At 33.3% G+C, this 104,319-nt stretch overlaps 4 protein-coding genes across 9 annotated transcripts in view; all 4 read right to left on the reverse strand.

Moving 5' to 3' along the window:
* Nucleotides 1-7,890: 7,890 nt before the first annotated feature.
* On the reverse strand, nucleotides 7,891-15,258 carry LOC143256596 (protein spaetzle 5-like). The gene is made up of 4 exons (XM_076513997.1): nucleotides 15,100-15,258; nucleotides 14,632-14,783; nucleotides 10,562-10,774; nucleotides 7,891-8,348 (listed from the first exon to the last, which is right to left on the reverse strand). Exons 1-4 carry the CDS (start codon nucleotides 15,124-15,126, stop codon nucleotides 8,138-8,140), a joined length of 603 nt encoding a protein of 200 aa, XP_076370112.1. The 5' UTR covers nucleotides 15,127-15,258; the 3' UTR covers nucleotides 7,891-8,137.
* A 12,499-nt stretch (nucleotides 15,259-27,757) lies between these two features.
* LOC143256597 (uncharacterized) lies at nucleotides 27,758-40,578 on the reverse strand. The gene is made up of 4 exons (XM_076513998.1): nucleotides 40,280-40,578; nucleotides 30,792-30,966; nucleotides 29,643-29,740; nucleotides 27,758-28,473 (listed from the first exon to the last, which is right to left on the reverse strand). The coding sequence occupies exons 1-3, from the start codon at nucleotides 40,397-40,399 to the stop codon at nucleotides 29,643-29,645; spliced, it is 393 nt and encodes a 130-aa protein (XP_076370113.1). The 5' UTR covers nucleotides 40,400-40,578; the 3' UTR covers nucleotides 27,758-28,473.
* A 7,998-nt stretch (nucleotides 40,579-48,576) lies between these two features.
* On the reverse strand, nucleotides 48,577-89,138 carry LOC143256598 (E3 ubiquitin-protein ligase RNF13-like). 6 transcript variants are annotated; one of them, XM_076514004.1, is made up of 10 exons: nucleotides 88,968-89,138; nucleotides 75,522-75,702; nucleotides 74,758-74,841; nucleotides 73,756-73,884; nucleotides 66,005-66,164; nucleotides 64,714-64,795; nucleotides 62,260-62,365; nucleotides 55,740-55,833; nucleotides 51,823-51,903; nucleotides 48,577-50,555 (listed from the first exon to the last, which is right to left on the reverse strand). In XM_076514004.1, exons 2-10 carry the CDS (start codon nucleotides 75,630-75,632, stop codon nucleotides 50,053-50,055), a joined length of 1,350 nt encoding a protein of 449 aa, XP_076370119.1. In that variant the 5' UTR covers nucleotides 75,633-75,702; nucleotides 88,968-89,138; the 3' UTR covers nucleotides 48,577-50,052. The 6 variants fall into 6 exon arrangements, with proteins under 6 accessions (XP_076370119.1, XP_076370117.1, XP_076370120.1 ...); XM_076514002.1 differs by having other exon boundaries at nucleotides 89,061-89,137; XM_076514005.1 differs by lacking the exon at nucleotides 62,260-62,365 and adding an exon at nucleotides 59,740-59,845 and having other exon boundaries at nucleotides 88,968-89,137.
* Nucleotides 89,139-101,236: 12,098 nt separating this feature from the next.
* Nucleotides 101,237-104,319, reverse strand: part of LOC143258115 (uncharacterized) — an 8,293-nt gene continuing 5,210 nt past the window's right edge. Inside the window, exons 5-6 of the mRNA XM_076517131.1 lie at nucleotides 102,168-102,213; nucleotides 101,237-101,676 (exon numbers count right to left, since the gene is read on the reverse strand). Of these exons, the coding sequence (XP_076373246.1) occupies nucleotides 102,172-102,213 (42 nt within the window). The 3' untranslated portion in view covers nucleotides 101,237-101,676; nucleotides 102,168-102,171. The remainder of the gene's footprint in view (nucleotides 101,677-102,167; nucleotides 102,214-104,319) is intronic.

Here is a 104,319-nt window from a genome sequence, read left to right on the forward strand (position 1 = left end):
AATTCTGCATTCCATATAGTCAACTCTAAGATTGTTTTATATATGATAGGTTTATTATATCTTACATATTATACAATGTATTATAATTATAGGCTTATATTAGGACAGCAAATTAACACAAATTAGTTTGTTTGAATTTAAACACAAAGCTACACAACGGACTATCTTTTCTCTGCCCACCACGGGTATCGAAACCCATTTGCTAAAAGCGTGAGTCCGCAGACATACCGCTATGCCACTAGAGGTGTAAGTTTATATTTTACATACGACGCACTAATATTATCATTCACGCACATAGTAACTTAAATATGCAACTGATATTATAGGTTCCAAATAAAAACTGTCTTAATTCTGTAGTCACTTCCAAAGATTTTGCAACATGCCACCTGTTTATCCTGTACACAAACTATCATAATTAATAATAATCAACTCCAAACTGTTAATGTATTTGTAATCAAACTGAAAGGATTAGTTTTTATAGAAAGGGGCCCGGCATGGACAAACGTGTTAAGGCGTGTGACTCGTAATCTGAGGGTCGCGGGTTCGCATCTCCATCGCGCCAAACATGCTCGCCCTTTCAGTCGTGGGGCGTTCTAATGTTACGGTCAATCCCACTATTTGTTGGTAAAAGAGTAGCCCAAGAATTGGCGGTGGGTGATGATGACTAGCTGCCTTCCCTCTAGTTTTACACTGCTAAATTACGGACGGCTAGCACAGATAGCCCTCGTGTAGCTTTGCGCGAATTTCATAAACAAACTTATAGAAAGTTTGAAATCTGCTATTGTAACTAAGTGCAAATAACACATTTTTTTCTAATAATCACGGAGTTTGTTTAATCCTTTTAAATACAAGACCAGGTTATGAAAATGTTGTTTATTGCTAGCATTTCTCCTGTAGAGAGGGTCTAAATAACGAAAACTTTAAAACTGAGTTTCAACAAAACTGTTTACTGTTCTCACATTAGGGATTTTTACCAACCATGGGGTATCTCCCAGTGTTGAAATTGTTGTCAAAAATATGGACACGAAGTACAAGAGTGGAATTCTATACAAAACTTTCCCTCTGATGCAATCATTTAAGGTCAAGTCATTTGGTATACAGTACACGTAGAATGTTGACGTGTAATATTTTTTTTTTACAAAAATCTTAAACTTACACAAATAATGACAGCATTATAACTTATTGGACAAGTAAAACAAAAAAACATTCACGTGCATAATTGAGTGATATACAAACTAACAAATCTCACGAGCCTTATTCTCTTTATACATACGACTAGTGCCCTCTATACCGTTATTTGAAACTTGCTAGTTACAGTATATCACAAGACTTACAGAGTACGAAGAGCTGTAATATAAAACATAACTTTGAAGTAACTCTCTAAATCCGTGCTATTCAACGAATATTAAGTACATCCAGAACTTAACAGAAATTAATTTTGACTTAAGTTATCAAGTTATAATTAACTATAACTTAAGGATATGAATATCTTGCTGCACACGACAAAAGATAAACAGCTTTATCTTCAACTTTACGGGAATAAATAGCTTTTTCATTAGTGAAACTCAGTTTCTTTTCTCTTTATATAGTTTATATAGATGTAGTTTCATAATTTTAGTTACCCTGCTTGATACACAGTGCAGGTGTAAGTTTATATCTTATACAGGACCGGCTCATTATATCCCGTCTATTACACAGTGCAGGTGTAAGTTTATATCTTATACAGGACAGGCTCATTATATCCCGTCTATTACACAGTGCCGCATTAAGTTTTATATAGGACCGGCTCATTATATCCCGTCTATTACACAGTGCCGCATTAAATGTGTTTTATACAGGACAAATTCGTTATATCCCGTATACTATGTAGTGTGGTTGTAAGTTTGTAGTTTATATACAAAATCTTCTTTTACATTTTCCATACTATGTAAAGCACATGGTAATACATAGTTTATACTAGACGTGACCTGCAAAATATTTACGGTAGTTTTCATGCCTTTTCTTTTTTTTTTTTTTTTTTACACCATTTAAACAACGCCATCTTGCAGATATTTTGAGTACCATTAGATCGTGGTTTATTTTTTTCAAAAAACGTTTTATGCGGTCACACAATCTCACGTAAACGTAACTTTATTTGATAAAACCACACGTAAAGTATCAGGTCATCCTGTAAGTAATGTCCGATTTTAGGTTCAGAGAAAAAGAAATGATTTCAAATGCTTTTAATGCTATCCAATCAATAATGTATGTTCCGTTAATTGTAATTACTTCCTGCTAACGATTCACAAGCTTCTGAATGCCACTTGATCAAAGTAAGCCTCTTTTCTTTCAGTGTAACATTCAAGCACTCTAACTGTTGACAGTATAAGTCTGATGTGATCGTTACATTGAGTGGCAGCAACTTAATGTGGATCACACTAACAATATTCCACCAAATGCTTAACAAGACTTTCTTAGGATGGAGATTCATTTCGGGCTGTGCTTTAGCCAGTTTACCTGAACCATTGTCTGCAGCACTTAACATTTTTATAAAGTATCTATTTTTCATCTCCAGTCACTAACCTGTCTAAAAAAGGTGAGTTACGTTCACGAGATTGCAGAGAAGTGCAAATGTCCATTCTGGCTCTAAGGTTGGCTTCTGTCAAATCATGGGGGACCAATTTCCAAGTTTTGACACCTTTCCAAGCTGTTGTACATGATGGTGAACTATTGAATGGGTTGAAGTAAGCTTCTGTGCTAGTTCAACTGCTACAGCACAATCTTCATCAAGTGCAACCAACAGCAAGTCATCATTAAACTCAACAAGACAACTGAACGTGACTCATCACTTAAGCTGTGGTCACCTCATCTGAACTTCTAAACTCACCTTTTACATTTTCTTTTACTGAGAGACTCCACACCATAAACATCTTGAATGTTTTGTGTAGTTTCTGCTGCACTGTTGCCTTTATTAAAATCATAAAACATTATATGCTTAATGTGCTCCTCAGACGTATCCATCTTCATAAAGGGTTTATTTGATTAATGATCTGAAAAAAGTGGAGTTACATTGGTTTCTTTCATTTGTCTGAACATTTTTATACGCATTCTACTACATATTTTAGCCATTAAAGCCTTCTAAAAAGATAGAAATAATGATGTACTTTTGTATTAAATTTTCGGACATAACTTATGGGATGGCCTGACAATAGTAATGATGTTTATAAGAGTGTATAGATTATAAAAACTTACTAGTGTTTAGTGCATGACATGGTTTAACCAGTTGAAAAAAGAAACAAAAACCTAAAATTAAGGTAGCTTAAAGCTGTTTGTAGCAGACAACGAAACGAATCGCAGCTAAGTTATTGCAAAGTAAAGACAAACTAAAGCTGATATGAAAGAAAACGTATCTGAAAATGGGGAAACGTCTGAATGCGTGTTTAAAAAGTAATAAACGTATGGTTTTGAACGAACTGCGCATGCGTTTTTTTACCTAAATAAGTCGAAAAAGCCCGCGGGAATTTTATTTGGTGTAATGTTTATTTTTGAGATAACTACAAGCGGGTTAAGTGGTGTTTGTGGGATATACCTTGTAATAAAAAAAAAACAAATTAAAACTGAAACCGCAACCAGTCGTCACGTGATGGCAACAACAATTTGTCTTTGTATGGCATACTCGTTGCATTAAAAAAAAAAAAAAACTGACTAACCAAAATATACGTAAACTGATTCTGAATGGAAAACCAATATTCAACAATCCGGACTCTTCAGGCCTTTCTAACAACATAAGACCCGTAAAGTTTTAGAAATTTGCGAGAAAGTTCTCGACATACAAATGCAAAGTTAATGTTTATATAGGTATGAAATATTCCATAATATCCTTCATACTATTAAATGTAGCTGTAAGTCTATATTTTATATGAGAAATGCTCATCATATTCTGTGTACCATACAATACAACTGTAGTTTTATAATTAATATATGATATTTCATCATCTCCTGAATACCATAGGGTACAATTACAGCGTTGTATTTTATATATCATATTTCGTCATATCTTGTATACCACACAGTGAAATTGTAAGTTTATATTTAATATATTGCAAGTTTATTATATTCAGCATCTCATGGAGTTTAGCCTTAGGTTTATATATTGGATGATTATCACGTTCATTATATTTGCTTATAGATGCAAAAATACTGTTTTAATGTCACTCCATGCCTGTAAGTTTCATTTTGTGTAACTATAAGATTGTATTTATACGTTAAAAACGTATTACACTAAATATCTTATAGTGCAGCTGTAAGTTTTGTAGTTCAATATGGAAGGTTCATTTTATCCTGCATAGCATAAACAAAGGGTTTAGTGCTCTGTATTGAAATAATTTTGGAACGTCACTAGTTCTTACAGTCCATTATCACCATGTCCAGTCCTGTCCTGTCTGACGATCGCAATTCTTTACAATAGCTCTGCAACGTAATACGTTTTACTTTTATTTTCAAAGTGCTTTTTAGTACCGTTTTAATGTCCAAAGCACATGACTTTTCCCTGATAGTTTCACATAATTCATGCAGTGCACGAGTACGACGGGGTTGCCAGCCCCAATTACAACAATCCAATCACACAGAAATCTGTAAAGACATACTGGTTAAGTTGCCAGATGCAGAATCTATGGTATAACATCAATACCATAATCGCTTTCAAACTGTTTGAGGTATTAACGAAAGAATGATTAAAACATTGGCTTGATGATCCATATAACAAACCTGCCATATACACCAATCCTATGGGCCTATTTTTCATTTGGGAATCATTTTTGATTATTTTGTGTACTGTTATTTGAGACAAGCGCAAGACTTTTACCACTGGCCTTTGCATTCGTGGATTCTCACATGTTACATGTTTGCTTTTCACGGTCAGTGTAGGATTTATTGGGGTATCTTTTTGATGTCACTATGCCCCAGTTTGACCTATATTCCTTTGTCTTCCAAGGATATCTCCATCCACATAATCTTAAATCCCTGATTTGAACATATCTTTAAGGACTGAGTGTATGAATACATTTATTCTGGAAGTTCTTTTTTTACATACCCTTATCACAAGCTACACTAAGTTTTTGGTACCATTAAAACATCAACGAACATCAAATAATACGAAAATTTAGTTCTGATACAGTATGTGCTGCCGCGACTTTATATCAACTACGATGTTCACGTGACTTGTTGATTTGCATACTAAAAACGTTTTAATATAACGTGCTCAACCATCAAGTAGTTCAACTGTAAATTGTTATATTATATGTGACAGGTTTATTATATCCTCTTATATTATTTTAGTGCAACTATAATTGTTTTATAGTACTTATGATAGGTTCATTATATCCTGTTATATCATTATAGTGTAAATGTAAATTTTTATATTATACATGTAGGCTCATTACATCCTGTATATTTTTGTAGTTTATTGTAGTGCAAGTGTATATGTTTATATTATATACGATAGGTTCATCATATCCTATATATTATTGTAGTTCAACTGTAAACATTTATATTACATACAATAGGTTCATTATATCCTGTATATTATTGTAGTACAACTGTAAACATTCATGTTATATACGATAGGTTCATTATATCCTGTATATTACATACAATAGGTTCATTATATCCTGTATATTATTGTAGTACAGCTGTAAACATTCATGTTATATACGATAGGTTCATTATATCCTGTATATTATTGTAGTACAGCTGTAAACATTCATGTTATATACGATAGGTTCATTATATCTTGTATATTACATACAATAGGTTCATTATATCCTGTATCTTATATACGATAGATTCATCATGTCTTGTATATTATGTACGATAGGTTCATTATATCCTGTATATTATGTACGATAGGTTCATTATATCCTGTATATTACGTACGATAGGTACATTATATCCTGTATATTATTGTGGTACAGCTGTAAACATTTATATTATATACGATAGGTTCATTATATCCTGTATATTACGTACGATAGGTATATTATATCCTGTATATTATTGCAGTACAGCTGTAAATATTTATATTATATACGATAGGTTCATTATATCCTGTATATTACATACAATAGGTTCATTATATCCTGTATCTTATATACGATAGATTCATCATGTTTTGTATATTATGTACGATAGGTTCATTATATCCTGTATATTACGTACGATAGGTATATTATATCCTGTATATTATTGCAGTACAGCTGTAAATATTTATATTATATGCGATAGGTTCATCATATCCTGTATATTACATATAATAGGTTCATTATATCTTGTATATTGTTGTAGTTCAACTGTAAATATTTATATTATATACGATAGATTCATCATATTCTGTATATTATATACAATAGCTTTATTATATCCTCCATATTATTGTGGTGACCAGAAAGTAAAGTTACAGTTTTATATAGTTCAGGTATTCTTCACTGGTATAGTAGTATGCCTGATTAATTATAACGTTAAAAATCGAGTTTCGATATTCTAATCTAGGTGGTTCCAACGAAGATAACTCACTGAACAGATTTGTGTTCAACTACAAACAGACATTTCAGTTGTGAGTTCCATGTCATTTATAAGACAAATTAATAAAAAACATTTTTATTTGACAATAACAACTTAATGTCTTTCTATAAAACATGTGCTTTGCAACTGGAAATCAAATTCGAGTGACCAAAGAACGATTCCGTTTCGCATTTATATACGACAAATAAGAGACGAAAGAGATGTCGTATAGTAAGGAAACGTAGAAATATAAAGTAATTTAACAATAATTTTAATATTATAAATTAAATCCATTTTGCCAGAAATGATTTCGACAATAATAAAGTCATACCTCGTTCCATATTTCCAACCGGAGATCAGCTATAAAATGTATTAAAATATTTATCTTGTGAAATTTTCACCTAAGAAAAAAAAAATTAGTTTGTTTATTTTGAATTTCGCGCAAAGCTACTCGAGGACTATCTGCTCTAGCCGTCCCTAATTTAGCAAAGTAAGACTCGAGAGAAGGCAGCTAGTCATTACAACCCACCGCCAACTCTTTTACCAACGAATAATGGGATTGACCGTCACATTATAACGACCCCACGGCTAAAAGGGCGAGCATGTTTGCTGCGACCGGGATTCGATCCCACGACCCTCGGATTACGAGTCGAACGCCTTAACGAGCTTGGCCATGTCGGGCCACCCCCTCACCCACCCACACCTACCCATTAGTAAAAGTTTAAATGTGAAGTTGAGAGAATTTATGGAAAGGATTTACTTTCGCATTTTAAGAATACGAAAAACTGTAAATAAAACATATGAAGCTGAAATGTAGGTTTGTTGTACTCATCTTGAATCTGGTATGTAACAATTTTCGCATTTCGCATTTTAAGAATACGAAAAACTGTAAATAAAACATATGAAGCTGAAATGTAGGTTTGTTGTACTCATCTTGAATCTGGTATGTAACAGTTCTTCAATTTATCGAGTCTGTCAACAACAACATAGTTGATGCTGAATTTTGAACCCTGATGTTGTTTTCTAGTGTTGATGTCGTGATTTTTACAATCATTTTGTTTTTTCTTGCAGCTAATTAAATTTCGAATATTTAAGTACAATGTTTCAAGTATATAAAGTTTAATAACGCGTTCGTGTTCAAATTATGTAAGTCCATTTTTCTTTTCAAATTTAGGCTTAGTTATTTCCATTTGTGAAGACTTCACTAGATACGAAAGAAGATATTCCATTGTAAAACAATATGTTTAAAGACCAAATAATTTACATTTTAGTTAATTTTAACAAATGAGAGGGTTCTTATTTTCCTTTTTTATCGATAACGAATTATTTTAACATCATAAAACATTATTTTAATTTTTATTCTATTATTTTATTATGCATTTAAAGCAAGCAATATCATAATACAAATATAGATATACGTATAACACCTCTAAAAAGAAAAACAGAAAAAAATATAACATTGATAAATATGATTTCTGTTATGGATATATAATGTTTCACGTAACAAAACCATCATCAGTATCAGACGGAAATAAAAGATATCAGGGAAATTATCTCTGCTAAATTAGTACCAGAGTGAAATTTCATTGCTTGGCATCAGTCACTGGCTGGCTTGTTTGGGTAAGTCTTGTTCGCTGTGTTGGATTTCCGAGATGTGGCACTCACAGCCATTTGGAAAAATGAAGGAATCGGTTGAAGGTTGTCCGTTTCTAATGGCAACCATTTTCTGCTTTATGGTTTTATTCACACACTCGATGGTGTATTCTAGAGGCAAACTCTGTTGTGATTTACAATATAATAGATTTCCTTCCCTAAGAGAAGATAAATTGTATTAATTATAACTAACGAAACTGTACACTTTCCTTATCGTTTTACTATAGTGGGAAAAAACTCTAGAGCTTTATCAGGGAAACATATGACACACTATATAGCATTTGTATTAGCCTTAAAAAGTTTGATATAAATTAAATAAACGTTCAGAGAAGTAGGTACGAAATGAATTGAATAATTTCATAATTATTATTTTTCAAAAATTCATAAATGTTTGAAACAAGCGGACATATAAATACTGCACGTGATACTTCTTGCAATCTGATAACTGAATAATCTACAAAATATTTCAAGCAATTATTCACAGAAAAATTTCTTGTTTATACGACGGATAATAGAGATACAAGTAACTGTTTGTTTGTTTTGGACATTCACGCAAAACTATAAGATGGCTAACTGAGCTCGCCGTTTCTAATTTCGAACTGATAGAATAGAGGGAAAGTGACTAGTCAACAGGACCCACCACATTTTTAATTGAATAGTGAGATTTAATTGTTACTTTGACAACCCATCTGCCTCACCCCAGTGGTACAGTGATATGTCTACAGACTTATACCACTAGAAACCTGTTTTCTATACCCGTGGTGGGCAAAGCACAGATAGCTCTTTGCGTAGTTTTGTGTTTTATGCCAATTAACAACAATGCATCCACGAATCCAAAGACAACTGTACTCGAGCCGTAAATCTAAAGGTAAAATACTTATATGAAAACCCACGTGTTTGTAAGAGTAGATGAAATAAACACAGGACTGGGAGAGTTATTTTACCTATTAACATAGCTGTGAAAGAACTAGAAAGCCCAAATCAGTCAGACGTTAAGTCTATGGTAAGATATAAATTAAGAAGGGTTGGTGTTTACAAAATCACTTTATATGTGAAAGTACTTCTTTAACACCGTAGTGCTAAATATGTAGGAATGGGCCGGGAAAGAAATAGCTAACACATAGTATATTGTCCATAATAGCTTAAATTCTCTGTTATAATAATCTAAAAAGACCTTTTAAGCACCTAGTTTAGGTTTTCGAGGTTTTTAAAAGCTATTAAGATCTTCAGTTTAACCAAACAAAGAATCGCTAAAGTAGAGAACTGAGGAAGAGAGAAACAGACAAATGTTCTGTTGATTGTTCTGATTCTGACGTCAGAATGGCTAGCATGCTGATGTTTCAAATTGTTGTAATGACGTACACACCAAAATGATAATGGTGATTACTACTATTTATTAGTTCTGATGACCTATTGAGGAAATATTTACGATACTATTTTGATGAACAATCTAGTAATTACTATATATATATATACAACAACACTTTACATAATCTCGAAACTTAGTTATACTACAAGAGTATTGATTCACGTTTCGTTTTACCTCAAACCTTGTGCTTTGTGGTGATGTTCATTATTTTTTTTATTCAATAGCTGAGGGTTGGTACTTATATAGGATTTCCTTTTTTTGCCATATAACGTTTCAATGGCGAGTTCGAACTCCCGGTGCACCAAACATGCTTGTCCTTTCAGCCGTAGGGGCGTTATAATGTGACGGTCAATCTCACTATTCGTTGGTAAAAAAGTAGCCCAAGAGTTGTCGGTGGGTGGTGATGACTAGCTGCCTTCTCTCTAGTCTTACACTGCTAAATTATGGTCGGCTAGCGCAGATAGCCCTCGTGTGGCTTCACGCGAATTTCAAAAACAAAAAACAAACAAATGTTTCAAACTTTATATAAAAGACAGGTACTGACAGCCCGCTTTCCTGATATAGTTACACCTTTTAGTACCGTTTTCTCTGCTGCGACATTGTGTGTGTTTCTTATAGCAAAGCCACATCGGGATCTCTGGTGAGTCCACCCAGGGGATTCGAACCCCTGATTTTAGCGTTGTAAATCCGTAGACTTACCGCTGTACCAGCGGGGGACGCTGCGATATTACCAGTTGTAGTACCTTTTTTTTTATGCTTAAATATTAGTTTTAAAATGGCTGAAAACGGGAAAAACATTTTTTGTTTCGTTATTTAGCGCAACGCTACATAAAGCGCGACCTGTACTTTACCCACAAGTTTCGATCTATGATAATAAACCTAAAGCTTAATAATATTGACCTACCTGTTCGGGGGGGGGGGTTAAGGTGGAACGTTTAGGTAAAGATTTTTTTGTCACATTAACAACAAATGTTTAAAAGTTAATAAAACTTTTCTTCTTACTTGCATTTCTTAACTTCTACCGGTTGACGATAGTTGATGGTGTTTACCAGGTACAGCCAATTGTGTTTCTCATCTTTGGCTGCTCTAGGGTAGACAATAAACTTTTCTTCACCACAAACTAGAGCATCCCTTTCATGTGGTGGGTTTGCTGCTTGCCCAGATTTGTGAAAGAATTCACGAAACTCCGTCCCAACAGCTCGTGCAATGAGGTCCCTGTTGATGATACGTATAGAAAATTTAAAAAAAAATCAATTATGTTTATTTCTGTCAAACACAAAATAAGTCTATAAATAAAGGTTCCAGAAAGTTGTGCCTTTTTTTGAAATATAGTTTTATATGTTATTTTAACAGAAAATGATTGTGTTTGTTTCATAAGAATTAAACACAAAGCTACACAATGAGCTGTCTGTGCTCTGCTCACCATGGATATTGAAACCTGGTTTCCAGCGGTATGAGTCCGCAGACATGCCACTGTGCCACTGGGGGCTCTTAAAACAAAGCAAAACAAAGAAACACGTGACATTTATCTCAATTTGGGACCTGAACCTTTTCTAGGTTATAAGAAAGAAATATTAAACCTAAAACTAGCAATAACATTTTGCGCAACAATAACGCTACACCAGTGAAGCTGAAGAGTGACTGGATGGTAAGAAAAAGAACGAATCGTACAGACCACAATATACGTAATAATAATAACACGTTCACGTGTAGAATTTGATGTGAGTCGCAACTCCTATAGCTAATGGAATATCACGATCATGACTCATAAAGCTGTCGTTTCATGTAGCTTTTTTACTGTCCTTAATTTCAAACTGATCCTCTAAACCAGTGGTTCCCAACCTTTTTTATGCCCGCACCCCTAAAAAATTTTAATATGTTCTCGCACCCCTCACAGTAATTATTTATTTAAGAATAAAGTTGAAGATGGCCAAAACAACTTTTTATAATTAGTTTTTAATGATATATAAACAAAAACGGAACATTTGGAAAAGAAAAAAATATTACAACAAACTAAAAGTTGCATAAACCCTACATGGCCTACAAAAAATAAATTTTCATCCATGCATGAAATGAAATTTCTTTGAAGTTGAAATGTTCAAATGTTCACAAGCCAATTTAAATGTAATGACTCTTTTGTTCCTGTTTATTTCTTACGAGTTTTTCAAAGCGTGGCACTTTGTTGTTGATAGCAATCCGCAAGTCTGCCTGTGCACCCAAACGATTTCTAGATTTTGTCTTGATTGACAAAAAGAACACTAAATCCAAACTCACATAAGTATGTTGTCGTGAATGGGATGAGCACAGTTAGTGCTTTATCACAAAGTCTTGGAAACATGTCCATTACCAAACATCAATATTGTTCCAAAGTTTTGCTTTCAAATTGCATTTCAAGAACTCGATTTGTGCGCAGTTCAATAAGATCTTCCTTCAGTTCTTCATCATCCGACATATTATCCAAATTGAAGGAGTATGGATTCATAATCCATTTTTCAGAAGTTTCCAGTTCTCCACCAAACTGACTTTGATGGTATTTCCAAAAGGTCCACAGTTTCTTCACACACACATGGACTCATCCTCATCTACCATTTCTTTATGTGATGGAAAATTTGGAAGATTCCCTCTTTTAACTCGTCGACACCAAAGATGTAACTTTTCGCAACATTTCCATATGTTTATATTTTTCCCTTGTAGAGATACACTCAGGTCATTCATTCGAGTAAAAATATTACTTAAATAGGCTAGCATTTAGTTGAATACTTGTGATCCTATTTCTCCGGGCAGATCAGAGTCACGTTCCTCAGAAAAAGTTTTGACTTCTTCTCGCAGTTCAAAGAAGCGCGTTAAAGCTCTCCCACGTTACAGCCAGCGGACTTCTGTGTGGAAAAGCAAAACTGAATGCTCACTTCCAAAATCTTCACAAAGCGACTTGAAGAGGCGATGATTCAGAGCGCGACCCATAATCCAGTTGATGGTCTTCATAGAAGTGTCAAGGACCTTTTCCAACTTTGGAGGCAATGTTTTTCATGCCAAAGCATGTCGATGAAGAATACAGTGAGTACCTTGCAAGTACGAAATCTCTTTTTTTCATCAGTGCAAAAACTCCTGATTTATTTCCTAGCATAGCAGGGGCGCCGTCGGTAGACACAGAACCAGTAATTTGGAAATCTAGATCATGTTTCGCAAAGAAGTCCTTCACACACTGTAAAACATCATTCACTTTTGTGGTTGTTTTCAAATCTTCACAGAACAGGAAATCTTCCATTATGGCACCATCATGGACCTCATATCTCACTTGTGCGACGAGTTGACTGCAATTTGCAACATCAGTTGTTTCGTCCAATTGGAGAGAGACTTTCAAGGGAATAGCCCTGATATCTGCGATAACTTGGTCCAAAATGTCCGAACTCAAATCACCAATTCAGTTTTGAATAACGTTATTTGATAACAGCACTAATTTAAGCTTGTTTGAGGCTTCTTTTCCCAGAACAATTGTTGCCATTTCTAATGTACACGGTTTTATCACCTCTTCTTCAATTGTACGGGGTTTCTTTGATTTGGTTACTTTATATGCCACGTGGTATAAAACCATCAGCAGTGGTATGCCAACAGATATAAATCCTAATTTTGGAAGGGTTGCTCGAGAATCAAAGCGGGCCCTTGAAGTGTTCCTGCAGCTTAGATGGCTTCAAATTTGCGTTTGAAAGGACAGCGTCACAAAGCATGCACTGGGGTTTTCGCAGATCCTCAGTTGTTCCGATGCAAGTGAAACCAAACTTCACACAATCATCATTCCATTTCCTTTTCTTTTACATAATGAAGTTTTTTTGCACGAACACAGAATCAACAATGCACTGACTACCATAGCATCACGCATGGGTTTATATACTCTGCAAAACTTTCTAGAACATTCTCGAATATACGTCATCGATTAATTCTGTATACTTCTTGAAGTTTCTCGAGTCACAATCACGTGAATACATAACATAGATAAATAATAAGCACTTTAAGACGGCGTTCACAAACGTAACCTAATTAGTTGTGCCGAGTATTTAAATCACGTTGTCGTTTCGTGTGTTGTTTGTTTACAGTTGTACATTAAGATTTCGGTCTGCGCCGGTGACGGTAGAAACGATAGTTTATCGTAACAAGGTAAAAAGCTACGTCTGTATCAAGAAAAATAAGAAATAAAAATCGAACGTAATTTTTGAATATATAGGACGGTACCCTTAGTATAAACAAAAAAACTGAAATGTTATCTTGTACCCTGGTTGGGAACTACTGCTCTAAACTTTAGAGTATAAAGAGAAGGCAACTAGTTATCCGATTCTTGGATTACTCTTATCTGATTGAACAGTGAGGCTTAACCGTCACCCACAGTGTGCACCAACGATCTAAAGGTCTGAAACACTTTTTTCTAACTCTCTTCTTCTTTTATTTGTTCTTACTGCTAAGGTACGCGGACCAGGAGTTCTCAAATTCACAGTTCCTGTATACTAAATAGAAAGCCACACCTGACCCAGCAGCTTTCTTTTTAATGCCCCTAAAAAAATCTAGTTACTGCAAGTAAAAGCGATAATAAAGATAAATAAATAAATAACATTAAGTTATGAATTGTCCTCGTAGTTTTGATTTGAAAACGATCTATATAGAATGTTTAATAATTACACTTTTCTTGATTAATTTAGTGTACACCGTATTTGGCATCTGTGTGAAAGAACCAACGATATAAATATTTGTGGACCCGGCATGGCCAAGTAGGTTTAGGCGTAATCCGAGGGTCGCGGGTTCGAATCCTGGTAGCACTAAACATACTCGCCCTTTCAGCCGTGGGGGTGTTATAATGTTACGGTCAATCCCACTATTCGTAGGTAAAAGAGTAGCCCAAGAGTTGGCGGTGGGTGGTAATGACTAGCTGCCTTCCCTCTAGTCTTACACTGCTAAATTAGTGACGGCTAGCACAGATAGTCCTAGAGTAGCTTTGTGCGAAAGTTACAAACACACACACACACACACACACACAAAACCACACATAAATACATGTTAGTGAGCTGAAGAAGATATGTACTCACTCGGGGTAATCCTTGACATTTTCACAAAACGTGGCATCCTCAGAGCAGTTGACCGGTACTGGAGGAGATAGACTGTGAGGCAGAGAGCTCTGGTTTTTTACAGGCCCACATTTAACGCCACTTATTATTGTGGCGGCAACAACGAAAAACATCTGTATCGGACGAAAGTAATATATGTTGTAATAAAAAGCCAGAATCACAATTTATTTGTGTAAACATAATATGACTAGAGAGAGAAAACCACTTGGTCTATTAACATTATATTTAGCAATTGACTTTTAGTAAACTTAGTAATGTATTTGAAATTATCGCACATTTCATGTGAAATCAGTAGACCTTTCGGTACACAGTAATCACACTCGAAAAGCCAAAATATTCGCCATGACTCTTGGTGACGATACACTCACTTGTAATAAATAAAAAGTGTATTCGTATTGTTTATTGGCTTATATGAAAATTTCAACTTACCAGAAAACGAAACTCATAAAGATCCATTTGCAGCTTAGTTTTGCACCTTTGTAGCGCGAGTGGAGAGAGACACTAATGCCTACTATTTATCATAGGTGATACGAATTGTTTTAAGAGTGACTCTACTTTTATTATTTTGAGAAACTGTACAAAGTGCCAAAAAACTTGTTAATCAACAAAGAACGACATGTTTAATTGAAACATATTGTTGCAACTGTATTACTAAACGAAATGAAAGACGTTTAAACCCATTTCTTTAATTATTTTTCGCAGTTCTTTTCCCCTAACTTGGCTATTATCCAAGAAGACTAGGGCTATAACCTCGGCCATCTCAGCGAAATTTACCTCAAGAGAAATTTTGTGAACTTGTAAATTTCGAAACTAATCTACTGGTTAGATTTATTTTTGAAAGTTGTTTTCAGTTTACAAAGTTTTCGGGTTTCATTTGTTTGTTTTTTGCAACGAGAAGTGTTTTTTTGCATACTTTGGTTCAACACTAGATGGCGCATAAGAAGAACCTAATTATCAATTTATAATTAATTGGTTTATGTACGTGTTATGATAAAAATAATTTAAGAATATTTTAAGTAAGCGTATTATAGATAAAATGTCCAGAAGATGTATATAAAATACAAACAGATACGCATAATTCGAGAAATATACATTTCTGTGTCAAGTTTGTTTTTTTCTTTTTTATCAGATGTCTGCGCGTGCACCACGGTCGATGATAAAACTGTTCCAGGGTTTAAGTAAAAACTTCTAAACTGGACTATAAAGAGAGTTATTTTGCTTTCTTAAACATAGTTAACATCAATCTCAACTATATAACTTTTCACTTATATTTCATTTTTTTCAGTTGATGAATCTTGCTGTTGAATAAAAGTATGTTATAATACACAGTTACCTAACTACTAGGAATATATACGGTTAAGCGTAATATTCAGTTCTATGCAACTGACTAAAATAAGAACGACGTCGATTTGCTAGCTTCAGATTTTACAGCTAATTACTAACCCACAAGCATTAAGTGTAATGGTTTAACACTTCATATAAACTTACAGCTGCCACTGATGTAATCTGGTTGTTGGATTTTGGGATTATCAGAGGCAGCGGAATGGCTAGGTGGTTAAGGCGCTCGACTCGAAATCTGAGGGTCGTGGGTTCGAATCCCCCTCACACCGAATATGTTCGCCTTTTCAGCAGTGATGGCATTATAATGTGTTGGTCAATTCCTCTATTCGTTAGGAAAAGAGTAGTCCAAGAGTTGGCGGTGGATGGTGACGACTAGCTGCCTTCCCTCTGGTCTTACTCTGCTAAATTAGGGATTGCTAGCGCAGATAGCCCTCGTGTAGCTTTGGGCGAAATTCAGAAACAAACAATACGACTGTGGCATTACACCTGCTACAAGAATGGTGCACCATACCTGGCTTTAACTACTGGCTTTCGTGTTCATGGATTCTCACCATTTACAATATGATGCACTAGTTGTTATGGTTGAGCTACGATTGGTTATTTTTGAATTTCGCGCATAGCTACACGGGGGCTATCTGCTCTAGTCGTCCCTAATTTAGCAGTGTAAGACTAGAGGGAAAGCAGCTAGTCATCACCACCCACCGCCAACTCTTAGGTGAGTCTTTTATCAACGAATAGAGAGATTGATCGTCGTCTTATAACGCCCCAACAGCGGAAAGGGCGAGAATGTTTGATGTGATGTGGATTCGAACTCGGGACTCTCAGATTGCGAGTTGAATTTTTTAACCACCTAGCCATGTCGGGCTTGTTGAACTATGACATACTGCAGGTTTTTCCAGTGCCATTAAGTACAAGGGATGTTCCCTGTCTTGGAAAATCCAAACTTTCAATCTGAACAAATCTTTATGGCCTGAATGTATAAATATTTTAATCGGTTGTTTGACATATATTGTTTGGACTTAAGCACAAAGATACCCAATGGGCTATCTGTGCTCTGCCCACCACAGGTATCAAATCCCTGTTTTTAGATGGGCGAGTCCGCAGACGTATCGCTGTGCCTTTGGAGGGGGACGATTTTGGTCGGAAAGGGCTCTTACTATCGGTGGGGTCCATATATTACATCATATTTTTATGTCTTTGGTCTGACATAATTTGGTAGTTTCGATACAGTAACCAAGAAACTAACGAATTAAAAAAATTGGTGCTTACATCTAGTTTAATAAAACATTTTCAAAAATAAACGGAAATTCCTAATGGTAATTTTTTGGGTTAAGCCTAATCAACAGAATGTGATTTTTTTATGCCAACCTTACCGATAGGGTTGTGCTAACGAGGTGGTTTAATTTTTCTTGTTAGCGGAAACCTGTTATGTAGAGTCAGTAAAGAAAGATCTGTGAAAAGAAAATTATCAGTATTTTCGGCGGATTACGCTTCGTCATCATTAAGCATTATAAACCACTATAATATAAAATTTATTACATCATACGTGAAATTCTTTAATAAGATTATATTGTTTAACGTTATTGTGTTATATTAGTTCAGAGATTTTCCTAAAGGTGTTTTTTTCAACTGCACAATTATATTTTAACTTCATCTTTCTCAATACATTACATTACGCCTTATTGTACCTCATTTATACAGGTCCAGTAACAAATGATAAGGCCCGGTCTGGCCGAGTGTGTTAAGGCGTTCGACTTGTAATCCGAGGGTCGCGGGTTCCAATCCCGGTCGCACAAACATGCTCGCCCTTTCAGCAGCAGTGGTGTTATAAATGTGACGGTCAATCCTACTATACGTTGGTAAAAGAGTAGCCCAAGAGTTGGCGGTGGGTGGGATGACTATGTTCTAGTCATACACTGCTAAATTAGGGACGGCTAGTGCAGATAGCCCCCGTGTAGAGTAGCTTTGCACGAAATTCAAAAAACAAACAAATGATAAAAAGTAGAATGCTTTGTAGATACATTTATTTATTAACTCTGAAATGGAATTTTATAATTTTGAGTATGTTTTTGTTTAATATTCATGCACTTGAAATTAATTTTGTAGGTGAATTTTCAACTTCACAATTAATTATATAATTGAACAATTTGTGACAACTGCAAACTTAGGAAAACACCTATGTTAGTTAAGTAGTACACATGTAAGAATGGGAAAGTTTTAACGTTGTCTTAAGCGTTATCTTAAATAAACTTTTCATTTGATATTATTTAAATCAATGTTATTGTATCACATAAATACGTGCGACATAAGTTTAAAAATCGTGAAATAGCAAGAAAAATGTTAGGCGTAGTGTTCAATATCTTTGGTAGATGGCGGCACCTAAGACACTTGTTTCAATAGTACTGGTTCAAGCTGTACAGTTTATTTTTTTCTTCACCATATCGTTTGTGGGGTAGTTGTTGAAGGAGGTATTAGCCTGTGAATTCCTTTATTTTTATAATACGTGCCAAGTGATTATGTTGGAGATAGAAAATATTTTGGAAGAAAAACATCCGATATTGACAAATAGTTTTCTTTAACATTCACTATCTTTGAGGATCATATTAAAAACAACAAAAAGAAAATTGTACGCATCCAATATATTTTTGTTTTGTTTTTAAATACAGTGTCTTTGTTATTTTATGTTAAGAAACATTAACAAAGCAGTTGACTGAATATAATCACACAAATGTTTAGTATTTTTTATCGATATCGAGAGGTTGAAAAATTAATACTGTTACTCGATATCTTGTAGTTAATCAATTTTTTCTTGCCACATAGGCCCGGCATGGCCAAGCGCGTTAAGGTGTGCGACTCGTAATCTGAGGGTCACGGGTTCGCATCCCCGTCGCGCCAAACATGCTCATCCCTTTCAGCCGTAGGGGCGTTATAATTAACAGTCAACAATCCCACTATATATATTCGTTGGTAAAAGAGTAGTCCAAGAGTTGGCGGTGGGTGGTCATGACTAGCTGCCTTCCCTCTAGTCTTACACTGCTAAATTAGGGACGGCTAGCACAGATAGCCCTCGAGTAGCTTTGTGCGAAATTCAAAAAACAAACAAAACTTACCACATAAAAATACGACCATTTCACGACCTATATGTAAAATAAGAAAAGAAAAATCTGAACTACACCTATCGAAGACACTGCTACTTACTTTCAGTAGAAGAAAATAAAGACGTCTTAAATATACATTTAACATTAATAGAACGTAATAGAGAATTTTCAGAATGACATTTAAATTCATTGTAGAGAAGAACATGAGGTTAACATCGCACATAAGGTCTAAAAGATGACAGAATCTACATTTGTTTCATAGGGAAAGATATACGATAAAAATGATCAGTTTTATAGAGAAAATGTTGTTGTTTTGAATTAAGCACAAGGCTGCACAATGGGCTATCTGTACTCTGCCCACCACAGGTATCGAAATCCGGTTAAGCACAATGGGTTATCTGTACTCTGCCCACCACAGGTATCAAAACCCGGTTAAGCACAATGGGTTATCTGTACTCTGCCCACCGCAGGTATCGAAACCCGGTTTTTAGCGTTGTAAGTCCACAGACATACAGCTGATCCACTGGGGGGCTTATAGGGAAAAATACACAGCAAGAAATTTACCTGTTTTATGGAGAAAGGTATACGGTGAAGTGTTTATCAGGTTAACAGAAAATGTAGAAAAAAAAGAACAAATGGATATTAAATTTGTAACAAAGAAGAGGAGTAATCCTAAAAACATAGTTATCGTCAGGCAATGTGAAGGTGATGTGCAATCAGAGATGACGAAATGTGGGGAGAAGTGTGAACATGTGACGCTTTCAAAAATAAAAAACAGTGATATTAAACGTATAATAAAGTCGGTGAAACATCACATATATTCTAAAAGTGTAGGAGGTATTGCAGCTGTCAACATTGTTCGTGGCTCGAGTTAAGTTGACACTTTTTTTTACAACCCAATAAAAATGCGAAGCCTCCCCGAAGAGAAAGCGAAGTACGTCTGCAGCTTCCCATATTTATAATGACGAAGACAATATATGTGTACTACACAGTCAGGAAGTTATATTAATTTACTCGAGATAGTTAAATAAAAGATAATTTATATTTATCAAGCTTTTTTATTCCGTGAATTTTAGCAGAGGGATCGTCTCAATATATTGCCACGCGTTATTTTCGAGACTCGTTGTAAATCGGTAATAATTTTCTCGTTTTTTTAGTTCCTTTTAAAAATAAATAGTAAAAGAAAAAAAGAAAAGTTAGGTAAAGAGTCCCTGTGACGTCCCATGTTCTAACATAGTTTCATTCTGCCAACGGAGATTCGTCCCTTGATGTGATGTTTACGTTGGGAGTTTGAACCAATACCATGCTGTTTTTGGAAAGTGTGAAAAGGCACGCAGATCCAGGAAAGCTGGGATGCTATAAATGGGTACAAGTAACGACGCCACTAATTTAACTGTAACGTTACTCTCCAACCCGCAGGAGTAATCAATGGCCCCGAGGAGGATGCTGGGAATGTTGTCAATCTTAGAAAACACTGTTCTCACTTCTCAAAGATAAATGCTCTTACATGCAGGTAGGACAAGCATGACACTGTTAGAAAGTATTTTAATTAGAAGGATATGCTGAAAATAACACTAATATGTAAGTTATTTGAGTCGTGATTAATGTAGGTGTTGTGTGTCCCAGAACTGGAAATAAGGAATTACGTTATTAATGACACACATTTATATCATTGACATTTATTATGAGGTTCGACTAAAAATACATCAGCAATTATACTAAAAATAAATTACCTACAGCTCCACGGCAAGTTTGAAGGCTATGACTTTAAAAACCAGGTTTCGATACTTGTGGTTGGCACAGCACAGATACACCATTGTGTTTAACAACAAACGACCACAGCAAATATAGGTCAAATATGTTAAAGTTTTGAAAATAGCTGTTGCTGTATTAGTGCAAAGCTACACAACACGCTGTATGTCTGCACTGTGAACTTCACGGGAAATCGAACCCCAGATTTTAGCTTCTTAAGTTCGTAAATATTGAAATTAAGCATATCTCAAACAATAAAAAAATCTGTGTATGTATCGGGTGTTAGTCTAAATTTATGAAACAAATGCTAGTATATGCAGCTTTTCTTTAACATACTACTAGACCAAAAGAAGTCACTCGTTATCTCTATAGTTTCATAGGTAGATCAAACCAGTTTTTATCCGATAACAGTCTCATTAGTGAAAATAAATTATTGATAAACATGTAAATCATGTTTAACTCTTGTAATATAAGTCTGAATAGATGGTAAAAATTAGCAACGGTAAGAGCTATAGAGAGAAGCAGCATATTAAGACAAATTAGTTTGTTTGGATTTAAGTACAAAAATACACAATGGGCTATCTGTGCTCTGCCTACCATGGGTATCGAAGCCCAGTTTCTAGTGGGGTAAGTCGGAAGACATGCTGCTGTGTCATTGGGTGGCTACTTCAGCTTAAAACGCTATTTTTTCAATAAGAAAACAACAGTTCTAGGTGTAGATACTGAAACAACTTTATTTTAAAGTTTCTGAAGATACTATTTTAGATTTTTTTTTTTCCCAGTATAATGTATGGATCAAGTTCATACGAATCAGGTACATTCACAGTGAAACAAAAGTGACATCTGCATTTTTTTAAATATTAATTTATAAAAGTATCACGTTATTTTTGATGTAAATACGTAAAGGTTTTCCCCTTTGATCAGCAACAACAGTGTCTTACTGATTAGTTTTTAATAACATTATATACACGATAAAATCTTAAACCATCTAACCAAAAGTACCAGGAAAGCACATCTCCAATTTTTTTAATGGGCCTGTTTTCATTTAATGCAATGTTGACCTGCTGTATGGAAGTTTGAATGTAATAGCTACTACAGATGATCAAATGAAGTCAAGATATCTAAAGGGAAGGAACTCATGGATATTCAAAGATGAATGGCATAAATGGCATTAGGATAGATGCAAACATTTCTGCCATCCTACCTACTTACTCTATAATTTTTCAAAAGATTATTTGGTGAAAAAAAAATTGACTATGGTAAGAGTGTTGATACATTTCTCGAATATGCTCAGCACTCGTATCCTCTGTAAATAATGTGCTGACGAAAGTGTGGCCATGGTAAGTGTTGATACGTTTCTCGAATCTACTCAGCACTCGTATCCTCTGTAAATAATGTGCTGACGAAAGTGTGACCATGGTAAGTGTTGATACGTTTCTCGAATCTACTCAGCACTCGTATCCTCTGTAAATAATGTGCTGACGAAAGTGTGACCATGGTAAGTGTTGATACGTTTCTCGAATCTACTCAGCACTCGTATCCTCTGTAAATAATGTGCTGACAAGTGTGACCATGGTAAATGTTGATACGTTTATCGAATCTACTCAGCACTCGTATCCTCTGTAAATAATGTGCTGACAAGTGTGACCATGGTAAATGTTGATACGTTTATCGAATCTACTCAGCACTCGTATCCTCTGTAAATAATGTGCTGACAAGTGTGACCATGGTAAATGTTGATACGTTTCTCGAATCTACTCAGCACTCGTATCCTCTGTAAATAATGTGCTGACAAGTGTGACCATGGTAAATGTTGATACGTTTATCGAATCTACTCATCACTCGTATCCTCTGTAAATAATGTGCTGACGAAAGTGTGACCATGGTAAGTGTTGATACGTTTCTCGAATCTACTCAGCACTCGTATCCTCTGTAAATAATGTGCTGACGAAAGTGTGACCATGGTAAGTGTTGATACATTTCAGACAACTTACTCACTTGCATGTTCTCTTGAGAAAGCATTAACAACAATGCTCAGCTTTCATCACGTTAACTCATGCAAACTTCGAAAAATGAGAAACAAACTTGCACATCGGCATGCTATCTGTTACATCAGCACTAGAAGTTCCAGGATCTAAGAGTTTATGGAAAGGTTGTTTTTCATCTGTCACTCAGGGAGGTATGGTGTCTTGAGTTTTGAAGAATGTTGAGAGACCATTTAATGGAGCAACGAGTCTGCTATTTGTCATGTTTTTCATACAAACAGGTCTTGGTTTTGATACAGATGGACTGTCCTAACCGAGATTCATCAGTGGTGAAATAGCATTATAATGTAGGTGTGTTTTACTGTTTTTTAGTCGGTCAATTGTTATTAATTGAAGATAGAATTGAGATTAAATACAGCTAACATTTGCTCAGGCCAGCACATTACCTTAAGTAAAGCATCATGAAATATTTTGGAACACCGCCAATGTAACAAATGACAAATTCTTACCACATTCAGAGTTGCTTTGTAACGTGAGTGGTAGTCTAAATCATCAGATGTGTATCAGTAAGAAGTGTTAAAAACAGTAACTCACAAGTGCTGAAACAATGGCTTTCACGTGGAAGTTAAAAGCAATTTTATTTTAAAAAATTAACATACCATACGACTTACATTTGTTTTTCATTCAAATAATGTTTTAATATAAACATCATAAGTGTTGCACTGGAAATTTAATTGCTGAATTAACATAAGCAGTAGCTCAAACCAAAAGCATCATGGCGGTACATGGCTATTTGTTAATGGGCTTGTCTTCATTGAGAAAAACAAAAAACATTAAAAATTAAATAAGACAAACAAGCAACAAAACATAGCTACTTATGACTCCTCAATAAGCTTGAAGGCTTATGATTATAAACACAGAATTTCAATACTCGTGGTAAGCACAATACAGTTAGCTCATTGCATTGATTTGCACTTAAAAAATACAACAAAGAAACAAAGGCATTGCTGGAATAATGACTTGTATAACCTGGACTGTTCATCATGTCCTTTGAAAGTTTATTTTGAACAGAAGTCACGAAGCTATTTATCAATACAATAGTTTTAAAATTCGAAAACGTATGTAGTTATGTGGTTGGGCTGTAAAACTGAGTCAAAACAATGCATCTCAGAATGGCTGGTATGGGTATTAAAACCTTAATTGATAAGCAGAGAAGAAACAACGTTTTGACCTTCCTAGGTCATTTTCTCATCATCAAGAATGAGTCACAAAAACTAAAATCTAAGAAACATCATTTAAAAAAAAATCACAACTAATTATAAAAGAACCTAGATAATTGTTTCAGTTTCACAAGGGCTATCTACACATAGCTATCCCTAATTATGAATTAAAAGACTGATGAGAAGACAGTCAGTCAATTGCACCTATCACCAGTTCTTTGACTTTTTTTGTATGATTGAACAGTGGGATTTGACAGTCACTCTTATAATTAATATACCCACAACTCCAAAGCATGATTTTGCTACAGATTCACAGTCAAGACTTGCTACCAAATGACCCACATCTGCCCCTAGTCGTAGATAAACTTGTGTTTAATATGCAAATAAACATACAGATATTTTAAAATGTGTAAGTAAATACAACTGAGGAGGCAGCTAGCTCTCGATTATGAGTAAAACTACCTTAACATTTAGTATCATACAGTTAGGAAAATACCGATTTCACCACAGTTGTGTTTGCCACCGAATCCATGGCAGTGTTGCAGAATCCAGAGTGGCTGGCTACATGATGGGTGGAGAGAGGTTGCACCTTTATTCCATGATAAATCGTCCACCTTTGTGTATGTTCCAGGTCATACTGATGTCGAGTATAATGTAAAGGCTGATCAACTTGCAGTAACAGCAGAACCAACAGACCAGAGGTCACTCTTTCCTCAAGATATAACACTCTTTTGTCAGCAATCAGCACACCAGAGAGCCTCTCATGCATTCAGAAGTAGATAGAATTCTCAGCCTCAGGACCCCTTTTGGCATCTCTCATGACAGCCACAATAAAGGCCCAGACAGATGTCACAGGAATCAGCCAATCACTAGCAACATTAGCAAAAGTACACTTGACCTCCTGTTGACTGGAAGGGTCAAGGCAGAAAGGATTTGTGACCTGCTGAACACACCCTCCAGGATGCCCAGTGGCCAACCCAAGTAGGAAAATAGTGTTGAAAATACATGCAGTTTGCTTAATAGAAAGTTTATACATTTAAAGAGCACCATTTTTTATTTACAAATATGTAAATGGAACTTTATATTTGTTACTTATAGCAATTAAGTAAGCTTATATTTATTTTATAAGTAGGAAAAATAATTCTATATTTAATGATGTCAAATTCCCTAATATTTCAACTTAGAATTGGACGCAAATCCCAAGATGTGATATAAACTTCTGCATCCTTCATCAGGTTCTCTGAAAAAAGCATGTGAATGTGAGATTGAACCTATTACAAACAAAATATCACAACTGGAAGCAACAAAAGTTGCAAAGAGAAAACAAAGCTGGCTAATCACAACTAAGTAATAGAAAACATTTTTCTTTATTATATTAATAAAAACAGTGGATGTATTATTTTTCTCCTAGTTGTCCTCAAAAAACGTTTACAAAATTCCTTCTATTACGGAGAAACAACAAACTTTTAAAGAGTTGGTAACAGACATTGAAGTACATTTCCAGGCTTAATGTATGTATTATATTACTTTTATAAGCTGAGAATAAATTTAGGACTTCTCCAGACTTAACTTGTATAATTTATTATCACTTTTCATAAGCTGGGAATAAATCTAGAACTTCTCCAGGCTTAACTTGTATAATTTATTATCACTTTTCATAAGCTGTTTATAAATCTAGAACTTCTCCAGGCTTGACTTGTATAATTTATTATCACTTTTCATAAGCTGGGAATAAATCTAGAACTTCTCCAGGCTTAACTTGTATAATTTATTATAACTTTTCATAAGCTGCTGGTGATATGGTATATCAGTACAGACTGCTGCTGGTGATAAGGTATATCAGTACAGATTGCTGCTGGTGATATGGTATATCGGTACAGATTGCTGCTGGTGATACAGTATACGAGTACAGATTGCTGCTGGTGATAGTGTTTTAGCGAAGGGTCTGAGGGACACCCCCTGAAAAATTTGTTTTTTGTAGTTTTGTTAATATTGTTGATTCAAACTATATTTCCTCCACAAATATTGATGAGCCACTGCAGTACTGTATTTAATACAACATTTGTGAAATTTGCTGGTGCATGTGCAACATTGGTATAAATTGAAAGTAAAGTATTTAGTGAGGCCTGGCCCCAGTATTTCACTTTACTTCTCATATGTATGTCACAGTAAAATATAATTGGAACTTACTGAAATCATCCTATTATCACCCACAAATCCAGCAAATTCACAGGGCTAAATCAGGATAGCAATTACTTTTAATCAGTCAAATCACAGCCACACCAAGAAGTTGTAATTAAAATCATTTACATAGATGTTTATAGAAAGATTTGAAATGACTTAGTATGTATACCACACTTGGAACAAGTGAGTGAACTAAAAAAAATGAAGGACCACGTTTTAACGTAATCTTGTGGTTAAAGAGTTGATGCACAATAGAAATAATGTGGTATATGATGGTAAAATATTCTACAAGGTCAAATTTCAATATTATTAGAAACTGATAGCTCTTAAACCAGTCAACACTGAACAGGTTATGTTTTTGACAATACCTGTCCTAGTATCTTAACCTGTTCTGGAGCAGTGAACGTCTTTCACTACCCTTGGCAACAAGTAATAAAGCTTCCTATTGTTCAGTCATAATTCAAGTCCTAAATGTTCATGTTGTGGATTATTTTACAGTTAAATTTAGTACTTGTGGGTAATTAAAACAAATACAACTTGAATAGGGTCTGAAAACTGAATTGCATTACTAAGAACCACAAACATGGCATTTTTCACTGTGGGGGAACAAAAAAAAAAAAAAAGGGAAAATCTCATCTCTGTATGTAACTTATTACTTTTAAGAACTGATAGCATAAAATTAGTACTTCTCCAGGATTTACAAATTGAAGTTCACCCTTTCTTAGACATTAAAACAGAAATATTTAGAATAAAGATTACTAAGGCCACCAAAATGTAGGGTTCACAAAAATACAACTTAGAAGGCAAAAAGGTTTTTTCTTAATATCAGGTTTTAAAATTTGGGAATGTGTTCTTAGGCTACAAACGTAAGTCAAAAAACAGAACAATGAAAATTCTGGAGAAATGTTTTAAGTTCTTCAAAAAGCAACTGTCATTTACAACTTTACTACTGTAACATTTCAATTAAAATTAAAAGTTCCTGTGAACATATGTTTAGAGTTTCTACATCTCTGACTTCATTAGATTAACAAATAAATCATTATATGACAATCTGACCTTTGCAAAAATGCTTAATATTTTATGATAATATAAGCTTGATTATAACTGTAACATATTTTTGATACTACAAATGAAATGATGCAACAAAACTTTGTAGGTAAGAAAGCAAATTATACAAGTGTGTGATCTTGGAAGACATCTTTAATCTTAGAATTTTCATTGTGAAAAGAAAGTGTTCTCGAAATAAAAATACTTTGCCGTGAGACATTTTTATGTATTCTTTAGTGTTTTAGTACAATATCCTGAAATGCTCAACATGATAAATGGATTCGATTCTTCTGAACACACGGTTTCTGGCAATATGCCTGTGACTTTTAGGAAGGTAAATGTTATTTGTCAACCTCCCCTGGACTGTCATACTGTTCACGATTATTTTTAGCAACAGTTAAGATATTTTGAACTGAGTGTAGAATATCCTGGGAAAGAAAAAGTTACAAAAATGTGGATCTTTCACTGGAATGAAGATTTATTGAATTATGATACCCAGAAAGCTTAATACCAAACACTGTACAAGGTATTCTAGTACAGATGATAATAGCCATTGGCACAAGGAATATATTATGCATTCTAGAGAACATACATACTGAAGCTGCTCATGTTATGAACTATTTTTTTTTTTTTTTTTTTTACACACACGCTATAATTATGAAGCACTTAATGGCAAAGGTAATTCAGATCATTTTAATATAATAAAAAATAATTCACCAGTAATGATTAAAAAAGCAGAGATACAAACAATTTAAAATTGACATTAAGAAATATTACAGATTAAAAGATTCACATAAATATTTTCATGGCAGTGGACTGTCAAACTATTGAAGAACCCTACTTATTAGAAAACTGGTTACTTAAGCTGAGAGATATGTTTATCAAAGCTCAATTCCAGAAGCACGACGTAATAAGACATACAAAATATCTGAGGACGACAAGGACATCCTAGAGCATGAATAAACACTTATTTCCTTCCATTTCCTCTAAAAAATCTCTGGTATCATGACTAGCACACATCCCATGTCCAGAACTCAATCCAGTGTAAGTACTGAAGAGGTCAGAAAAAGAACGGCTGCTGTTATGAAACACAGTTGTCACTGAATAAACAGACAGTTTTTGTGCTGGAAACCTTGGTGGGAAATGGAAGACTGTGTTTTAGGAACATGTAAACACCTAAAAAGGATAGAAAATAACATTAGGAAACAAGCATCATAAGAAAGACACATTAAACACTTAAAATTAATGTTATTTTAAATAACATTCAAATGGAATCATATGGAATATAACAGTTTGCTCACAACAGATACATATTATTGTGAGGAAACTTTTACAGGAAATAAAATCATCAAGTGAAATATTATTGAAGAACAAGTAAACTAAAGATGAGGTTAATTCATGACATGAGGTTCATATAGCTCATTCAGCTGTGATACAGAGGGTGTCTTTTGTTCTTACACCTCACTGATTATTGAATTCAATGCAACTGTGATTCTAGCAACTGATGTTAAGCCTGAAGTAATGTAACAATACCACATTGCCTGTTAAGACAGAAAAGCTAAAAAATGATATTGATATTATGATAATAAGTTGAGCAAAGTGAAGTGTGTGGACAATATTCCTACAACAAATTGTATCTGAGATTTAGAGATACATGGTGTTTTAGTTCCTGTGCAAATAGATCTTTGGCCTTCACTATGAAAACTAAATGTGTCATCTGTTTTTAAATATTGACAAGCAGTTTACAATAGATTAAATGTCAACACATTCTTAAACCTCTCATATGTTCAACTACAACTCTTAACTCAAAATCTGGAATAATGTATGAAACAAGTTTCAAAGAATTAATAATCACTTAACTTTAAGTTGAAATAAATAATAAATTATAATTCTGTTTAACTGTTTTAACTGAATTGGACTTCAAAGGCAATAAAAATATTGTTACTTACTGGATTTCTTAGAAATAGTTGGAATATGAAAATATTTCTTTCAGTTGCTACTCATATTCAATGTGTATGTTTAAAGAATGAGGGATACAAGACAAACAGAATTTTCTATTTTAACATTTTTTTTTTCACCCAACATTCATTTACCTACTATTAAACAGTAATGATACGAAGAATGTTATGCGTGGGGAAGGTCAGTGTTTTTTGGTTGAATTACAGAAAACATGCTCCTTATGTTTACCGTAATACTTTTAACGGCACTAATGCTATCACGTGCAAGATCCTCTACAGAATATGTACATGGTGTTACAAAAACCAAAATCAGTAAGTAGTGATAAGGAAGATTTTTGTGTAATCATCAGTTAGTTAAACTAACATAAATGTATCACAAGAGCTTACTCAGTAGCCAGATGCTCTCAAGTATTCTCCTAGCTTTTCAACGACAATATTGAGATTACCAGCCGGAACTCCATCAATTGTACCTGCTGCAATTAAACCTGAAACAAAACAAAACAATTAAACTTTTTCAATGTTATTCCTATTTCAAAGTAACAAAACTGTTTCTCTTATGCTTCTAACTAATAATGAAACAAACACATATACAACAAAAACAAAACTCATGGAACTTTAAACAACAAAAAATAATCTCACTATTTACATATTTCTTGAGCACAAAAATACTGTTGGCTGACGAGATTGGTGACCATGAGAGCATGATCACTATAGTTCCTATCGTATGATTACATATACAATAAGCCTCTGATAAATAACACAGTTCATGCACTATTTATAGGTCTGAAAAATATTTTTACGTCACACTTTCTATGACAATGACACTCTTGCAAGTTTGGGTTTATTATTATTATTTTTTAATTATCAACAGACCATCACTAAAATGTTATTCTATAAGTAGTATACTAACTTTTAAAATATTAATTAGTTGAAACAATGGTCTTGAATTTTTATACAAGAATACGCTAACAGATGAATCATTTATGCTTGGTCAGTTTTTACTGACACTTGTTTTCTCATTATTCAACTGCCAACATTTTTTTTTTTTTTGCTGGTGTTAACTAAACTAACATAGCGAGAGCATCAGTATTTAATAGGTTTTTCTTCCTGCTACAATTTAGGAATTTCACTTGGCGATCTACAAGTTTACAGGATGTATTAATACCACTTATTACTTTACATAGTGACATCTTCAGTGTAAAAATAGTTTGCAGAAAATTATTATTGAATGTGTTTCTTGAAGAAAAACAACAATTAGCAGACTGAAAGGAATCCTTTCACAGTTAGAAGTCATTTTACCAAATGTTGAATACCACAAATAATCTCGACTACACTTTAGTACCTAACTGTTTACTTTTGCTCTGTGTCTTAAATACTTGGAACTACTATCAGAAGGCACTGCTACAAAGTAGTTGTAATTAAATATGACCACAAGGGTACTTGAATCAATGAAAGGATCTGATCAGATATTTTGGAAAATATATTACTTCCACTATGTGAAAACAACAAACCCAGTAATAAAACTGTATAACTTACACTTTTCTGTGGCTACCACACAAAGTGCTGAACTTCCCTTTCTTCCCCGAAGCAGGGTGTTTTCTGCTTTCAAACAAATGTATTTTTCTCCACCAATATGGATACCGTTCTCTTCAAACACTGAGGGGTTGGTCCTCATACTGTCCACTATGAACTTGAGCTCACTAGGAGTTATCTGTAATAAAAGTTGTTTCACACTAGTAACTGTTAATATTAATAACAGTTGTTTCACACTAGTAACTGTTAATATTAATAACAGTTGTTTCACACTAGTAACTGTTAATATTAACAACAGTTGTTTCACACTAGTAACTGTTAATATTAATAACAGTTGATTCACACTAGTAACTGTTAATTCTAACAACAGTTGTTTCACACTAGTAACTGTTAATATTAATAACAGTTGTTTCACACTAGTAACTGTTAATATTAATAACAGTTGTTTCACACTAGTAACTGTCAATTCTAATCTTGATTTTTTTTATTACAAAAATGAATTACTTTTTTTCATTGCTTACAACCATAATATATTGAATAACACAAACTGTGTAACAAGGTTTGTATATGATAACACACTCAACACTGATAGATAACACAAACTGTTTGTCTAACAAGGTTTATACCTGATAACACACTCAACACTGATAGGTAACATAAACTGTTTGTGTAACAAGGTTTGTATCTGATAACACACTCAACACTGATAGTCTCTTGTACTAGAAGTTTAATTGAAAATGCCCTTGTATTGATGTGTTTTTGATATTGAATTACCAAATCTTGTTAAAGGAGTCCATTTATCCTTCCTGTTATGTTTTGGACCTAATTGAACTAACACTAGTTTAACTTTTGTTGTGACAAAACTGCTAGGTACATATTTGACTTTATTATAATGAGAGTTTACATTTACGTGTAATATTTAAAGTAAAAAGGAAAAGCTAACTAAAGATTTTTAACAACTCAAGAATGTTTTGAATTTGTCCAAAACTGTGCCATATGAATATGATTTAAAAAACATAACAGATGTGCCTAAACTAATAATATAATAGCAATGATAAAAGACAGATGAAAAAAAGTAAGGCAATTTCCAAATATGGAAAAGAAGGAAGTGATAGAATTATCAGTACACTAACTGAAATACAGAATAGTCCAGTACACTAACAGAAACACAGAATAGTCCAGTACACTAACTGAAATACAGAATAGTCTAATAAACTACTAAAATACAGAATAGTCCAGTAAACTACTAAAATACAGAATAGTCCAGTAAACTACTAAAATACAATAGTCCAGTAAACTACTAAAATACAGAATAGTCCAGTAAAACTATTAAATTATAAAATAGTCCAGTACACTAATAAGTTATAAAATAGTCCAGTAAAGCTACTAAATTATAAATAGTCCAGTACACTACTGAAATATAGAGTAGTCCAGTAAAACTACTAAATTATAAAATGGTTTAGTAACCTACTAAAACGTAAAATGGGCCAGTAAGTTATGACAGGTTAAAATAGGTCAGTATACTACTAAAGTAACAAAGAGTAAAATGGGCTATTCTCCAACGCTTACAAATAACAGGGCCATCAGCATTTCTCAGTATCTTTCATTTTTTAAAGTTATAGTACATAAAAAATTACTTTACTTTTTTAACCCCAATATTGTAACAACACATCTCAGAAAAAAATGTTATTTACTTGTTTATGCAAGATATTATTGAATGAGTTAAGGGAAGTAATAACTCAGGGGATAAAACATGTCCTCAATCCAAATATGGCAATAATCATTTAGAGACACTGAATAATTATATAAATTTAACTTCTTTGTGAGTTTACCTACAGAATAAAATAGTAACAACCACATCTGTTACAGCTTGACTCACTCACACACAGGTGTGGTAATTAGGACAAGACTGGCTGGGGCTGATGCTACCAAAAGTTACTTAAGCTCCTAAATCTCACAAAAAAGGAATACTGTTAAAACTGGTTCACGTTCTAAATACTACAGTATGTGTGCCTGCCGAAAGTAAAGTGTATTCTTCTAAATTATTTTTCTAGCTCACCTCTCCCTTGCCAAAATGAAATTGGCACCACCCCTGGTCTCATAAGAAACACTATTGTTAAAAAAAAAAAAAGACAAACAAAACTGCACATGTTGGTTTACATGACCATACACCGGTTGTGCACTTGAAATTTCCTGATCATTTGGATGAAAATTTGCTTATGGGCTCTTTAAACAAGCCACTCCTTAACTAACCAATTTGAACCAATGTAGTTCTATTACAAATATACAGTAATAGAGAATAACAGCAAATATTAAAGCAATTTTAAATAAAAGACTAAAGCTTTTAACAGCAAGCAAATTTTTTCAACCCTGATGGTTATTTAAAAATAATCCATGCCTGATGTATTTGGTTAAAAAGTAACTGAAAAAAATCAAGAGACAAGATTGCTCATCAAATAATGAATGTTCCTTTCAGAAACATTTGAATGAAAACAATAAATAAAACCGTTCTATGTATTTAGAACATAAAGGAATATTCAGCAAGGAGTAAACCAAAACAAACTTGTCATTAAAAAAGAAAGTTATCTCATCCTCTTGAAGCCAGTGAATAGATGCAAATCCAGACTTCTATAGTACATCTTAAAGAACGTAAATGGCATTACTACAAGTTAGCTTTAGTTTCCAATGTACTATAAATATAAACAAATGACTTATCATAAATAACTGCCATAACGTACAGTCAAATCCCTTCATTCGACTGAGTAGACTAAGAGCCAAATGTGGATGCTATTGGCTAATTACATTCCTTCTGTTGTATCAGTTCAAAATTAGGGACAGACTTTGTGCAACTTAGTATGAGTATTGAAAATAAATAAAGACTATTGAAAACTATTGTACTACACTATCAGCTTAAGTGAGTGTAGACAGTAATATCTACTATTATCAACAACAGCAGATATAATGTAAAAACAAAGCTACATTTATCTCTGAGCAATATTTCAAGCAAACAAATCTTATCAGACGTGTATGATAATAATATTTTTTGTCTAGTTCACAAAACTTAAGTCCATTATTATGTATATGTACATTAAGTAATCACAATTAATTTTGATAAAACCTGTCACAAATGTATATTAGTGTTTTTTAGTACATATCTGATGTAAGGTGAAGTCAAATACAACATGATGTATACATTGATAAAACACAGTCCTTCTTAGGCAAACAAGTAAAATAAGTTATTACCATAAAATTGGTGGTTTTGATTATTTCGTTCTTAACCAGCCAATAGGGAATTCCTATGACAAGTTGTAACAGCATTTAATTTGCACTTTTCTCTAAAACTGTTGGTAATAAGACCTATTGTTCAGTATTAATGTTATCCAGACTGACCAGATTCCAAGACTTAGCAGAAAAACTATTTATATCAGTCACTATAAAACAAAAAAACTGACAAAGCATGAATATTTATTAGGTAATAGATACTGTAATAAAATAATAAACAATACTAGAAGTTATCACATAAATTTCATAACCTTGAATTTATTTATTTTTATAAAATAATAGTATGGTGGATTTGGATATTTTCAATGAATACATTTCTATTTTTAGTCTGAGAAGGAAAATAAATAATATTCAGTTATTTTTAAAAAGGATGTCTCAGAAAATCCAACCAATTAATTAAATCTGTTATCTGATAAAATAACACAGAGAGCAGCTTACAAGTTACCCATAATCAGATATTTTCTAAGAATTGTTGAGCAAGATAAAAGAAGTTTAAAAATGTATTAATTAAAAACAGAAAATCATATGTACATATAGTGTTGATTTTAAGCTTATGAACACAAATTTCAATCACTTATGCTTCAAAAGAAACTCATATGAAAAAGGTGACAATTTTTCACACTTGAGAAAATCAAGTGCACTTATTAAGGCAATGACAGTGGCAAGATTAAAAACATTTTATTAACAGAAGTTGAACATTCTGGAATACATTTATTCTGCCATCAGCAACAACTGAAAGCAAAGTGTACTGAGACATAAGTGCAAATTAAATACAATATAAACAATATCTGAAAACATGAAGACTAGGAAACAATGTAAACGATCATTTTGATCTAAATAACCTACAGACACCCTTCCAACAGAAATGCTTTAGTCAAATATTTGTTACAGAAAATGTACATTTCTTTGAAACACATTTCACAAAGTTTAGTCTTCTAACAGAAGTAACTTTATGGTCTATAACAGGAATTTCTTATTCCCCATTCATGTTTTTTTATACAATGATTAAATATCTGCTCTATTAAAACTGGATCAAAAATAGAAATATTACACATTTCTAGTGACAGAAAGCATTACTGTAAATTAGCTCTTATATTTTATCAAGTAAATCATACTTACAAAAATTACTTAAATACAGGAATATTTTGATTTGGTATAGCAAAAACTTATTGTTATGGCAATTCTCAATGGTTTATACATATCACTTTACCTATTTAGGCTATTTGTTGACTCTCACAGAATAAAATTGTTTATAAATTTTTTCTGGACTTTACAAATAGGGGATCAAAGGGTTTTGGGAGACCTTGTGTTTTAAACTTTCTCACCTACTTGAAAGGGCCTGGCATGGCCAAGTGGTACTTGACTTGTAATTTGAGAGTCATGGATTTAATTCCCCATTGCACCAAACATGCTTGCCCTTTCAGCTGTTGGGGCATTATAATGTGATGGTCAATAACATTATTCATTTGTAAAAAACAGCCTAAGAGTTTGCAGTAGATGGTGATGACTAGCTGCCTTCCCTCTAGTCTTACTCTGCAAAATTATGGACGGCTAATGCAGATAGCCACCGTGTTATTTTGCATGATATTAAAATACAAACCAAATCTACTTGAAAACTGGAATTATTTATTACATTTAAGAGATATTCAAAAATAATACCATTTTAAATCTAGGAACTTTTCAAACTGAAACCTCCAAATAGGAGTTAAAAGGGTTCTTTTTGCTCTCTGATCTGTTCTCTTGTATGAAAACTGATGGGGTGATCAAGTTCAAATTTTAGAATACCCCCAAAAAGGAAATCAATGAAGTTTAGGATCTTTCAAACTTGGCTGCATAGATGAAAACTGGAAGCAACACTTGAAAATATTGTTCAAAACGAGGCATAAGAATGTGTTTGTACTGTTGTTGTTTCCCTTGTATCTCTATAGGTAATTTTACCTAACATATATTTGTAATAAACATTAACTGAGTATAATGTAATACTAATTATATGTTTAATCTGTTTGGTACTTGAAAAGTAATCATAAATTATTATCTCTGCTCTGAACATATTACACAAATTTTAACAGTAGTAATAGCTTTAGACAAGTAAGAAACACTTTTTGAAATAGTTGTTAACATGATACACTAGTTTTATGGGACTGACAGTATCTATTTATTTTTAGCATTTTAATATACTTGATTCAAGACAAAATGGTGATATTGATTTCTCAACCTTAGCATGCTCCAATTGTATTTCTAAAAGCAGAAAAGGAAGTAATTTAACAGCTGTTTGAAAATGATTTTCCTTCTCTGCAGTTTGACACCAATATCCTGCCGAGTCTGTAGTTTCAAAGCATTGTACCAAAACCAAGACTTTACATATATGTACATTATACTTACAATATAATCTGTGTACAGTGGTTTGAATGTGTTTTTTACTTACGTAGCAATTCTATGTTTATATAGAAAACACGAATATGTAGCACTGGTACTATTAACTTATTCTTGTAAATTATTTGGTCAGAAAAGCTGTTTAAAATATTAAAAAATAAATATGATGTCCATTCTATCATTTGGCTTAACAATTGTTTATTTAATCTCTTAATTATTTACTGAATAGTTTATGTGCTATTTACTGATTACTTACAATATTTTGACATTTACAAATATATGTTTGTAGTTTATAAGTCTTGAAAATAATTTGTGGTTTACAAACATACACACACCTCTTTTCATATGGCAGAATGATACTTTGAAAGACAATGCTTCTATATATTTGGTTAGACAATACTTCATGCAACCTTGTTATGAGTAATGGAACTGGCACACGTTAATAGATTTACTTCACCGGTATCAAGGGTACATGCTTAACTCTAGACAATCCTGTTTCTTAATAAATATTTTAAAACCTTAAAAAAAAACCTGCTACCTAAGAAATACTTTCTTCACAACTAGAACAATCTCTCACTCAAGCTCCAACCTTGGATTAATTGTTATTTGAAACATACAGTGTTCTCATTGGCTTTACAATGAATGCACAGACAAACACTTATTGAACAGTATTTATAACAAGACTTATAAAGAGTCTAGGTATCCATACAATATATTATTACTCAGTCAATGCATATGAAGATATGATGAAGCATTATTGTATATTTCTGAGTTATCACAAATCCCATACATCAAAAGGACTAATGCCATAACACTTAGTGAAAGAACTTTTAACTTGAAATATGCCACTACCTAGAAAACTGAATTTAACAGTATTCACAATAACAGTACTTAGCATTTACTATGAAATATTGTAACATAAAAATAACAGACAAGTTGCTCGAGAGTTAAATAATCAAATCACACAATTTTACTATGACATAAATAGGTTGTCTAATGTTAATTATCATGTTCAGGTATTCCTCAGTATAACACTGGCCAACTGGATTTTGTAAGGGTTTATATAAAAGCAGCATTTTTAGCAATGTACATTTTTAACGTACGTATTCACTAGGCTCCAATATTGCTTAAAGTAATCACTTAACAGGCATTTATACTGATCAATGAGTCAAACAATGGAAAAAGTATTATGAATATTAACTTGTAAATTATTTTGAATCGTTAAAAAGATTTTTTTTTTTAAATTTCGCACAAAGCTACACGGGAGGTATGACTGTTAAGTCCACCACGAGTATCAAAACACGGTTTCTAGCATATAAATAGGCAGACATGCCACTGTGCCACATAGGGGCACATGTAATTTTAAGTTACTTTTATTTACTATGCAAATTACCATTTTTGCGTACTTAGAAAATTAATATTCAATCTAAATTATTCAATACATTTAAATAATAACTTTATTCAACAACAAACACTTTGAGAAGGAGGTTTACTAGACAGAATACATTAGCATTGCAAGTTTAAACAGCTCGAATAATTAAAATAATGAAAGTTAAAAGAACTATAAGAATGACGACAAACAGAATACAATAATATAAACTGTCCCTTTCGATGAAACGGCTACTCCATTATTCCATCAGTTATGACGTGCTGCCATCTAGAAGGAATACATGTAGCTATTGTTTACTCAACCCCCGTTAATAAATACACTGACGGACGGATGCGAATAATCAAAACTCCACTTAATTTTTTTTTATCTTCTGAATAACTTCGATCTGAAATAAACATTTGATTTTTTTTACAAAGAAGATATTCCAGGCATTTTCAATCAATAAGGAATTATAGACAGCTGATATACGCTGCAAAAAGAAATTATTTACGTTCAAAGATGTAAAGAAAATTTTAGAATATGCTTGATTTACGACAAGTTGATTATACTCCGTCTTACCCAACACTAATAACGTACGAAAACATACGTCATTATTTCACACTGATTGGTACCCACGTTCTAATGTACAATGTGTAGCATGTATAAGTTCTTCCCGGTCCCTGCCAGGAGCAGTTAAATAATGATTTAAATTATTTAAATGTTGCATTTATTTTAAATTCATTTTGTGGATTTGTTTCTCTGTCTGCGAAGTTTTCGAACTTGCAGCATTAAACTCGACACGCGGACTTGAAGTAGCCAGGAGGTGTCTGTCTATATGGCTTCGCCTCCCCCTAACACCAAGGGAGCAGGGGAGCTAAAACGCGCCCGGAATGTCATCCAGGCATAACGAAGTCTAGCACTAGCTTTTCTGGGTCACTGAACCCGAATCTAACATGGTAATTATGTTTTTTTCTGGCCCTCCCCTAGAGATCTCGAGCACAATATTTAACACTGTGTTCATATTTCACAATATGGCGGGAGCAAATCTGACACACGTGTTTAGATACCACAAGCAACGTTTATTTGGGGGAAAAGGCTCCCTTTGGGGAAGCTATGGAAACAACTGGGGTCTCTGTGAATTAAGAGAAGGTCTTTGAAACCTGAAATAGAGCGCAGGATTTTATGTTAGATTAAGTTATAGCTTTTAGATCAATCTTACAAATAAAATAGCTCTAAAACAAAATGTATGCCTAATCTTTGTTTAATATAAATGACACTCACAATATAAAGAATTTACTTTAATTATTTTTCATGATACTCATCTCAATTGGTAAAAACCACATAAAAAAAATTAAAATGGCAGTCTTATTCACCCTTCCCTTCTATTAAAGGTGCAAGCAAGCTAAGTCACTAGGCATGACTTATAATCCTGAAACCTATATTTGCTTCTCAGTGTAATACAATACTTGCTGGTGACTCAACGATAAATGTGAGGGTTTATACACTAAAGCTTGAGTTTCGATACCCTCGGTGGAGAGAGCTTAGATAACCCAACTTCGAAGTTTGTGCTGAAAAATAAATGAACAAAACCGAAAACTGAAAGACAAGTACGTGGATAGAATAATCCCTAATTATTGCTTATCAGATACCGATCCAAATGTACACAGTAATTACAGCACAAAACCTTTTTAAGCGTATTTTCTTAGTTACTTTATATTTTGGATTATAGTTTTCGTTAATTACTGTTACTGTTTAAAAATAAATAATTATCATTCCAAACTATTTTGAGAACGTGTACAATCGAATATAAACACAAATTAACATGTAATAAGTCATCGAATTATAGCTTTTTCTTACAAAACTATGATAGTTCAGAATACATCTTTCCAATAATAGTTGTTTGGTTACATACAACTTTAAAACAAGTCTGCGAATCCTCCCTACAATAACACCAAATGTTTACAAAGTTAGACCTGGCAAAAACCATCAATTACGGTTTGGAAAGTGATGCTGATTATTCCTTTCTTTGTTCGTTTGGTAGATACTTTCTCTGCTTTAGTTGTAACCAATGCAATGAAATTTTGATTTCTCTTTAGTTTTACAGAAACTTTAGCACTGATACACAACAGAAAACTGTTTTGAATAATCATAACCACATTTTCAAAAGTTTAATACAGCTACAAAACTAAGATATGGTATTATTAATATCAGTTTAGTGGCACTAGCACAAAAACCATTTCCTTTACTGATTGTATTACTAGCTGTAGATTACCCTAACTACCACTAGTACAGAGTACCAAGGTAAGGTCGACCTGTATGGCTTAGAAAAAGGTTATATTTCGTAGAGAAGTTAATGTAAACCAGTTTATGGTATAAAAACAAAAATAATTAAATTAATCTATTTATGACTGCATTATTATTGAAGTTTGCTCTTCAACTAAGCATACACGATGGAACAACAACTTACCTGTGCATTTGGGTCATTCTCTCGTTTAGCCCATATTCCTCCATCAAGTCCTGCAATAACTGCTATCCTACACTGGATCTGACAACAAATATGATCATCAACGTATACTTGCCAAGACATAATAAATAAGTTTCGGTTAAAAAAAGAAAAAGAAAATTAAGTTCTTAAAGTTAAAATTTTCTCCTACACTTGTAACAGTGTCCGTTGTTTAAACAAAAGTAGTGCAACTCTTAAACGTCCGTGCCGGCTTCGTAACTTGTCTGTTGTATTCTTCCGCTACCCAACATTTACCAATTGGGTTAAGAGGCCGTGAGATGTGAACCATGTGGCACCGGTTGTGAACGGAAGCACACTAAACCATAGGCTTATATGTTAAAAATGATCACAGACATACCAATATTCGTGTAATTATGTTGGTAATTTGTTTTTTAGTATTTTGTGCGATGAATTTCAAAATTAAAATAGTGAGTAAGGTCTATTTGAAATGATAATTTATTAAAAGCAAAAGTTGAGTTAGTAAAACTTAAATTATAGAGTTATCTTTACATTACTTTTTCTCATACAAATACTGTCAATGGGATTAGTTTCTTCCGCGTATAATTCTACTTGTATCCTATTTCTTACGAGCCAAACGTCTATCTGAGTCATATTTACGTCACTGATTGATGTTTCTTCAGCTATAATGCTGCCATCTTTTATATATTGGACCAATTAACTTGACTAAAACTGCTGATTTCAAAAATACCAACAAATTTTGTTTTAATCTGTTGAAATATGATTTTTAAAAAGTACAATATTTAATGTTAAATATTTATGTTTAATTTTTTTCTTGCATACTCTTTTGAACTAAAGATTGAAAGAGTAGACCCAATAAAAGTTTTGAAATAATTTTGTAATACAATACTGGTTTAACATTTTTGTTTGTAAATTATATTATTTGAGCTATTTTATGTACGTTCATTTCTTGATTGTTCAGTGACATTAAAGGAAATTGGATAACGTTATTATTAGTTACAGTTATTCTTATTTTTTATGGAAATATAAGTTATTGTAAAATTAATTAACATTAGTATCTTAACTCATAATTTCATATCAATTTACACAATATGAACAAATGTTTTTATTTTTAATTTTCATACTATAATAATAGATTGTATTTAAACTTTCTAAAATAATTTTTGTTCTCTAATAAAAAAGAAGCAATATTTTTTTAATAAAATGACATATTTCTTGTGAAGTAATCAGAATATACGAAATTATCAAAATTTTGAGAATTGAAACAAATTTAATATTTTAAAGAATTTATTTCACAGAGTATTTATGATAACTGAAGTAATTTTTATCACTGTTGTTCGTTTTTAAGCCCACAGTTATGCAATTAACTATCTGTGCTTCGTTCACCACTGGTAACGAAACCCAATTTTTAGCTTTATAAGCTTCCAGTTTACTGCTAGCCACATTAAGGCTGTTTAACATTGAAATTCTAAATTCGTGTATTATCAGTATGATGACAGCTATTGTTTTATTTGCATATCTAATTAATCAAAAGTTTTAGTTCACGTTGTTGTGATAATCAAGTACACTGGTGTTTCACAGAGAGATTTATAAATATCAGCAAGAGAACAAATCGAATAAAGAAAAGAAAAACATTCACACACACTGTTGAACAACAGCCAAACAGACCTTTATGGCCCGGCATGAGCAGGTGGTTAAGGCACTCGACTCGTATTCTGAGGATTGCGAATTCGAATCCCTCTCGCACCAAACATGTTCGTCCTTTCAGCCGTGGAGTCGTTATAATGTAACAGTCAATCCCCCTATTCAGTGATAAAAGAGCAGCCCAAGAGTTGGTGGTGATGACTAACTGTCTTCCCTCTAGTTTTACACTGCTAAATTAGGGATGGGTAGCGCAGATTGTCCTCGTGTAACTTTGGATTTCATTCGCAGTAAAAATAATACGTTGTTACTTCACCTACTGGCAGTCCTTTAACCTCCCTTTTTATTCACAATAAAATTAATATCTTTAATTATTTCACCCGTTGACAGGACTCATTCTGCCGAGATTTTAAATGAGTGCTGGGATGTAAGAAGAACTTTCTTGGAAATGCCCTCATGGGGCAAAGTTAACATTGATTTATGCTGAAATTCAAACAAAGCACTACAACGCAATTACGTGAACACAACGCTGCAGCGTCATTGATTATTTCAAATAACATTTATAAGAAAGAAAAAAAAAATCTATAAATCATTTCAATGCGTAGAAATATCTATGCCCCCTTTGGTCAGGCATTAGTCCAAAGTTTCAAGCCGTTCAAATTACTTGTACATATTACGACTTTCTACATTTGTTTCACAAAAATGTCGTACCAGCTACAGAAAACCTGCATGAAAATTTAGAAAAAACAAACAAACCTAACGTACATACAAAACTACACGAAGACTAATTTTGAAATGATAATCTAGTGTGAAGGCAGCTAGTATACATTACCAATTGCTAACTCTGGGAACAGGAGACTTGGAATCTGAAATTACTCAGCGATCAGGGAACAAGAGACTTGGAAGCTTTGTTTCACAGTACAGCACGCAAACTACTTGGTTACGCTTGGCCAAATATATCTAAATAAATATGACTAAAGATGTGTTCTATTCTAGTTACGAAAGGATGCAATTCATGACTAATTCAGTCATTACAGCCCTAATTATCTCAGGGGAGTCACCGTCCGAAGTTTAAAATTAAACGTTACTGGCCGAATTATGATATCAATTACAGGCCAGAAAATATAGTTTTAACTCTAAAACACACACATGACGTAACAACACTGATACGAAAGATAGCAAGAGGATGCCACCAAAATACCAGCAATAAATAACATTAAAACGTAGAATAAAACTGAAAAATAAATTAAAAATCACAGTATAATCAAAACGATCTTAAAAGAAAATGAATATATATAGTTAATTAAAATTAAAATTTAAATACAAAAAAGGTAACCAATTTCATTAAACAAAATTAAAACATTTGAAAACAAAATTTTGAACCAAACAAAAGAAAATAGAATACAAATTAAAAAAACACAGAATAAATTAATTGCAAAAAAGTAAACGGTTTCACAATATAAATATAAGCATAAAAACACAGTTAACAGAAAAGTTTAGGATATATTTTTAAATCAAAACTACTAGAAAGCGACAGGTACATCACTTTCTATCATTTGATGTGAACAAGTGATCGCATTTGGATTTCACCTTTTAAAAAGTGACAAAATATACAAAATACTTATTTTCTAACAGTAGTGAAAAAAAGCGGTTTCACTAAGTTCATCACCTGTTGGAAGGGATCACAAAGACTTGTTCTCATGCATCTCTTGTTTAGTGTAAATAGCTTACTGCAGCTTAGAAAGTACACATGACAACCTGTGACATTATACTATTTGATCGTCCTGTTAAGGAATGTTTGCATCTTGCTTTCGACTTTGGTTTTTTTTTGTCTCTGCTGTACGCCATGATGTCATCAGATTACAACGCAGCATGTGTTGGTAGTGTCATCCATATTTACATATTAGTGTGGATGTTAAAGTTTAGCGAGAGTGATATCCAGAGATAGACCAGTATTAACAGAAATCCATTTTTATTTTCATCTTTCATGTTTCATAATGTCTCTTCTGGCAATTTGTGTGGCCATAACCTTTCTTACACGAATACCTATTTTGTGAGCATTTTGCCTATAAGAATGGGTAACTGGACTATACTGGAAGACTCCAGATCTAAAACTACTACCAAATAGTTTTTATCTGCTTCAGAACCTTACAAAGTATCAACTGTGTTGATTCAGGTTTCTCTTCCACTGTGATATACATCTAATGATGATGAAAGTATTGGTTCAGTTTGATAACCAAGCTTTTTCTGAGATCTTGCAATGATGTGATGTAGAATGGTGATTTGATAGTATTTAGGACAGGAATGATCTTTCATAATCCTGTTCATAACTATCAAATCACCATTCTACAACAGACCATGCTCAGGTTGCTGTATTCATTAATCCATTGTTACATATTAGTAAGAAATACACACATTCAGTATATTAGATAACTATTTAGCAGCTTTTCTGGTTTCCATGGAAAATATTTTCAACGTCAACCACGCTTTATAAGCGTGCTCAAGCCATCAAGTGTCACCTTAAAGGATCATAATTACTCCAACTCATACGATATCACAAAAATAGAAGTAAACAAAACAGAGACAAACAGAAATGATTTATTCTGTTCTAAACATCCGTCCAGGTCCCACCTCCTGTTATACTCTACAAAACGCAGTCCAATGTAGTATTCACAAGAGTGATGATAGAAAAAATTACTTTCGTAGTCACGAAACAGTAAGTCCCTCTAAACTGCTATTTGTCCTTATAATAGCCCGTTTAGACATTGAAAACAGCCTGCTACATCAGATAAAGACAAACAGAAAAGCTCAGACAAAAACCTATTAAAATTATTTACGTTTTGCCTGATTTATTCAGTCTGTATTAGCGTGTATCTTCCTTACCACCCATCAGGAAAGCTAATATGTACAAATGAGACTATTCAGGTACACTCTTGCATAGCGACATAGTACATAAACCTGCCAGCTTTCGAGCAAATTCAAGAATTCACATTCGTTATAAAACATAACCCGAGTGTTTGGAAAGCAAAATCCTTTCAGCGTGTTAAGATTCTCAGTTGTCATCAACAGCCGTCATCCATCACGAAATTAAAATGGAAATTTGGAGTTGAGGAGTCCAGTGCCTAACTCTTTAGATGATTATTCTGAGAAAACATTGAAAAACAAACGATCCAATACAACGTTTTACTGAGTATTTACTGTGTTAAGAGTAGAAACAGTACTGACCATAGTCAGAGTTATGTGACCAGGAATGACTAAGTAATCTGCCAAAAGGTTCACAATACCCATCATTTCTAGTTCCCTAATTGTAGATATGTAGACACAGTTTCAATTTTGTTCAATAATGAAGTGTTCCTTACTGTAGCCCTCCCACAAACTTTTACTTATCCAACAATGACGTTTCAGCTTTCCATTTATACAATTAGATGTTTGGTGCTCCTAGGTGGGTTTCTTTGCTGGAGCTGCATGTCCTCTCCTTTAATTCATCTACCACCTGGGATACATCTAAAAACCTCAGTTGTCTATCTAGTGAATTTTGTTCATCATTCTCCGCAGAAACTTCTCTTCAACTCTCTAGATAATTGCTTATCACGCAACATTTGACCAAGTGTCTAGCTACTAAATATTAATCATTAATTCCCTTTCACTTGTTTCTTTTACAACAAACTTTCCAAACTAAAAATAACGTGGTTATCATACGACATACTTCACACACAATTAATCACTTGAATAGGAAGTGTCACTTTCTGCTACTGAAATTTTAGTTACTCTTTTATTTCCTGTATTCTAAAGCACAAACATGACTGTGTTTTTTAGTACTGTTATAAATTAATAGGAGGATAAATTAGTACTTCTCGAAAGATGTATGTGCTAAGCCCATTTGACTAGTGAAATATTATTTAAAAAAAAAAAGAGAAGGTACACATAGATTTGTTTGTTTTGTTTCGAATTTCGCGCAAAGCTACACGAGGGCTATCTGCGCTAGCCGTCCCTAATTTAGCAGTGTAAGACTAGAGGGAAGGCAGCTAGTCATCACTACCCACAGCCAACTCTTTTACTAAAGAATAGTGGGAATGACCGTCACATTATAACGCCCCCACGGCTGAAAGGGCGAGCATGATTGGCACGACGGTGATTCGAACCCTCGACCCTCGGATTACGAATCGAACGCCTTAATTCACCTGGCCATGCCGGGCCTTCTCATATGTATCATTATTAAATAAAACACTATATATGCACGTGATGTGTGTGTGTTTTTTTCGTATAGCAAAGCCACAAAGGGCTATCTGCTCAGCCCACCGAGGGGAATCGAACCCCTGATTTTAGCGTTGTAAATCCGGAGACATACCGCTGTACTAGCGGGAGTCATGGATGTGATAAGGATATATATTTTAAATAAAAAAAATTCTCCGTATAATGCTGTTCTTAGATTTAAACTACAGAATCGTAGAAACAGAATCATTATAAATGAAATACATTTCCGTAGACAATATTATTTGTGGATAATCACCATATTTGACTAAAAGTTTTTATTAATCGAACTGCTCTCAGTGGACATAGTGGTATGTCTGCAGACTGAAAATGCTAGAAACCAGGGATTATAAGACAAAACAAGTTGATCGAACTTTTGACAAACAAAGCGACGTTGAAAATAGTGAATTTTAAGAATTATGTTATGAATAAATGTTAAAAATCATCTACCTTCGTTTGTTACTATTTAACCTAATTTTTTTCATTCCTTAATGATATCAACTTTTAAAGCCCCTCCCCCGGGGTATTAGCAAAGTATCTATTCGTTGTAGCACAAGCCACGTTTGACTATTTGACACGCGGGAAAGAAACTCCGAATTTTAGCATCGTAAGTTCGTAGACTTACCGCTGTCCCGACATAGGGTATTAGCATAGTGTTGGTCTACCATCAGCAACAGCTTTAGGCCTTATTCCAAATTTTAGTGCATCTATTGAGATAGTTTGAAATGTCTAATAGTTGTAAAATTGTGATTTTTTTTTAAATGTTTGTATCAAGAAGTGTAAAACCCAACTGTCGTCTTGTGTTTCTTCTGTATATTTCTGGTATGTATGTGTTTAAATCGCATTTGTTTATCCATAAAACTTGGAATTATATCATTTCGCGCGATTTGTTAGCACAAAAATGAATAGTTACGGCAGCAAGTATTAATGACAACTACCGTAGATTATACTATTATTGGGATACTTGTACTTTGCTTACGAAGTATGTGTGTTTTCTAATAGCAAAGCCACATCGGGCTTTCTGCTAGTCTACTGAATGGAATAGAACCTATGATTTTAGCTTTGTAAACCCGTAGAGTTGCCGCTGTCCTAGCAGGGTACAGCTTAAAGTTATTGGTGATAGTAGACCGACGCTTTGCCAATAGTTGAGAGAGAACCGAAAAAAAAAAAATTCTTACAATTCGACCATAACAAGCTTAAAAATATGAAATAACAGTAGATAAACCAATCTGATGAACTTTACAAGTACATGACAAAACACCGATTTTATGAATAAGTGCATTGTTGGTTCCCAAATTGTTGTCAGCAAATAAAACTAGTAATAAAAAAATCGCCAAGTACAAGTATCCTATGAAATGTATTTTGTTTGGTGCCTACATATTGGCGTGCTATATTTCTTAAAGTGTTTTTATACCCATGTGTATGCTTTCCTATTATGGTCTTTTACTTTAAATAGCTGATAAATATCCTTGCACCTCATTTGATAGTTTTATTTTTCTTATATGAATGTATTTCTCTTATACAATTGGTTTAGTTTATTTTGAATTTTGCATAAAGCTACACAAGGGCTATCTGCACTAGATGTCCCTAATTTAGCAGTGAAAGACTCGGAGGAAAGTCATCACCATCCACTGTAAATTTTTGCTACTCTTCTACCAATGAATAGTGAGATTGACTGTTACATTACAATGCCCCCATGGCTGAAAAAGCAAGCACGTTTGGTGCCACAGGGATTTGAACCTGTGACTCTCCGATTGCGAGTCAAGCGCCCTAGCCACTCGGCCATGCTGAGCCTTATATGCAACAGGAAAGAGATTGTAAAACGTCAGGAAATCACCCATAATGAGCCATTTCACCAAAATTATAAGTGGATTCTGCAATCATTCCTATCTTCACGAATGCTTTCATGCTCTGACTATTTCTTTAAATTATATGTTTATATAGGGATATACGTGGTTGAAAATATACAGATAAAAATTACCCAAAAAATGAAATCTTTGAATAAAAAACAACAAGCTTGACTTTCTTGTTTAACAGCAATTTTATGCTGGAACACAGACAGAAATTAACTCATTTGATAGTTTGTTAATATTTTTAGCACACACTTTCACACAGAGTAAACAGAGAAAAAATAATTGTGTTTACATATCAGACACTTCTCATTTTTCTTTGCTTACGATATGATACACACTCCAAGAACAGTAACAAACATCAACCAAAATATCTCATACCAAGTATTATCAAACAATATTACTGTCACCGATACTTCCAAGTTCGATCATTTTATTAATAAATAACCAATAGTTTAGAACATTACATTCAACATTTCTCAGACAAAATCCTGCTAGACCTTGGTGTACAAAAGGATATTGGAGACAAATCACACACAGTTAATCACAACACTGTTTTATTTAATACATGTATCAAACTATACATCACAAGTCATTCATAATTTGTATACTTCATCAACTGTATCAAGATTTTGTAGTAAGTTAAAAGATTCTAGTGTTACATACAAAATTACAATAGTACATCTTTAAACTATTAATTATCTGTACATTCCAATAAACACAATGTGATCTGTAGTACCAACTTTTGCTTTTTAATGTAATAATATATAATTTTAAATAAATGACAATTATAACATAGGTGATGGTGTTGTAGTCTTTTGCTGGTACCATGAACAGATTTTAAAGCATGAGTAACAAAACCTTTAATGTCAGTTTAGGTACCATGTAAAGAACTGCAGAATTAGCACTTAAAACGTTCGCCAATCGTCAAAAGTTTGTTCCTGGAAAATTCACGTACACCAACCAAGACCAAATATCCAACTTACTTAAATATATTATGATAATCGCAAATATTACATTAAATATTTTTATAGACTAAAAATGATAAATTCTTCTTACAAGCTAGTGATCAAGTAACGTAAATTATAAAAAGAAACCAAAAATAACGACATATAGATCATAACATTTCATCAAGAAAAATGTTAACACAAAATGTTTAATATTAGGGAAGTGTGTGGTCAAAGTTTAACACATCCTGGCTATTTAAAAAAGTTCTTGTTTGAAATTCATATCAATATATTCTTTAGCGAAAATTAAAAGTGATGAATACTTTTCTGCATAAAAGTGAATGAATAACAAGTATTCATAAATATTTATTCATCAGAAACCAGAGAACTAGCATAGCAATCAAAAATAAATCTCTGTACATGTGAACATGAACTCTGAAAATGAAACAGTGCTACTCATAGTTATTTTGTATCATGGACCTAAAAATCTTAAATGTTTAACAGATGTACAATATTATCATTTCCATTTAGTTATTAACAAAATATTAACAAGTAATATTACAAGTTTATTATAAAATATATAACATCTTAAGTCAATTATCTTTAAGCAATTTAGTAAGTTAATCTAATCCAATAATCAAATTTTGTTCACACATTTATACAAATAAGCTGGTGACAAGGATGACAACAACAGTGCCTCACTGATTCGTTAAATTTGAAAACTTTATAATTTTACTGTGAAAGAAGCATATATAAATAACCCTGTCCATCATTTCATCTTTCTGTGCTTGATCTACAAACTTACAGCAGGAGAAAAACTGAACTTCACACACACCAACATGAAAACCTTTTGAAGTAAATAAAACAGCATAATTTCATAAAATGAAATATCAGGAGTCCTTTAGAGAGATAAGTAAACTTGATACAAAATACTGAAACTTTTTTGTTTCTGTTAAAAAAACAACAACAGTTGTTTGACTAACAAATCAGTTTATTCCTTTTAAGAAAGACTACAAGTGGACTATGGTTAACTCTCACAAAATCACTCACTTAAAATTTGCTTTTTAACTCATACCACCAAATCCAATTGCTTTTTGGGTTTAGCTCCTTGAAGTTGATGGCTCCGATTCTCAATAGTATCTTGTTCTGGTCCGTCTCCATTAACTGAGTGATGAGCCGCAGGATACAAAGACGTGGAACCAAGGTCTGTTCCGACTTCTGGTACAACCATTTCTGTGGAATGATGCAACTCTACTTGTGTGGTCTGAGGTTCTGGAGACACAGCAGTGGTCTGAGTGGCTTCTTCATCATGGGCAATCCCAGATACACCAGCTTGATTGGCTTGGATTTGAAGAGGAGTCGGCACAGGCACAAAGAATGTTCCTCCAATACTAGATGGATTGCTCTGCCTGTTAACAGGGTGCAACAGAGGAGTGGTTTCTTCTGAGGAATCATTGTCTGAATCACTATCAGTGTCACACTGATGGCCTTCCAAAACGACCTTACGCTTGCACACTGGACAGGTATGACGATTCTTTGTTAGCCAGGGATCAACACATTTTGTGTGGTAGGCTATAAAAAAAAAAAGGTACACTTTAACAGGACATTTTAACAATTACAGTTAAAATGAAATCACCTAATTTATGTTAATGTTAATAAATATATCTCAACCAAAAAAGCACAAAGCAGATTACTAGTAAATAAATGGATCTATTTATAAAAAAAGTCAATAATATGCTATATAAAGCCAATGAACTAATTTTCTGCACTGTTTATTTTTACAGTTACTAATTTCTGAATCTTTTCAACAAATTACTTTAACAAATGGATATTCCTTCAATTATTTCTGCTTGATTTGACATCAAGACCAAGTGTCAAAAAAACAACCAAATAATTATATTATACACTCATTACTTCATCAGCGATCTTTAGAACATGTGGAAACATATTATAAAAATACACACATAACAGTGAGAAACATAAAAACATGTAAACTTGGTATAAACCACCACAAAACTCTAAACTGCTAAGCAAAATTATATCACGTGAAATCTAGAGGAAAATTTCACCTTTTTTGTGGCCAATCTGAATTGAAAATAAAAAAATATACATGCGAGTCCAGCTAGACTACTATGATTTTGTTAAATGTTGGTAAACTTAACACACTGATACCTGAAATCACATCAATACAAAGTAGTATGAAGTTTCATACTCATAGTTAAGGTCTTACAAGTGAAGGAAAACAGGAACTGTCTATAATATTGGATACCTCAGCCAAATGGGGCACTGTCTCTGTCAGCCAAAAGTTCTAGATTAAAATCCTAGTCCTGGAGTTTCTTTTCTTTTACTGATGTTTAACTTATAGCAACCTTTATGAAATATACACTCCTCCCATGTTCCTTAGTTAAAAAAGTTTGAGGGCTTATATTGCTAAAATTTGGAGTTTGATTTCCATAGTTGGCTTCATTATGGACAGCCTATAGTTTATCTTTGTAGTTTGTATGGCAACAAGTTCAAAACTAGCTCAAGAGAAACAGAGAGAGCATTTTCCACTGGGATGAAGTTAAAGTGAGAAACTCGTAGCTTTAGAATTTCACAACTGATTTATCAAATTCAATCTTCTGACATTAGCAGATTTTTAAAACTATATGATAGCTAGGCAAAGCCTGTGTCTACCACCCAGTGTTTGTTTTAAAATATGACGTACACTGATTAAAAGTGGTTCTTGTTTAATTTGAGGTATTTTAAAATGTGGAAGGTAATTAGGTGGACCAGGCTTGCTGCTATATTTTCAAACAACAAATACCCAACAGGATGAAGTTTTTAACATTTGACTTACCATGTGAACATGGTAATATTCTTAGCTTCTCTCCTTCCTTGTAATCCTCTAGACAAATAGCACAAACATCGTAAGGGTCACCTAAATACCAAAATATAACAAAAAGCAATTACCAAAAACATTAAGGTATCAATCAACCTAACACTATCTTGTGTTTACTTTTTCTTACTTTAAACAATAAATTACACAAGATATTCATTGCATATAATGCAGTAGTTGCATGTCACTGCAAACAGTAACAATTCAACAGTGGTTGCACGTTACTGCTAAACTAACAAAACAACCCACTGCTAGCAATATCAATATAATGTTGAAATAGAGATGATGAATTTTAACAGGCAAGTTAAGCAGGTCAAGGAAAAAATTAAAGTTTATAGGTGGTTAAAGAAATAATAGTGAAGGTACATTGGATGAAACACAATTAACAAGCTGAGGTGCATGTTCTCTGTCTGTGTTATGAACTCAAAAAATATAGGGGGTGGATGCTGTGATAAATAACAAAAATCTTAACTTTCACAGAATTTATCTATAATGTATTATTACCTTACTAAATATTTTATATAAGCTTTAATAGCTCAATATGTACATACTTAAGACATGGTATTCATTACACAATGGTCAGGGTGACTGCGTAGGAAGAGGTAGCAACCAAAACAGTGGTGGTAAGGGTGCTACTTTCAACACTCACTTCTCTGTCCTTTTACAGTGTTTCATGTAAGTATTTAATGCTCTTGACCCCAATATCCTTTGATGTGTATGATACATTCAAAATTTTATTAAACTACATTTTGTTTATGTGATACTAATTAGTAGAGCATAAAATTAGTTAATAATTCATATATTAATAACATGTATGTTTTAAGTTCCTAATTCTATAAGGCAATATTTGAAAAAAAACCATGAATTTCCCCAAAATGACACAACATTTTCTTTAGGCATCTTGTCTTCTGTGTTATTTTCACCACCTCCTGAAAGAGTAAAACACTGAACACAAATTAATTACTATAAAATTGTCATTGTTCAAACAAACCTTAATTTTTATAGTTTTCAATTTTGTGTGCTTACAGAGGTATCACATAGAAACGGATCACTCCTGCCACATCCTTTCTTATATACTTAATTATGTATCATGTATATACAATCTATGGAACGTACAGGTTTACACCTGTCATATGACAAAAGTATAGCATTGTGTTCTGAACAGATAACAGTCAGATGCACTCACAGTACATGTACCATTTCAGTGAGAAACTCAACAACGAACTTGGAGTAGAAACTTCAGATTAGTGTATGCATTACTGAATACTGTTTGTTTTCTGAATTTTACACAAAGCTACATGAGGGCTATAAGGTACAAGTTTGTTCTATAACATTGGGTATGTTATGTTATAGCAAATGTATTTGTGTACGTGTGTAAGGGCATGTCATCATCTATTAACGTAGTTAATGTTAATTAATATTTTCCATAACAGCAATAATAGAGGAGAAAAGAACTGTGAATCCACCATTAACACGACAATTGTTCGAAACCATCCCACAAAGTTTAGTCATGATTGTCCCAGCAATATAGAAATAGTTAGATAATAGATCTTTGTGCTTTATATATATAAAAATCACATGGTTATGCTAATGACATATTAAGTCTACAGAGAACGATACATTAGTGTAATATACTTCCATTCAATTCAATGAAAAATGGAAAATAATTTTATTACAGAATAAACCAGGATATGTTACATATGTTTCAGATTATTTTATTATCAGGTCTGTAATATAATGGTACTTATACAGAAGTTATGTTTATTCACTTCAAACATCATGGTAAGTATTACAACAATCTACATCAAACATACACACAAAAAAAGAAGTGACTTTGATTTCTATGTGGCCTGTATCAAGAATTATAAGAGTAAAGAAACTAAAGTAACTTCTGCACTACATGTCAGAGAGTGGAATGAAATAATTTCTGTTATAGTTTGTATAATATTTGAGTTTTTGTTTATTATCTAGCACAAAGTCACACAATGGACTATTTGTGCTGTGCACACCATGGGTACTGAAACATAGTTTCAAGCATCATAAGTCTGTGCACTTTCTGCTGAGCTAGGGGCTGTAGAATGTACTAGAGAGTTATTATATATTTCACAATGGTGATCTGTATTGAATTTATTATTGAAACATTGGCAACATTTGCTGTCTAAATAATCTAAAATAAGCTACACTTACACCAAATACAAGGATTATTCCACAAATACATCATGCATACTTAATCAGTACTAGTTGGTATTTAATAAAAGAATACCTCATACTCCTTAAAGCAGTCATAATTTCACTGGACATCTGTACAGCCTTCTTAAGAAAAATATCCAACGGACAGTAAGTTAATAAAACTAATAGTTAAAATAATCGTCCGAAACTGGCACTGCCTTTTTATAATGAGTAAACTGGAAGGCACTGAAACTGTCTGTAGTAAAAACACAAGTGTAGAGGTTTATGTTTAAACTGGAAGGCACTGAAACTGTCTGTAGTAAAATCACAAGTGTAGAGGTTTATGTTTAAACTGGAAGGCACTGAAACTGTCTGTAGTAAAAACACAAGTGTAGAGGTTTATGTTTAAACTGGAAGGCACTGAAACTGTCTGTAGTAAAAACACAAGTGTAGAGGTTTATGTTTAAACTGGAAGGCACTGAAACTGTCTGTAGTAAAAACACAAGTGTAGAGGTTTATGTTTAAACTGGAAGGCACTGAAACTGTCTGTAGTAAAAACACAAGTGTAGAGGTTTATGTTTAAACTGGAAGGCACTGAAACTGTCTGTAGTAAAAACACAAGTGTAGAGGTTTATGTTTTGTTTCATCATCAATACTCTGTCTGAGCAATCTATCAAAGAACATTAACAATTGTCTAATGAGCAAACACTATGACTGTAGTCCTTTTATAACATAGAAAATAAGTAAATCTGTAACCAGGGAGTATTAAAATTTTTAGTTGGAGATTCTTATATGTGCACTCATGGTCAGAGCTTTTTCCTGGCACTAGTAAAAGTCATCAATATCTTTTTCAAGACATGTAGTATATTGAACATAACTACAGTGTGGAGAGCTGTTAAGCCGCGGTATTTGAGGGGTCAACCTACTTAACCGCAGCTTAAGTGGTCTGCGGCTTAACTCTTTGTGACCGAAAAGCCGAAGTCGCCAACAGCTCTGCCGAGGAGCCTCATCCGGGCCATTGCATGATCATTATATCGGATTATTGAACTAAAAGTAATACTTTAATTGTCGATCACTTTTTTCACGAATTTACCGTGGATTAACTTGAATGTATGGAGAAGTGTGATTCGGTAACAATGGCGGCCTCCATAAAGCTGATATAGAGAGCGGATAAGGTAGATTAACGGTTGATTTCTATTGTAATATATTTTATTTATTTCCCAAATTAAAGCAAATCCTTTTTAAATATCCCCTTGAAGTTATAAAGCCAGGATTAAATTCGTAAGCCGCGTTTTTACACGTTCTTAAATTAGCAGTGAGCCGCGATAATCCTCGCTCACAAGACTTGCTACAGCGGCTTAAGTGATTTCACGGTTTACCGGTCTGCGGCTTAATGGAGCTCCACTGTATAACTAGGCTTGTCTATTGACATGGCATTTTTGGAAGCACTGGCAGAACCACCTCTTATAATTCATTTACAGTAATATCTGTTTTGTTTCAAACCATACATACCAGTTCGGTTGCTGCCATAAAAATAGAGAAAAGATAGCCATTTGTAGAAAAAACTGCAGTGTTTCCTACAAGTGTTTATATTTTATAAATGAATTAAAATAACTTTCTATCTCACCTTTTATTTTATAAGTTAATTAAAATGACTTTCTATCTCACCTTTTATTTTATAAGTTAATTAAAATGACTTTCTATCTCACCTTTTTTGAATTTGCTAACTGGCAGTTGTTTCAGATGCTTGGATGACAATCTATTTCTTTGATTTTTTCTGCGATCTCTTACACACTTGATCACCTGAAAATATAGGCTGTCTTAAAAAACTAATTTATCTTAAAATTAAAAGTAGATGTTCTTAACTTACTGAATGCAAATTAAACCAATTTCTAAGTTCAACAATAATAATATTGCTAGGTCAGAGTTAACATCTTTGGATTCATAATTCTGTATTTAATAACCTAGAGGTAAAATGTGCATGTTTAAAAAGTGATTGTTGAAATGCATTATCTGGAAACAGACTTTATTAGTTCACATTATTGGTATTCTACTTTTATATACAAGTACCAGAGCTCCAGATAAGGATACAGACTGGGTATTCGTGAATATTTTCCATCAAAAACGAATAAAAAAACCACATGTAGGCATATAAAAATTGACCAGAACAGATTCACAGTTTTCGTGTGGCATAGATTTATGCAAGTTAATTGAGCATGTGGAACTGGTTTCTTGTTATCCAAGTAAATATGATTCATTTTTGGAGAAACCAGTCAATCTGATTCAATCCAAGTTGACAAAAGCTTATTGATTTTTGTCGACTTTATCGAGCACCCACGATACACTGACGACAAAAATGTCGTTTCTTTGACAGTTTAGCGGGTGACCAGGATGACTTAAAAAGAATTATGTGACAACTGCAAGCTTGCTGTAAAAATATTTCACTGGAGATGGTGTAACTGAAAACAGCGGAAAGATTGTTTGCAAAAACATACAGGATCTCATCACTGAACTTGGTGATCAAACTGAAAAGAAACATTCTGGAACTACCTGAAAAGACAATTCAGTCTAGGGACAAGAAACAATGGTTAATGGAAGGGAAGATAAAAGACTAAAGCACAACATTTGTACATAGAGAAAAGTGAGAACCATATGAGCAAATGAGGAGTCATCTAATGTTCAGAAGAACAGTATTGAGAGCCTTTGGCTGTCTTCAGAACAGCAGCAGGCTGAGAAATGTTTACTGAATAAATCTGGGAACAAGAGTAAAAACGTATGACAGTTACATTGACAGAGAAGAAAATTCAATCTCTCTGTCAGATAATGACAGTAAATTGGAATAGCTGTTGACAGATGTAACACAAATACATGCCCAACCCAAAACACAGTGGTCTCAGGCATCAATCCTAAAAAGACTGCTTGACAGTACAGTCAGAGATACTGACTAAAGTGTGTAACAAGGAGCATGTCTCCTCTCAGCCGAGATATCAAAATTTAGCCTTTTAAAATTATTCCTATATCACGAATCCCACTGATATTAAAGTTAACATTTTCCTTTGGATGGGTGAGGGGCCTGGGAGAGTGGGTTTAATGGTAGTTTGAAACAGTATCAGATTGCCACAGTGCTGCACAAAAGAGAGCATGAGATGATTTCAGTTTTTGTTATATTTGTAAGAACAATAAATGTACAACTTGAAGGCAAAAATCCAATTTTTAGTTTTATTTAACAACTGACATTTGACCACTCCCATACTGACACACCCCCTACACTTAAAATGCCACTTGTTTGTACATGAACCTCTGCTGTCTCTGTTCCTGTTCATGACAGTTCAGTTGCACTTCAAAACCCTTCTGCATCTAAACACCCAAACAATTTATTTTTTCACTTTCCACTGAAGTCATAAGCCATGTAAATTGTCTGATTTGACAATTCTTTCACAGTGGAAGAACACATCACATTGAAATGATATCAATGCTCTGGGTGTGCTTTTTTTTTTCTTCTCAATTACTGTTTATCTTAAGATGTTTTTATTATCACTGTTCACATTTACAAGAATACAAGCTTTATATCTCATTACTGGTAAGTAATTCCACATAGTAACCAACTGTTATAAAATGTTAAGTTTAAAAATTGCAATATGAACTATTCTTTGTTATCAATAATATCACATGGTTACCAATATCATTTGAAGTTCTTACTAAGAAACAAGCTGGTTAAGCACCTGGTATCAACCCGGAAATAAACCTTGCTGCAGCATGGCCCCTGCAATCAATTTCACCAAATGTAGCTAGCCCCATTAAATATAAACTGATATTAAAGAGCATGTTGTTATTTTTATTTATTTATTGTGTTTTGCAACTTAGGTTGTATTTTGTTTTTGTTTTGTATGGTTATGCTAGAATATACATGCAATAATGTCATTGAACTGCATTTTATACTGGAGTATTGTACAATTAATGACTATAAAATATATTTATTTAAAAAAATATTTATTATTGTAATCTCATGAGACTTATTTCAGCCAACCTTTGTTTCTTTTGAATTTTGTGCAAAGCTACATCAGGGCTATATGCCCTAGCTGTCCCTAATTTAATAGCGTAAGACTAGAGAGAAGATAACTGGTTATCACCACCCATTGCAAACACTTGGGCTACTCCTACCTATGAATAATGGGATTGACCATCACATTACAATGCCTCCATGACTTAAAGAGCAAACTAGTTTGGTGTGACAGGGATTCAAACCTGCAACCCCCATATTATTAGTCAAACAACATAATCACTTTGCCATGCTGGGCATTAGTCAATGTTAAAGGGTTTCTTATATTTTTTCATATCTTATTACATGTAGGTTTTAATTTTTATTGCACATTATTCTTAAAAAATCTATTTTACAAGTAAATCAGTGTTTCAGTGTTATTTCTCTCTTATCTATTTTTTTTACGATTTACGTTAAAAGTTATCAGGTATTGTCACCTTTAAATACCCTCCTGATATATCTGATGTTGCAAGTTATTTTTACAGGGTGCTTCATATATTTTCTTTATATTTAACTATATTTGTTAAAGAATGTTTTGATAAGTTTTTTCTTATTATATTTTCCACATAGTATATTTTTATACTGTTGTTAATAAAAATGAAATAGAAACCCTATAACCAGAGTGATTTTGAAAGGTGGACCTTTCTTCTTCAGAGGCAAACAAAAAGAAAGGTCCACCTTTCAAAATCACTCTGGTCATAGGGTTTCTATTTCATTTCTATCAAGGCTTCTTGAACCTACATATTTTCTAACATTATGAATATTTATAATGCACTTGGAATTTGCAACATAATGGAATTTGTCTTAACAGATACGATAACTTGTACTGCACTTTGCCAATTGAGAGGGTACAAAGATTTATTTTTGATACATAAAAAAAGGGTTTATTTTTTTCATCTTCATCAACGTTTAAAAATGATTTTGAAATCTATATGTGTGTGTATAATAATTATCATATTCTCTATAGATCAATATGTATGTGTAATTTACATTAAAAGGTGTTTTGGATTGTATTTCAGTATTTAATAGCTAATATGAAAAACACTATATTATAACATATTGTATTTTCTTTGCACTGTACTACATTAAAGTATTGAGCATCAAATAGTTAAACAATGTTTAACTTGTGCATTTTCTTCAATAGTTGTTTTTACTGGTGGTTTCATTTATGGTACTCTGTTGTTGATTAAGGGTTTATATTGATATGCCTTATATTGTTACCATCTGTAAGTTTTTTTACACAATAGGTACTTTTGTCTGTCATTGTTAGAAGTCTATTTCTGTGCAGTGTTGTACAGGTGAAAAATAAGTTTTATTTCTGTGTTAAAGGGTTACAGTTAGGTTTACACTTTCAGTGTTAAAGTGTTTATTTTATTACATTATAATAATATTCTACTGTATATTTGTTTATTTTAAATATATTAATATGTTGATTTTTATTGTGATGTTTCAAAAGTAGAACAGTGTTTTATCTTCTTCATTCAGGTCTTCTTTGACTAGGAGATAGCTTAAGTGCTAGAATATCAATTTGAATATTTCAGAATCATCTTATATGAGAAAATTACACTCATACTAAAATTAAGTTAACTGTTACAAACACGAGTCTGCAAGACATGGATGTTCTACAAAATCTAAGCTGTTTCATTAAATAATGATGAAAGGTGACATACTAAAAATGCAACACTCATCATTAGAGCAAAGAACAAGACAGAGATGAGAAGTAATATATACTTCGTCCAATCAAAGTAGGCATTTCTGGTCAGCAACAACCTACATCTTGAAAAAAGAAAGAAGTATCAGCAACTGACATGAAACTAACCAGCCAGATTACCAGTGTTCAGTGGCCTCAATGATTCTGATGAAATGCTTTGATGAAAGAATACAATAATATGTCATCAAAAACTCATATAAGAAATCCTTATTCTAACAAGTTTACCTAATGACAGCTGACGCTTAGATGTTAAAACAAGAAACATTCTGCATATTTCATTTCACTCAGAGAATAGGGCAGAAACAAATAAAACTGCACACAAAATTAAACTGAGAAATTACATAATTATTACGATATTCAAACCTATAAATAATTTTAAGGAGAAGAAGTTCTTAACTTACTTATGTTTGTCCAAAAATAGATTATGCATGTTCAATAGATGCACAATTCATAGTTATAACGTGATGAAATATTATTACGTTTAATCAATGTTTAAAAATATTAAAGGCCAAACTGGGTTATTTGGTAATAATGTAAAATTTTCTTCCTTCACTCAGTTCAAGAAACAGTCCTAAATAAATTGAAATGTACATTTTATTTACAATTTGCATTCTAGGTTTAGTATTTATTTTTCAAACATCCCTATATTAAGGTTTAACATCTTCTTTAACTAAAAGTGTATTTCAGGTTGTGTACCTGCTTCTCTTATCAACAAGGAGCTACAGACTCAGGTCACTGTTGTAAAGATTTTTTGCATGCCACAAGCCTTGAATGAAGTTCCTACCCTGGTGCAAACTGATGTGTATTGCACCAGTCTATAGTGTAATCATCATCAGACTTTAGCCTTCAACCAATAAGACAATGACACATTCTCTGTATGCAATAATTTCCATAAATCTTTGAGTTACACAAAGCCTAGTTCTTAATGATGCAAAGAAAAAAGAGAGAATGAAAGATGGGAGGTTGTGCAGAGAAGCAAGTCATTATCTGAAATGGTAAAGGGTTTGATGAAGATGAGGAAATTTTGGAAACCAAACTAATAATGGAACATTGCTGACAAGAATTTTGACTTGAGTTTCCAAGGTTCAAAGAACATCTTTGAAGGTGAGTATCTCAAAGAAATACCTACCAACCATGCAAGTCTGAGAAACAAAAAAATAATAGAACTGGGAAACTAAGATGGCAATGAGATAAGGGTGAATGTTTTAAGTGAAGTTGTTATGGTTACAATGGAGAAACTTTATGAGAAGTGTAAATTAACAGCAAAGAAGCTGTGTGGAAAATAATAAAAGCCATAAAGAAGAACAGATCCTCACGCTGGAAGAAGAAATTTAATGGATTGAATCTCTAGAAAAGTAAAATAATCTTGACCACAGGCCATAGCAAAAGTGTCACAAAGATGAGGAGGATGAAGCTACTGGGAGTCAATGGGAAATTAAAACAAAAGATGTTAGTATGAACACAACAGTCAGAGGAAGAAGAAACACAACTGGAGAGAGAGAGACAATATCACATACTAGAAAAACCAAAGTAGCAAAGGAAAAAAGTGAAGTTATTTGTTGCTTACCAGGAAGGAAAAAAACCAGAAGCAAAGGCAGATAGAAAGAACAGATGGCCCAATCATTGAAAGATGAGGCAGGCTCAGCAGAAGCAACAAAAGTTGAGGATCCTGGATCTAAGATGGTAAGGTTAGAAAAGAACCACCAAGTTGGAAATCAATGTCACTGATGACCATCAGAGTACTTCTAGTTATCACTAAAACACAGGAGTGGACTTTTGAATTGGAACATCAGGGCCTCAGAAGGTAGCAGAAACAAGTATCTGGAAATTTGTCATCAAAACACTTAAAATTTTTTTTTTTTCTGGTTGTAGAATAGTAGTAACTGAGTTGGTAGCAAAAATACTCTACACAAAAAACAGGTTGGACAATAAGATTTGAATAAAAGTTTAAGAGTTAAAATGTGTAAAATTCCTACGAATAAAAAATCCCACAAAGAAACAAGTTTAAACACATTTGAGTGTGTGTGTGTGTGTGTGTGTGTGTGTTTTCTTACAGCAAAGCCACATTGGGCTATCTGCTAAGTCCACCAAGAAGAACTGAATCCCTGATCTTAACACTGTAAATCTGTAAGAATACACACGAGGTCAAACAGTGCCAAGATTAGAATGAGCATGTGTTCAAATGATAGTGCTCATGGGAATCACTGCACATGTATGATGTGTCACACTCTTATTGGTAGAGGACTATAGTCTAATGAGGATTATATTAGAGCTTGGCAAAATAGCTATTAGCATGTATAATGTGGGGGCTTTGTGGCATGCACAAAGGCTTTCACAGCAGTAACATGAAGTAACAGCTCTTTGTTGTGTAGAGAGATTTTATTGAAATATGAATATGCATTTGAAATATATATCGAGTGGAGCAACAACAAAAGAACAAACAGTCCTAAAACAGATGCTTGTAAAGTGATATACTTACCATAAACAGTAACATTATGATGAAGCACACACCAATGATAGATGCAATGGGAAGCAGATACTTATTGAGGTTGAAGGTCTGGTCAGGGTACAGTATAAGGGTGTAGCTGATGGTGACAAATTCAAAAGCAAACAGAAAATGTATCAGACCACATAAACACATAAACAAGACATACAACAACAAAATTTGAAAATGATATACTTATGAAAACATATAAATTTCTATAATTTTTAATCTTTTATTTTCTGTAGAGAGGGGAAGGTGGTGGAAGAGAAAGTTAAACTGGTTTCACCAAGCTTTGTAACTTCTCAGATTTAATGTTCTTACAAACATATTCCATCCAGATAATGTCATTTTATTATTACAATAAACTACTGGGCTAAACAACTACTTTATTGTGATAAAGCAACTTAGTAACTTGTTTAGTCTGTTGAATAAAATGCATTGAGAGTCTTATAAACAGTCTAAACAGATTAAAATGAAGATGTTGCCTTACTGTGCATCTTCAAAAGTAGATTTTCCTTATAGAAATTCATTAAATACAAATTGTTTAGTTACCTAGAAGCAAGTAAAATACTGTAGGTCTTGTGTATATAGGCTTGACTAACAAAGTTACATAGTTACTTCATAAAAATAAACTTTTGAATGTACAATTTCACATCTAATACTAAGTAATAACAAAATACTGATATTTTCTTTGGGCTGTTGTTTTCCTATGGCAAACAGTTTTATAGTAAGTATAATACAGTCAGGAAATAACTGATGAATATATAAACATAAAGAAATGTCCAAATATGAAATCAGAAACATTAATACACATGTTTCTGCACAAACTGAGATTTAGTTTTTAAATTTCATTGAACAATCATGAAACACAACAGGGTCTTTCCAATGAAGCACATGTTCTAATATTTATAATCCTACTGTTGTCCTAGCTCCTCAACATTTGACTCCAACTTTCTGACATTAAACAGCTTGTCTATCAAAGTCCATAATTCCAACTGATTGTTTTGTTAAAAGGAATGTAACTTAATTATTGTTTCACATTTGTAGACAAATAATGAAATTTTCAAATTGCAACCTTTTGTGTGCTACTTGAAAAAAAAATCATTATATTTAATTTCTTTTTAATTATTTTAACCTCAGCTTCTTTCTGGCATTTTTTCTCAACTTGGGAAAGTGAAGGCAAGTTGTACCTATGAATTTCAATAGTAATTTAGATTAAGTTCTCTTATTTATCAATTATTTATACATCTAATCAATTTGTTTATACACATTTACTGGAGTTTTTTTTTAAACCTATTTGAAATTATTGGCACATTATAGGACTTTATTTGCTAGATGATTATGTTACTTGTTCAGAGAAAAACTCTCATATATCTTAAAACTGTTTTTAGGAAGTAAATTGATGTTGGTAAGAGCTAACATTGAGTTCCATGCACCAATGTTGATAATACCTGTTAATAAATAAACCAGGTTCTATTATCCACACGAGCTTCATTATTCTTATGTTTGTTCTGAAGGTAACCAACAAAAACACAGGATTTTGTATCTTATTATCCTAAGCTGACACTCAGCAACAAAATAGTTATTTTACAAAGTGTTTTAAGACTTATGTTGAAAAACGAGAAAGTAGCTAAGTAATAAGTAACCATTTTACAATAATCATATTTTTACCTCACTTAATACTGTGAGACAAACCTTGCAACCACAATGAAGCAGGTTACTTTCACAAAAACTGAGATACAAACGAGAAAATACTTTACAATAAAGATTTTTTGTTTAATCAAGTTTCAATATGTGTTGAGAATACAGAATAACAGATCTTTCATTTGAAATACTCTGATACAGTTATTAATTAATTAATTACATTTTGAAATTATTTCAGCTTATGCCAAATAATAATAAACCTTGTTAATCTGTACTACTTGTCACCAGTATGTTACTGAAAATATCTATGTTACATAGAGACCACTGAACATCTGGCAAAATCTGGATAAATTCATCACTACAAGTATGTTCTAACTAACTATCCAAAACTATGAATTTGAATAAATTATTCTTACTGTATATCAATATATTAAAGGATTCTGAGAACCACTTAAGTATGACTTTCCATACTACAATAATAAAAAATTATTCATTAAAAAGATTTTAAAAAAGTTATAAAAATCAATTTGCGGTAAACAACACAAATATAGAACATGATAAATAAATGTAAATAATTCATACATACTGTTTAATATACAGAACATTTGAGGAAATCGTTTTTTTATTGTATAGTTAAGATAATTGACTGGAAACGATTTATACGTGAATTTTCCTCACAACGCAACAACAAATGTTCTCTAAAAAACTTTCCAATAAAATCAAACATGAAGTCAATATCAAGTGAACCAAAATGAAAAAACAAAACCAAAACAGGAAGAATTAATGTAAGAACATCAGACTTACCCTTTATTATACAAGTAAAGATTCTTGATGTCGATACCGTCCCGTTCACCAATGAGAACGGCTGGAATAGTAATTTCAGAACCTACAACATATAAAATGATTTACTTCATTGGTGAAAATGGTGCACTAAGTTATACATACACAGTGATGCCTCTCAAGTTGATTTTCTCTAACAGATCTGAACTTGTTAAAAGAAATCTTAAAAAACATTTTTTCAGGTTTGAACTTGTACAGGTATATAACTCTCTATATATATAGGTTTGATTACATACAAAGATGCCATTCCAAGCCCTGAACAGTTCTTTTTGGGAGTAAAGTTTTCTTACTGACCAAAATATACATCTGCCTTCCTTTGTAATTAAAAGACCTGAAGATTATTTGATGCAGGTTTATATTTTGTACAAATTATCTATTATTGTAACTTTTGCCGTTATTATTAATTATACAAAACAAGGAGTACCAGTTTTAAAAGATGTTTAGAAATTTGTAAAGTTACACAACAGGCTACCTGATATGTGCCCACTGCAGGTATTAAACTACAAACTTTAGTATTATAAACTTTTGTTTCGCTAAAATGGAAATATGTGAAGCAGCAACCTTCTTTTCTTAACTATGGCAAACATTAACTCTTCAGAAACAATGTATAGTTGACAGAAGAAAAAAATCTCAAAGTAGTTTTTGTTAATTACAATTTTTATGTTATAGTGCATGTACACACACTGCATAATGTACCTGTTAAAACACAAACAGCAAATACAATGACTGCCTACCAGGATGATGATATAAAGGGCAATTTGTCAAATAAAACAATGTTTTATAAATCAAACAGAGCAACACTATCATTAACTGTTTAATGATATTACATTCCAACACTTCCTTATTAGTTTTCCTATCCATGTAGCTGATCCTTCTGTTACCTTGTACAAGTGCACAGGGTCCACAGTTCCATCCTGCAGAGTATGACTGACGATACCCAATAGCAAGAAACTACAAACAAACTTGATTTATTTAATATTAATATACAAGTAACCAGAAGTGAATTTCTGCCTGTGCTCACTAGTACTGAATATGTCCACTTTTGTTTTTTGAGAGTATCACCCCTGTTTGTAACTATCCTTACTTCTATATACCTCTTCACAAAACTGATACTCCACGAACATACAATTAAATACATTTTCATGAAGTGAATTCACAAGAGAACTGTTACTTAACAGCCAATCAGGCACTCAATATTCATTTACCAAGTATAATTTAATATGCACCAGTAAGCTTAAAAATAATTCAAGAGAACCTAAAGTTGAATAAGAGAGCTGAAGGGCAGACACTGGAGAAATATCTTGATTAGAAACATCCACTGCAGTCAGTCTCTCTGATGTGACATGTTGCAGATTGTTGATTCCTTTATTGTATATCACTGCAGCATCATATCCTGCCTGCTGTGCTATCAGAATCTGAGAAAAATGCAAAAGGTTTTGTTTCAAATGCAATGCTTTTGGTTTTATTGAAGCTAGGAGTTTAAACACATTAAATATATTTGACTTTAACACAGAATTATTTCATTCTTCAAAAATATTGTATATAAATGGAAACTTGCATTCCAGAGATGATATTTAATTTCATAGAGTTAAAAATGGCTGAAAGACAATTTTAAAGATAAAAACCACCATGCAACATTTCAGCAAATCAATACTATGTACTGTGTTTTAGCTGCAGTTATCTTAGCTATTTTGAACACGTGTATATTCAATTGTTACTAATAAAGCCATGTTTTCATTAAACACTCCAGTAAGTTATTACAATAGTAACATATGTTTGTCATGGATGTGCTAGTTCATTTATAAAGCCACTAAATGTATATTAGTTCATCTATCTTTCATTGACAAATGAAGGAATCAAGAACTAGCTTCTTCATCAACAACTATACTATTTAAAAATTTGTTCTAATAATGACTGGAAAGAGAGAACAGAAATGTCTCAGAATAGTCTGTGTACCTAATAATTGCATGCTGATAAAGTTATCTGGTAGTCAGAGTTAATACATTCGCTGCTAGGCCTGTTATAGTCTTAATATTCAGTATCAATATAAAACAAGAATGACATTTTAGCTACGGACAATTAGCATACACAACACTAGTGAAATACAGCATGAAGTTGTAACAGTACACTGTGAAAATAATGTAAACTGATATTAAGCATGTGGCTTATGTGAATACACACTGCTTCAGATGCATAATTATGTTCAAAGTCACGAATGTTCACATTAAACCTACATACCTTGATTTTAAAGACTACAACTTGAATACTTCCTGGCACTTGTAATAATTTTTAATTAGTAAACAGTGCGAGTATAGTGTGCATAATACAAATGCCACTCTATGAAAATGGTGCAGTGCTGTGATTAAGCACAAAACTACACCATTATTTCATGTACAATATAAAGCCATGTGAAAACGTTAGGGCACCCTTTGAAAGCCTGTGTATTCTTGTAACATTTTTGGATATATAGATATTTAATCTCAATTTCAACAATACTGAGAGATTATAGGAATATAACTAAACAATTAAAACTGAAGAAAAGACTTTTCAAGATCTTCTGTAAATGTAATTCTACAAAAATGCATGTTCTAACTGAGGAAAAGTTAGGACACCCTACCCTCTAACAGCTAGTGTTACCCCCTTTGGCTGAAATAACTGCAGTGAGACGGTTCTTGTAGCCATCTACCAGTCTCTGACATTGCTCTGAAGAAAGTTTGCCCCACTCCTCAATGCAGAATTCTGTCAGCTGTGAGATGTTTGAGGGGTTTCTTGCATGTACAGCCCATTTCAAGTCACCCCACAGCATCTCAATGGGATTAAGATCTGGGTTTTGACTCGGGCCATTCCAGGACTCTCCATTTCTTAGTTTTCAGCCAGTCCTTGGTGGATTTACTGGTATGTTTTGGGTCATCCTCGTGTTGCAGGGTCCAGTTCTGCTTCAGCTTTAATTTTCTTACAGATGGTCTCACATGATCCTCAAGCACCCTTTGATATACAGTAGAATTCATGGTGGATTCTATGATTGTGAGCTGTCCAGGTCCTGCTGCAGCAAAGCAGCTCCAAACCATGACATTTCCACCTCCATGCTTCACAGTTGGTATGAGGTTCTTTTCCTGGAATGCTGTATTTGGTTTATGCCAAACATGTCCTCTGTTCCATTGCCCAAATAATTCAATTTTGGACTCATCTTTCCAAAAAACATTATTCCAGAAGCCCTGGTCTTTGTCTACATTCTCTCTGGCAAACTTCAGTCTGGCCTTGATGTTTCTCTTAGAGAACAAAGGTTTCCTCCTTGCACACCTCCCATGCAAGTTAAACTTGTGCAGTCTCTTTCTGATTGTAGAGGCATGCACTTTCACATCAACAGTAGCCAGAGCCTGCTGTAGGTCCTGTGATGACACGTTAGGGTGTTTGGAGACCTCTTTTAGCATCTTGCAGTCTGCTATCGGGGTGAACTTGCTTGGACAACCAGACCTGGGCATGTTGGCAGTTGTTTTAAAAGCACTACACTTGTTGACTATTTTCCTGACAGTGGAATGGCCAATTTTAAAATCTTTTGGGATCTTTTTAAATCCCTTACCAGACTCATAAGCTGCTGCAATTTTCTTTCTGAAGGCCCCAGACAGCTCTTTTGCTCTCACCATGGTGCTCACTCTCACTTCAACAGTCAGGAGCACACCAAACTAAATGTCTGAGGTTTAAATAGAACAAGCCTCATTCAAAATGCTGAGTAACGATCTTCTAATCACGTGCACCTGGTGTGATACACCTGTGTGTGAATTGAGCCATTTTAAGTGGGAATAAATGTGGGAGTGTCCTAACTTTTTCTTCAGTTAGAATATGCATTTTTATAGAATTACATTTGCAGAAGATCTTGAAAAGTCTTTTCTTCAGTTTTAATTCTTTAGTTATATTCCTATAATCTCTCAGTATTGTTAAAATTGAGATTAAATATCTGTACATCCAAAAATATTATAAAAATACACAGGCTTTTATAGGGTGTCCTAACTTTTTCACATGACTGTATATAGATTAGATCACTAAGTAATAATAATAAAGTTTAAATTTATGAACTACATCAGCAATGCTTATGTTCAGCTATATGGAGTAACAGTATAATGCTTGATGAAACTTTGTAAAATGGACAGCAACTGCCTGTTGTGGAGACACGAGAGTAGAGGATGATGTTTGAAAAGCCTTTCATCTTCAAGTCAGTGTGTGTGTAGGTGTTGATGGTCTTTTATAGTGTCCTGATGGATTGTGTGTTGTGATTGGTACAATGCTTGTGTTAAGATATAGATGTATTATTCACAGGTGCGCTGATTTACCCTGAAGTAACTAGGTGAGCCTGCAAAATAACATGAGGTCAGTCAGAAAATTTACTACAAAGCAAGTTTGAATTCATTGACTCTCATCGAGTTCAAATGATAGAAAAAAATTAAACACTTTGTACTACAAAGAGAAACAATCTTAATTTAACATTTAAATTCAAACAGAAACAAGGGCATTGTTATGTTGCCATTATTGGAGAGCTATAATGAACTTAACAATCGAGATCTAATTATTCTCCAAATTGTTTGCAACACTAATAAACATAACATAAAACAGATGAAATGCTTCTTTTCTCAGGATACAGATACTATTGGCCACTCTCATAATGAAAGAGGAAGGTTGTATCTTATGAGGTATTACCAGATCATGAAAAATATCACTATTTATTTCAATATAATATGCTCCATTTAATAGAAATCCTTTCCACAAGAAAGTGCATGTGCCATCCTGGTTGAATGATCCAGTTTGAGAGGTAGGTAGAGAAAAATTAGTAGCATATTTGGCTGGCATACTGTATTAAAGCTATGTATTCTGCATCTACAGAAATTTTCCAAATACCTTTTTTGTAATAAAGGAATGGAAGATAAGGAACGTTTATAGAGACCACATTTATCTTCTCTCTTCAGGTCATCCTTAATTTTAAAACCAATTAAAACAACCATGCATTAGTCAAGAAATCAGTGTAACTTAAGTCTCATCTTTGTATAACACACTGTAATACATACAAGTGAAACACAAAAAACAGGAAGTTATAAGCCAAAAGAAAGAAATGCAACAACAATGCCTACATACAAAATCAGAAATGCTACATTAAACTCTTTACAAAACCAAAACTATTATAAAAGCAAGTGAAACAAAGTATATTAAAAGAATAAAGTAAGCAATACAAGTCATGAAACAACAAACCATCTAGATGACAGAAAAAAAAAACCCTTCACAAAATACATGCAAATGTATAAAATACACTATAATATTTAAAACAACAAACAAAACATTTACCACTTTTTGAACAAAGAGAACAAATAAACATGAAACCTCATCATGGATTGTAGAGAGTGATTAAGCACATTTACCTGTATATGTAAATATACAGTTCATAATGTAACAGCATTGTTACATTAACAATTATTTACAAAAAAAAAAGAGTCTTTGAAGACCACGGAAGCCTAGTATAGAGACTGTGCATCTCATTCTCTAACTGTGAAAAAGCATCCTGATACTTTACAAGACGACCTTTCTGGTTGTATAGTCCCCGTGTCTTTGTATACCTGGGCAGCAGAGTTTTGTGGCCAGCTTGTAATATTCTCTTATTTTAGAGAAAGGTTTGTGGTAGTCTCTGACAGTTCCCTCATGTAACATCCTTCATCCATCAATATATTTTCATTTATATCCTGCCAAGGTGAAGTTTAGGTTGGTTCTAGGGTCTTTTATACTTAAGGGTAGTTCTCCAAGTATTTGGGGTCACTATAAAAGGATGTTCTCACTAAATACTGCTCTGTTCACAGAAGTAAAGAATCAATCAATAAGGATAAAAATTTACACAATTGGCTAGTTGTAAAAAAAGACAGCCGAAACAATGAAGAGTTTCATTTTAAATAGAGAAAAGCCTGATGGTAATGGAAAATAAATTGACTTGTGATTGGAGTATGGGTTAAGTTGTAACAGCTTAGGTAAAAAACATTCTCTGGCCTAAAGCTTCCTTTTAGATTCAGTGTATGCAAACTTGCTGTCATCAAGTGACATTTCCATGGAGTTGTTTGTGTATACAAACACTTATACCACTTGTATATATCCCTTTCATCTGTGAAAATCTTGGCCTACTAGGCTTCAACAGTTCATACACTTTATGTACATTCAGCTGTGCTCTGCAGTAGAATCAAACAGTTAAAACATCTACCCTGGAACCAGATATGTTCTTTTACTTCTATCTGACCATTATATACATAGATCCCAGGTTAAGTAAGTAAGAAATAGGGGAGAAAGAGTGGTGCTATTGGTTCCTCCTCACAAGTAGTAAAATCAACCATATATTGTACATGTGACATTCTTTAATTTCTGACCATGGAAATTCATTACTACCAATATCTTTCATCCCATTACACGTCTTTTGGATACTAATTTAGTACAGGTTAAAAGGTGAATACAAAGTAGCACCACACAGACTTTGCATTTGCATAAATTTAGCTACACCTTGTACAGAAACATGCTAACATAATATTCAGTAAAACTTTGCTCATTAAAAGACTCAAATCTACAAGATTGGAAATATTCTATCATAACCAAATAAACTAGTTGGTGCAACAAGTTTACATTTAGAATGAGATGAGTTACTGTTTGTAGATTTCACTTTTTGCAGGTAATTTTATGTCTACAAATACTTTGATTTAATAGAACTAAAATATTATTAAATATGGAAAGTACCTAACTTCCCTCAACCTGGGATTATTTAGGTCAATATGTTACAGATGACTATGTCAGTGCACATATCATTCAAATCTCTTTAATCACCAGAAACACTAAAGAAATCAACAAATATTTGGAATGCATCATTATCAAAATGCACTGACTTTTCTATATATTAGAAGTTGTTAGATAAGGAACCATTTCTTTTCTATGCAAGTTTTTGTTAGCTTGCCTCATTAAAAAGATGTGCATGTGGTTAAGTAATAACATCCAGGGGCACACCTTCAGAGACCACTCAGTAAGGATGCAAAATTTTAGGTTTCTAGGTTCTTTCTTCTTGGAATTATGGTGGTAATCCACACACCTACACACACCCTTTTTATTATTATTATTAGATTACTGCTAATGAACAAGGTTGAACTCTGTTTTCTTTCAAATGAAATTGAACCTGGTGTTTATTATTCTTCCATGCATGAAAATCCATTACCTGTCCAGTATTTCAGTGTTAAACTCAAACTCTTTTATACCCACATTAATGAAAATATCAGATATTGTATCCTCATATAATACTATACAGGCCAGTATTTGCAGTTTAACATCTGAATCAAACCTTTTATTTTCATTCATTTATAGTTTGATAGTTATATTATCAGTGTAACATCCTTATACTTGAACAACACAATAAATATATGTTTATTTTATGTGCATGTTGCTACATACACGTGTCTCAGAATTACATGTTATCACACATAGTGGAAGCTTTAGACAGACTGCCTTTGGTTCTCATTCCATTACATGAGCTACCCTGATTAGTTATGTCTTGTCTCTTACATTACTGGGAGTACAAGATAAGGACATGTCTAGCCTAACCCAAGCTGCTTCCATACCACTAAAATGTGCCAAAATCATACTGAGTCTCTACAGTGGAATGCTTGTTCCTTAATTGTTTTATCATAATGTCTCTTCTGGTGTACACTAGTCTTTACTAATGGTTGATGTGTAAATTCATGCACCTCAACCAATACAGACCTTAATCACTCCACAAATTTCTTGCAAATGCTGCAGCTTTTGAGTTAGACCATACATCATATTCATGAGGAGAAGTATTTTATAATCAAATATAAATGTCTTTGGTGAACAACTAGTTGGTCTCTGTTAAGTTTTGTGACAGACCATCATGATGTATGGTGAATGTTTATCCCAAATGGTTCCGCCATTATCAATAAACTTTAGAAACGTCCGTTTGACAGTTTGTATAACATTTCCTACTAAACCATCAGACTGGGGATGATAAGGCAAAGGCATGTTTTCACCACACTCAACATTTTTTACTATTTAGAAAAATGACTGGTGAACAAAATTAGCTCCGTGATTCAAGTGAATTTTTTTAGGTGTGAATAATAGCTATCCAGTTTTCTGTCAACATATCAGTGATAAGAGTTAGTGAAGTAATTAGTAATGACCAGCACATATTAATTACCTTGTCCTCCAGAAGAGAACAAGTGATATGTAAGACTATTCTCTGCAAAGGAGAACCAACAGCTCTCTGTCACAGTTTAACCTTTTCAAGCTGACTTTTCCTCTTAGCAAACCATATCATAAAATGTTTTCATCACCTCTTAATGTCTCAACTCAAATACAGCCAATAAAACCACTGTCATATGTTATAACAAGTGCATATAACACTTTGATAGTCCTTGTGCACAGTCTAAAGAATTTTCTGCCTGGAAATATTTCAGACCACTAGATGTAACACAAGTTGAGAACTATATCTTGATGGTTTATAACAACAGTACAGAACACCTTTATGCATTTGTAGATGCTTGTCTTGCACAAGTACCACAGGTTACATGTATTCTCACCTTGTTACATGGCATGTCTATGGTAACTCTAGGTCATGCTGTTGCTCTTGAAATGTTAATCATAGTATCTAACCACTAGTGCAATCTCATACCACAAGGCTTAATATAGTTATGCCTGAAGTGATTTTATCAACCATATGATATGAAGAATTCAATTAAATGGAATAAATACAAAATATTCATGTTCAGCTCCCCAGAATAACAATACAATGTTCATTTTCAGCTCACATGGAACAAGTGCACGAGGTTTATGTTAAGAATAACTGGTCAAATATTCTCAGCAGACTAAGAACTATGGAGTCAAGGAAAAATGCTGTCTATGCATAGATTTATGAAGTATTTGTATGTGCATTTTATACACACATTGTTTATATTCACATTTGTTTTTATTAAACACCAAACTTCTTACCTGCTGTCGCATAGAACAAAGAGTAGATCTTTCAATTAAAACAAACCATTTCAAAGAAGAATTTGAAGGATATGGTGGGTTACCAATAGAGTCACAAGCTTGTATATGGTTGGCAGCTACAATCATACCCTGTAAAAGAAACGATTATGTCCATTGTAAAAAAAAAACTCTCTCAATATATCTGCTATAAAATAATAAGCATTTGTTAAAAAGCCATTAATAGAATCATAAGCTTCTGGTTATATAAATGCTAGAATCATATACATGAAAAAGTAGTACATATTAAACTATCAATGATACCTTTCATATAGATATTGCTCACACACTCACAAAACTAGTAATGCATCTACACTATGTTAAAAATCTTTTATAGGAAGAAAACATAAAAAAACTTAGCTATTGTCAGTCAGTGTTACAGTTTCACACTTTGTGTATTTCAGCTGAAAGATAACATTTTATATTTTGGTAGTTTTCTTTCTTAAGCAAATTATTTCCAAACTATCATACATAAATACTTCATTTGGCATCGATCTTATTTGAATGCATACCTTGATAATTATTTATAACATACATGTTTGAAGTTACCAAAGTTTGTAGCTAGGCTTGGCACATTGGTTTTATTAATTTTGAAGTCATATGAAAAGTACATCCTTTTTTAAGTAGAGATATTAATTTTCACAATTTTTAAATTTCAAAAATGTTCAACAGCTTGGCACGTAAACACATTGTTAGTAATAAAACTTTGATGCTGAAAAATTTATTTATTTATAGATATAATTTATTTTGCTCAATATTATAATAACAGGGTTTGCTTCCTTTTCTATGCAAATTTAAATATAACTTAAATATGCAAAAACAAATTCTACTTACAGTGTAAGACAAATGCATATTTTATATATTTATAGAGCAACAACAAATGTGTACTTAAACTTATCCATCACAAAAATAACTTTTATCCCCTGAGATCTCCAGTACCAATGACTTGTTTGATGTATTAACTACCTCTATTCCTCTGGTTGGTACATTAGCTGCTATGCTCAATTCATAGTCAATAAATACTTCAACAGTATCATTTTGGGGAGAAATCTATAAAAAAAAATAAAAAAAAATAAAAATGCCCATACAAAAAGAGTTATTAGTCAAAAATTAAACAATGTTCTTAGACATTCTTAAGTAACAAAAATACAATTTATAAAAGTATCAAAACCTGAAAGATGAATACTTGCACCAAACTCTGGATTCTAAAGATTTTTTTTATACTAGTACTAGCAATGAGAGGATAAAATTATAAAAATAATATTTTATTTTACAATTTTTTTATACAGGTTAATGAATTTCACTTGAAATATTATTATATAAATTTAACACAGTTATCTATTATGGAAATTTTATTCATTTAACTTAAATATCATAGTTTATCTAAAAATAACTTGCAGCTTACAATTATTTTGAATTAAACAACCTTTTCCTTAGTCCTCTAAGAAAATATACATGTAATTGAAAATATTCATACACTTTGGTAAAAAAACCATGAAAAATATAATTTATTATATCTTTGCAATTTACATTTTTATTTGCAATACATTACATCATAATTTCTTTATAAAAAAAAGTAATACACAAGCACAATGGAAACAATTCAATGATAAAAATAAAGCAAAATGATCCAATATTTTTCAAGAAAAATAGTATCAGAGGACTCTAATCCCAGTTATCACATATGATAAAGTCACACTATCTTGGTCAAAACTGATATATTCACTTACCACAACAACTTCTGCAGCTACTAATGTGGCATGAAACAAGGAAATAAGACTCACAACACTGTAAATGTAAAGCACTGTTAGATGAAAAGGCATTCTGCGATGTGGGTACATTCTGTCATAGTAGCTGATAAGTGGCACGTGTATGGCCAGATACTTTATCTTTTACTGTACATTAATTCTCCTAGGAATGTTAAAATAATTTGAAATTAATAAAAATGTACTTGTTAATAAAGAATTATTAAGCAATAGTGATTTGAAATAAGTGTGTCCATGAATATTTACACTACTAAAAATACGCAGCCCTTAAGAGGGTAACAATAACAGGTTCAATTTGATACAAGTATCTTTTACACTTGAATATTAGTTTACCCTATGTAAAAAATATACTAGAAAAATATTAAATGAAATGATTTCCTTCATCAAACAAAGTAGAGAGTAAGATGGAAATTCTAAGCTATAAACATATTAGTGGGCATAAGCATTTTGGAAGGAAAGATTTGGATGAAAATCACTTTTCAGTCTTAAGATCGCACGTTCAGTAAAAATGTCTAACATTTACAAAGTAACATAAGTTATCATTTATAATCCTAACATAATGTCACTAATCAGACGTATTAGAACTTCATCTCCAAGTACATACATGTAATACAATGTTTAGCTTTCTTAGAAAATCCCCTGGTAACCTCTACCTGTACTGAGTGAAGCAGGAAACAAACCAATGGTAACAAATATTGTTGAGTTCTATTACTCAGGTGTATCTAAATGATATGATAAAAATTAATTAATTAATTTAAATGCTGGGCAGTGTCCAGTAATTCAACTTGAGTATGGAAATTTTGAAATGACTTTTTCACACGACAGGAGAACTGATGTTGTTGAAAAACAGCTGTTAGAGGTATAAGGTATATTTCTTTACAAGTTTCATATTTAGGAGTAAGTGGATGACTACAGCTGTAAAAGACAGGCAAGGCCTCACTAGAATTGTGGACATTTCTACACTCCTTATTACTGAACATGTATCAACACTCTGAAAAAAATGCGTCTGTATGAAGGGTGGAAAAATAGATTGGAAATGGAAATTTAAATATTAGCATTTAAAAGGTTTAAACTTCTGAAGCATACATCCAGATTTATTCTTTAACCAAAGGTTTATAATGTCAATATTATAAACTTGTGAAAGAGATACCAAATTCTGGTTTAAAAAAATCAGTTACATAAAAATATGAAATAACTCCAGCACTTTAAAAATGTGAGCATTGCTTCATAAGAGGTAAACTATGATGAATGTTATCAGTTTAAAGTTTTTAAACAATATTTAGCTTTAAATCAAATTTAGGTGTAATTTGTACTCGGTGGAGAAAATTAAATGGGGGTTCTGCTCACCCTCACATTTTAATAGTAACTGTTCTGAGCCATAGGATTTGTTTCTACAGAGCATGCAGCTTTTTGAACCAAATCTACTGCCTCTGATTTAATGTTATTGTTGTTTAGATGAAAAGTAGAGAGCTAACTTTTATACAACATGATAAAATAAACAATTTACTCTGCAACTGCCCATAGTCAATGCTAGTCAACTACTTTCATGTGTACAGCTAAGTGATGAATTGAAATGAAGTCAACAGTAACATAATAGCAGTATTTGAATTAGTGTAAATAAATAAATAAACCGTTGGTGGCAGAAGCATTAAGACAGTTGTTTTAAGTATGGTCAGTGGTTCAGAATTGGTGACAGTGGCAGATAAGCATGATAGCTTTGATATAACAAATGCAAGGAAAGAAGTTTGGTGTCAATGGAAATTAAACAAGTCTCTTGAATTATATCCACCCCTTCCACCATATCACCAAAGCTGAACAAACTTGAAGAAAAAAACAACTCTCTTGTTGCTTCTGCCACCAACTGTTTATTTTTTTATTTTATTGAACTTCTGAATAGAAGCAAGGCAACTAACTGGCACTATCTATCACCATTTGTTTTTGCTTGTATGTACAATATTTTGAGGAGTACTATACTAATAAATAAATTGAATGTAACAAGGGACACAGTGTAGTAACACAATCAAACACTCTGGGGGAAAAGCCTCTGTCTGCCAGCACAGCAACTGGAAATTAACAGTGATAAGGACCCTAAGCTCCATGAAAAGCAAACTGGGGATTCAAAAACCTTCCAATATTTAAAATACCTAAAAATAGTGGACGTCTTACATATAATCACCCTAGAAGCAGCAGACCCTTCTCAAATACACCAGTTAAAAAGCAGGATACGATAGATAGTTTGGGATGAAGAGGACTCAAACTCCTCTTAATACACCACTGATGATAAATAATTATGGCTGGTCTATGGAAAGATTTAGTTAAATAAGGAGAAACCTTACAATTTAAATGCTCACATCAGAGAAAGGACCACATAACTTCCAAACATGAAGATTGAGTTTCTAAACATCTGAGAGAAAAATGTCCAGTCAAGGTTATCTGAACTGAGACTGTCAATGTGGAAGAGGCAGAAGTGGGGGACATTCCTGCAGATACTGAAAAAGCATAAATCATGCTTGCAACCAAAAGAACTTCACAGGGAGTAGAAAGGACCATAGTCACAACCTGGAGCAATAGGTGAATTGGGAGAAAGAATTACAGATGTCCAGTCCTAATTGAATGCATCTACTGCCAATGCTTGAAAACAAGTTATCAAACATCAAAACAACTGCAGTTGAGAATTCCAACAAGTTGTAAAGACATCAATCATTGAAGACTCAAACTAAACCAAACCAATTAAGAAATCTTATGATAAAGCATCCAGTCTATTGAAAGAATCCTGTTGGATCAAGATAAGTGATTTGTAATTAAATTTATCACTCCTGAATACAAAATGTTTAAAGACTGATATGATGGAAATGAACTCAGTACAGAAGATCTAGAATATCCAAACAACAATCTTGAGAACATGTGCTTTCTTGATGAGAAACCTAAATATCACGTGGAATTGTCAGAATGTATCACGACAATGAGGGACTGACCTATGTACTGCAAGAAATTTAAGAATGCTAATAGAGAGGAGTAGACTTGTCTTCTGTCCAAATATAATTCAAATTGCACAGTTTATTATAATACTAAACAGTATGGACACTTCCTGAATAAATATGATAGACTGTGGTTCTTACCAGGTACCTTTGGTGATTAACTCTCTCTCTTGACTAGACCAATTCAAATAACATTCTACAACATTCTGTGTCAATGTAACATTTCTTAACATGCACGTAAAATTGTACTTATTTAGGGAAACAAGTTTTATTCATGTGACAAATCATTCTGATTACAACACAGGCAGGGCCATAACCTCTAGATATCACTTATACAACCATCAAAGTCCTTATACAATGTGAGGTATTGTGCAATATACTTCTTGGGTCAAATAGGTATTATTCATTTTTAGGACAAGCTGCACATACAGAGAACAATAAATAAATTTACAATAAATACTATGATATTACAAGAAGACAAAAATACAAGATATAATTCCATTACCACACTGATTCTGGGATTTTTTTTTTAAGTAACTGTGCATGGAGAAGATTACATATGGATAGTTTTATGGAAAACAAACTATTAATGTGAGGGTCTGAATTGTTTTCAGGAATTTGGGTATGTTTTTGTGCAAAAGTTAGACTGAACCATCCAATGGAATTATACCATACATTTTTTACAGAGGAAATCCAATGATTTCATGTTCACATTACCACAACCTAATGTGTCCTATGATTAACAGTTCCATGTTTATTAGTCTAACAGCCCAATAATCCTATAAGAGAATCACTGTTACAGCATTTGATATCATACTTTACTCAGGCAGCCTTTAAAATAAAAGTCATTAAATACCAGCACTGTAAAAATAAAACTTTATTGCAACTGGTGTAATATAGTTAGAATATTACTTTTTGATGTAATAATGCCATGTTATTTGAATATACTTCCAAAATGTATTTGCATTCACTTCCTCCTGGTTTTTAAGTTTTGTTAGGTAAAGTTATAACTATAAAAAGTTTTATTTTACAAGTTGATGTTGTCATAACTTTTATGTTTTCTGACTTCATATTTAAGATTACTGAAGAATATAAAACAATACTAGGTTTTTACTTTGACTAATTACTCTTTTTTTTTTAATCTTGTGCAAAGCTACTTGAGAGCTATCTGTGTTAGCCATCCCTAATGTAGCAGTGTAAAACTAGAGGGAAGGTAGCTAGTCATCACCACCCACTGCCAACTCTTGGGCTACTCTTTTACAAAAAAATAGTGGGATTTACCATCACATTATAATGTCCCCACAGCTGAAAGGGTGACCATGTTTGGTACAATGGAGATTCAAACCCATGACCCTCAAATTACAAATCAAACACCTTAACCCACCTGGCCATGTCAGGCAATTACTTATTTGCTTAATAAATAAAATGAATTATTATTATTAAGTTTCTTTTGTGGATTGCAATATACTTGAGTAACTGTATAGTCATATTTTCATATTTGTTCAGCATTTGATATTTTGCTATTTTACTTAATATAATTCTGTACAGCTCCAAACAGTTTTGCCTATAAAGAAGAAAAAATTTTCTTTCCACATTTTACTGCCTATTCCAAATAATAACTCTTTTTGCAAAGTTTTTATCAGTTCTTGAGAATATATTATCCATTGCTTGGTTTTCAAGCATTTCTTTTTGTTTTTGTATTGGACTTGACTAACACTTTAGATGGAGTCATAAATTGGTTTGACCATTTAGTAACGAAATACAGCTTATAAAACAGTTATAAAGTTCCAGTGTGATTGGATAGAGTACAAATTATACCATTAGAGTAAATATAAAGGTTTAATTTTTTTATTTTAGTTTTTATAGATATTTGTTTATGAATTATGAAAGCAAATGTTAAAGTATACCAGCTAAAAGACATTTTCTTCAAAAACATGAAGCAATTTCAGATAATTTAAGTTTATTGAGTTTAGAGATAGGATTAATATGTCACAAAGAAACTTTTACTACAAGTTTAAACACAGTAACAAATGTATAATATTTGAATGAGATTTGTCATCATCAGGTATGAATGAATAGTTTAACTACACACAGCAATATGTGTGCAATAAGATGCAGTCATATGAGGATAGATTACTTAAGGCTTAATAATGGTATATCTGATTGATAGTTAGTTCTTTTGTTTATGATTGTTTGTTTTTTTTACTTTTTAATAGATATAATACAATTTTATTGAGTTGCACTATTTGTAATTATGTATTTTATTACATTCTTCAATAAAGTAGTCATCAAACACACGTGGACTGCAGAGTATTCTTAAGACACCAGCCTATTGAATATTATTTTTTGTATTTTTCCTTGTTAAACAACAAGCAAACTTGCTAGCTGGTTACCTACTTATTTCTACTTGCAATTTTGATAATATTTTAAGTGAAAACATTATTAATTTTTCTGGCAACAATTATATAAAGAAAATATGATTTACTACTGATTTATTTGATTTACAAAGAATTGCTGTGGGATTAGAAATAGCTAAAAATATATGCAATGACAATTGTGGGATGGTATTTAGTTGAGATCACCTATTCATTCCCCAAGTAAACATATCCAGCTTATCTTAAAGTTGGCAAAATAACTTTCAGCCAAAAATATGTTTTGCAAACAGTGATAACAGTATATGATAATACAATGTTTGAAGATGTTATGAAGGTAAAGACACCCCTTTTTGCTTTTACAAATACCACTAACTGCCCAGCTCTTATAGATAGTGTAGATGCATCATATTTTCTCAAATTCAAATGGTGAGAATGTGAGATAGTGAATATAGATTCAAGTTCTGGCAGCATAGCAGTCATCTTCATCTAAGAGTTTTATTTTACTAATAGGGTGATCATCATTTGAAATGATGTGATGGATGCAGTAAATTTAAAAGAGCTTAAGAGAAGTGTTTTTGATTCTTCTTAAGTTTAGTTTAATGCATGGGGTAACCAACAGACTCTTAATGCACGGAGTAACCAACAGGCTCCTTTTTGCCTTCAAATGCTATTTTATGGTCAAAAGGTTGTGAAATTGAAACAAGCAATGAATCCCCTGAGAATGATCTAAAACGGTTCAATATCAAGTGCATAGAAGTAAATGTTCATCATATTAATGTTGGTGACAACAATAAGAATGACACTAAGCAAAACATGACTATTTTTGATATGCTAATGATGTGAGGAACAATTACAAGTACCTTTCACCATGAAAACACAATTTTCTCCTTTTTACACTAATAATTAGTCTTTGTTTTATTAATATTAATTTCAGTTATAAACTATTTACCTGAATCAAAATACAAAATCAACCTGATAATAAGTATTACTAATTAAATACACTTTTTTCATGTTATTACATTTAATAATTAAAATGAAGTTTCATCAGTTGGATATCCTCACTGTTAACAGTATTTTCAGCCATAACCCCAATAAAAACTAACAACAAGTCAACTGACTTAGATTCTATGAATTTTTATACATATCCTCACTGTTAACAGTATTTTCAGCCATAACATCAATAACAGCTCACATAATTCAACTGGCTTAGGTTTAGCTAACTTCTAAACACATATATATTAACTCTTTCAATATTGGCTCAGTCCCTGAAGCCAATCTCTTAATCATTTTGTGCTTATTATAGTTTTTATACTATAACTTTTAAAATAATATTTTATGAAATTTGGTAGATAGTAGTAAACGTTACAATGCTTTCATATGGAAAATATTTTTTTAAAATTAAGTCTTACGGTTTGTTAGGCACTTTTACTCATGGCCCTTTTCAATTTCACATGTTGAACAGGCAACATGCAAATAACTTTCATTTTAAAATTTAAAACTTTTTTATCCATCAGAAAATTTCAAAATTTCACAAGTACAATCTGTATAATGTTAACATGGTTATCAAACATTTCTTTACAGAAAAACAAACTATACTTTAACTGTTGTTTTCACTAACAGATCTCTGTACAGGTTCAGTCAATTTACTGATCTTGTAAACAACACAAATTAGGAAATAAATATGAATTATTCTTTTTGTGTTCTAGAAATGACAACAAATTATAACATAAAAAATAAATGTTTAGACTAAACAGTTAATATCTCAAAACATTAGATATATTTTTTATTACACTGACCTTCTAGTCACACCTGGCTAACAACACAGGAGTTACAATGATGCAGTGCACTGTATCCAATAATATTAAATGGATCTTTAGTCTTAACAAAGTGACTTGTCTTGGATGTGTTTTAGTGGACTAGCACTTTGTAAATAGTTACAATTCAATTACTACACGTTATAAGGGTATATAGATACTTAGTATTTACACCCAAGTTCCTAACCTTATTTTTCTTAAAACACAAAACAGTAAATAAAGTAAATGAAAAAATGAGCTTTGTACTTGAATGCTGTTTGTCACAGCTAAGCCTTAAGATATTTTGCATGTAAAGGATGTGGGAAATTAGCATTTTATATATACATTTCAATAATCCCAAAATCTTAAAGTACTACATTGACCCCATATCAATCCAGTATAATTTATCTAGTTAAGTAACCAAGTTGTATTTGGGTCTAAAAAATATGAAATTTCAAACAGGTTAAAGATAAAAAAGAAAAAGAGAGTGGATACTGTTATATTTGAAAATGGCTGAGAAAGCCACTAGGGTGACATTCTAAGCTTTTGATTGGTTATTCACATGCCATATATTGAAGTAACTGTATACAAGGGACCATTTCCAAAAATGGAAAGAGGTGAATGGGGCCACTGTGTTTGATTCAGTACATAAGCCATATCTCAGCAAAATGAAAAGATACAGGTTCTTATTTGGTATTCTAGCTTGTCAATATTGGCAGTTGGAATTCCTAATTTGTACAAAACTACAAACTTTGTATTTTGGCATCACAAACATGTAATTTGAACCAGTGCTGCATTCAACATATCTTGTGACACACAAAAATCAATGTTGAGATGTGATTTCTCAATATCTACTTTTAAATTATGAATTTGAATTATAATCTATAGTTTGATACCAAACTTAATAACAAATGCATGAAACAGTAGTTTAATAAAATTTTGAATGCAATAAACATGACGAGATCTTTGACCCATGTGGAAAAAGTTAAGCTAACATTAAAAAGAATCTCTATAATAAAAGGATACTAAAAAAACTCAAAAGAATTAAAATAAATACATTAAATGTTCCAACCAAACTTTAATTAAAAGTAACAAAGAAATAACTGAGCATACTTTAGCTACAGAATAAACACCAGCTGTTAGCAACATGCACTATTGTAGATTTAATGTCTGTTAAATAGTAAAACATCAAGACAAACTTAAGCAAAATTTTAGCCAATTCTCCCTAAAATCATTTTACAGCAAAAGCATGTTAAACAATTCTGACAGTGTAACTTTAGAAAATTGTGACATCTAAAATAACTTGCAATGATATATGCTAAAATTTAGATGTGGAGTCCACTAGCAGGACATTACCAAGAATATGGTCAAAAACTAATGTTTACAAAGGAAAAAAAAAAGAAGAGCAAATTAAATAAATACATGTAAATACATGAGTCATCCAATAAGTAGCTATAATACTGGTTCTGTCACAAAAATAGAACTATTGTAAATGTAATACAAAGAAAACAATATGTTGAACCTGTTACGTAAAGTCTCTAATATAACCACCCGTACTTTAACCTTTGTCACATGATAAAATTCATAAAGCAGGAATTGGAAAGTAATAAATACACATAAATCTTCTGTAAAGGCAGAAAAGTAAACACAAGAAGCCACGAGAATGTTCAACAATAATAGTAAGGCTTAAAAATTTTACAGTAATCATACACACAGTAAAGAAACTTATGAGCAAAAACTAATATAACTTAAACAACGACACAATGTCACATTACATATGCAACTGTTACACAACTGGTATTAACTATACGTAATAAGAGCTTAAATTAACAAGACATTAAAATCAATGGTGGTCATTACACTATAGTGGTTTCCTAGTAACCTCAGGAATAGAAATAATTAAAATTACATTCACAAGGGAAAACTATCAGGAATTTTACAGTCCCTCATGTAAAGTTACATTTTTTTTTTAAATTTAATGCATGCAATATGTTCACTTTCATTGGTTATAGCTAAAAGTATACAGATGGGCCATGCATTCCTGATTAGGAAAGCCAACTAAAAAGATGAAATCCCTTGAGTGAAGTTAAATTACTTGGGAATGTAATATTTTCATTCCTGACCTTAAACAATTTGAAAACAAATTAAAGTGTAGCCATGAAAGTTTTTAAAAATGCATAATAATCAGTTAATCTTCTAAGTCTGTAAACAGTAGCAGGAATATTGTTGAATTCTCCATATAACTGTACAAATTTTGTGTTTAAAATACAATAAAAACCTTGTTTGTAGAAAATGACAATGAGTTTAACTTTATTTGCTCTGTTCGAGAAATCTTATAAGGCTGCACATGGGCCCACCATGGCCAGGTGGGTTAAGGTGTTTGACTCGTAATCTGAGGGTCGCAGGTTTGAATCCCTGTTGCACCACACATGCTCGCCCTTTCAGCCATAGGGGCATTATAAGATGATGGTCAATCCCACTATTCGTTGGTAAAAGAGTACCCCAAGAGTTGGCAGTGGGTGGTGATGACCAGCTGCCTTCCCTCGTCTTATACTGCTAAATTAGGGACAGTTAGCACAGATCGCCCTCATGTAGCTTTGCACAAAATTCAAAAACAAACAAACAAGGCTGCACATATTCTATTCCATCCAATAAGTTATGAGTAGTAAACATATCTAGAAATGCAATGTTTATGACTTCAAAGTTTAAAGTATCCATTTCATTCGAAACTTTTAAACTTAAATATAAATATTATAGAGATTGCTGATGTTGGCATGAAAATTTTCATTTAAATAGATGTTCTTCATCAGTCATCAGCTACATGTATTATGCATTTGCTTCGCATTAGTTCTTCATGAATTACTTGAATGTTTTATTAACGATTGTGATATTTAAACTCAGACGTGTTGTGTTTATAGGGAATTTTTTTTCTCTCTGTAGCTTGCGCTGGTGAACATAAATTTATTTGGCTGTATCCAAAAAACTAAACAAAACAGAAATATTAACAAGTGTGAGCTAATGTGCAAAGCTTTAATATAGTCTTTCTTGCTTTATACTGAGATTTGAAATTCATAAAACTTCCAATTGTAATAAATAGAAATCTCTAAGTTAGGAGCTAGACATTCCTCTCATTGGAATACTTGATACTTATTGAAAGACATGTTGGTCAAATTTCATGAAAAAGTTATCCAATTAAAATACAAGACCTGGAAATTTTGTGTAGTGTAAAAGAGTGACAATTTTCATGAGATACTGTCACAGAAAGTTTTGTGTTTGCCAATAGAGAATCTTAACTTAATGGAATAATAAAAAAGATTTTGCTGATTAAAGTATTTAGTTTTATCAGTAAGAAGACTTGTGTAAAGAGTACTAAAATCAAATATTTCTATTCTAATACATTATGAAGGAAAGCAAAGAAAAACATTGTGTGAATCACACTACATCAGTCATATAAACAAGTTTTTCACTCAACACTAGGGGCTCAGCCTAATTAAAATACAAAAACAAAGCAGCAGTTTAGGCACTACATCTTTAGTTTTCCTTTATAAAGACTATTATGGTGTGAACTAGCATATGTAATTGAACTTATAGCTTCAAAACCTTTAACTCTCTGTTCACATTCAGTGGAACTACTGATGTAATGAAATAATTAATACTGATTTTCTCTAAGGTAACATTACTGTATTTCTTCTTTCAAATGCTATTGAATGCATTTCAGATGACCTATTACAATCGACAGATTTTATTTTTTTTCCACAGCAATATACCTACATTTGTAAAGTATTTTTTGTAATTTGAGGATCCAAAATAGTTCAGGTATCACTGATTTTAAGATTTAACAAAATGTACACTCAAGTTGTAATGTTTTTATACAGGAAATTTCCTATGTGGGTTTTTAAATACCTTCTTACTCAAAGATTTTTGTTGTTCTAAATCAAACCTTTACTTTTTGCAAAATGTTGTAAAATAAATCTTTTACAAATGAAAACAAAATTGTTAACTGCTTTATTAGTGGAAGTGACAAATTATTAATGTTAGTAGCACATTCCTTTAAGTATGCTATGCACTTACAGATTACAATAACCTTTTTTTCATAGAAAATTACTTTTACATTCCTTTAAGTATGCTATGCACTTACAGATTACAATAACCTTTTTTTTTCTATTTTTGTCTATAGAGAATTACTTTTACAATCCTTTTTTATTCTGTTTCTAGGAAACTTTACCCACTGATGTACTAATTGCTTGTTTGGTGTAATTCTAAGTAATTTTAGGTCATTCCTGGAATTTTGTCCTGATAGTCACATAGCAGCAACTGCAAAGAGTACAAGTTATGAAAAATAAGAGGACAAAATGCTGCTATGAAGTGAGAAAAAGACAAGGATGAAATTCTTTTTTTATTTAAATATAACATTTATGATGAACAGAGTTGAAAACAGCAGCAACTACCTTGTGATACTTGTAGAGAAAGTCCTGAGAACTACTATACAAGAGTAAGTTCAGGTAGAAAGAAAAATGGTTTAAAAAATTTCAAATACTATTGATCAAAAAATATTGTTCAAGATTTAATGTAATAATTGTTTAGTTTTATGGTTAAACAAAATGACTTGAAATCAGAGTTGTCTGAACTAAAAATCAACTTAGCCATCAGTAAAGAAAATTAATTTTGTTTCAGATACAAAGTACCTACTCAATTAGTAAGATTTTAATATTTAACCTCAAATGTAAGTTTCACAAATACAGAATTAGAAGAGGCTTTCATCGTGATATTAGCTGACAAATTAACTGTCAAGCTCATTAATCAGTCACATTCAACATGGTGAGACTACTTGGATATTTGATACCTGCAGAGGTTAAATAAACAGAAACAGTTATAAAACAAAAAACACGACTAATTAGATGAATGTTTTCATAATAGAAATTTGTTTAAATGATTACTTTACAAGATAATAATTTATGTAATTTATTATATTGATCAAATGAGATAAATGATCAGCTTTACAAGATGTTTTCCTAAAAATAAATTTTAATTCTTAGAATGATTTAAGTTCATTTCAACTTTCCTTATCTAAAAATCTGTTTTCATGAGAAAAACCAAATTTAAGTTTGCTACAGATTTTTTATTTCTACTAAAATCTTATAGTTTCACCTTTCAATATCAATTTAAAAACAAAATTCTTCATTTTTCAAGTTTTTACACGGTAATTTATATTAACACAAACTCTTATGCTTTCCTCCTCTTAATATTTTAGTCCAATACTCTTTAAAATAAATAAAGCACAGGCTTCAAATGAGACCAAAAATTCAAGTGCTTTCAAATATGTCACTATTACTCTTTATGAGTATAAAGGTTCATAATCACCTTAGTTAATTTACTGTGAACAACATACTTTCAGGCTACCATTCCACAAATATATAAACTGGTACAAGTCATTTTAACATTATTAGAAATTATTCTCTTTGAGCATTCCAGTGTTTTGTAACTTCATAATTAATTTAATATAATCTTTTGATAACCATCAGATTTAGAAGATGAGCCATATTTTTAAACATAGTTCACAGAATAGCGAATTTCAAGTCATCTGTTACTCAGACTGCAAGATATATTGAATACTATAGCCTAAGTACATGTCTAGGTTCAATGCGTTTACAGCTATTCACCTGTGAAGACTAAATACAATTCAACAGAAGACAAGAAATAGGCTGGAAAGTAAAGTAATCAATATTTGACTTTTTTTCTTTTGATAATTTACTTATGAACATTTTTCTACGTTATGACATTCACACTTACTTGTTATTCAATTATTAACGTTTTACTATTATCAGTACTGGTAGAAAAATCCTACAAAACAAACTGTACTGACAGACTTAGTATCATTAATAATAATAATAAAAAAAAGCTGGATGTGGAAGTTACACTTGGAATTGTAAATGGCTTGGTTAAACTTTCTAATTTCGTGTCACCGTACTACTGTTACCAGGTGCTAGGCTAACTGGTAAGATAATTTCGTACCTACAATACAACTTGAAACAATTAACACTAAACACAGTAAAACTAAAATGGCTAATTTATGTTGTGCCTGTTTTGAGGGCTACCAAGTTATTTTACAAATACAGTACTGCGTTACTGTTACGCTTGCGCTATTTTGCCGTTTTAATTAAAAAGTTACATTTTTATAAAAATGCAAATTTTAGACATAAAAATTAAATATCATATTAAAAATGAATACTTCAGATTGATATATATTATATGAATTTCACTTACAACAATTTTGATTATTTTGATACTCTGTATCGTTGATTTTTTCTAAATTCTTTCGTTATATCGACTTAACGCACAAGTTTACAATTTTCATACCAAAAATTTCAATGTCATCTACTTTTCGTACGCAATCCTATATAATTTGTTATATATAAAAAAAAATAAAAAATAAATGAACAACATCACATGAGGACGACGATCGCGACACCTATAAATTATGATGTTTTTACATACCTTGAAACATCCTGTACGTAACTAGCTTTAATTTTAAAGGTTTGTTTGTTTGCTTTGGAATTTCGCACAAAACTACTCGAGGGCTATCTGTGCTAGCCGTCCCTAATTTAGCAGTGTAAGACTAGAGGGAAGGCAGCTAGTCATCACCACCCACCGCCAACTCTTGGGCTACTCTTTTGCCAACGAAAAGTGGGATTGACCGTACCATTATAACGCCCCCACGGCTGGGAGGGCGAGCATGTCTTGGCGCGACTCGGGCGCGAACCCGCGACTCTCAGATTACGAAGTGCACGCCTTAACGCGCTAGGCCATGCCAGGCCCTAATTTTAAAGGGAACTCTTCTTTAGATCAAGTTTATCCACTTTGTCCCCCCCCCCCATTATTATTATTATAAAAATCTGACAAAGGTAAAGTATTCACAGATCTTGAAAAATATTGTCCTGTGTAAAACCTAACAGTTCGGTTATTTGCAGTGAGAATATGAGTAAAGGCGTGTTTTAAATCATGAAATATATAGTTGCCACTTCTCTGGCCAGGTATGGCCAGATGGTTAAGGCATTCGACTTGTAATCCGAGGATTGCGGGTTCGAATCCCCGTCACACCAAACATGCTCGCCCTTTCAGCCGTGTGGACGTTATAATGTTACAGTCAATCTCACTATTTAGTGATGACGAGAAAACCCACTCGCAGGGAAAAATATATATCTAAAAACGGCTGGTTTGGGTTGAGAAAATTTTTTTATGTATAGGAGCGAACAACGTTTCGACCTTCTTCGGTCATCGTCAGATTCACAAAAAAAGAGGAAACTGACCGATAGCTGACCACATGTTTGAAGGGGATTGTGTAACTGAATGTAGGAATGTAGATGGCGTGCTTAGATGTTTGAGTGTATATTTTTTTAGTACAGGTATAAAGGTGTTCCTTTATATTGGTTTATTTTGGGCTTGAGTTGTTGTATAAGTAAGGCTTCTTTAATTTTGCGTTTATTTATGTTTGTTTCTTTATTTAGTATTTGGGTGTTTTCTATAGTTATGTTGTGTTTATTTGACTTGCAGTATTCGAAAACGTTTCAGGTGGTTTTTTGTGTTCTTTGAATCTGGTTTCCATTTTTCTACTTGCTTCTCCAATATAGAAGTCATGGCAGTTATCACATTGTATTTTATAAATAATGTTGGTGTGGTGTTTGTCAGTGTGGTTTTTACATAGTATAGACCTCAGTTTTGTGCCTAGTTTTTGAATAAATTTGGAACTAACTGGAATGTCATATTTTGTTACTAGTTTTTGCGAAATGTTGGTTATTTTTCTGGTGATGTCGGGAATATATGGTATGCAGCAGTATATGGTTTCGTGAGTTTTTAATTAGTGAGATATATTTACTTTTGTTAGCTAATTTTGTTTTTTGTCTGGGTGTGTGCATATAATGTGTTCTACGGTTTGTGGAGGAATCTTATTGATGTTGATAAAGTATTGTATTATTTTGTCTAATTCATCGTAAACTTTATCTGGTGAGCATAGATTTATGGCTGTTTTTATTTTTTTTTTAGTATGTTGAGTTTTTGTTTTGTTTCATGTGCTGAATTTCAATGAATGTGCAGTCCAGTATGGGTAATTTTACGGTGGATTTCTGTTTTTAATTGTGTATCGGTTCTTGTAATTTTGAGGTTAAGAAATGATATTTGATTGCTTTCTTCCTGTTCACATGTGAAGTTAATGTTGGGATGTATAGCGTTGATGTGATTGAAAAAATTAAGTGTGTGTTCTGTAGATGTGAATCCCGCAATCATGAGGTCTACATACAGGGTGGCCCGTAAGTCCCTACCCATCCATATATCTTATGTATCCAGTGTATCTGTGTAGTGTCACCATTATTTTTGCGCTCATGTACCTACGTACTTGTCACAATACGCTCTTCAAGTGTAAATGGGCTTACATCAGCCATATTTCTCTGAAAAAACAAAGAAACAAATTTGTAATACATGCGTAATTGAATATAACATAATAACATATGGATGGATAGGAACTTACGAGCCACCCTGTATCTGTACCAGTATAGTGGTGGATTTAATGCTGTGTTAATTACTTGTATTTCAACTTGTGTTATAAAAATATTGGCTAGAACTGGTGATACTGGGTTGCCCATGCTTAGGCCATTTGTTTGTATATAGTTGTGGTTGTTGAACATGAAGTTTGTCTTCATCGTGGTGAATTCTCTGAGAGTTGCTAATTGGTTGCTGGGAATGTCTATTGATGGGTTAGAGTATCGGATATAGAGTTCTAAGGCTATCTTGCAGGCTTCAGCGGTTGAAACTTCTGTAAAGAGGGATATACATCGAAAATGGCCATTAAAGCTTTATGATTAAGTTAATTAAGATTAGACTTGAAATTGAAAGAGTCTTTGATGAATGAGCTGGCTGAAGTTACATATTTAGAGAATGCTCATGCTATGTACTTACCAAGATTGTAATTAAACGATTCATATGTGGACATTATTGGTCGTAATGAACCAGGGGCGTAGATGTTTTACACCCGATGGGGGGGATGATTTTTGCAACCACTAATGTGGACTGTTCAATTTGCAAATTGGTAATCTCTGATTACGTGAACCTGAAAGCTGTAAACATGCAGTCACAGAGTAATCTTGTTGCCACGATACTTCAAAGTTTCCATGTAGGTTTGTAAAAGTGAGGTGTTGTGAACAATTTTCAAAATGTTAATAGAATAAAAACAAATGTGTCACAAATTAACTGCCACATGAATTTATTCCTGCATACTGCACAGTATAAAAGATGGCCATTATACTTGACAAGGTTACTAATAACTTTCATTGCATGAATTACGTTTTCAAATATTAATAAAATTAGTAATTACCCTTGATAAGTTTATATCTGCCGAAAAACTGTTTATGTTGTTTGATAAAAATAATTAAAATGTATTTGCGAACTCTTGAAAATTACACGTCAATACAGTGTAGCACATAATTATTCGTACTTTTCATTGAAGTAAGATTCATTTAGTCCTCTAGTTTACATGTTCCCAAACGTAGACCTCCTTTGTGATGATCTGTTCATGAATTCTTTAATAAGCTCTTCTATATTTATTTTGTCGACCTCATCTTTGTGAGTGTGACAAACTGTTCCATGGTTGAGGCGGCACAAAGACATAGTTTACCTTAACCACGTCTTCAACCGTCTTAATGAAGAAAAGCTGAGTTCACATTCGTAGCTGGATACTGGGCACACAAACAAAATTTTCATGAGAAGAAACACTTCACTAAACATCTGCTGGCTTGTTTCATGCATTTTACAGTAAGCATCCTTCGCATCTTTCAGAGATACTGCTTTTGTTGTTCCTTTGAACATGGGCAACTGGAACTCGAGCCGTTGTGCAGAGATTTCTGGATAGAAGTTTATAACCGAGTTGTCAATCTTGCCAGATGTGATCATGTTCTCAAGTGCCAGATATTGCCTCAAGTCATTGTTGTCTGCATTGAATCTAGTGGTCAGATGTTCTATGACTGTGTCCAAAAATTCAAAATATTGGCTTCTGTAGTAATCTCTAGCTGTTGCAGAATGGTGTGCTGAGCCATCACCTGTGATTCTTCTGGGGGGTCTGCGAATGCGTGATAGTTCAATCGGCACCAGATCTAGGGAAGTTACCTTTTTCTCAGCTTCAACAAATATCTTGTAATTTTCCTCTGTTCGCAATACTCACAATTGCTCAACTGTCATTGCAGATGCTTCAATCATGCCAGATACATTCGCTAATTTTGCTTGGAATGCACGGTTTAGTTCCTCTAATGCAGCTAATGGATGCTGAGTCATCAACAATCCTAAAACTGTCTTTCCTTTGTCAACTCTGTCCAGCAGACCTCGTGCTTTTACTGCTACATCTGGTTTTTCATTTGCTATGCCAGACAAAGAACCAACAATGTCACTGTAGTGATAATTAGCACATGTAATTGCAGATAGGCGGCACAACCAGCGTGTTGAACACAGTAGGTAGATGTATTTAACTGAACCATTGTGGCTGTCTGATGATACAATATTTTCAAAGATTGTCTTGTATTTGTCTGACCTTTGAAGTAAGACACCAAGTTTATATACCCACTGGATAGAATCTCGAACGCATTCACAAGCTTCAACTGCATGTTGCATTATTAAATTAGCCTTGTGTGCTCCGCAGTGAAGAAACAAAGCTGACGGTTGCTTGTCTTTTATTTTTGCCTAGCATCCACTGTACGCACCACTCATGTTAGCGGCTCCATCATAAGTTTGTGCTCTTAATCCTGACAGTGGTAAATTGAGTCTATTCAGTACATCAAGTATAGTCGAGGATATTGTTTCACCAGTTGTATTGGAAACACTGTACAACCAAGAAATGTCTCATGGACGTCAAGGTTCTCATCTAAGTATTGTACACGTATTGCTTCCTGTTCGACACCTGTAAAATCTTGAGTGCCATCAACCACTAATGCAAAGATTTTACTTTGCTGCACTTCGTGTGCTATGTTACTCAGTATTTGATGGCTGAACATCTCCATTATTTCATTCTGAGCCTGGGGTGATGTGAATGTGGTTTTCTTTGACAAGTAGGCCATCAACTCGGGATCTTTCTCTTCCAGGAGCTTCATTAACTGCAGGAAGTTCCCCTCCGTATCAGTACTTCCACGTGATGCTAAACCTTGAAGCAGTAAGAAATGTAAACTTCTGAATATTTTGGCTAGACTTCTTTTGCATTCTTCCTACTGCTTCTTTTTTCCATCACGTAGCTGGACAACCACTGGAGTTACATCAAGTGAACTTTTTGGAGATATAGCGAATCTGTGCTGAGACGAGGATTGTTGTTCGTTGAATTTCTGTTTTGCCTTTTTCCAGTTGCAAAAACCGGTGGATATGAAGGTATACTCCACTGACCTCTCCAATTTCCCTGTAAAAAGGCCTTTATTTTCCGCTTTGGCACAATGAAAGCATATGACTTTTTGAGTCTGATTGTCGAAGTGCAGCCATGGGAACTCATCAAGCCACTTGCCCTGGAAGTTGATATTTTGAGATTTTGCTTTCTGTCGTGGCATTAGTTGTGCATCTGGATGATACGGCTTTCCACACTGCATCTGTGGAGTGTCAGATTTTTCATTACTGCACAAATTTGTTTCATAACTATCTGGTGGTTCATGATGTGCAATAGTTGCAAAAGCACTTTCAGACTCGTTTTCTGATGAACATGGTATTTCCTCTGTATGGCAAGTTTCTATTCCTTTGCTTGCGGTTGTTGGATTATCTGCATCTGCATTGTCACTTGTAGTACTAGTAACTGGCTTGTAGAACTGTCTAATATCGGAAAGTTTCAAACACTTGCTTGTCATAACTGGAATCTGTTTCCCTGATGACTCAACAGGCTAAAATACAGTCTTTCTTGAAAAACTGTAATGTACAACGAACAAAGATAGAACAGAATTGAAATAGGACTGAACTGTACAATGTATTTAAGTCAAACGCCCGAACCTCACAGTGATTACCGAGTCGACTGACCGCCTGGGCATCGCTGGGACATTAATGTGTGCTAGTTACAACACAAGTAATAGCAAGTTTCTCGAAAAATACAAAAACAATCACAAGTATATTATATTCCTGTTAAAGCTCATCAAAACGCAAACACGTTGTGATATAATGTCTATAAGCACGTCTATTAAATAGAAACATCTAAACAAAAACTAGCAATACAATTCGAGTAGAGGCTTCAGGCCGTTGAAATCGCTCCTTTTGTGTTCTAATTATACAAGAAAATACAATATTTTTACTATCTATGATAAGAGAATATATTGTTCTTTTACCATAAAGCACCAGCACTTTATTAGAGGGCGGTGATAATCTGAAATTTTATGGATTAATGAGGGCCATAAACACAGGTCTAATGAGCCCTGCTGTAAATTCGAGGCTCAGACTAAAGAGAGCAGAGGAGGGGGGGGGTGATGTAGGGCGTGTTTGGATCCAAGCGACCCAAACCTGTCGTCAACTGTACACAAAACGTACACTATGGTCAGTGGCTTCGGCAGCTAAGGAGAGTAAGGCGTTCCACAATAAAACCGACCAGACATGAAATAAGAACAAATGGCGTAGGAAAACCACACAATATACACATAAGATTGATGCAACTACAAGTTTCAAATGGCCTGCCAGACCTAGATCATAGGAGTTTACGCTTGGGAGTAATATTTTCGAATTTCATGCTCTGTTTAATCTGTTGTAATGAAAATTTTACTTAATCTTACACTACTACAAGACGTAGGTAGATTCTGTGATAGTGCTTGCAAGCCTTGCATGTATACTTAGGCCTATTGACTGATACTTACGAACTATCGCTTAGATCGAAAAGCTTAGAAGCACGCCTATATTAAAGATGTACATTTCGGCTACAGAAAAAAAACAACATACATTTAGGCCTAACTATGTAATTCGATTGGTAAGAACACGAGAATCACAAGAACAAACAGACAATTTGTAGGCCTGTGATGCAATAAAACAATTCAACAGACCAAACTGTAGGGGGGATGATTGTATGCACCATACCCCCACCTAAAATTAAGGGGGGATGTATTCCCCATCCCCCCAGGATCTACGCCCCTGTAATGGACAATCTAGTTTATGAGGTTTGGGGATACCGTATATTTGTGGTGTGCGTGAATCGGTCTTGCGTAGGTAGGAATAAAGTGTTTTTGAAATTATGTTGGCTTTTTTCATTTTTAGTGGTATTTTGCTTAGTTGCGTTTCGTGTGTCTTTCTTGGATTTGTGTGTATTGGTTTAAATTTGTCTGGTAGGATGTTCTTCATTTTTTGGATGTATTCATTCGTGTTCATTATGACTATAACGTTTCTTTTATCTGCTTTTAGAACTTTTATGTTTTTGTCTTGTTTTAGGTTTTTAATGAATTAATGTCTTTTTTTGAAAGATTGAAACACCTAAAAAACATTCCAGAAACACCTAAAAACAACATCTTAAACGATATTTTCAAAGAATTTTCTCACAAAACCAACAACATAATTTCACAAAACAGAAAGCTAAAAACAAACGCAAAATTAAAGAAGCCTTACTTATACAACAACTCAAGCCCAAAATAAACCAATACAAAGAAACACCTTTATACCTATATTAATAAATAAAATCAAACATCTAAGCACGCCCTCTACCTACATTCCTCCACTCAATTACACAATCCCCTTGAAACATGTGGTCAGCTATCAGTCAGTTATCTCTTTTTTTTCTTTGTGAACCTGACGATGACCGAAGAAGGTCGAAACGTTGTTCACTCCTCTACATAAAAAATTTTCTCAACCCAAACCAGCCGTTTTTACATATATATTAATCCCACTATTCGTTGGTAAAAGAGTAGCCCAAGAGTTGGTGGTAATGGCTATCCGTTTTCCCTCTAGTCTTACACTGCTAAATTAGGGACGGCTAGCACAGATAGCCCTCGAGTAGCTTTGTGCGAAATTCAAAATAACAACAAATTATTGTAGTGTTCCTGACCCCTTTTCCTTTTTTATCCTCTTGAGTTTATTAATTATTTAAATTTGTGAGATTCACACTTTTAAAAATAGTGGTTAACTTTGTTAACATTAGATTCCCATAACAATGTAGTATTTAAAACTTGAGAGGGTTCTTTTCCTTTCTTGCTTCCCCCAGTAGGTCAGGTTTAAGTTCACGGGGTTATATTGCTAAAAATCGGGTTTCAATATCCGTGAAGGTACAGCACAGATTGCCAGTTCTGTTGTTTTGTACTTAACTATAAACAACTAATCATGTAATTTTTATTTTAATTTTCCTTATATTTATTACATGTTTAACATGCGTATTGAGTTCAGCGTGCAGATATATGGATTTGAAGTATTGTTGGAAAATTTTTAGACTTTCGCTAACGTGTTCCCTTACACGTTGGCTCATGAGTCTATTTTGCCGATACTTACCAACGTCTCACTAGTCAATTTACAATTACTCATTTTAGAAAAATTTAAAACTTAATACCATGTTAGGTATGAATCAGGCCTGGCATGGATAGGTAGGTTAAGGCGTTCGACTCGTAATCTGAGGGTCGCGGGTTCGAATCCCTATCGCACCAAACATGCTCGCCCTTTCAGCCGTGGGGGCGTTATAGTGTGACAGTCAATCCCACTATTCGTAGTAGCCGAAGAGTTGGCGGTGGGTGGTGATGACTAGCTGTCTTCCCTCTAGTCTTACACTGAAAAATTAGGGACGGCTAGCGCAGATAGCCCTAGAGTAGCTTTGCGCGAAATTAAAAAAAAAAAAACATGTGGAAAGACACTAACTGTGATGAAATAAAAAAGTTTCTTTGAATCATTATGTACATAGGACTTGTGGGATACCAAGAGATTGCCTACTACTGGCAGAAATATCTCTTACACAGGAATTTCTATATACCACAAATAATATCAAGAAATAGGTTTCAAGCACTCCTGCATTTTGTTAATTTTGCAGATAATTAAACAACTTGGAGAGACTGTTTAGGAAACATTAGAAAGTTACATGAGATTCTTGAAAAAGGTTTGCAAGAACAAATATTCTAGGTGAATGTACTGCAGTAGACGAAACAATGATGCCATGGCGAGATCGCGTAGTGTTTCGTCAATATATAATAATGAGAACGCACATATATATGGTTTGAAAGTGTGTAAGCTATGTGATTCCCAAAGGTTACACCTATATCAACACTCTTTTTGCTTGGAAAGACGACACATAGCAACAGCGAGGGCGTACCTTGGATGGATTCGTCCATACAACTCAAATAGTCCTTGATCTTGCTAAAGACTATTTAGATGCAGGGAGAAAAATCGCTACAGATAATTTCTATACATCAATCGATTTAATAAAGGAGCTGCAAAAGCATCAGACCTTCTTTGTGGGGACATTACGAGCGAACAGAAGGGATAACTCCAAGGAAATTATAAGCGTAAAACAAAAGAAGGGAAAAATTATAGATCGCCAATAAGACGATGGGATTGTGATTGCAAAATGGAATGACAAGCGTGATGTTCTTATGTTGTAGACGAAGCTTGACCTAAGCTTCAAGGAAACTGGACGGAGAATCATTGATGTGGATGTCAAAAAAACCAGAAATGGTTCTTAACTACAATATCATAAAACAAGGAATGTACATATCCGATTAAATGTCCGGTTATTTCTCACCACTTAGGAAGAGTATTAAATGGTACCATAAGATCGCCTTTGAGTTTTTCTAAATACAGCACCGGTGAATGCTTTGGTATTACTCAATAAAGTACACACAAACACACACAAGTACTACAAAATGAGTTTCGAAAATCAATCGTTTAATCACTGTGTCAAGTAAATGCTGAAGCATCAGTAACACCAAGGACAACAGCAGGAAGAGCCATCACATGACATACCATGAAGACTTACATTGAAAGAGTCAACTCTTGACAGAATAATTCGTAAAAGATACATTTGTTGCTACAGGGGCCAGGCGTGGCCAGGTGTGTTAAGGCGTTCCACTCGTAATCTGAGGGTCGTGGGTTCGATTCCCCGTCGCACAAAACATGATCGCCCTTTCAGCCGTGGGGGCGTTGTAATGTGACGGTCAGTTCCTTGATAAAAGAGTAGCCCAAGAGTTGGCAGTGGGTGGTGATGACTAGCTGCCTTCAAATTCAAAAATCTAACAAACAAACAACACTATTTTATCTGTTGAGGATTTTTTTAGCATCCTTAATATGTTTACCTTTTATGTATTTTCATTATCATATTTAACATTATGCTGATAGAATTTCTAAACGTACAATTCTCTTATTTTGAATTTATTTTTGTTAGCCCTAGTTCTTGAATCTAACCCTGATTCAGGTGAAACAAAAGTTAAGTAAAAGCAGACAGTAAGTAAACTCAAGTGGTACTTTTACTTAAAACCTGCCACCACCACAAGTACGTGGATTTCACGAGTTAGAGAGTCTTTTATCTTAACTTGCGATTGTTTATGTTTTTATTTAGAATTTTTTCCCTCTTGTGCTTTTCTTCATGTGTCGGTTGTAAGTGTGAGAGCTTATCTCGCTAAAATGCCGGTTTCGATAGCAGTAAAGCTCACATTGTCCATTGTATAGCTTTATGCTTAATAACAAACAAATATAATTTTGTCCTTCAGTGAGTTGGCGGTAAATTTACAGACTTATATTGCTAAACTTCTTAGCTTGATTCGACAAAGTGGACAGAGTGCAAACAGCTCATTGTACCTACGAGGTCTGTTTAAAAAATACGCGGACTGTTTGAATTGCGCGGCTCCAGTTGGTTCCAGGGGAATCCGCTTGGTGTTGCTAGGTTTGCACAGATCAGCTGATTACGACGCCATTTCCCGATTGCAGATATCTTTATTTGTGTATTAGCTACGCGGTTTTAAGTGAAGTGCGATTTTTTCGTTTGGCGGATTTCAGAATGAATGACCTGAAGGAGCAACCACTTGCTGTGAAATTTTGTGTTAAACTTGGAAAATCTGAGACTGAAACTTTTGCTATGCTTAACACGGCTCACGGTGATGTTGCTATGAAGCGTACGGCATGTTTCAAGTGGCATGAACGTTTTACGGAGGCGTGGCATGGCCTAGCGCGTTAAGGCGTGCGCTTGTAATCTGAGGGTCGCGGGTTCGCGCCTGTTGCGCTAAACATGCTCGCCCTCCCAGCCGTGGGGCCGTTATAATGTTACGGTCAATCCCACTTTTCGTTGGTAAAAGAGTAGCCCAAGAGTTGGCGGTGGGTGGTGATGACTAGCTGCCTTCCCTCTAGTCTTACACTGCTAAATTAGGGACGACTAGCACAGATAGCCCTCGAGTAGCTTTGTGCGAAATTCCAAAACATACATACGTTTTAAGGATGGTCGACAGTCCATTGAAGATGATGAGCGTCCTGGACGTCCTTCCACGTCAACTGACGACCCACACGTCGACAAAATCAACACCCTGGTGCGGGCAAATCGACGTCTGACTGTCAGAGAGCTTGCTGAAGAGTGTGGGATATCAGTTGGATCTTGTTACGAGATTTTGACCGAAAAATTGAAGATGCACCGCGTTGCTGCGAAATTTGTGCCTCAGAACTCGTGAGTTTTTGGTCAAACACTCGATCACTGTTCTTCCCCACCCCCCCTACTCACCTGACCTTGCTCCTTGGGATTTTTTCTTGTTCCCCAAACTCAAAAGACCCTTGAAAGGAAGAATATTTGAGACGATTCCCGAGATTAAGGCAAATGCGACGAAAAAGCTGGAGGACATCACAAAAGAAGCGTATCAGGACTGTTTCAACAAATGGAAACACCGTTGGGATAAGTGTGTGCGTTGGGGAGGAGAGTACTTTGAAGGGGTCCCAGACCTGTAACTTCTAAATAAAGTACATTTTGTTTTATGACGTCAGTCCGCGTATTTTTTTAACAGCCGTCGTATTTATGTTTAAAGAATCAAACAGTAACAATATTAGTACTCTAGTTATATTTACATGTGAAAGACATTTGTTAGCAAGAGTGGATTGTTCTGTTTCGTTACTCTGATATTGTTATTCGTGTTTGTTCGTGTTTAGCTCTTATAAAGATTTTAGGCGCTAATTGATGAAAGATCTTGGTCTTAAATGTTTTCGTAATTTAAAATATTTTCCCGTCTGTGTCTGTTCATTTTTGACAATTAGTATTTGTTTATAATTAATAAGATTAGGTGTCCCCCCCGCTAGTACAGCGGTATGTATCCGGATTTACAACGCTACAATCAGGGGTTATTCCCCTCGGTGGGCTGAGCAGATAGCCCTTTATGGCTTTGCTATAAGAAAACACGCGATAAGATTAGGCCCAGTAAGAAACGAATACCAGCATAGAACGTATAGCCCAGATTTACATTAAAACGACTGTGTATTTTAAAATTAAATCAACGCAGTAATTTTCATCGCGAGAACGTGACTTTAATGATATTCTTCATTCATGATTCTTGTGAAGTTGAATTTCATTATTTTTCAATTCGTGAATACAAAAGTAGAAAAGAACACTATTTACTATGCTTTACTTTTTTATTATGCAGAATACAACAAAGTAAAATGTTCAAATCAGTTAATTAATTTTCATTAATAAACCTAATTGGCCTAAATGACTGTTCTTTCAGGAAAATTGAGTACCCTCACACAGAAATTAGTTTTGCAAAATATAACACGTTCTTGTCTGTGACGAGCTGTTAGAAGTTTTTAGATTCTGTCATGTTGCACTGACATTGTAAGTTTAATCGTAAGCAACAACAACAAAAGTATCAGAATCATATTATATTATGTGCTACTTTCACTTTTAGTGCATCCAGGAATTCACGAAGTTTAGAAGTATCATAGAATAGTAAAAGAACACCAACACTCGTATCTAGAAAATATTTAGTAATGTTAATTGTTGTTTCCCGTTTCGGCCATTTCATCAGAATCCTCTCTTCAGTAATAATCGTGAGTCCTTAAAAACAACAAAGATAAAAGTGTTAGAAAAATAACTAGAAGATAATTTTATGAGCAGTTTAAGGGAAAACAAAAACGTATTCGTGAATAATATTTCACGTATTATTTTTAGTTGAGCATTTAATGTGAAGCTCGTTCTTTTATATCAATATCTAGTATGTTTTCATACAACATTTTATGTTTTTATTTAATTGATACGTATCTGCAAATAAATCTTAAATAAACATAAGCAAGTTTATAACTTACTCTTGTTAAAGTGAAATACACTGCACAAGGAACTATATACGAACTAGTATTTAACTTTTTCATGGCTATTTTGTTGCCTATAAAACAAAAATGAAAATTTTAAATATATTTTCCACTTAGTACGTAAACAATATTTCTGTTTTAAATTCACCTATATAAAAATTCTGACGGTTTTCCATATTTTCCACAGTTGTATAATGTTAACTTTCAGAAATCAGTATATCTTAAGGGTTAAACACTTACCATTTTACCATTTTGCTTCGCTGTATTCATCCGTGCTCAAACATTCCTAAAGAAAACATACCTGTTATTTTAACACGTAGAATTTCAGTTACAAAATTGTTTTTCTTTTTTTCAAATACCTGAAATTATCACGAATTTCACACAACTGTTTTTGCGACTTCAAGGTAGTTCAGGAGACACTAAACCTTTCTAGTAATAGCGGAGCAATTTAATAGTATATAATGTTTTTTTCATGTCTATGTTACAACAGTGATGTTAAGGTTACGGAAAAGGAAAATTTTGGACAATGTTCAAGTCATAAAATATCACAAAATGCATCATTTCAGAATCCATAAGTGTTACATAACCGAACAATATGAGTAAAGAAGAGATAATTTCGTGTCCCTATTGATATCAAAATATGGTGGACTTTATTACTTTGAGAAAAAAAAAAAAGAACAGATATTCCATATAAAAGAACTATTATTCGCATCGCTTCTATACGATTATCTGGTAACAGACTTACGATTTGATACTAGATTGCTAATGTAACAAGACGAGCTTAGTTCAGTTACTAACTTAGGGCTCGAAAACAAACAAACTATTATAACGTATTCATACGTCAGAAATTAGACCACGTGCTGTTGCCTCAAATTGGTTATAAACACTTAAGAATTCTCTAGTAGAAAATAAAATTATGGTTCATATTTTCAATGTTGCTTCCGTTTAAACTCTTTTTGGGGAAGAAGAAGAAAGCTACGCAACAGACTACTGTATCTAGTTTCAGGGATTGATCCCCAAATCTTAATAATATAAACCCTTAAATTTACCGTTGAGCGACCGGAAGATGGGACAGAGTCTGTTTTAGAAAACTCAAAATACAGAGTGCTGGGAATGTAGCATTTAAAAGTAATCCGTTGAAAGATTACACTATGTAACAAAATTTTTACTTTTTTCTTGTTCCTGGACAGAAAGTGTTATTTCCCAATTGCTTATCCCTAAAGTAAATGGAAAAGACCTATTTTTCTCTTCAAACTTTGCTTTTGTGACCTGGGTAATAAAATTTTCAAATTTACTCATTTTTTCCAGGTAGATTCAGTGCTGAGTAGCTGATAGATAATTTTCTCAAACTAACAAAAAGTTTCAAGAACGTTCTAGAACTTACAAGAATTTTCAAGAATTTTCCATAGTAATATATATACAGGGGCTCATTACTCACCACTTCAGTTTGGTTCCAGCTGCCTAAGTGGACACATAGACCTATCTGATTTTATCAGAGATGGCATCAATAAGCTGCAAGCATTCTCCAGACGCATTCTGCTATGCATGTGGCCAATTTATCAAGGCAAGAGCGAAAAAGTACTCTGTAACAGCATCTGCTAAAATGTGTGAAGCCTGAAAGGCATATTTCAGCATGCCTGTTGGGATCAAGACAAACCCTGGGCACCTAATTTTACCTGCGAGCAATGCAAAAAACTCTATAAGGTAAGACGGACAATTTTTGCTTGCTTGAATAGTAAGATTTTATATTTTACAAATTTTAGACCTTTTAAAATTTAAATATCTTTTAATTTATTTTTAACTTTGAATAGTATAGAAAAATATCACATATAAAATATTTTGCACGAACCTCTTACACATTAGTTGTAGATGAAATACATTTATTCTTTACAATAACAATTTTATTTTGCTTTTTTGCAGGATGGTACAGAGAGGAAAAGAGAGCTATGAAGTTCGCTATTCAAAGAATTTGGCGTGAACCCACTGACCACTCAAGCAATTGCTACTTCTGCATGGTGGACCCTTCCAAACGTTGGGTTGGCAAGAATGCATCTGCTATCATATATCCGGACCTTCTATCATCCATCGCCTCGGTGACACACTGCCCTGAGCTCTCTGTACCCACTCCGCCAGAGAGAAAGCAGCCATCCTCAGAAAAGAGCATCAAATCAGAAGAGGAGGTAGAGGTTGAAGATCCAGATTACAATTTAAGAGGTGCAGCTGGTGAGAGAAACCCATACTACCCCAGCCAAAGAGACCTCAATGACTTGATCAGAGATCTTGGTCTAACAAAGTCGAATGCCCAGCTTTTGACATCTAGGCTCAAGGAGTGGGATTTGTCAGATGAAAGTGTGCAAGTCGCAAGTCAGAGAAAACGTCACCGACTTTTTTC

Source organism: Tachypleus tridentatus, chromosome 7, assembly GCF_004210375.1.
Source record: "Tachypleus tridentatus isolate NWPU-2018 chromosome 7, ASM421037v1, whole genome shotgun sequence".
In the NCBI taxonomy this organism is placed as follows: domain Eukaryota; kingdom Metazoa; phylum Arthropoda; class Merostomata; order Xiphosura; family Limulidae; genus Tachypleus; species Tachypleus tridentatus.

What these genes read in the sequence shown, in the direction of transcription:
- LOC143256596 (XM_076513997.1), bottom strand. Translation starts at nt 15,126, where the DNA reads ATGGATCTTTATGAGTTTCGTTTTCTG. An exon ending in AATGTCAAGGATTACCCCGA is followed by an intron (nt 10,775 to 14,631) that starts GTGAGTACATAT and finishes TATCATCAACAG; the next exon opens with GGACCTCATTGCACGAGCTG. An exon ending in GTAGAAGTTAAGAAATGCAA is followed by an intron (nt 8,349 to 10,561) that starts GTAAGAAGAAAA and finishes ATCTTCTCTTAG; the next exon opens with GGAAGGAAATCTATTATATT.
- LOC143256598 (XM_076514004.1), bottom strand. Translation starts at nt 75,632, where the DNA reads ATGTACCCACATCGCAGAATGCCTTTTCATCTAACAGTGCTTTACATT. An exon ending in CTTTACTTGTATAATAAAGG is followed by an intron (nt 62,366 to 64,713) that starts GTAAGTCTGATG and finishes TGTCACCATCAG; the next exon opens with CTACACCCTTATACTGTACC. An exon ending in AATATTACCATGTTCACATG is followed by an intron (nt 50,556 to 51,822) that starts GTAAGTCAAATG and finishes TTTTTTTTATAG; the next exon opens with CCTACCACACAAAATGTGTT.
- LOC143256597 (XM_076513998.1), bottom strand. Translation starts at nt 40,399, where the DNA reads ATGTCTTGGCAAGTATACGTTGATGATCATATTTGTTGTCAGATCCAG. An exon ending in AGAATGACCCAAATGCACAG is followed by an intron (nt 30,967 to 40,279) that starts GTAAGTTGTTGT and finishes CTTTTATTACAG; the next exon opens with ATAACTCCTAGTGAGCTCAA. An exon ending in TGTGGTAGCCACAGAAAAGT is followed by an intron (nt 29,741 to 30,791) that starts GTAAGTTATACA and finishes GTTTTGTTTCAG; the next exon opens with GTTTAATTGCAGCAGGTACA.